Source organism: Metopolophium dirhodum, chromosome 5 (genome assembly GCF_019925205.1).
Source record: "Metopolophium dirhodum isolate CAU chromosome 5, ASM1992520v1, whole genome shotgun sequence".
NCBI classification, from domain to species: domain Eukaryota; kingdom Metazoa; phylum Arthropoda; class Insecta; order Hemiptera; family Aphididae; genus Metopolophium; species Metopolophium dirhodum.
Genome location: NC_083564.1, coordinates 6,590,920 through 6,698,531, shown reverse-complemented (window position 1 = coordinate 6,698,531; position 107,612 = coordinate 6,590,920). Strand labels below are relative to the sequence as shown.

Genomic DNA, 107,612 nt, shown 5'->3' with positions numbered 1-107,612 from the left:
GGGATTTAGCCCTACTTCAAACAGTTCTAGTTGGAGGCATTTACCCCTACTTTAGATTGTCTGAGTATGACCTCACATAATATTATATTATAATATAGGTATACATATCATCGTATGATACTGTTTAATACATTTTGAATAAAATGTTTCTTCATTGTTCCTCCTCTGATATAACCCTCTGCGAACGTCCTTGGTATCGTTGAACGTCACCTGATCGTATTAACAATTTCCTACCAATGTCTTAACAGACACCTATTCATGATACATAACCTATACCAATGTTTAAAATTTAAATTAATGTAAAATACTCATAACAGGTTTGCGAGACATATAAAAAGATTTGAGCACTCACTATAAGAAACAGAGTGCCGAATAATATCGATCAGCTCATACGCATTGCGTAAGCCATATACCTAAGGTGTCTTGCGTTTTTGTATATAATCTTGTCTACATTATATTATTAGAATAATATAGAATTAAACATAAATTTTTCGGGGTTTGACAAGTGTGCGTTTTATCGTAAGAGAGAGAAAGATTTTAGGCTTGAATAAAAAAATCTTTAATTCTTTTTACAAGTTTCAAATAAATATGTTAACTTAAACAATTAAACAAACATTTATTTTATGATAATTTGTATTTGAGAAAGAATCCTGGATGCCGAAAGGTAAGAAAATAATTTTAATTTTAATTAATATAACAATATTTAACACATAATTAACTTTATATCGTATATTAAAGCACTTCAGCAAGCATTTGACAGATAGGTGTATTATTCGCACAAATTTTAAATCAATGAATTAGATGTCAAATTGAAAAAATGATTTTGTCAATGGAATTTAGAATAGAGTTTATAGAATGTTTTTAAGATGATGAATATCTTACAATAATAATAGTTACGAGTAGGGTCAAGTGGGGTAAATGAAAATAGGAGTAATTGGAATACGATATTAATTTCTAATCGATGGGTGGTGATAACAATATATAACCAACCTAAAAAAATAATAAAATTCTCATTTACCCCTTAGCCACCAAGTAATATGGGGCAAATGGAAATATGTGTACTTCATACATTTAGGTAATATAAAATCAATGTTAATGACAAATATTTTCAAATGCCTCCCAGAGGTCATTACTACAGATAAAATACCAACAAATTCGTTTGTTTTCATTTACTTCAAAAAATAATGGAAATTTTTTTAAAAATAGGAAGTACATTAAACTTTTGATTGCGACATTTTCATTACTGAAAGTGTTCTAATTAGATCATAATGCAGAATTCACAAACAATTATTAAGACAACTATAATAATTGTATAAAATATGGGAATTTAAAAATATTGTTTCCAATTATCCCACTGTCAACTGTTCGGTCTCTGAAGTACAATTCGGAAAAACCTTTCCTATATATTATACAGTTTCATTTAGATTACATTTTATATTATTTATACATCTAAACGGAACACTCATTCTCACCGGAACAATGGTTGTCTGCATAATCAACTAAAAAATTTAAGAACATAAACAAACAACAATTATATGAGTTTTCCCGGTTTATCCCTATACCTACCTAATAACCTAAATATCTATCTAAATTTATTCAACACTCATTTTCTTTCACACTGTTAACATGTACACACAACAGTACAAACATTATACACCGTAAAACTCTTATTTTTATTGTAAATTGTTTTAACCATGTAAGAACTTAATAATCTGTACAAACAGGTCGTAAAAAAAAACATGAGAAAATAATATAACCTTGTAATCTGCTAATAAATGATGACTATACGACGTAGGTGTCATATATATGACTATTTTTTATATAAATCTTTTTATGCAATTATATCGTTTATAGACACGATATTTAATTAAGAGTTCATCTATAATAGTTCGTGAAATACAGAACTGACAAATTATGAAATAAACTAAGGTTGTGTTCGATTTTAAATGTAAATAGAACGAGGAATGTAGGTACTAGTTTTACAGGATGTGGTTTTTTTTTCGATCCACTATCACTTTTTGAGGCAGTAAAACCAGTTGGTACTTCGAGGAGCAAAAATAAAAAAAAATTAACAATATTTTTCAAAATAATCGGGAAACGAAAAAAAAAATTAAAGAAAAATGATCAGTATATTAGACAAAATCGATTTGGTTTTTTGGTGCAACTCAAAACGAATTACCATAGATACTTGAAATTTTCACCAAATGTTAATATATTTTGCATTTTCTATTCCTGATAAAATGTTCAAAATATTTTGACTATTTTTGAGCTAAATATAGACATTCGACATTTTTAATTCTTTTTGTAAACAAATTTCACTCAGTCTAAAACCTTGGAAATTTAATGCAAGATTCTTTATAAACTGTTCATATACCAATTAAAAAATATCAAAAATATATATCACAATATTTTTTTATAAGCGTTTAACGAGATATATTATAATATAATATTATATTATAATATTCACCCGTAAAATAAAGATTTCGCATAATACGGCTTTCTTATTATATCGTAATTCGAGTTGCAGACAACCTTAGTTCAGAATCATTTTTTCGTGTGTATTGATATAGATATCAATCAATCATAAAAATTCATATTTAATACATCCATTACAGCGATTTACTCCTCAATGACGGAATATACTGGACACCTACAACTGTACAGCAGAGCGGTTAACTCTACTTCCTCCCTTTTTTTGTTATGAAATAATATTATATTCTGTTCCGCTTCCGCTTCTTCCCTAAATTAACTTAAAATAAAAAGAGAGCTACAATGTCAAATTTTTATTGGACCTTTCGTGTCGAGTATGCGTAACGAAAAATTGGGTAATGAAAAATTGATACTGAAAAATGGTTGAAATCTTTGACCAAAGAAAATTGAGTAATCATAGATGTTTTTAGGTATAATGTAGTAGAAAAATACCCATGAGGACATATGTTACATTTTATTATGAATTTGATTCAATTCAATTTTTTTTTTATTATTGATTTGCGTACTTATGGAAATAAACAAAACGACACAAAAATGGGTTAGAAAAAAAGGTTGAACTCAGCCCAAAAACACATCTATGTCAAAAATTAATTTTGATTAGTAGCACTTGCTGGAGTGCATGTCGTTTATACAATTGTTTAAAATACTCATTAAATTATTTAATCAGTAAATATGTATTGGCTGATGAATATAATAATTAGGAGCTAAAGATCATACTCTATAACAAGACTCACAGATATTTTTTTTCTGTATGATGAAGATAATTATTAATTACCTAAAGTGAGCGTTTTTAAAAAAAATATTAAAATGTACCTACTGAAAATTTATTGTAAGAAACTTATATTACTTGCACTTTTTTTAAAAATAATACATATTATATATTAGGTAAAACTAAAATAGCAGTAAAATGCAATTATTGATCCAGGTACGTTGTTTCATATTTCTGAAAAAAAAATTAACATATTTTAAAATTTTAACAGCTATTAAATTAGTATTAAACTTTAATTAATTATTAGAATGCATAAATAATATTTCACATATTTTAAATGAGTTTAAATTCATCCATCAGTTTAAAACTGATTTAAAATAAAACATTGTTAATAATAAAAGTTACAACTTACATGGAATTATTCAGACGTTTAACTCTAGTCTAGACAAATAAACTACACAGACTAAATTCTTGTTAATAATAATCATTGAACTCGATCTACTTTTATGAAATGAAAAAGTGATTCCTACAGTCGAAAACTTGTTGAACTTTGAAATATTTGTACCATTATAAAGTCAACACAGATATGACTGAATAAACATTTTAATATTGTAAACGCTGCAGAACTATTGAACCAATAAATAATTACTGGAAAACAATCAAAATACACCCTCATCCCATAATTTTATTTATTTTAAAATTATATAACTAGTACAGTAATACTTACATGCTTCTGATTGATTTTTAAATTTTAATTTAAAAAAATAATTACACTACAATACCAAGTGCTTGTAATAATATTTCTGGCGAACTACAATATTACACGCATTTACACAGTATGGATTATAAACAATCATAACACCGTTTTCAAAGAAAAACAACTAGAGCTATAGGTATTGTAATGACTTATTATTAAAACGAAGTGCATGCAATTTAATAGAATCTGCAGTTTTGCCATAATTCCCCTATACATTTTCAATATATCTAATTATTTAATTAATATTTTGAATACATTTTTTTTTTCGTTTAACATACATAATTTATAAATAATTAATAATTTAGAGTTTAAAAGTGTTTTAAAACGTTCAAAAACACGAAAACACGTTTTTCAATCCCATTTAAATATAATATTTAAATTAATTGTCGATATGCAATTATAGGCCATCGATATACCTTTACTATAATATTATAAGTAGGTATTGTATTTTCTTTACTAATACTTCTCGCTGTGCAATTTATACAATATTTAATTATGAAATTCTTAGCATAATATTATTTTTATATTTTTTAATATTACTTATAACTGTCTTTTTGGTATTATCGCCGTGAATATTGTTTATAGTTTCTATAAAAGGAATGATCACACAATCTTTTATTTTTGGTCAACAGAATAAGTCTTCCGGTGAAAATAGTTGAAAGACAGAGAAAAACATGTTATCCTTAATGTCAAGTCCTTGTGACTTAAAAATAGAAATATCGTTCACAATAATATGAAATATAGATTTCGTGAATAGTTTGGTAGGTGCACTGCATTTTATGATTTATGTAATTTTTATACATAGGTCTATCATAAAATATGTAAGACGTACCTACGCGTATAGCATAGGGAGTATGTTTCGTCAACCATAACTTAACTATTCTTGAAAACGTTTTAAAACGCGAATCAAAACAATGGAAACAATAAAACGCAAACTGGTTTATTCTACTGCCAATAGCATTAATGTTTTTTATACCGAACAGCTCCACTCACAGCTCGCAGACCACTAAACTAGTATCATCAGTGACCGCGTACTACGGTGTAACACATCGTTGAATAATCTAAACTTGCCTTAAGCATTGCGATAGTTACGAAATATGTATTTGTTTTGATTAGAAAAATATAATATTTTACGTGCATTGTTTTGCTTCTCCGTCGATTTTGTTGATCCAAAGGATTGGGTAAGAAATTTGACATTTTAAGATAAAGGAACATCATTGATTTTAAGGCAAATAAATTTTAATTTAATTTTATAGTTATTGTTAGTTTATAACCAAAAACATTAGCTACTTACGTTCTTCATTCAAAAGTAGGTTTTTCTGTATTAGGTGTGTAATTATTATTTATGAAAATAAATTATTATTATTATTATTATTTTATTATCATTTTATTTTTGAAAATTTATTTGTGGAATAATATTCTTACGGGCAAGTAAAGTTGCTTCAAAAAGAGATAAAATTGATTACTTGTAAGAATCAGGATCAATAGTATAGACAATATAGTACCTAGCAACTTCCTACTACTTTCAAACAGTTTTGAAAAATATGTGAAAAACAGTGTTAAGTTCGATGAATTAACATCCAAAATTATATTTCGCTGAATTGTTTTCGATAATATCGGTGGTGTTCAAGTTAAAATATAATACTTAGACTACGACTATAGTTACTATCATATTTATTGTTTAACTTAACAGAAAATAAAAAGATTTAAAGATTTGGATAAGATATATTGAAATAGATTACGATAAACATTTTTAAATCAACTACCTATGATATCTTAAAATATTTAAATATTAAAAAAAAACTAAATGATAATATTTTTTTGCTTATCGTGACACAAAAAGCTAATGTCTTGTTAATATGCAAGTATACTGTTTAAAACTTTGGGGGTTAACAATCTAAACGCGCTATCAAATTCCATACGTCATATTGTATTAGTTTTAGGTACATAAACACCCCTAAGTTAAGCTGCATAACCAGACTAAGGATCATTACTAAAGATAATCTTAACAGGAATTATGTTAAATGACTAATAATTTAGTATAGTGTTTAATTAAAACCAAAAACGGACATTATTTTGTATACCTAAATTACATTTAACGATTTGCTATAGACATTTGCTAACATGCTAAAATAATTAAATATTAATATAATAAAATAACATTATAACTACGACATAATAGATGTATTTGTATATGTTTAATAAGAAGCTTCACACTAAACCATTAAATTTTCAATTTACCCAATAATTTATTGTCCCCTATAGGCAATAATGATCATAATATTATAGTGAAAAGAAACTTTTAATGTGTAGTCATAAAGCTTAATTCATTTTATTGTTGTAATTTATAATGACGTTAATGAGTTATGACCCTATAAAAAATGAACTCGCAGAAGTTTATGACAAATATATAATCATTAAATATAACTTGTAAATTAAAGTTGGATTGTTAATAAACAAGATTTGATCGACAAAATGTCTGTAAACATAACAAATTGTAATTACAAGTATTTAAATAAAACTTGATACTTGAATAATTTGGTGCATCCCAATTTCTTCTTTGATCTATTAGCATAAGAATAATTAAGTATTTTATATTTTTGATACCATTAACCATTAGTAATAAATTATATAATTTCCTGAACAACTAAAAAAATATTCAAATTTTATTTTATAACATTGAAACGCTTATTAATTCATACAAGGTAGTAATTATTATTGTCATTTGATATTTGAATATTTTATTTTTATACAGTACCTACTACAGATTTCTATAATAACTATATTACTTCATTTTTTTTAATAAACTGTGTTCGAACAAAACATATTATAATCATAATATTTTGTATTTAAATATCAAATAAGTAGGTAGTGAATAAACATTACGCATCACTGTCAAATAACGAAACAACTATTCCACTGGATTCTGCAAAATATAAGGAGTGGGCATAGGCACCGGGAAATAAAATAACCTATAGTAACAAATAATATCCCCACTTTCCAATAAGGATACCGATTATGACATTACACCAACTTATAAACGGCATTCCGTGGCTCATGAGTTGCCGAGTGGGTTTCCGTAAATCAAGTAAAATGTGCTTTGGATCCATTGGTTCTTAAAATATATTATTTATTATTTACGATATTATGCACTACTAAAAACCGTCACGCCGACATTTAGGATTATGTACATTTCCGACGAGTCGCCTTGAATTACCCAATATTGTGTTCTGCGCACATATTTTCGACAAAAATTTGTATTTGTACCTATATTTAATATTTAAATGATACCTATATTATATTACACGAGTTGGGCACGTGTACTTTGGGCCACGATAAATGAATCAGTGATATAATAAAATAAAATATGAATAGTAAAAAATCATAATATACACGGCGTATTTTGATGTCTTATAGACATTTTTTTTTAATTTTATTCATCGTGTCAGTTTTCAATCAAAATAAATTCTTAAACATATTTAGTGAGCGGAAATCTGTAATTTAATTGCGACAAAATCATAAGATAATTATTATAACGACTTCACATTAAACCCTTTAGTCCTAACCCTCCTACAATTGACTTAACAGCAAAAATCTTTACCCGGAATCGTAACGACAATCGAAATGGAGTTTGCCTTCAAAATATAATAATATGGTAACTTAAATATAAAGTACGCCTTACTATAATACCATATTATATTTATTATATTATATCTATAATCTCATTAGTATTTTCAACAACTGAGTTTGTTTGAACTACGTGTTATTATCTAAAATTTATTTTTTTTTTTAATTACCGTTATTTAGTCCAAGATTCCATAAAATAACTTTATACATTTCGTGAAAAAATAAATTATAAACTATAATTAGGTTTATTTAAATTACAACGATCTTCAAATTTCTATGGATATGCCCACTACTTACATTTTCCATACCTTATGGATATGTGTGACTCACTATGTAATGCGGCAGATACTTATTATACCTGCAGCAGCAGTAATAATTTCAAATCAGGTTTGAACCATAGAATGTTTTTGATTTTATTTAAATTAATTTTGCTGCGTATAATGATTGTAGGTCGGCCTCAGAGCCAATTTTAATAGTTATCGAAAAACAAATCTCACTTTATATACTACTAGCTGATCATGTGCACTCCGTTGCCCGTTCAAAACACCAACTCTAGAAGTTTCAACATTTGTGTTCGATTCGTAGTTTAATAGTGATGTTTAAAACTTACCGTGACGAATTCTCGAGGATTTCCCCATTATAATCCCCGTTAAACATTTTTAACACGGTCAAATCATGTCTAAAATTATATTCTAGCATAATAACTATTTTTTTCTTGCATTTTTCGCTTTCCATTGATGAAACAATTTTTAATAACGGTACCTAATAACAGTAATAACCAATTCCTTATTTGTTCTATACACATAAACGGTGTTGATGATGTGCACGTGCAAGTTCCCGAATGGTCGAAAAATTAGCGTTAGGAACACCATTTTTACTAAGTTATATCTATTAGTTATATTATGTGGTTTTGATGGTTTTGACCAAATATAAAATACAGGTCTAAAATTATGTATTCAATCATAATAACTATTTTATTTTAGTAACCAATATTTACCCTATAAAAAGAAAAAATATATTATTATTTCTATTATTTCTATAAAAATTTCTACATTTGCAAAAAAAAAAAATTAAAGGACACGTCTTATCGAAATAAAATATAGCCTATAAATCCTTGGAATAATTTAGCATACTGATGGTAAAAAAATGTTTTAAGTTAAGTAGTTCCAGAGATTAGCCCTAATAAAAAAAACCAAAAGGCCCTTCTTTAATCTTTATGTATTAGTATAGATGACATTATATTTTTTAGTAAACAAATTATTTGCTAATTAAGTAATAACACACCGTCAATAAGTTTATATTGGCTAAATATTAAGTTATTTCAAATATATTGGCTTACATTTTCTTGTAATCAATGGTTTAATTTTGGTTTAATACATTGGTACCTAACAATTATAATTTGTTTAGAGATTAATGTTTTTTCACAGTTTACTCACTAAACTTTTACATACAAATAAACATGAATTTACATAAAAATACAATAATTATGGACACTTTATTTTTATTTCATTTCGGGGCCACTAAAATCTTAACCCGGGCTTGGATAACATTTGGCATAAAAAATTAGTATAGGTTGGTTGTAATAGGTACAAAATAATATAGCCATATATAGACAGTAGAAATTTATATAATGATATAATATTATTTTAAAAACGTACTAATCATAATTCATAAGTTATTGGTAAAGACTTCCTTGTTAACAAAAAACAGAGTATTAAATAGATAAATGAGATAACAAACAACCTTTAATAATAATATCTATTAACCAAAAATCAGATAGAACAAACTGTAACCTTATACAGTAAGAAATAATTATCATATTAATTTTAATATTTAAATATTCAGTCACTTATATTATAATCATCAGCCTAAAGTAAAAAAAATATATATATTATTTATTAATTATACACTGTAATATTATATCGACTCTTTTATCTGCAGTAGTAAATATTATAATGTTTCGATTAAAAAATCATTATTGAATTCCATTTTTCGTATATCGTATATTTTACATCACTATAATTATTTATTAATATATTATAATATGGTATTATATTTGCATGTTTAATTGTTAACGAAAACGAATACCGTATTATTTAAACGCTATATACCTAGTAATATCCTAAATATTTTCATTTTTTAAATGGCATACATGTATAATATTATAATGAGTTTTTTTTTAAATTTTTTTTTTATTAATTTATATTAAAATATGTAATACTATTATGGGGCCAAGTCACCGAAAGCGAAATTTCGTATTCATGACCAATATAAAAAATACAATAAAATCAAAAATAAACAAAACGTAAATATTATAAAATACATGCTGCAGGTACAACAAAGCTCATAAATATTTATAATATTCTTAAAGTAGTACGAGGAAGTAGTTAGGTATATGTTAATTCGCAGACTCTAAATTGAAATCCGGTTATAAAATATTATTAAAATGTATATCATAAGTATTTCGATGGATAAGCGCAGACATGTTATTGAACTGTTCAGGAACCACATTTGAATATATTTTTAGTAAAATATCGCACTAAAATATATTCACAGTCATTTTCAGTGATATGAAATAAATTAAAACCTAGGAAATAGTACTTATCATAAGTAGCGCTTATCCATCGGTTTATTTAATTATTATTGATGAATAATAATTAATTTATCCTATAATTTATACAATTGATATGTAATAACTAATAACTATTAATAATCAAATTAATTTTAGAGGAATATTATGTAGGTGCAATATAACATGCCAGTGATGATGATCAAAATAAAATGTATATATTATATTAAAACAGGAAACCTATAATAGCCATCGTTCAATTATTTTCTTGAAATAGGTACCTACAGCATAAAAATACGAATATAAAAACGAGTCACTGGTATATCCATGTACATCATAATAATATTATAGCCATGTACAACCTACGTTAATATATAAATTATACATAGGAAATATTATAAATATAAATATAGTAGTATACAGTAGGAATGAGGAACACATTATAATTGAACTGGTTGAATCTATTATTTTTCGATTGGACAGTAACTGTTGTAGTACAGTACTAGTTTATTTTATAATATATGCCCCCCCCCCACATCTTACTACCTACGCGTTAGCCAATATTATGCGTATTGCGTATAATATATTATGTTCAACACAATGTGCAACAGTAAACAGTACAAGAAAAATATAATTACAAGTTACAAATTACAATCGGAAAAACACGAACAAAAAATGATAACCACTACCAAATCTCTTTTGGTTTTTCCAGAAACGATATTTCCAGTTATTAGCCACGCTTATATAATATATAGGTACGTTCCCTGCGTATTAGTTAACCTTGTACGGAGACAACAGAGCAAGTAATTATTATTTTAACACTACGGTTATTAAAACGTGTTAGAACATCATGTATTATAATACGTATAATTATGTAGGTTCTTTATTTTCGAAAAATAAAACGTAGAATAGAAACTAAGAGTTCGTATCGAAAAATTCCGTGTCAAGGAAATCGTAAAGTTGCTTCTAACAGCTTCATATTATAATATATAAGGTGGTATACTGATAATGACGTGTAAAAGAGTCCTATAATAGTGTAGGTAATATGGGACCTACCTGCCTGTGTAACAAATCACAACCAACAGGCAATCGTCTTTACGGAAACACGATACTAAAATATTTTATAGGAATTCGTATTATTAAAACAAAAACTAGTTACTATAATTAAAAAAAAAAAAAAACGTGAAAATCTAACGCTCGTAGTGGGTTTTGTCGTACGGCAACCTGTAGACGCACGACCTTGAATACCCTGCAAGAATTAGCGGCGGCGGAGAGGTTATTATATAATATAACATTTTGGGATTGTAGCCGTCGTTTACTATGGCGGGATGAAACGGACGGTTGATCAGTTCGAAGTTGAAATCGCAAAGAAAAGGCTAATATTATGATAAACCGGATAAACGGGTGAACGCTGATCGTATCGCAGAATATAACAATGATCGTAAATTGCACAACTGCTGCACAAGAGTAGCGCATTACTGTTGTACCGGTCAGGAGGAAGCCATGCGGCATACACGTTATTTTTAATATTTTTTTAACGTGTGAAAACACGATGTTATTATTATTATTATCATCAGTTGGGTCAGGTATGCCCATTAGCTACGCCAACACCAATAATTGTACAAAAACACGGTTTGGCCTTGTCTGATTATATCAAAAGGATAGCGTCCCTTTATATTTTTATCATCAGTTTCCGTCAAATACTCAAAAATAAAAATTAAATTATTTAAATTTAAAAAAGTCGGCTGCTATACACTAGTTGTCGAGTATATCATTGTAATAGATGTGTTGTATTTGAATTCAATGATTAGCCATTGCATACGAAAAACGATTCTGAGCGGAGACGTTGAGTCATCCTAGCATACTCCTATAAATCATTAAATTTAATAATTAAAAAAAATTGATAAAAATCAAAAATACTTCATAGTTATAAAAAGCGAATCATACCCGTAAACTTTTTATTTTAAAAGTTAGAACGATTTGTGGGGAATCTTTTATTAAAATGTCTAATGTTAGCTATAAAAAAAACTTTTATGAATTTCTAACTGAAAAATAATTTACAAAATATGAAAAATTCTTATGGCTAAAAATAGCTCAAAAGATCCAAAATAGTTTGAAAATTTTACCATATATGGAAAATTCTAATATAAATATATGGTGAAAATTTCAATTGTCTACGGTTATTCGTTTTGTAAACCACAAATGAAATAATTCATGTTATAGTTACTCCAGTTTATTTTACAAAATATGTGTTTAAAACTGCAAAGAGCTTCGAAATTTCCTAGCATATCTAGGTTTGATTCAATAAGTAGATACCTACCTACCCTAACTTAACCTTTTAGAGTACCTATATGCATTATGCATATTGTGATTTGTGACACTGTCTAAAAAATACGTCATGAAATAAACAAGTTGAAATAGATAACTTCCTATTGATCTATAATATATATATTATATATAATTTTAAATGAATAATATTTTTAGTACATTATTTTTTCAACATGATATGACTAATACACGTAACTTATTATAATATATAGGTAATAATATAGGTAGGTAGTTTAAAAAAAACATTGCGTGTATGTTATTATTCATTACGTCCGTAAATAATTGTCTGTACCTAATAGACATTTAAAAATCAATATTTCAAATGTAAACTATAGAGTATATTAGGTACATTACATAAATTTGAAAATAATCAATGGGACAGGTTTTGCTATAATGAACAAGGTTAAGGTTTAACGTTAGGTACGTCAATTCTTTAATAAGGTATTAGAAATATGATTATAGCTACTATTTTAATTCTAATCAATAAATGCGTGGTAATACAATATTATGTTTTTATAGAAGTTATTCTTTTTAACAAATATTGTGTATTTTTTACAGTCTTATTATATTTTATTATTAAAGTAATTTGTATACAATGTAATGCTGAAGCGAAAAATATGACTTTGAATATATTAAGCTTAATAGCTGTTAATTATTGTGTATACTGATATAATTTTATTTAACAGTTATAAATCTTAAGATGGAAGACATCAACCTCGATCATGTACGTGAAACAAGTAGTGACATAAATTTAGCAGTTAAAATCACTGACGCTTATAAATCATACAACTCAGCAGCTGTCGTATTAAATGGATTCAACATGAATGTGAAAAAAGGAACAATGTAATTAACCTTTTTTTTATCAACCTTGTTTTTGATAATTATAGATACTCTATAACTTATTTGATAGTTAACTAATATTATTTTATTACATTTCATCCAATAGATATGGCTTATTAGGACCAAGTGGATGTGGCAAAACAACGTTACTCTCTTGTATTATTGGCAGAGGTAGATTGGACTCTGGACACATTCAACTTTCTGTGAGAAAGAAAAAAGAAATAGGTTACATGCCACAGGTAATTGCAAAAACTATTATACAATTTAGAATGAACATAATTCATAGTAAGACTAATACAAATATAACGGATGATAATAATAAACTTTAGTGTTATATTATTATAATTACACGGGATGGGATGGGTTGTGGGTGTATAGAGAAAAACTCAGACTGATCGCACAGTATCCTCTCCATGAGTACAAAATCCTATATACTTAAGTTATCAGACATAATAATGCGCGGAATTACAACCCAAGAGATTCTTACCGGTCTGACGCCAGTCATATAAATTTTCACAACTATAGTCACTAGTTAATAGTAAGTTATCCATCTATCAAAGTTTTATTCAATAAATAATTGCGTATATTCATTAACACTGTAAATAGATGCACGTGGAAATTAAAGAACATCCTACAAGCAGTAGTGGATTTGGTAATTTTTACACCCCTAGGCTAATAAAAATAATAAAATTATATTTTTGAATAATTAAATTATACCTACCTACTTCGTACGTTCACGTTTATTGTGTTATAATTAACGTTATATAATAGGTACTATATGGAAGACATTGAAACAAGTTTTAACCTACTACCTACTATACATGCAATTATAATTATATACTTACCTTTGTCGATATTTTGGGGGGAATTATCATCCAGTCGCCGTGACCTTTATCTCAATAAATATTATGTAACCCGTTTTTTACCGGGTATTATCTTATTGTTGATTTAGTATGATAAATAACTTGAATTAATAACCAATATAATACATTTTTTATATATGTTCCCTTCATTATAACATGAAGGTATCATTATGTATTATTAGCGACTTGATTAAAGCAGCTACACTATTCTAAACCTACAATGCATACGTAATAAATATTGATGTATAATTAAACACACGTAGGTCTTATACTAGATAATAATATGTATAATTTAGTAATTATACTGTTATAGTATTATCGATTATCCATATCATTAACAAGTGCTTAAACGTTTTGTCGGTAGACATTCGTTAACGCAATACTCGAAATTATGCATTTAACGTAAGGCACTCATAATTTCAGAAAACACTCGTGTTTTTGAAAATATTTCTTTTTCATAATATTTTAAGTCTTTACGGAGCAACATTTTTGGAAAAAAATTACGTATATTTTACAATTGTTTAACGTAATCAGTTTTAAATGTTTTTTCTATTTTGAATTACAATATAATATTCTTTTAATTTCATATTCCAAAGCAGAATATTATTCGAAGTATTTCGATCTAAAAAATCAATTTTTGGACAAGTAGTTATATATAAGTTCATGAGTATTTAAAGTTTTGATGTCCTGTTGGTAGTGGACCAATATTTTGCGGGGAACCTTTGTACCAATCCACTCATCTAAACTTTAAATACTTACACTAGGGCCTAGGGAGCGGATGTTTATGCTCTAACAAAATAAAAAATATGCATCCACTTATGCACTATAAAGTATAAAAATATGCTTACAGTTTATTTAAAATATGCATCAATAAAAATGCATTAATTAATAATTATTCATTAATTTAAGCTATATTTTTTTTATTAAAAATTTAATTTAATTTATTTATACTTTATTTCATTTATAAAAAATTTAAAACAGTAGAAAAATTTTAAAATTCAACTTTGCTGAACGCCTTGAACTGTTGATTGATCTGAAAAAATATAGGTACATAATAATATATGTTAGAAAATAATTAAGTGTACAGAATATTCAAAGTTATATTATGTAACGAAAACCCATAAATATGCACTAAAAGCGTGACAAATATAAAAATATTATGATCAAGCAAATAAAAATCAAATACACAAAAATATTCAAAATTAAATTGTTCCTCCGCATTAAATAAGATTTTTAAAAAAAATATGATAAATGCATAATATACACCCGCTTTCTGCTTATAACACATAAACTACTCGTCTAACATTTAATTTTTGTATGTCGAAGGACTCGAAAATATATTCTGCTTTAGAATAAGGAATTAAAAATGTATATGGTCAAATAAAGTCAAAAAAGTAAAAATTATAACGATAGTAGGAAAAAATTTTAAAAAATATTATCTTTTTAGAAAAATTTTATTTTTATTTTTAATGATCAAAAATGCTAATAGTTTTTAAAATAACCAGTGCCTTACGTTAAATGAGTCACTCAGTATTTATATAATGCAATATAAATTATTGTATATAAGTACTACATAAAAAAATTGGTATGACAATAATTAATATGTATTAGTAATTACTAATTAGTATTAGGCACATATAATAATTATTATTATGACAATTATTTCACTTGTATATTTTTATATTTTTTTTAGGATTTAGCACTCTATGACGAATTTAACATACTAGAAACTTTCCATTATTTTGGATCCTTGTACGAAATGTCTTATGAAGATATTATAGATAAAGGTGAAAAGTTGATCAATTTAATGGAAATGCCCCCGGTCAAAACTCAATTTGGTTCAATGAGGTAACTTTTAAAAAATATATATATAAATGCAACAAACTTTTGATTTTTGCATTGATAATTCAATATTGGGAAATAATTTTTAGCGGTGGACAACAAAGAAGGTTCTCTTTGTGTACAGCTCTTTTGCACGACCCAAGTTTGTTGATATTGGATGAGCCCACTGTCGGACTCGATCCAATCATTAGTGCAAGGTAAGATACAAATACTAACTGGTAAACAATTAAGTCTATTTGTCTTTCAGTAATCATTATTATTGATCATTAATTATATTATTAATATTAATTATTCATATTATAAAGTATAAACATAACTGTAAACCGGCTTAAGTCCAAATAATAGCAAATAATGCTGGAAGATTAAAATTGAAAATTAGTCGATTATTATCCTCTCCGTGTTCACTTGTACCTAATCAGTAATAACAATGATTTAATCTTTATATTATAAATAATTAATAATTAATAAGCAGATAAATGCTCGTACACTAAATGTCTATATAAATGTGAAACTATTTAGCATATGGGAGTATTTACAAGATTTAACGAACCGTGGAAAAACAATAATTATCACAACTCATTACATTGAAGAAGCACGGCTTGCAAACACAGTAAATTTATTATATAACATTTTGTAATAAAACGTCTATGATTTTAAACTCAATTTAAATTCAGATAGGCTTGATGAGGAAAGGCATTTTACTATCTGAGGCGCCTCCACTGGAAATTATGGCGTCTTGCAATGCTGACACACTCGAAAGTGCCTTTTTAATACTTAGTCAAAAGCAGACTTCGGATACGGAAACAATTGTTGAGTACAATTTATTTTATCTTTAGCGTAGATTATGCCACATGGATGTGCCTAATATAGCATATCGTGTTTACTAATACGGTAATATAACTTATTAGGAACAACCAAGAAAAAAATCCACTTTACAGCCAGCTACGACTTCACTGGAAAAATCATCACTTTTCTCGCCAAAACGGTTCAAAGCTCAATTATTGAAACATTGGTATTGGAGCGTCAGGAACTGGACGTTAGTATAATATTATATTTCAACCGCTATTATACATTCAATAATTAAATTAAACTGTATCAATTATTTATTTTAGGATCATTTTGTTTGTTTGTCTCTTACCACTTTTTTCTATAACGATTTATAATTTAACCATTGGACAATCTCCACAACCACTCAACCTAGGAATCGTCAATTATGAAAATCCTTCACATTGCTCATTTAAGACGTATGATTTATGTGATAGCAAAATTCCACTAAGTTGCAAATATATGAAAGAGATGGAAAAACATGATTTAACTCTGGTGATTAATATTATATTATTTGGGATTTAAAATTTTACTTTTTTCAACAGTTAATTATTCTTGCAATTTTATTTAAATAATATTTCTTAAAATTTAAGTTCCTACATATGCTTTCTTTATTTTAATCAATCATAAAAAGAATATAATAACATTAATTATATTTTATAATACCGACAGACAATATACAAAGAAGATGAGAAGTTAGCAAGACAAGACGCAAGACACGGTCATACGTGGGGTTTCATAACATTTGCAAAAAATTTTACTGATATGGTTGGAGTGAAATTTAGTGATCCATCAATAATGAGTTCACATGATATAGAAGAATCTGAAATTAAAGCATCATTGGATATGTCAAGTAATATTTTAGTATTATAATAATACTAAAAAAAAAATTTTAAAAAATAACTGTTTTCATTTTAGACTATGTACTTCGAACAATAATCCAAGGAAAATTACATCAAAGTTATAAAAGTCTTGCTCAATCTTTTATAATTTGTAATAAAACTACAGTTACTACGGCATTAGATCCAGTACCAATAACGGTATGAATGTATATAAAATATCAATACTTGTTTAATGTTTAACAAAAAATCATACTTATCAACCAAACCAAAAATGTTATTTTAGCTGATGGAGCCTGTATTTGGAACTTTATATGACATTAATATGTCACATTACGGAGCTGCAGCAATAATATCGATGTATGTTAATATGAAAATGTATATTATTTATTCTAATTTATGTATTTAACTGTAACTATTGACTAGTAATCTTTTTACACATATTTCGGAGCACCGTTTTTGGATTAGTAAGAAGTCTCTAAAAATCATGCATGATACATCATGAAATCATAATAACTCATCAACCATCATATAGGTAGGAAATTTTAATTTCTAGATTTTTTCATACACAACTAAAAAAAACTGATAGAAATATTTCATACAGCAGTACTTACTTATATAGGAACGTTTAAGACTGAAAAAAATATTTTAAATGCTTTAGAATTTAATGACACCAGCTGAACTAGGGGGCAGTGGCGCTGCCTAAGATTTATATATTTTCGAGTGTTTTAACTTCAACCAACTTTTAAAAATGTTTTAGATTGGAGTTATATTTGACGTTCCTGTTTACAGCGTTATCAATTAGCATGGAGAAAAATAGCGGTTTAATTGAAAGGAGTCTTTCATCAGGTCATTATAAATAATTGATACATTATACATATTAAGTTAATTTTTAAATTAACTAAACATATTTATGAACAGGACTCACCATTCTTGAAGTTATTTTGTCACAATTGGTGGTACAAGTTATAATGTTAATTGTTCAAACTATCACAGTATTCATACTACAGTTCATCGTGTTTGACCATCCATTCTTAAGTACCTGGATTACGCCTTTTCTACTTGTATTCTTACAAGGAATATGTGGGACATTTATGGGTAAGTACCACCTGATGTAAAAATTTAATTCCAGTTTAAGCATTTATTTACAAAAAATATTTACTTGAAAGTTTAAATACCAATGCAGTTGGAGAAGGAGTTTTTATAATAACGTTTTAAAATGTTAAATCCATAATATGTCATAGGTTTTGCGGCGAGTATTACTTTCGATGAAGAGAAAATTACAACATTCTTTGGAATATGTTTGGTTATGTCACAAGTATTCTTAAGCGGTAAGTCTTCGTGAAAAAGCTTGTGGTTTATAAATTATTTATACTTTATACTTTAATTCAGGTATTATGTGGCCATTAGAAGCCATGGATCCGATATTAAAAAAGATTAGTTTTTTCTTTCCGTTGACTTTATCAGTGGACGCATTTAGATCAATAACTGCAAGAAATTGGGGATTATCTCATCCAATAGTTATGCAAGGGTTTATATCAATAACACTTTGGATATTTGCTACAATTTTAATTTCAATATTAAGTCTCAAGTTCAAACAAGGTATTAAAGCGAAAAAATAAATAACACCTATTGTAATTTGTAATTTAATATTAATTTAAATGTTGTATTTCTGTGTATTTAAGTAAATTATGTAATATGTAAATATAGTATAGTATATAATAATATTTGATATTATTCAAAATAACTATTCTGTATTTTATTATTTTTTAGTTTTTAAGTTTTACCTACAAATTGTTTATGTCCTAAGTTGTTGTCAATGAAAAACAAAATAAAATAAATAACTACTAAGTTGAGATCTAATTTATTATTGGGTAGAAATTTAATTGCAACCATTTTCCAATCATTCATCTAATGTTTAAATATTCATTATATCTCATGCAACATCCCCTAATTTAACTAAATTTATTTGTTACGAGTATTTGTGTTATTTTATAAATATAAATTTAACTTTTGATGTATTTTTATTTTTAAAATGCTTCGAGTTACAGCATGTAGTCAATGTATGTATTAAAAATTACATAAATTAATTTAAAAATATAGTAATTTTATTATTTATACAACTGTACTAAAGTTCCCTCAATGGTTAATAGTTTGAACTCCACTATCAACAATTCCAAAAATAAAGGTCAATTTTTTTTTTAAAAAATACATAAAGTTACGTATTATAATAAAAATTTTGTAAAGATTGTACGTTTTCCAATAATATGTATATGTATGATAAATATCTCTAACTTAATTATAGATAATATAGTTACCAGACCACCAGTTTTAATATAATAATAATTATTATTATTGGTATACCTATTCAGTGGCGTCTCGGGAATTTTCTATGGGGTGGGTTCTGAAAATTTACTAGAATTTAATAGTGGGGGGGGGGGGACTCTGACCCCATACCCCACATAGTCATAATATTTACAAATTTTGTGTTATTATGTATTTCACCATTTTAGTAGTCAGTACCTAGTGAGCTGTATTTGGTATATCATATGAATATCAAAAGTAAAATAATGCAACCAAAAACTAAACATTTTCAACATTCGTACTTTAATAATCATTATAAAACCATAATAATTTACCAAACATTTCAAAACACAATATTTTCAAGTTTCAGTCCATGATATCTATCTATTTATTTTACCGTTGTACACTACTAACTACTTCTGTAACTGGTCAATTTATAGGATATTGGGCATCGCCAACAAGAATAAATCTTTTTTAAAAAATTAATTTTTTTATTAACCTGTACATTTTTGATTTATATACTTGTTATACTTATAATATAAACTTATCTGTACATAGGCCCGAGGCCTGTTATCACGGCTCGCGACGTTCTTTAAAATATTTATTTAAATGACTCCATTTTGAATGAGTTGTGTCACTATTAGCTAAGTTAATAGTTAATAGTTATCCATATTTTTCTTCAAAATTTCAAACAATAGGTACGATACAATATTGTAAGGAAGTAATATTAACATTAACCCTTATAACATTTTCGTCTATAATATAGTTATATAATATTTTCTGTGAATATACAATATAATAACTATTATTATAAATTATTAATTACTAATTGATATATTTAATATTTCTGATTCTTTTTTTATAAAATTAATTTTTACAAAATTGAATTTATTTTAAACCTGTAGCTTACGAAAAAAATTTTCTTAACGTGGCAATAAAATTAATTAACTCGTAAGTTACTGAATAACATAAGAAAAAAAGTAACTCGTTAGTTAACTTAGTTAAAAGTAACTTAACTTAAACTTATTAACTTATTAATGCCTAGTCTTTTTGGACTACAAATAAAATTTTACTGATTTTTACTGATTTTTATAAAAAAAAAAAACTAAAAAATTTAAAATTTGAAATTGTCTGTAAACAGCTCAAAACAAGTCAAAATATTTTGAAAATGTTATCAAGTATAGCCATATAGGAATTGATAAAATAAACATATGATATATTGTGCCTATGGATTTTTAATATTTTTCAAATGTCATTGTAACAATATATTAAGAGCCATGTATTAAATTTTCAAGCTTTTTTACAGAACAAACAAAATTTTATTGACATTCATAGAAAAAAAAATAAACAAAATTGGAAACCGAAAATGTACGTAAACAGTTAAAAATAAATCCAAATAATATTAATAATACATTTTATCGTGTATATAAAATGATAATATAAACAACCAGTGAAAATTTCAAATATCTACAGTCATTTGTTTTAGAGTTACACCAAAAACCAAAATCGATTTGGTCGAAAACTGATTTAGTGTTTTTTTTTTAAATTCCCGGTTTTCCTTATTAATTTTTTTTCTCGGCGCTTTTCAACACTAATGGGAATATAGGATTTTGACCTTCCCAATGTACCAACTATATTCACCCCTAGGTTCAAACCCCATGACCCCCCCCCCCCACCCGTGAGTACGCCACTGTACCTATACTATGTAGTATAAAATATATATATTATGCCTACCTACATGTAATTAGTTGTAGTTATATAGAAAAACAATTTTGAGATCACGCTATCATGGCTATAAACATATATATGTATTATGTATAATATATATTATATTAATTACTAACAGTGTGAAAATTGCATACCTATTAGCTATAAATTATAATATTTCAGTGCTTTTATTGAGAGAGGACGTGAAGGAATGGAGTTCCTCTACTATTTAAAAAATATTTTTGCGTACCCCTTCTAATAATATTCTAGTCAATAAGACATATAAATATTTAGGTAAGCACATTTTTTTACACCTTTGCATCCCCCTTTTAGTTTTTTTCAATTTAAGTGCTAATAATATTATTATATGATATAATTTATAAAAATAAAAAAACGATGACTTTAAGAAGGTAAAAAAACAAAATAACCAAAAAGGCGGCACTGCCACTACAATGTAAATGCAACACCGACTTCGACTAACGACGATACCGACAGCATAGTAGCCAATAATTGTAATTATGTTGATTTACCTACAATAGTCTAAAATAATACTAAGATTTAATAATAATAATAATATTATGTAATTGATAAGCCTAGATCGAAAGAAAGGAAAGTTATAGTTAAACTATACAGACAATACAGTATCCATATTATTAATAATTGAGCAGGTAAATTTCGGTATGTTTGCGATTGCGACTATTACGAGAGGAGCTGCACATCGTGAACAAGTAGGTAAGTGTATTATTGTAAAACTAATAATCCATTACGTATGTTTAAAATCATTAATATTATAATTTATAATATTATCGAACATGAAAATAAAATATTAATTAAAAATAATATCTTCTTAATTGTTTAATTATTATAATAATAATAAATACTATTTTAATATAAGTATGAAATACGAAGCATGAAATATCGTATCAATCCTCTATATAATAGATAGATACCTAACATCAATTAGATCAAATATATTATAATATATTTTTATTTCCTTTCATATTATAACTACACGCTTGACAACCTATTTTTGCTATAATAAACGGATTAGTATCCAAGTATTTATTTAATGTTTTAAGGATAAATATCTATGATAATTAATATATAGAAACATATTATTATAATATGTTACTAGTGAAATTAAAACAATTTAATTTATATTTTGAAGTGAATTAATAGTTTCCAATAATAATATCATGAAATAAGTGAAATGTACAGAACCATCTTAATACTTGGCTTATTGAATTTAACCGAAATTACGATCAGTATTAATTATTGCGAACCCGATAACACGGGATTAAACCGATGTCACGACGGTGGTTGCAATAATAATAATGTGTACGATACAGAAAACGTTTGTTTGTGCAGTTTTTCTCAAACCGTAATGAGTGGAAAATACTGTGGCATTTACGATGATAAATGTACAATAAATCCATGCGTCAACAACGGAAAATGCAAATCTGGCATAGGACATCACGTATGTGAATGTAGCAGTGGATTCCATGGTATTAACTGTGGAATTCCTATTGCAAATGGTAAGTCAATTTTATTATTACCTAGAAACAAACTAATATGTAAAAGAAAATAAGTGGCTCCCAATAATATTTGAAAAATATCCATTGAGTATTTTAAAAATAAATCGAACTTAACTTGTAGTTTGTACAAAAACATCCATAGTGCAAAATCTCACATTCATTAAATGCGATTATCATACAATGTATAAAGAAATAAAAGTGGAATTTATATATTTTATGAGAGGTTTTAATCGGTTGTTTAAACATATAATTTGAGGCGCACAGGTAAAGCGTTTCGTTTGATTACTTTTCTAATTTCTTACCAAATACCTAGGTAATTTTTAGAACTTACACAATCAACTAATAATTATTTTATTAATTACTATTTAATACAATTGTTTATATTTATGCAAGTTATACTACACCTCATTTTTTAAAGGTGATACAATCAGTAAAATAAAAAGGCCTTCATTATTTTATCGAATAAAATCCAAACACGGAGAAGAGTTACATATATTGCTTGTATCTGATAATTTTGGAGACGATAATTATAATGTAATTATTAAAGGTGTATTAAATAGTTTTCGATTTAAATTGAAAGACTTTCAAAAAAAAATTAAAATTTCTGATGCAATTCAACTGTGTTCGGAAAAATTGAACTCTCAAGAATTTATAGTGTCTAATTGTTATGGCCCTGATAACAATGACTGTCAAAATATGTGCAATTTTATCCCAAAGTTATATGGTAATGAAAAAAATAGAAAAGAAATATTAATAAACCCTAGATACAATTTTCAGGTACTCTCGACAATGAAGTAGAAATTGCACTTATCGGCCCCTATTTTAATTCAAAAAGTTTACTTAGAAGAGAAGATATATATTATGACTCGGCCAAAACAAACAGAATGGGTGGAAAATATACACTAGAAGTACAGTTATACACCAAAAATGAAGATAGTATTGAATATAAAATCAATTTTATTCAGTTTATAGTTGATGACATTTTGTCATTTTGTTTACCATTTATGGAATATTTCTCTGACAATGAGCAGTAAGTTTTTTTTAAGTATTGTGTAATGACTTACATTATGTTGGTGGTGATTCGAGTTGATTGAGTTCAAAAACCACACATTTGTTTTTATCATTATAAATAAGGTCGATAGGAAAAAATTACACATTATATCCATTAAATAAAATATTAATCACTAATAGGTATAGTACGTAAGGAAAATAATATTTTACACGTTTAACATAGTTTAGCTTAATCTTTACTTCTTTTTCGTAAACAACTTTAGTTTCATTTCATTTTATTAAAGTCAATAGATAGATACTTTACAAAATTACAAAACTAGATATAATATTATATTATATAATAATAATACTATATATTACACCAACATGATATTTTTACTAAATTTTAGAGACACTATGGAAACCAAAGAGCTAAAAGAAAGACGTATAGAAAAAGTTTTTAGAAATGTACCATTGAAATTGAAAGTTACCCTCGAAAAGAAAAGAAACTGTCCATATCAAATTGAAGAAACACTACAAATTCCTCTGTGGAAAATATTCAACTATAAAAAAATTGATAGCTACATACGTAATTACACCAATTAATGAACAACTTATTTATACCACATTATAAACTATTATGTAATTGTATTGTCAAGATGAAAAAGGAATGGCATATCTAGAAGAATCAAAGATGTATAACACTGAATTGACTATCGATACTCACATACTACCAATTGGTATACACGTATTTTACTTCCAAATGTTTTTAGCAATCAAAGCAACCGGCGTGAGAACATCAGACTTTTATTTAGTTCGTATATTTTCTGTCTCATTCTTTAATGTTTAAATAAAAAATTTAATTAAACCGTAAATAGCGTTACATAGAAATTCAGTTACAAGATTTAGTTGCTATAATCAGTGGACCATCTCCCCTGCACTTGGGAAAGAAACTGTTGAAATTAGATGCGTCAGAATCATATAATCCTAATGAAAAGGCAAGCAAAAAAAATTTGATATATACCTGGGAATGTAATATTCCAGCAGATGATATTTGTAAAAAGACAACATCAACAAGTAATTATAACATTATCATCAATAGGAATGGGAATAAAATACAGATACCTTAATAATTCTTGATATATTTACAAATATTTGTATCTTCGATAATTATAACATATACTATATTAAGGAATTAATTTATTATTATATTTTTTTGTTACAATAATATTACCATTTTCTTAAATTTTTTTTTAAGCATTAATATAAATTATTAGGTAGGTACAAATTATAAATAGTACATTATTAATATTTATGACATTTACAAATCGCATATTGAACTTATAGTTTTGTAACTTATATCAAAGCTTAATTACATTATAGATCCAAAATTAATCGCAAAGAAACGACTTTCTGAAGTTGGTGAATATACTTTTACGTTAACAGTGAGCGTCGATAATGAATATACATCAAAAATTGGAAAACCTAAAGATGGAATTAAAACAATTGTTGTTTATCATGATCCACCCAAAACAACCACACAATCAACGACTACAACTACAACTCCAGCTCCAACTACAACTACAACTACAACTACAACTACAACTACTACTACAACTCCAACAACGACTACAACTCCAACTACAACTACTACTACGACTCCAACTACGACTACAACTCCAACTACAACTACTACTACAACTCCAACTACAACTACTACTACAACTCCAACTACGACTACAACTCCAACTACAACTACTACTACAACTCCAACTACGACTACAACTCCAACTACGACTACAACTCCAACTACAACTACTACTACAACAACTACTACAACACCAACTCCAACTACGACTACAACTACGACTACAACTACGACTACAACTACAACTACGATTACAACTACAACTAAAACTACTACAAAAAAAGAAAGAAAAAAAAAGAAAATAAGTATCAAGTAATAATAATAATGAACCATAATTAACATTTTGAATTCCATAATTCGTTGTTTATATTCTAATAACCTTAACAGTGCCTACTAATGTGTGTTACATTATAGTGTCAAATAATTTTAAATAATCATAATTTGATATCTCAAATTTAATTTTACGCATGTATTTATGTTATGGTTCTAGATTTTGAGCATATAATGTAGGTATTGATTTTATAATGTGTTTGTTTTGTGTTTGTCTCTTATTGTCTTTTGGAGATATAATTATGCTTCATTTTTCAAATTTGAGGGTGGTTTCTAGTAGCGGATAAGATCTATTTGAGAGTTCAAAAGTAATAAATCCCCAGTACTTAATTTTCAAAATAATTAGGGAAAAAAAATTATGATAACTGGAATAGGTATTACGCAAAATCAGATTTGTAAAAGAACATTTTCCCGAATTATTGATATTAGAATTTGCTAGACAATATTCCTCACAAAAGTTATTCATACATAAATTAAAAATATCAACAAAAAAAATTACTCATATTATTGTATAACCTTTTTTTATGAATCAGGATATTATTCAGAATACTTCGACCTATGAAAATAAAATTGGAGACAAATAGTACATTAGTTATAAGTACCTACCTATTTAAAATTGTTATAAGTGGTGTAGTGGACCAACATTTTGCGCCGTATTACTCAACTATGCTCATATTAACTTTAAATACCTATACCTACTTATAAATCGTATACTACTTATTAGGTAGATATGTCATTTTGTCCAAAATTCGATTTTTATACATCTAAGAACTAAAAAAAATAGTCTGCTTTGGAATAAGAGATTAAAAATGCATGTTGTCATTATGACATTATTCCATGATTTTTGGAAAAATCTCTACTTAGTGATGGTATTGGTTACTTGGTATTTTTTTTAAAGACCCTTCAGAGTTTAAAAGTTTCTTTCTATGATGTTATTATGTTAATTACATAATATTTACGTTTGTACATTTAAAATTGTCTTATATGTTAATTAGTTAGGTGGATACAATGTTATGGACAATACGATTTAAGATGCATTTAAATTGTCATTTATTTTTATTTCAATCGCATTATTCTGTGGTTTTTTTTTAGATGCATTAAAAATTGTTTGCCATTATCAAATCCTTCAAATGACTTACATTTGGAGGCAAAAATTAATTTTATAGGCCACAAATTCGAATGGTACTACCAATTTGATGCTAGTGACATAAAGCCAGTGGATGACATTGCATTAACAGATGTATCAAAGCATATGCTTATAGTAAAAAGAAACAAGTTGGAGTATGGAACAGTGTATAATTTTATTGTTAAATGTGAGTTTTAAAAGAGTACCTACCATATAATAAAATATTAACTTGAAACAATTCTAAGGAATTCTTGATAAAATAATTTGTTATGTGTGATGGCTTATATAATTGTCAATATTGTTCATGACCAAATTTTAAAATTATTAAGTATTTCATCACAATTATGTACGCGTATTTCCATTAAAACTTATTTTTTCGGAATAGTTTATATTTACTTAATACATTCATAGAAATTATTTTTATATTAAAAAAAAATGTATATATATATTTTTAACTATGCATAGATCCAAAATATACTTTGATGAATAATCTATTCATAACAACTGTCTCAAGACCAAAAATTGGAAATTGTATAATACAACCATTGGTCGGCTTGGCAGGAGTAACATTATTTACTATATCATGTATACATTTAAGCAATCAAACTACTTTTGAATTCTATCAAAAAAATAAAAATGATGAAGCAAGTAGAGGTAAACTATGATAAATACTATCTAAAATCATTATTGTACCAAAATTCATAATTTTTGATTTAATTCTTAATCAAAGGAGTATTATTAGATCGTGGAAATAGAACTCTGAGTGACTTCAAATTAACTTCATCCAATAAATTGATTGTAAGAGTAATAAATATACGTGATGGAGCTTATTCGCAGATGCATTTAATTGCGAGGGTAAATAATATTTTTGAGTAGAATTAACTTGATACTTTTTTTTTATTGAGAGATTATCATATTAGGTATCAGAATGTAATACGCATTTATTGAAAAAATTGTATAAGGAATTAAACATGCACTTGAAGAATAAAGACACGTCAAGTATGATCACAATATAATTACTTAACAAATTAAGATATTTTTAATTTTTGACGTTGGTCACTTTCGTAAAAAATCAAACTTTTTTACTAACTGAAGTTTAGAAAACTAAAAGTATCTTATTTCATTTTCAGCGAATGCATTTATTTTTGAAACCAATAAATGAGCCATTAAATTAATTATTAATCGATTACTAAATAAAAAAATAATATGTATAAATTACATTTTGAATTTTCATCACATAAATTAATTGTATACTAATTGTAAATTACATTTTAAATTTTCATCACATAAATTAACTGTATACTGTTAAATACAATTATAAAATTGTACACAATAAAATATAATAAAATAATATTAACTTTTATGTGAAAATAATTAAAATTAGCAAAATTATAACGATTAGTTGTTAATTTTTGGGAAATATGCTATTTGTTAATGTGTAGATACTTATAATTACATAAATAAAAAAACATTCAATATAATGTACTTCCCCAGATTTATAATAAATGTCCTAGTAAAAAGTTTAAATAAATTAAAGTTATTAAGTTTTGTTTAAGCTTTACATAAACATGATTACATGATGCAATTAATACCCAAAATACACGAATCAAAAATTATTTTTCTAATGACCGAAAAGGACCAACTATCTTTATCAAAAAATGTTCAGCATTATAATTATTTGTTTTTTGTTACTTTAGAAGCTGTATCAATAATATCAATTTTGAGTGATGTACTTCGTGATAACCATATTAAACAATTTAAAAAGTTGTTCAAAGCATTAAATAAGGTGATGCTTCAAAAAAAATGAAAATGAAATAATATTCGTATTTATGTTTTAGTAAAATATTAATTAGCGCAAAAAAAATTTAAAACTTTACTATATTATGTACATCTATATACATATAATATGTCCTATTTTATATCTGGTTTGTAAAAAAGCCGAATGGCATTAATTCATATAAATAAATAAATAAAACAAAATTGTTAGATTCTAAAACATTTTATATTTTGATAAACTAAATACAAATTATCCAATTAATATTATGATTTAAATTCAAAAATATAAATTGTAAATTAGTTTTTTTTAGAACTTTAAAAGGGTAGGCTGTTAGGTTAGCTTATAATTTGTTCCATTATATTAAAATATCCATTAAAATAATTTTTTAACCAACTAAATAGAAGGTTATGGTAAATACGGAAAACTAATGCAGATACATGTGTACTTGAAAATAATTTTGAGATAAATAATGTAATAATAAACAATAAAATAAAGAACTAAAATAGTAGTTAAATTAACATAATAGCCATAACATATATGAGCCTTCCATGTATCATCCTTAAATTGTTTGTATAAATTATAAAATGTAATGTATTTCAGAAACGCCAATAACCTTTTTAGTTAAGGCATAATATATATAAATAAAAATAAACCGAAATAAAAAAGTTTAAATAGTTATGTTATGGACGTTTAAATACCTTATTACAAACATTTTAAATGGTTAAATGAATATGAAGGAAGAACAGTGTACTTGTGCTTACTTCATAATATCACTTAATAATATAATGTTAAAATATTAAAATATTCAGCAGTTTAATAATTAGTTAAAACTAAAACAAAAAACAAAATATGTTAGATTTTATAGTTAAAAATCTTTAACCATCTTATTTATATCTATAATTGTTATTTTTACTATACATTTGGTTTGTATTAGATTACCAATTAATCATACCTATTTATTAAATATGATAATATGAATATTATAAATATCACTTAAGTCAAACGAAATTCATATTTTTAAATTGTATCCTATATTATATCCTATATACATTTCATACATATCGCATAATTGTGGAATATAAAATAAACAAAACAATTTGATATTTTTAATTTGTAATAGTATCATAAATGTAAAACTAATTGTTTTTTTAATATTTTATCATATATTATTTGTGAATATAATTTATTATTTTCAGATCCCATTACGGAAGTGTATTTCTAAGAATCTTTTCTGTATTGATCAGTTTGTATTAATTTTTCAAAAAGTTGTTGAGGATTATTATACAGCAAATAAAGATGCAATTAAAGTAATTAAGCTTTTGAGAGTAGCCAAACAATTGCTTAAAATTTCTATTGCATTACTAGAGTATATAGAATCGTCTAACGAGTATAATATAATGATAGAAATGAATAAAATAGAAGAAATAAAAAGGTATATTTTTAATAAATATTATAGATGTGTGGACCTACTAACTACTAACCATCATTGAAATTTACTATATTATTTTTAATACTAGAAAAATTCGGGAAAATTTAATTTTTATAATAAATAATATAAAATACATCGATAAAAATCCAGATGGTTCGGAACGTTATCTTTGGTCATCATTTGAAAACGTAATGGTTTAATGTATAAAATTATTTAGTTTTCATACAATAATAATGTTCTTTATATTGACGCTCAAATGTTCATACTCTGTTAGTGGAACAGAATCACACAAAAGATTGACAATCTTATAAACTCATTTGGAAAATCAGTTATACTCAACCTGAAGAATTACAAAAGAGGCATTACTTGTGCGGATGAGGATAGCGATCTCAAATCATGTGTATACTAGCACGTATAATAGACTAGTGGCGCAACCGTGGGGTGTGTTACCGTGTTTCGGGGGTCTGGAAACCCCTCTTGAACCAATTGTATTTCTCCAATTTTTTTTTAAATGTATAAAAACATTTTGGGGAACCACTGTATACACTACTGGCCAACACCCCCCCTTGAAAAATTTCCGGTCGCGCCACTGTAATTGAGTACAACATAAATATCAACCATAAAATATTTTATTTGATAGGTTTTATTACCTGGGTGGTTAAAAAACAGGTTATCTCAATTGGAATCAAAATCATTTATGTATGATGCTATTGGAAAATCGTTAGCAAATGAATTACTATTGAAAGGAGGCAACGTAGGAATAACAGTAAGATACTAAAATAAAATTGATTAATTTGAAGAATTATTAACATTAATTATAACAAGTTTAGAATTTTCCCATTGCAAAAAATTTAATGCAAACATTTGATGAAATAGTAGGGACCGAGATTATTATGCCAATTGTGTCATTAGATTTGTTAAATTTTGATAAATCGAATTCGAAAAATTTAATGACATACAAACGTTTTGACAATTATATTGATTTAACCTTCAAAAAAACCGAAACTAAAAAGAAACAGAAACGAAATTATGCAGTTCCGGTTCTAGCACAAAATAGTAACAGCATTAAGTTTGATAAAAATATTTTGGTGTTCAGAATAGATATGACAAATATTAGTGAATTATTTGTTACATTCAGCGATTCAACATATGATTTACGTGTAAGTTAGGTATTTAAATGAAGAAAAACAATAACGTATTAAATCCCTATTTTATTGAAATATATATTGTATTCTATACTATGTTTATTATATTATAATTAGTTTGCATGGTTAAGAAATAAAAGACCAGATATTAAAGTAATGAAAAGTTCAAAGTATGCAGTTAACTTGAAAGCTGGTGGAAACAATGAATTCACATTGAAAACACTAAGTCGACACCGTGATGAAATTCATTACATTGGTGTATCAGCATTTACAGTAACATTTTTATCTTGAAAATAAATCCTCCCATGTATAATATTATTAAATGTACCTACTAATATAATATGAAACGCACAAAACGCAGCATTTTCGATGATTTGAAAGTTCAAAAATTAAATGACAAAAGTTGATTTTATTTGTTTTAGAAGGCCACAGGGAGGAATGTCAAGTACGCTAATTTTTCAATGGTCATGTATGGTCCTCAGTGCTTGTATTGGAATGGAGTAAAATGGGCACCTGATGGAATAATTGTAATATATTATTATTATAGCTGGTACCTACTACCTACTACCTAGGTAGTATAGGTACCTACCTAAACGAATTGTAATCAACCATGTTCTGCAGGTTGGTTCGAATACTACAGAAAATAACATTCACTGTCAAACTAACCATACGTCGTTGTTTAGTGGCATATTTTATACTTTACCTGATATAGTAGATACAGTTACAGGCATCAATCATACCGATTCCATAGTCAATAATATGGTTTGTCTGATAACGGTTTCAGTAATATTTCTAGTATATACAACATTATTAATTTGGTCGAAATACGAGGACAAAAAAGATGTGTCGCGGGTAAAGTTTTTGTTCAGCAATTCGCCATTAAATATATATGAGTTCATAAAATATGGCGCATTTTAGGGCGAAATCGTAATCCTCCATGACAACTATCCAGGGGAAGATGAAGTTTATTTAGTGACGGTTTACACGGGAGACATTGCTGGTGCTGGAACTACGGCTAATGTATGCCTACAATTGCACGGGAATGTTAGCAGCAGTCGAGTGAATAAAATTTGTATTTTTTTTCCACCCCAACAACCCGTGTTAATGGGTACAATATTCTTAATCACTCCAGGTCCATTGGTTGTACAATTCAGAGTGTGACGTTTTGCAGCGTTTCAGTGACGATTGGTTTATCGTTTTTACACCAACAAGTCTCGGTGAATTCAAGTCCATTCATATATGGCACGATAATTATGGAAATAATCCTAACTGGTATTGTAAACGTATTGAAGTCACTGATGTGCGGACACAGAAAAAATGGAATTTCCATGTGGAAAGATGGTTTACGATCTTAAGCTCGATTAAAGATATTGAGCATGTTATTTTTGTAGGAACGCCTAACGATTGGCAAACAAAAGTTATAAATGATGTTGGATTAACTATACGCGAAGAATATCTATGGGCAAGTGTATTTATACGGTAACAACTATAATAATTAAAAACAAACTGTAATTAAAATACCTACTATCTAGTACCTAGTATAATATAATAATCTGGCGATTTGTATTTATAAATTAAGGTCAAATTAAAAACAATAAATATAAATATACTTATATACTCCAGTGGCTCTTAACCTTTTTTTAATAACGGAACACTTAATATTTTATAAGAATTTCGCGGAACACAGCTGTAAAATAAAACAATATTTATATAAGTTTTTAAATTGTATGATATTTTTTTTTATTGGGTAACCCGCGGCAACATATGCCATTGGGTGTGGGGGAGGGCACTGTAGGTTTTTGAATTGGGTAGGTTGGTACACGTGTGTGTTGTGTTTGGCAGAATTTCTAATGGGGCACCCGTAGGTTTCTGCCGTGCCCCGGGTGGGGGGATGGCGGCACTTGTTCTCCGGACACCGTGACTTGCCCGCGGCCAAGGTATCGAACTCGGGTCGGCCACTCCGTCCCCCTGTATGATATTTTAAACAATGTGTGTATAGCACAACTTTTTTTTGCTTTGGCCCCCATTTAAAAATCCTGGCTATGCCATTGTGCGACTGTGCGTAAAATAAATAGCGGTGCACGTGAACGGTAAAAAATGTAATCTTATCTGTACCTATATACTTTTCGTCAATCCTACAGATAGATGTTAGACTTAATTTTGGAAAATTGATTTAATCCTTTATTATGTCTACTTGAGACCGAACAGGCCACATTTTAAAATTGTTCATTTCAATTCCTAATAATCAACATTTAAAATGTCATAAATGTATCAACCTATAGGATTTGATGAACGAAATTTAAAAAGTGCCCTGACTGATGGTATATTTTGGTTGAAATAACTGACCGTTTGCAATAATTCCTTTAAATATTTATAACAAAACATGTAATCAAATCAATAATAATAATTAATATTACAACGTTAAGTCTATAAAATATTTAATTTAAATAAGACTAATTAAACTAACAAAATAAAATGTTCTTTTATTATGTTTAGTCATCCAAGATCTTTAGTAACACGATGTCAAAAATTGAGCAAAATAATATGTTTATTATTGAGTGCAATGGTAATAAGTTTATTATTTTATGATTTTATAGACGGTAAGTTAATTAACAAACTAAAAATGACAAGAAAATACGTTTTAATACAATACAATTAATATATACACAGATGATGAAGAAAATTTTTTGAAATTTGAACTAACATATACTCAAATTTCTATTTCTATACAAGGTAGCATAATACACGCATTAATGACGGTTGGCACTAGTTACTGTTTTAGGTAAATACTTGTACTGTATATTTCATACAAAACCATTTTAAATTAGTAGGTGTACTAGTACTTACATTTATTAATTATAAATTATACGACTTTTTTTTAAATGTTGGTTTGATAATTATATTTTTAATTATTAAAACCCAGTACCACATTATGCCAGTGCTAGTTGTACTATTTAAATTATTTTAAATAATGATTTCTAAATTCTAATATCACTTGTATTGAAATTAAAATTTAATTATAAAATTGTTTTTTAAATGTATTTCCAGTAAAGGTACAGAATACAAAAGTTATGATGTTGTTCAACAAGTGGAAAATAAAGATGAGATGAAAAGTATATTAAAACGTATTATAATAAATCAGCTAAATAGGTCGTTATAAATTCTTATACATGGGACATAGCATGACATCATAAATACATATTATGTAAGTTTCTACATAAAAGTTTAAGAATTAGATAATGTTAGTTCCCACACCGCGATAAAATTGAAAATGATAGTTCACTTAAGGAAAATTATAGGTTATTTTACGAATAAATTTGAAGATAAAACGCTAATAACATAATTGCATCTATATTGTGTATTTTATAATTGGATGTCACTATAATAACATTTTGTGACCCCCCCAGTTAACAACTGTCTCGATGTTGAAGACTGAAGAAAATTCTCGGAATTTCAAATTCATAGCGTGAGGACAGACACATTTTTGTAAGACCAATTCATTTCTTGCTCAGCTTAGAATCTAAAATTATATTTTACTAGTTGTAGACTTCGACTTAGCCCGTGAAAAATTAAAAGTATAGTGTGAAATAGGCGTAACCAACAATAATTTTGGTTTTGGTGTACCTCAGTTCACGTGTTAATCGACGTTGCTTTGTGAAATGATTCGACCTAGATAAAAATTGGGTAACCACCAGTCACGGATTAGATTTAGCACTTGGTATATTTTTTATGTAAACTACTCTCTACATTTTTTTGATATCAAAAAACAATCTGAGATTTTTGTTAAAATAAGTCGAGTAGTTTTTTGGTATATTTGGTTTTAAGATATAATTTCAATTTTATGTATGTTTTTACCCCATCTGCTCGAGTTAGCTAATAGAAAATAGTTGAAACTTCTAAAGTATATTATAATTGTATATACATAATGTATTACACATAATGCCATTACAACGACTAATATCTAATAATAAAATTAATTACTTTAAAAGCAAAAATATCATACAAATATAATATATATACTTATTACTTAATATTTAGTACTATAGGCTGACAGACTTTCGCTCAAAATCTCTTTTTGTATACAACGATTTTATATCATTAAATTCAAGTTTCACACATTCGCCGCATTGACCACTCTATAGACATTAGACACCTACAACTGTACAGCAGTGCTGTACCCACTTGCCACCTTTTTAGTTTTAAATTTAAAAGATATTATATAATGATATGACAATATTCATGTATCCAGTGGCGTCATTTCAGTTTCTGAGATGGGGGGGGCAACATTTTTGACCGGCCCAAAATAAAACTGAAAAAAAACCGCTTGCTAACAATTACATTGCATTACAATTGCATTTTTATCTCAATATAAATACCCTTCTTAAATAATTTTACGCTCACTAGATAGTGAAAAGGTTAACATCATAAGCATAGGTCACGCATTTTTTTTTTTGAGAGATAACAATAACTAAATAATTAATTTATATGTAGAGGGATACTTAAATATATTACCTATTAGCTACTATATGAAGGCCCAAAACTAGCCCATCCCGGTCCGACAGCGGCCCGCTAATGACAAGGGGGGCAATGCCCATACTGCCCCCCACCCAAATGACGCCACTGCGCGTATCGTGTAGGTACTAACATATCTGATTTTTATTTTTATACCTTCATAAGAATAGTAAGAACTTTCACAGTAACACATTTATATGGTTTACCTGTTATGTCCCGTGTAGTCAATAGTCATTGAACTTATCCCAGCTAAAGTACCTTATACATTTGTAAGAATCGGCTGCCTATCACACCTAATAATCATATTAATTAATGGTACGTTGTACCTATTATGTCATATTATAGCGTACGATTTAGTTGCACCATTAATTATTGTGTTTTACAATAACGTTTTCTTCAAGTAGGGCAACTATTTAAATGTATTGGACCCAAGCCGATTTTATAAATATTTAAATAAAAAATATATTCAATGTTATTTTTACTGTTTGAAAAATAATAATACATAATTGATAATAATAATAATTGATATATTATCAAATAATAATACCTAAGATAGGTACACATTTTTTAATCGTGTATTAATATTATCATCCTAGAATCTTGGTTCAATAAGTTATTAGTTTTAATTTATCCAAGTAAAGTCGTTTATATGCCCGCTCAGATGGAAGAAAAAAGTAACAAAAAAAATGTAATAAACTATTGGCTCATAACTGGATGGTACTGTTTTAAGTTTATCAATACCTACGCCTAACAGTTAAACATTATTAACGCTAAATTTTCATGCAGGGCATTGTGCTTACTTATCTATTGTTTATCGACCGTCATAATCATTACCTTTGGATTGAAAATAGGACAAGTGAAAAGCTTACACTGGTTAATGACATTGCTGATAACGGTCCTAGAAAACGTATTCGTATCTGAACCTATACAAATAATATTATGTAGTTTTATTATATTTAAACTCGATCAAGTAACTGCATTAATAAATTGATAAAAATATAACATTTAAATGATTTGTCGATATGAATGAAACCTAATACGGTTTGCATTATTGTTTTACTGTTACAGGGACAGCATCACATATTATTAAAGAAATATAAAATTAGATTGAATAATTTCCGTAGAAATACTAAGAATCGATTACGGAATATTCGATTAATACAGAGTATACGAGAGCGCAGAAAAAGATATGTGTATAGTCCGATGACGCGAAAATCTGCTCTAGTAGATATAATCATTTTTAATCTATTTCGGTTTTAGCTATTAAATATTATATAACTACCTACCTATGTAATATCAGAGTAGGCTTAGGTACGCATTTGAATATTATCTACAAAAATATTTTAGTTATCACTTTTTTAGTGTGTCACGAAACGTTGGATATTCAAAAACGTGATCCATGTTGTGCCAAATGTTATATTAATTTATGTCAATATCTGAAATGATGACAATGTATTATAATTAAAAATAATTAAATATTCTACAGATTTTACAAGCCAGATATAGGAATAAATTGCGGCTGGTGAATTTTCAAGAAAATGTTGGTACATGTCTGCTATTAATATTAATATCATTATGTTGTATTAGCGGGTTGTATTCATTTAGCAATCACAAACATATTGTACATGCCAATAATATTAACAAATTATTTCTCAAAAGCATATTACAAACAAATATGATGGATTTGGAAATGTAACATACAAATAGACATACTATATATTTTTAGTTAAATGAAATGTATGATTTGATTAAAATTTTATTTTAGGATTAAAGCATTTTTAACCGAAGCGCTTTTAAATCCTTTTCATATCAGAGAATACTATAGTGGAATGCCAATAGTCAATAAATCAATGCCATATCTAAGTGAAAGTATGAATGCTTATTAATTAACGTTTAAAATATTAAAATAATTGTAAATCTAATAATATATATACACACAGTTAAACAAATTATAATAATTAATTTTTACCCAGATTAACTGGGTCGTCGAATTTATTACCTTCTTATATCCTAAACATTTTGAAGACTTAGACTTAAATGTTCATTGTATTACAATAAATTGTCTTTAATAGACAATGCAAGAGGTTGGTGTAGTTTTTACAACAGTAAATTAGTAAACGGAGGCATCAGACTAAAACAAAATAGAATCACAGAAAACAACTTAAGATGGGAAAGCGATACAGGTAGTTATAAAGAAAAATGGATAAAAACTACCAAAATTAAAGATGCTACGGCTTGGATTTATAGATCAATACCCGTGATAAAATATTTCGGTCTATGTATGTATTCATTTCCAATAGTAGTTTACTTGTTTATAAAATAATTCAGTGTGCTTAAGCTTAAGACGATTTACTCAAATGTTTTAGGGTTTCCTATTACAAAAAACTCTGGATTTATATTAGATCTAACTGGACAACTATCAGAGTATAAGAAAACTATAAACGCACACTTGGAAAACGGATGGTTGGATAATAGAACGAGAAATCTAGTAATAGAATTTCATACTTACACACCTAACATAGATTGCATTACTGTGTTCAAAATACAATTCGAAACTTTATCGGGACTATTATATACAGTACATAGTGAGGTATGTTAAATACGGTTAAAATGTTTAAGTGTACTTATCTAAAAGTACTAGTTTTAGTACTTTTTTTTTTTTAAGACTGTGATTGTGAGTATGTAATTAATTAGTTGTTTTGGGAAAAAATAATAGGGTCGCCTATTTTGGGTTCGTCCCAATGGCGGTTAACGTGCTATTAAAGAGGAAAAACCAACAAACTTACATTTTTATATATATTATTATATAATTAAAATTCAACAGTTCCAATTTTCAGTGGCGTATCTATAGAATTTTTTTCAGGGAGGATTAAAATAAGTTTTTGACAAATCTTATCTGAAAATGATTTATTACCTATAATGAAAAAGTTGTTATTATTTCGGGGGGGGGGGGTACAACCCCATAACCCCCTACCACTCTTGATACGCCACTGATAATATTTTTATCATGATACTAATATGGATATTATACTGTCGTGCGCGTTTAGGTGTGGTCGGTGCCTTCGGGTTCGGTGATCGTCACGTGGTACACGTACGTGTTCACGCTGGTGTTCATGTTTGCGTACGCAATGATGGCCGTGCGGCTGATGATGTCGCTGAAACACATGGTGTCCGCCATGTACGACCACGGCGGCGGTCAGTACCGGGTGTTGTGCGCTGCGTACGAGTGCGTGGTGCTGGCGGTCGTCATGTGTGCGATGTTCGCAGTGACCGGCCGCTGGCAGCTGATGGAGGTGGCCCACGAGCGGTACTCGGCGGCCCAGGAGACGGTGGTCGTCGGCAGCATGACGTACATGTGCCAGGCCCACGAACATGTGGCCGCGCTGGCGTCCGTCATCGTGGCCATGGCGCTGTTCCGGACGTTTCAATTGGTCATGTACGAGAGACGGGCGTCGCACGTGGTGCGGGCCCTGGGCGCGTCGATGAGGCCCGCATGTGTGGTGGCTGCCTACTGCCTGATCGCCATGTACGGTGCCTGGGGCGGCGTGGCCGGCGGCGATGGCCCCGGGTTCCTCAACGCGTTCGTTTTGTCCCGGGCAGGCTGGCGGAACAGCGAAGCGCGGCCGCCGCCGATGGCCACGGTCGTCTCGGCCGTGGCGTTCCTGCTCCTAAACGCCGCCGTCGTGTCGATCATCACCAAGCGCTACATCCTGTCGAAACTTTACACGCGACAATGACTGACGTGCCGTGAACTGCGGTGTACCCGATGAACCGCTATATTGTCGCGTGCCCCTGCGGTACCTACCGTTCAATGATGTACTATAGAATGTTATTATATTGTTCGTTCGAAACAGCTCGCTAATAATGTTTATCGCGAAGCGTGTTACCCGTTATTGTTATGATATTCTATTATATAATTTCCAATTTATTTCATTATATTACTTAATACAATAATATACTCAACAACGCTTAATTGTATACTTATTATTATACTATTATATATTTATATCCAGTAAAACTGGAGATAAGGAGACCAAACACTTTGCAATATAAGTTCCATACGACATCGACACACCGAACACTTATTTCCCCATGCGAGTGTTATTTTAGGTAGGTACCTCTACACGCACTTAAAAACATAATATTATATTATTACAATATTTGACGTTTTATTATTCGTAATAGTAGTTATACCTATATGTTCACTGACACTAAATAAATTTATCATTTTTAACATTTTACATTTTTTCAAGATATTCAAAACTAAAAATTCAAAATAATATATTATTATGTCCATATAGACAGTGTTTACATAGTATTATTTATGTAGGCCGTTGGTAAATTAATTAAGTTTTGATTTGTAAAAATTCTAGTCCATTTTTTTCAAGCCTCCTGGATGCGTTATCTAGTGGCCGATGGTAGTTATTTAGTTAAAATATTAGAGTGTTCAGCCTTCAGCGTCCACAGTACCAAACATTTATTTTATTAATAAGATAACATAGAGATGTGTCAATGTATGGTTATATGATTAATTTTAATTTTAAATAATTATTATATATAACACGATGATTATCTATATTGTATTCGAATAAAATATTAATAAAAATATTGAGGTGTCATTTATTTTTTGTCGGACTTTGATAAGCTTTGGATGATTTCTTCGATGTGTTCATCTACCCGTTTGTTCCGAATTGCGATAATTTGTTTAAGTTTTTCTATTCGAAACTTATTCTATTTAATATATTTAACAGAAACGTTATACATTTAATTATCAACATTTAAAATGTACTTATTTATATTTACCTCTTTATAAAAAAATTTTTCTTCCGATGAAGCTTCGTGTTTGCTTTCACTTGATTCACCAATTGAACCTCCTCCGCCAAATTCACCGCTTCCCACATCAATACTTTTGTACCGGCTGAATCTATACAAGTATACGACATACATAACATGACAAATAAACACAAATTACAAACATATACAATATACATATTCAATAAAAGAAAATAATGGTTATATTATACAATTTACACACAAATAAATTATGATCTCATACTCGTACAAATAAAAGCATAACAAAAATCCGAATTTTCCTTTTAAACGCTAAACATATGTTTACACATAATTTATAGTGTAACAATACGAATCTTAAAATTTTAATCGCTTAATATCTACATTACATATTAAATATTGGTAGGTTATATTTTATCTAACTATATAAATGTGAAATGTATAATATATAGATAGGTTAGGTACTTAGAAAAATCTTACCCCATGATTGTCGATGTATTTTTTGTGTACAAGTACAAACACTTGTTAGTTTTTCTTAAAAAGTCATTCATATTAACTGATGATTTTTTTGCTTACAAACATGTGTGCATACAAGAGTACAGGACATATAATGCGTAACTATATGTTTACAAGAACAAACTAGCTGGTAAAACAGATATATATATTATATAATATGAATAACAGTTTTACATACTACCTATCTATATCATTAATATATCATTAACTTAACAACACCATTATATTAGTATTAATTTTCTCATTAGTGCACATTATTTACCTAGGTTGTATCCATATCAATAACAAAAACAAAATACATCTAACCGACCATCTCTATGTTTTAAATATAAAATAACATATATTTTATGGAAATAAACGTACAAACAAATATAACGCACAGTAATTAAAACTAATGACTTCTGAATAAATAAATAAAAAGGTAATAATACTATAATAGTCCCGATTAGATTACTGTTATGGATGTGTTAAATTTTAGTTCATTTATACACTTTATTTCAGCATAGGTAGGTACCTACGAAAAACGATTTTGAGCGGAAACGATGTTTCAGGTTTCATTAAAAACAAGACAATTTCCAATCTGTACACATAATAGAACAATAATCAAATTTTATCATTATTAGCACTGTCATAGTTATGATTTTGTTTTTGAGGGAGAGGGTTGAATAATTTATTAAGTAGGTACATTTTGTGTGCGTCGCTTCGGCTGTAATAGACAATACATGGCATGAATTAGTAATTACACGATGAGAAAATCACCTTTGGCGCAATTAGGGGGTGCAAAAACGTCTTTTTTAAAAGGTCTTTCGCACCCCAAGCTCAAATTAATCACCACTTGATTTTTTTAGGTCTACGTCTAACTATTATTATATGGTACCTATAGTGAAATATCACCGATGTAAAGTTTTTAAATAATAAATGTTTATTAAAAAAAATGTTGGTCATAACTGTGATTTAAGTCATAATATTAAATATTAATTCGTTATAATTAATCAAAGACTCTATCAAAGGGATGGCAAGACCTTTTACTTGCCTAGTTAAGTTAAAAAAAAAGATTTCCAAAATGACAATAAGTATTATAAACGTCGTTTTAAAAACTGTTTTCGATCCCTTTCCTAGTTAAGATAAATAATATTGAAATTTTTTTTTGACAAATATGTTATTCGACGGTTCCGTAATCTATCTAGATTAGTTTTGGGGTTCGCTCGGAAATCCTACCACCAGAAAATTCACTTAAAGTAAAATTTGTACTAATAAAGCCATCAACAGGTCGCCACCACCTAAATTGAAAAAAAGTAATATTTTCCAATTTGTTTTCTATCAACGTATAGATCGCTGTTTAAAGAAATAGTATAGCGCAATTTGAGGCGTCAAAATAAGCTCTTTCTTTGTAAAAATCTAAGTAGCATGGACGTCGTTTTAAAAACTGTTTTCAATTCCTTAATAATATTGTCTATTATTTATATTTTTACTTTAAATAAAGTGGTTGTTTCAATTAGAAATATTATTTATAAAAATTAAGATTTGTTTTAAAAAAAAAATTATTAGATATATTATATTTTGATATTTCTCAAATATGCGACCCGTTGATTGAATATTCATGGTTATTTGTATTTTCTAATACATTTTTTAAGTGGGTGAGTCCTCAGAATTTTCCCCAGCAATACATATTTATTTGAAGATATAGCCACTGCCTATATAAAATAAATAAATAATAAGTCTTTTTATCGGTTCTGGTGGACAACTCGCTGATCTAAAATCTAAATGCCGTCAAATATTACCGTTTTATCGTTACATCGTGGAATGAAAATGTACTGTGAAATTCACTAAGAAATCCATCCACTGCAAAAACAAGTAAAATATAATATATGAAAATGGCCTGCAACAGCGATCACCGCACGTGCGTGAAGTTGGCCCCCCGACATTGTCAGGTCGACTCCGAACCAATGCTAATATTTAGTAAGTCATTTAAGTAACTATGTATTTGTAACACACTTTTCGCAGAATTAGTAACTCCTCACTTTGGGTGCTATAAAAATTTGGCGTTGGTCCGGAGTCGATCAGACAATGTTGGGGGCCAACTTCACACATAAATCGCCAGAACCCAAGATCAAAAATAAAACCAACATTTTCAAAATTGTTTTTTTGCAAAAATCTAGCTTACCGGTGTCGTAAACTTTATAGCTTGATAGCCTAAGCCAATTAGAGAATGTTAATGTTCTGACATATTGTGGTCTCAACTTTTCGTCATTACTGTGATAATTAATAACAGTACCTTTGTACCTATGACCTATACTCAGTAAAGTATACTGTATACATCAATACATGTATCACATATTCAAGTATTGAATGAAATATATTTTAATTTGTTTACTGTTACATTTGATCTGCGCATTACGAATTCACCAATCACGGTGTACCTTCATGGCTTACATTATATTATATAAAATATATTTTTAAACATCAGCTCCCCTACATCGCGCTGTGCATGTTATATTATTGTTATTACTTATTTGTTATCTATCTCTGTACTGACTGCTGATATAAACATAAATGTAAACAATATTATCACAGAATAATATTATTCTGAGATATTATCATAGACCTATAAACTAATGGACAGCGCATAGAGAGAGAGGTCAGGGGTACGGTATAGAGTAAAAGAGAAAAGAGAACGTCTGGGAAATACAGTATTAGTTTCCATAGACGTATGACCCCCTTTATGTTCTTCCTCTCTTTTCTCTCTTCGTTCTTTCTGCTTTCTTTCTTCTTTCTCTCTCTTATATGTTTCCCGTGCATTGATGGCAGGGTGGAGTGGAAGCGCTGTCCATTGGTTTATGGGTCTATGGATATTATCTTATAATCTGTGATAATAATATTATGTAAATTGTTATCTATCGACAAACGCAATCACAGTATAATCAGTATATTTCTGATTTGAGTCCTATTCCTTGCCTATTGTAAGTTGTATAAGCCTAATGTCTATTAGAATTTTTAAATAAGACTTAAGAATTAAGACTATTGAGTATTTAAGTATTATACAGGAATCAATATTAATTATTAATAGCATGCTCCATGTAACTATGTAATTAGTTACCTATAATAGTATCTACCTATTATAGTAGTGTTATAGTATGTAAATTGTAAGTTTAAGCTGGTATATAGGATTACAGACTTTTACAGTATTTACTGTAAATACTTATTTTAGTAAGTTACTTTTTTAAGTCTGTGGCATATTATATAAAATCAGTAAGTTACTACCTTTATAGTTTTTACTTTTATCTTTAATGGCTATGGAATTGTGCCCTGTGTTCCATTGTAAATTCAGTACCTAATAGATAAAATAATGTAATGTTTAAATATTAAATTGGCAGTCAATAATTTAAATTTCAATGTCTATATAGGTATTTCAAAGTTCAATTAAACAGTGATATCCAACTCAAATAAATAATGCTCAAACACAACATATGATTTTTATTACCAAATCATTTTTATAAAAGATAATTATTTCAGTTATATATAAGTGATAAAAGTTCAATTATCTATAAAATAATGTACATCAGCACATCCCTCTTCCATTATGTTGAATATTTTATTATCCACGATGTAGAGAAGATAATATTGTGATATTATCTATATAATCATACTATGCACAATTGTTTCTATATAATTCTATAAAATGCTATAACCATTCATTTTTTAATATACCTACTACCTATATTACTATACATAACAGGTACTGTATTAATTTATTATTATTAATAAAATATAAAATATGCTTAATAGTATTACCACAGAATAGATGAAATTCTGTTGTACAGGCATAGAATAAAATATGTAATTTGTCCTGTAGTATATCCAGTATAGACTATAGGCATTAATATAAGATGAATAATTAATTTCTAATTTAAACTTTATTGTTTTTTAACAGTTACCCTTCGACTTGAACTGTGATTGTGAATATTTGTGTAGAAAAGTGTTTATACCTGCATGACTACATCTTACTTCTATCATGTATGAAGTGCACGTTCTTTTTGTAGGCTATTGTCGGCCAACAGAAGGTGGCATGTTGGCCAATTGTACCTGTACATTGGTCAAAGGTCCTAAAAACATTATTGTTGACACTATGACTCCATGGGATGGTAAAAATTTAATAAATGCTATTGAACAACATGGAATCGGATGTGATGATATTGATTATGTAATTAGTACTCATGGCCACTCTGATCATGTGGGTAACAATAACTTATTTTTGAATGCCAAGCATCTGGTGGGCCGATGTATTAGTTACAAACAGATGTACTATGACGACAGTACATTTTTCAACAGCGATGGTGTGTATGAAATTGATGAGAATATTCGAGTTATCTCAACCCCTGGACATACACTGACGGACGTATCTGTTATCGTTCAAACAACCAAAGCATCAATCGGAATCGTAGGCGATTTGTTTGAAAGTGAAGACGATATAATGGATGAATCCATTTGGTTAAATGCTGGTAGTGAAAATCCAGATTCACAAAAAAAATATAGAAAAGCTATTATGGAACAGGTGGATTGGATTATACCTGGTCATGGTGCTATGTTTTCTACCAGGAAATACAAGTAAACAATTATTATAAAATGTTTAAAAATAGAAATAATTTTAAAACTTAAGTTTATTTGATACCTCCAAATTTTAATGTATTATAATTATATTATCTTCATCTATACAACTACCTATACCACAGAATATTATTATTATATTATATTATTCTGTAACTATGCAATAGACAATTGAAAGTAATTGTTAACGATTGTGATGAGATAATTATTAGTACTTACAAAATACGATTACCAATAAACAATTATTCAAGTACTTGTTCAATTTTTATGGATTTAAATGTATTGGTAATTTTAAAAATATTCTAGTTTTTGGTATATTATTATATATCAGGTTAGGTTAATACAGTATACAATCTTTTCACAATAAATATTTTTGTACTTATATTGACACTAACTGTCATATTTCACACAGAAATATCAACTAACTATGTAAGTATAACTTTTCAATAAAAATATCTGTGTCTTAACTATGTTATAACTTTTAAGTAATAACAGCAAATTGTATTTGAGTGTAGATGCCTACACTGTATTAAATTTATGATATGTTTTTAATATACTGTGCCTATATTTTATACATGATAAATAATAGGATTGAATGTATAGGTTTTTGTGTTTTAGAACATCAATCAATTATAATCATAAAATATTTAAATGTTTTGGTATTTTTTCTTTGATTCTGGTTTCAAAAGTACAGTAGACTTTGTTAAACACTGTGAACAACACTTAGGATAATTTTTATCAGAACGGAATGGTTGGCATGTATGATTAGGCAATTTACATGAAGTACACGGTTCACATCTGCAACAAAAAAATATTACAAGTTATATTAATTCTTCAGAGGTTTATATTTTTTTATTTTTAGTATGACTTACTCCATAGTTTTGATTGTTGGGGTCTTTGAGTCCTTTTGCCTCGAACAAATTCGTTTTTCACATCTTCCCACTGGATACCAAATGGAGTCTACCTTGTAGGCTAATTTAGTTTCCTCGTCATAACATTTTGTAACTGAAATATTAGTTTTAAAATAATACATAATTTGTATTCAGATAATAGTTACCTACTTGTACACCAATGTAATTAACAAACTATATTTTTGTAAAAAATACTTATTGGCTATTATGCATAACTTGTATTGATTGTATTTTAGATTCTGAACGGAGCGATAAAAGTATAGATTTTACTATGATGTGTTTTTTTTTTAAGTCTCATCAACTTTTAGTACAGTAAAAATGATTAGATTTTCTTCAACAGCATCTTTTCTGCATTTCCGATAGGAAAGTGAATATAGTTGGTACTTTGGGGGATCAAAAGTTAAAAAAGTGGGTAAGTGGATGTCGCTCTGCTGTTCGGTAGGTTACAAGTGGGTCACTGTAATGGATGGTGTTAAATTTGAATTCAATGATAAAATATCTTTGTATAAGAAAAACGATTCTGAGTGAAAACGGTCAGTCAGCCTATGATATTACTAGACGTATATTTGATGATATTATTATGAATAAAGTAATTTATATATTTAACTATTTACATGGAACCTTGTTTTAAATTTTAAATCCTTAACTATAAAAGTTGAACATTTTATAAATTTTTAACTACAAAATAATTTTTATTTTTTAAATTTGATAAATTTTGTCAAAATTTGAACTTTAAATGCTTATAAAAAAAAATTGTGTCTATGTATTTTTAATATTTTTCAACTGCTATTGTAACAATATATTAGGAGCCTTGCATTAAATTTTCACGCTTTTTTACCCAACAAATAAAATTTTATTTATGAAAAAAAAACTAAAAAAATTGAAAACTGACAATGTCCGTAAACAGCCCAAGTCGAGTCAAAATATTTTCAAAATTTTACGGTGTATAGAAAATGTTAATATGTATAAATGTTCAGTAAAATTTTCATGTATCTACAGTTATTTGTTTTTGAATAACAATAAAATAACAAAACCGCTACATGAGAAATCGAATGAATATCCAATATTGTAAAAATATTATTTTTCTGTAATTTTCTTTTGTTCCCAATTTTTTTGTAAATCATATTCTATAAAACACAGAACAAAACAAAAATACATCATTGTAAACCAATACATTTATCGCACCACAGCCCACACTTCAACACAAACGCTTATTATTTATTGATAAATTAATTAAAGAACTTTAAAAAATCTATTGGTTCCTTATATATAGTTATATAGAGTTATTATTCCGTCACAAATACTATCTAAATTCTCAAGAGGTAAAATAATATTATACAGATGATTCTTTTAAATATAGTATTATATACATTAATTTTCTCGAAAAGTAATATTTAACGTTTTTGAAAATATTTTTTTTAAAAATTTAAAGTTATTTTAAGTCTCATACTTTTTTCAATGATAGCACTCAGGCACCCTGCACTCATATTTAATTTCATATTGCAAAACAAAATATTTTTCTTAGGTACCTATACAATATTGTATTATACACATTAGAAAACGATAAAAATAATAGTAAAAACTAAAAGATATAATTTTTTCTCATTAATTTCGTTTTGAAATTACATCCAATTAGGTAGGTAAATAAAAAACAATGTTGCACTAGCGTTAAAATTATTCAAGAAAATGAATATTTATCTTCAATAGTGCTACGTTGTATTTATATAGATATATAAATAGCGTTAGTCGAATTCTTGTCTCAAAATAGACCCTATTTTATGCATAGATAAAGATTAATGAGGCCTTTGGTTTTATTAAGGCGTAATGTTATATCAGGCCACCAAAATGGTAATTCGTAGAATATTCCTAGTAACATTATTCACAAGTAGGTATCAAATGAAATCAATAATTCATCAATGTAGGTATGCAAATACCGTGGTTTCGCTTATAGACTGCTAACCACAATAGGTCGTAGTAATTGGACTGATTCTCTGATTATAATTAATTACCTATAATATAATTAATGAATTATAGACTTTAGCTTTGTATTTGCATGGGTACCTATTATGATTAGCTTATCATACCTATACATTAGTCGAAAACAAGAAAAAAATTAACATTTTAATAAAAATGTTAGGCTATATTGGCCCAAGTACGCGGTACACCATACATCGATATAAATTATGAATAGGTGCCTGCCTAATATCAAACATGCGTATTACAAACAAATATTTAAATTGGTAGGTATAAATATTGTAGCCATTATACCTAGGTATATAGGTAAATTAATAAAAACAATAAACGAATGAAATTTTCCGTTCACTTACTCAAATTGGATTCTTTAATTTCTTCGTTTCCGAATCCCTCGGCTTGCAGCACGTTCTCCTTATCGCTGTAGAAGTCTGGAGCCGCTGTGGACAGAGAGCACAACGCGGCCATTGACAAGACGATGGTTAGTTTCGACATGATTGAATGGTCTGATGTGTGGATGACAAAAGAAAACAAAATAATAAGGAATACGTATTCCTATGTAATTTATGACAATAAACAATAGAACGCAATTCGTGAGTGCGAAGGACGTAACTAATGCGCGTATAGATAATAATTTTAAAATACGGAGACCGAGACCCACGATAACCTCAACGGCTAACCTTTTGGTCTTTGGTTATCGATTGTAATATTATAATAATTTATTTACCTATACACAGTGTATTGCACGTAGGTACCACATACAGGTATAATATAAGTACCTAACCATTAACATGCGTAGTTGCAGTTACCTAGGTACCCAATATACCGCTTACATATACCTATTTGTGTAAATAGTAAAGGAAATGATTGTGTATTTGTGTCCCATTGTCTTGAAAATAATAAATAAATCGTCGATCGTTGTACACATTTCAGTTCGCCGATTGGGTTTTGGCGCGCATATTTTATACCTATCATATTACCTATTATAATATATTGTACCAGTACCCGCTTAGCTACAGCTATAAACCCAACTTTTTGAAAAACCTCCTCAAACACGCCTAAAACCTATATAGGTTTAAGTACTTTACGATTATAATATGCGAAGAGTTATTCGTTTTTGAATTGACGAGTTTGTTGATACGCGCTACACTGCTGCAGCGCAGCAAATGTACAAAGGATCTGATTTATGAAGATCTTTACCCGTCGTCGGTCTTATATAGGCCGCGGCGTGTTATGGGCCGAAACGAAAACCAATTTTCGTTCTGTAGTCGGAAGACGGGCGGCGGCGCCTGACCGGAATAATTAAATTCGCACAAGGCTGCTAATGTAATATGCTATTCGTTTTTTTTTTTTTTTTGTTCCCGGTCATTAAAATCCACGACGGCGGTAAGTTAACTTCTCTCGATTCATTTAATTTTAATTTTAATTTTTTTCCACCATCGTATATATGTATATGATTTTAGGTCGCTTATTTGATAGCCACGCGTGTGGACGTTTGTGTTACGCGTATGATTAATTCGCCAGATATTCATATGCGTCATTATATAATTTCCTAAAATATTTCTATAACCTATATACTTTTTTTTTTTTAAGAACACCGCGCTTGTTTGGTTTTTTCTCTAACCTATATCCTATACTTATATTTTACGACGATAAATAGATACTTGAACAATGCGCGAAGCGAAATAAAGGTAGGTATATCCGCAGTGACTGCATTAAGCGATTCATTTATTGATACAATATTATGAACTATCGTTCTCTGGCTTTAAGCAAAATGTTATAGTACCTATACACGTTTGGAAATTAGTAAATGGCCTTTGATCCTGAACGATTTGACATCAGACTGTCAAAAAAAAAAAATTAGGTTAGCGGTAAAAGAACACGCATGATGAAACAAATGTTAAATATATCTACAGGATGATTTAAAACAAAATTTCTTATTAAAATAATTTGAATAGAAAATAATTGGCCTACTTAAACCAATACTTTTGTTTTTGCATATTTGCATATTATTGTGATTTTAAATAAAATATGGCATTATTATAGAGTAGGTGCCTATTTGTGCAGTGTACAAAATATTACATATTCGCAATACCTACATCTCAATCTAAGACAGTAAGACATATTTGTCATGATGGCGATGATTAATTTTTAAATGTACCTATATAGGTATAGGTATCGTGATTGTTTTGAAAAACAGATACTTACTCATAATTATTTAGGACTAGATATTTTTAGGGAAATTAATTAGGTAGGTATTTTATAAAAATATTAGAAAAAAAAATAATACGCTGGAACGTTTGAACCTCTATACAAAGATTAATGTAATCAATTTATTCCCTGGCTGTTAAATTATATCCAAGTGATTATAGTTCAATTTTTTATAATATACATAACATGTATTCAAATGTCTTGTTGATTAAATATAAAATACAATAATATTTATACACCACCTATTTTTTTAATAGTCGAAAATGAATCCTTAATATTTTATAATTATTTTTAGTAGTAGACATTCGAAACACCCTGTATACATTTTTAATACACTCCCTTCTGCTTAAGCTCGCAGATGTTTTAATAATTTTATAAGAACTCATTTAACAAAAAAAAAATCCACACTTCAGACATTCGGGCGTTTGTCATTCGATGTTCAAAATAGTCGTAGATGAATACATGTGATGTTGGTATAATTTTTTTTGAGTTGTTTAAGTTAATTTTGCCATTATGGCTACTTCGTGTTTTTTGTGTGTATTCTTGATTTGTATAGCTGTATCCCACGGTTATCATTCTAATATTGATTTTAAATCCAAGGTAAAATTTAGAAATTTTTTATTGTATTGGTATTTTAAATATACCTACCTAATACCTATTTATGTAGTTTTATATAAAATGCATGTATATAAGTATATTATAGTATATAAGAATGTATCTTATGTAATAACATCAACAATGCATATTTACCAGAAAATATTTAAATTTATATTTAACTATTATAGACTATAGTATTATAATATAAAGATTGATAAAAAATCATATTTAGATTTAATAATACCGATACGCTTATTATATTAATTTTTAGTTTGTCATTTAAATTTTAAACAAACGGCATAAATACTTAAGCACATAGCGATAGGTTTGTACATAACTTACTTCTTTGAATGTAGGTATGCCGATATCTTAATAATTATAGGTACTTATACCATTCGTACTATTTTTTTTCACAAGTTATCTACCTATTGTATCGAAATCCCAATAATATACTCTACGTATGTTCCGTATTTATTTCTATTAAATATCTACCTACAGGACCGTATTACCGCATAGGCCCATGACATTTTCAAAATAGCTATTTGAAGCTCCATATATTGTGGAGAAACAGTCTAGAAATTGAGGAAGTTATTATTATTTTCCTGTAAAACGTAATCTTATAAGTTAAATATTTAATGGAACTATTATTACTACTTATAACTTGGTAAACTATGAATAGTTATCCATCAATTAATTTATAATTATGGCTTTTAAGTATAATAATGAGATACCTGCCCACCAAAATACAAAACACGCTTACGAAGTTGAGTTCATGAACTCTGCAGATTTAACAGTACTACCTAACCTTACTTTATTTAAGTGTTAAACATATAAATTATTATGATTAATATTAAAAAGATGTCAGCGCACTATGTGTTTTCTCTCTCTGGCCCACGCGCAACATAGACAAAACGCATTAACGCAGAATTATTTTTTCTATGTTTGAGTAAAATTACCCATTACAAAAAAGATCGTGAGTAATATTTTTGAGGGAATGACATCTCCATTTTATATTTTATTGTTATTTGACTTTGTATTCGATTTTTAAAATAAACAAAAAAATGTTGTAAATTTAAATTATGTTTAAATTGTTTTGAGACAGTATTTAGACAAATCAATATGTCATTCCCTCAAAAATATTATTCTCTTTATTTTTTGTAATGTGTGATTTTACTCTAAGATTACTTAAAAACATAGAAAAAATGATTCTGCTTAAATGCGTTTCGTATATGTAGCGCGTGGGCCAGAGACAGAAAACAAATAATGCACCGACATCCTCTTAACAAAAAAGTTTAATTTTTAATATATTTTTTTTCATAAAAAGTTATCAGGCTGTACTTTTTTCAGAATGGTTCAATGTTAAATAAAAGTACAAATGATATTGGTACATCCTCGGCAATCTCCAATACAGAATTTTTCGATAAGGAAAAAGTAAGTTAACATATAGTTTTTTCCAAGGGCGTTCGGAAGAACTTGTCAAGGAGGGGGGAATATTGTCATTTTTAAATTTTTTGTTTCACTACCTATCCGATTAGTGATAAGGCAGGTTAGTGACTATTGTTAGTGACATGTTTCCTTTCATATAGGTAGGGAATGTAAAAATTATTTATGAATTATAATATATAGTTAGATAAAATTTAATTTTACAACATTAATTTATAAGTAATTTTTAATTAGGTTACAAATGTATTTTTTTTAATAAATAAATCGTTACCATTGTTTTGATAATGTTGGGTTATTTATAAAATTAAATGTTTCTAGCTTATTCAGTCATTGATACCACAAACTTTAAACTATTGTATACAATCTATGAACATCTAAATTTTTTATAAAAAAGAGTAAAAACTTGGTTGACACTACACTTGGCCCCATCAATTATAGGTATCTATATGTTATACAAAATAAATCGATAAAAGCATCGTCCACAGTTCTGATATTCATAATCGAGTGTAATAAAAATCACTCGGTGAAAAGGGTTTTTATTTTTAGTCTTTAAAAAATGTATATTACCTAATAAATAATGATTAAGGCTTTGATATCGATGTAGGTACTCGTACTTTATATTGTTTTCGAATCTATACGCAATGCTCGTTTTAAAACATATACATTGCATGTATTTTTGAATTTTTAAGATTTTTTGAATTTTTACATGATTTTTCTATAAAAATTTAAAAAACTATAACTATGTATTAGTAAATAAATATATGATCTGAACCTAAAAATAATAATAATAATGTTTGGAAACAATTGTTTTTCCAGGTTAAAAAAGTTCTAAATGATCAGTTCTGTCTTTAAAACTCTTTTATAATTCTTTAAAATGTATATTATATTATTATCATTTATTCCAAATTTATATTAGAATTTATATGAAAGTTATTAGAAAAAATTAATGTAGTGTATTTTTTAATTTGTAGTGCATTATTCAGAATTGTTTGGTCATACAAGCATTTTGTAGGGCTTTAAAATTCCAGCCCTAATAACGATTATGATAATTGACCCAGAATATGCACTGCCCCTACTAGCGCGTATATTATATTATTATTTGGTATCATAATTTACGAAATAGGTAACGATTTATTATGATTTCAGAAAATAACTGCACATAAAAATGAAATGACCAAAGAATGTGTTTTAAAACTAGTGGATGATCAAACAAACATTTTAAATTTTAAAAACAATTATGACCAAAATATGGAATTAACTGAAGATGAAGTAAAATAAATATATTTTTATTTAACAGTAAAAAAATAATAATAGTATTTGGTTCTATTTACTGAAATATTGTATTTTTTTTTTAATATAGATGGTTGAAATTATTGGTGAAAATTTAAGAAACTTTTGCAAAGATAAAATCATTATTTTAAATAACTTCGACAATAAGAGTTTTAGTAGATCAAAACGTTCAACAGATAAGAAACGATATCAAGGTCAAACCCAAACTCAATTTGTTAGTTTTGGTTCAAAAAATTCTAATCAAGAAACAAAAAATGGATTGGCTGAAGCTTTGTCACAACCTGATTTATCGAGGGCAACAGTCAGTAAGTGTCTGATATATTTCCAAATAAAATGTAGAAATATTATGTTTAATTAATATAAATTATATTTAAATAATTCAAGCCAAGTATTTATAAATAAATTTGAAAACTGCAAGTTTTCATCCAACACATTTATCGCAAATTGTTGTAAATACTTTACTGCAAAAATACTTTCTATTGGTTTCTAGTTGGTAGTAGGTAGTAGCATTGATCATTAATCATTATGTATAATCAATGGTAGTAGGTACCTATTAGTTATTTACTAGACCTCTAAAACGTGGAGTGCTATAATATTTCATATTTTAAAAACATAAATATTAAGGTTTAAAAGGTAAAATCACTATAATAATGATAGACCTAAACAACAAGGGGTGCTAAAGACCCTTTTTCACCCCTCCTCATAGTTGCGGCAATGTAAGTGGGTAAAACTCTCGCCTGTTATTAGCCATAACCGTTTTCCGCCATAGGTTATATTCCGATATCCGCAAAAAAAAAATTAATAAATTATTTAAGATATTTTTTGAGAACACTTATTAATATCAGTTATATCCCGCCATATTATTATATAAATAATTCAAGACAAATAAGAATACCTACATTCAAAACACATTCGTGGGCATTTAGCTAGGTTCGAGTTTGTTAAACAAATATCTTTTTCATATCTTAATTAATATTCAATGTGTTAAAATATGTTTGAATTTTTGTCTTTTAATGAAGTTTTAATTTTTATAATTTAATGTATTATTTGGACGAGAAACTTGTGATCTTTCTAATTAAACCTACTATTTGTTTAATTTTATATGCATTTAATATTTTAATATGATCAATGTGTCGTCTGTAATACAAGGCGCGTACATTACTATTTGAAGGATTAAGGTTTAGGGATTCTCAAAAAATACCTCAAATTATTTATTAATTTTGTTTGGCGGAAATCGGAATATAACCTTTGGTGGAAAACGGTCATGGTGATAACGGACGAAGGTCATTTTGACGGAAAACGGGAACCCCCATGTAGGTACTATAGCCTATATCTAGGCTATAGGTACTTAATATCTATTATCGACATCTAAACTTAGATGCTAGTTCTGTTAATTAAAAAAAAAAAAATAGTAGGTACTATTACTATGCAGTATAACGTAGAGTCTACTAAGTCTACATGCTATGGATCCATATACATTTTCTAAAATACATAGGTACCTGGTACATACTACTACATATGTAGAATATATATATATAGTCTGAATTAAATTAAATAATTCTAATAAAATCTCATTAATACGAGTCGTGTTTGCTTAATAAATTGCTTTATACGGTGGGCACGAATTAAATAAAGAAAAAACTGTAAAAAGGTTCATTAACATACAAAATATTTAGGTACATAATTTTTCATGTATATAATAATATTTTTAGGTGGTTTAAATGGTATGGGACAAGCTCAAAGTCAGTCAAGCTTTGGTGAATGTGATGAATGTTCTGGGCAGGATTATAGAACGCATTCAACACACGTGGACAATCCTCATCTGGGAAATTTTCCATCGCTTCGACCTATAAATTCTGTTCCTCAAAATGAAAATTCAAGACCATATAGTGTATCAAATACAAATAGGCAGGCACCAGGCTTACAAAATGAAGAAAATCAAAGAGAACATTCTATTAATGGACAATATCCAGATACATATCCAGGATCAGGAACAAACAATACATTACCAGGAAACCAATATCAAGGTTATGGTAGAACTCCGTCTATCGATGGTCAATATACAAGTTCGGAAACAAACAATAAATTACCGGGTAACCGAAATCAAGGATCTGGTATCAATCCGTCTATCGTCAGTCAATATCCGGGTTTAGGAACAAACAATAATATACCGGGAAATCGAGATCATGGATATGGTAACGTACCGTATTTTTATGATCAATATCCAGGTAAAAACCAAGGTTCAGAATCAAATAATACTAAAGAACTGGGTAATATAGACTCGGGACGTGTATATAGTTCTGCAAACGAACAGAATCCAAATTTAGCTAATACGAATTCACCTGAATCCAAAAAAACTGTAAACAATGATGCTGTTTACCCAAACACATATTCCATTAATTCTAGTCCATTAAATCCCAGTAGCTGGGACTATCCAAATAAAATCGATACTAACAATCCTAATGTAGATCAGCAAATAAATCAGTCAGGCTTTCCCAATATTCCTTCAGGGTTAGGTCATGGAATATTGACTCCACATAACACACCTAATTCCGAATGGACGCGTCCTAGTTACAATCCACAAGTTCCAGTAACTACTTCAATAGGACATCAAAATAAACCATCAAATTATCCATCTATCCCTATACATAACTATCAACAACAAATGCCAAATGTTTTAGGTCAATTATCACCAAAAAAGCCTATTTCAAGTGATACGAACTCACAAAACGAGCAAGGGATTAAAAACGAAGCTGCTGGAACTATACACAATGGATATCCGTTGTCTTCAAATATACACGGAGGCCAAGGTTATACCACACTGAATTTACCTTCGCTATGCAATTTCTTATACCAGACATGTCTTAATGCATTGTCAAATAATAAAAGAGTAAATGAATTTCAAATAACTAATTCACAAAATAACGAAAGAATTCCAAACGAGGGAAAACAAGTTGGTATTACACAGGTACCTATCACCCAACAGCAAGGTTACCCTTTATATGGAGGAGAAAATAATCAAAATCAAATACAGCCTAGTTATGGACTACCTCAAGATACATTAGGATCAGGCGTGCCTAGTGTACAACATCCTGGATACACTCCATCTGGTGGAAATCTAAATCCAATTCAACATAGCTATGGCCAGCCTCAAGGTACATTAGGCTCCGGAGGGTCTGGTTTTCAACGACATGGGTATGTTCCATCGGGTGGAAATGTATATCAAATGGAACCTAATTATGGCGAACCTCAAGGTACATTAGGCTCGGAAGGGCCTGGTTTTCAACAACCTGGATACGTTCCATCAGGTGGAAATATAAATCACATTCAACCTAGCTATGGCCAACCTCAAGGTTCATTAGGCTCTGGAGGGCTTGGTTTTCAGCAACCTGAGTATAATCCATCAGGTGGAAATATAAATCAAATTCAACCTAGTTATTACCAACCTCAAGGTACATTAGGCTCTGGAGGGTCTAGTGTTCAGCAATCTGGAAATGTTCCATCTGGTGGAAATATAAATCAAATTCAACCTCAAGGTACGCTAGGCTCCGGAGGATCTGGTTTTCAACAACCTGGGTACGTTTCATGGGGTGGAAATGCAAATCAAATGGAACCTAATTATGGCCAACCTCAAGGTACATTAGGCTCTGGAGGGCCTGGTTTTCAACAATCTGGATACGTTGCATCTGGTGGAAATATAAATCAAATGCAACCTAATTTTGGTCAACCTCAAGGTACATTAGGCTCTGGAGGGTCTGGTGTTCAGCAATCTGGAAATGTTCCATCTGGTGGAAATATAAATCAAATTCAACCTCAAGGTACATTAGGTTCCGGAGGGTCTGGTTTTCAACGACCGAGTTACGTTCCATCTGGTGGAAATATAAATCAAATGCAACCTAATTTTGGTCAACCTCAAGGTACATTAGGCTCAGGAGGGATTGGTGTCCAGCAACCTGAAAATGTTCCATCAGGTGGAAATATAAATCAAATTCAACCTCAAGGTACATTAGGCTCTAGAGGGTCTGGTGTTCAGCAATCTAGAAATGTTCCATCTGGTGGAAATATAAATCAAATTCAACCTCAAGGTACATTAGGCTCCGGAGGGACTGGTGTCCAGCAACCTGGATACGCTTCATCGGGTGGAAATATAAATCAAATGCAACCTAATTTTGGTCAACCTCAAGGTACATTAGGCTCTGGGGGGACTGGTGTCCAGCAACCTGGATACGCTTCAACGGGTGGAAATATAAATCCAATTCAACCTAGTTATGGCCAACCTCGAGGTACATTAGGCTCTGGTAGGCTTGGTTTTCAGCAACCTGGATACAATCCATCAGGTGGAAATATAAATCAAATTCAACCTAGTTATGGCCAACCTGAAGGTACATTAGGCTCCGGAGGGACTGGTGTCCAGCAACCTGGATACGCTTCATCGGGTGGAAATATAAATCAAATGCAACCTAATTTTGGTCAACCTCAAGGTACATTAGGCTCTGGGGGGACTGGAGTCCAGCAACCTGGATACGCTTCAACGGGTGGAAATATAAATCCAATTCAACCTAATTATGGCCAACCTCGAGGTACATTAGGCTCCGGAGGGTCTGGTTTTCAACGACCTGGGTACGTTCCATCTGGTGGAAATATAAATCAAATGCAACCTAGTTATGGCCAACCTCAAGGTACATTAGGCTCTGGAGGGTCTGGTGTTCAGCAATCTGGAAATGTTCCATCTGGTGGAAATATAAATCAAATGCAACCTCAAGGTACATTAGGCTCTGGAAGGTCTGGTTTTCAACGACCTGGATACGATCCATCTGGTGGAAATATAAATCAAATGCAACCTAGTTATGGCCAACCTCAAGGTACATTAGGCTCTGGAGGGCTTGGTTTTCAGCAACCTGGATACAATCCATCAGGTGGAAATATAAATCAAATGCAACCTATTTATGGCCAACCTCAAGGTACATTAGGATCTGGAGGGTCTGGTGTTCAGCAATCTGGAAATGTTCCATCTGGTGGAAATATAAATCAAATTCAACCTCAAGGTACATTAGGTTCCGGAGGGTCTGGTTTTCAACGACCGGGTTACGTTCCATCTGGTGGAAATATAAATCAAATGCAACCTAATTTTGTTCAACCTCAAGGTACATTAGGCTCAAGAGGGACTGGTGTCCAGCAACCTGAAAATGTTCCATCAAGTGGAAATATAAATCAAATTCAACCTCAAGGTATATTTGGCTCCGGAGGGTCTGGTTTTCAACGACCTGATTACGTTCCATCTGGTGGAAATATAAATCAAATGCAACCTAATTTTGGTCAACCTCAAGGTACATTAGGCTCAGGAGGGACTGGTGTCCAGCAACCTGAAAATGTTCCATCAGGTGGAAATTTAAATCAAATTCAATCTCAAGGTACATTAGGCTCTGGAGGGTCTGGTGTTCAGCAATCTGGAAATGTTCCATCTGGTGGAAATATAAATCAAATTCAACCTGGTTATGGACAACCTCAAGGTACATTAGGCTCTGGAGGGCTTGGTTTTCAGCAACCTGGATACAATCCATCAGGTGGAAATATAAATCAAATTCAACCTAGTTATGGCCAACCTCAAGGTACATTTGGCTCTGGAGGGTCTGGTGTTCAGCAATCTGGAAATGTTCCATCTGGTGGAAATATAAATCAAATTCAACCTACTTATGATCAGCCTCAAGATACATTAGGTTCTAGTGGGACTGGTGTCCAGCAACCTGGATATTCACCACCTGGAGAACCTAACCGAAATGGTCTTTCAAGTGTTCAATCACCTTTAGATGGAAAAAGAGTACCTCAAAGTTATCCTGGATCGTATGGTGATAACAGTTTTAGAGGTCCATCTCTTAAGCCAGGATCAGAAATGGAAAATATTAATCCATCACCAAACCCAATAATCGGTGGTCAGTTTGGAACTGATATATCATCTGGAGGTTCTGTGACTCCTATTGACACTGAAGGAGGAGATGCACAATCAATGACTAATGTAGATGTTGATGGCCAAGAAACTAGAGCGTCGGCTTCAGCTCAAGGAAAGTCCAAAACAGGTATGAGCCAGACTCAAGTATCTGGATCATATTTAGGAACAGGAACATTTTCTGCTCAAGCTCAAACAAGCGATAGCGATAAAGGAGCTCAAAGCCAAATTGTAAGTAATACAAATGGTACAACAAGTACAGCTCAAGGAAAAGGTGGAAGGGGACAAGCACAATCCCAAGTTCTTTATAATGCAGATAATGGCATTGCCCTAGGTGAAGCACAAAGCTCAGGAATTAATTATGGGACAAACACTCAATTGCAAGCTGGTATAAAAGGAGGAGTGGCAGATGCACAATCAACTGGCCCAGGAAGTACTTCCAGCCAGGCTCAAATAGGTTTCTTACCACATGAGTCCAACAACAGCACTAATCAAAAGTCATTATTTAAAGGTAGTGGTTCAACTTCAGCTCAAGGTGGATCATATAGTGGTCAATCGCAAAGTCAACTGTATGGGTCATATAAGCATGGAATTTCATACAACGGTGCTGCTCAAGCAAGTACTGGTAAAAAACTTCAAAACTTACCAAAATTAAATTTGGCTGATGCCAAGTTAAAAATTGGGCAACTCGAAAGATCTAATAATGAAGTTAAAAATCAAACTAATGCACTCCCAAACTTACAGCCTATTCCAATTGTATTACGATCTCAAAATCAAGTAGAAAATTCCAATGTTGATAACCAAAAACAGCAAAATATATCTTCAACACAGACTCCATCTATTTTACCACAAGAATCGTCTAAGAATATCGATGTTTATCCTGAATACGAAGATAATGATGAATATGATGAAGATAGTGATGAAACTGTAAATACAAAATCAGTACAAACAAAAAAAGAAACAATCCCAAATCAAGAGCAAAATATTATTTTGAAATTAGATGACAAACATGATGCCCAAATTACTCGTGATTCTGATAGTCAGCTGAAATCTGGACAAGTATTAGATGCTGGTCAAGTTATACCAGGGACTAACGGTACTAAAATACCAAATGGATTTAGAGGAAGGGTAGCTTCAGTAGCTGGAGACCATACCGAAGCTAAAGCAATTCCGGGAGGTCAAGCTCAAACTCAAACTGTATTCTTAACACCCGGAGTAGGTAGTTTAACTGTGGTAGACAAAACAAAATTAAGAGCGCAGTTAAATAAAGAATCATATGTTAAGCCAATTAAAAGTTTCAAAACTGAAATTAATGGAGGAATAGGCAAATTTAAACCAGATGAAAAGAATGTTCAGTATTTTACTAAATCATCAACTTGTGGTTACTTTTCATTTTCGTGTAACTATGTAAATGGAGCAAAAGATGGGCCTAAGATATGTAAGCCAAATCCACCACCTTTCCCATGCCAGAAAACTAATAATTAATGATTATAACAAATATTAGAATAATATTTTTTTTTTATAAAACAATTATTTATATTTTAGTTAAGTTAATTGAGTACAAAATTGTATACTAATTAAACCTAACTTTGTACTATGAAATATAGAAGTTCTATTAAAGTAACATTTATTATTTTATATACTAATTTAGCTACTATTATCGTTTTGCACATGATTATTGCTATATAAAAGAAAATTCACAAATACTAAATGTATTAATACATAATAAGTCAATAAAAAAATGGAAAATGAAAATGTCTTATGTGTTTGAAGAATACAAAACAAGTATAAAATATAAGTTATTAAATAAAATATTAAATATAGATTTAGTGAATGTGTTTTGATTTTATGGTAAGATCATAGAAAAGGTATTTTCTATATATATATATATACAAAATAAAAATAAAAATTATAAATTAAATATTTGACACATAATTAGAACTAACTTGTATTCTTACAATGTATTAATTATATTAATTGACTGATAAGTAATAATATATTACACAAGAAGCAAAATATTTTAGTAGTTTTTTCACCAATAATAAGTAACAAACATTAATGCAGGTCTATTAGTTGAAATTCAGTCTTCATCACTATGACTTGAATCATCTGAAGATACTCGACTTGTTAAACGTGTCAATCTTAAAAAAAGAAAAAACTTAATAAATCACGACCAAAATCTTTGTTTCGACCAAAATATGTAATTGTATTCTTACTTTATGTTCTATGAACTCAAAAGCAGCATTTTTAAAGTAAAAAAATAATGTTATTAATTTAAATTATATTGAACAGAATAGTCACATACTGTGCATTTTAACATGGCATAATATTATATACAATATGCATTGAACATTTTTAGTACACAAACTTGTGGGGGGCTCCACAACCCCACAGGACTGTTTTTAATATAATATAGTTTACTATATAATTATATATCAACGTGAGGCGGCCAATAGAGTATTTAATTATACTGACCCCGCATACAAAAGTATATTACCAGTCTACAAGCACTCAGTGTCTTATTTACAATTTATCAACAAAAAATATCAATAACTCAACTACCTATGGATGATATTTTCTCATAGTAGTAATACATGGTGTTCCGACTGCTGTGACATAGTTACTGGCCCCTGTAACAGTAGTGTTTCACGCCTATCGGCCTATTGGGCTTATGGATTTTATATCAGAACGTGCATAGACACAAGTATATGTAGTATGAGTACGTCAGTATCTATGATAATATGAATATATGATAATATATCATTTTTATTATATTATAGCGATAGATATTGTATTTATTATCTATAGCCGTAGTAGTAAGGTTACAAATGTGAGCATAGATAGATAAGTATAAACTATTTTTTTTGTAGTAAAATGATTGTAAGCTACCGTTCATGCTAGGATGTATTAATATATTAATGTAATTTTTCAGATTAATTAAAGAACTCATTAAAGAAATATGAATGAATATTTTGGGATTTATCCAATGTACTTGGACATGTTATGAAAACTACTTAAAGTTGTTAAATAAAAAAAATATCAAATATACAGCTCAGTTACTAAAATTATTTTTTGACTATTATAAAAAAACGTGTGTTAGATAGTTGTTAATATTAACATTTAATAATTATTATTATTAAAACATTAAATACCACATAGGTATTGGATTGTTATTGAATTGGTTATAAATATAAGTTAAAATTACATTAATTTTATCATTTGGATTTTAATCTAAATTGTATAATTAAATATGTAGGTGATATCTAAAATGATAATTAATTGTTTATGAGCAAGTCCTCACCTTATATTTTGATGTATTAATTCGGCCTGTAAGCTATCAAGCTTTTCTTGCAAGTCTTCGTTTAATCTTTGAAGTTTCCTGAAAAAGCAATAATTTTTAAGCAAATATTTTTTTAGATAATTTAATTTTTTAAATATTAATGTATACATTTTTTGGTTACAAATAAGAGACTTTAAAGATAGGTAACTTTTTGATGATGAAATTCCCAAAAACTTAATATGCTGATTTACACCAATCTAATATTAAATATTGGAAAGGAATTATTTTAGTTTAATATTAATGAAAGATAATGATTGATATTATTGATAATTAAATTACATAATCAGTCGTAATTTGAGCCTTGACCGTCAATGCTTGATGAGTAATCGCGATGGCGAGACTGGTGACACTACTGTAGTAATATAGCATGCACATATGTATGCAATTATATTTGAGTGTGAACTAACATTATTGTCAGTTGTCAAGATATCAGGGAGTATTATTACTAGGGTTCGGATTTGAAGGCAAATGCCTTTCTTTTATTAATCATAATAGAAAAATAATTTTTATACAAAAATGTGTTTCACTTAATTTCTTAGACGATGGGTGCATTTTTTTTTTTTGCCTTTTGTACTTATAAATTACGTTTGTGTTTAATTTTCAGTTGATTTTATAATTTTATACACAGCTTACGTATTATCGCTACAAATGGGTTTTATTCTTTGCAATATTCAAGTATTAATTGGTATGGCCATAAAATTACCCGTACACCTATTTAAAGATTAAGATATGTTCGTAATGCGTAGATTTTCTTTTTCCATTTATAAAAATAATTTAAGCCCGAACCGTAACTGTTTTTCTGAAGACAGCTTGTCAAAATACGTGGTAGTCAATTTTTTTTTTAATACAAACTAGTTTATTTTGCAATTAATTAACTGGTATAACTCAAGTAAGTTAATTTTTAATATTGTTTTTAAATAATTCTTAGGACAAACCTGGTTAAAGAAAAAGGTAATCTATTTATACAAAATAGCATAAACTTAAACTTGTGTGCATTTGAAAGTGTTTGAAAAATGTTAACTATTTTATTTTGTAGTATATTTATGAATTGCCTTTTTATATAAAGTAAATGCATTTTTTTACTGATTATATTGCCTTCAAATCCGAACCCTAATTATTACTGTCCGTGTCTGATAGAAAAGGGTCTGTATAGAAAGTTAAAAATACATTGGAATACCAAGGTATCTTTGAATCATTTCGTTCATTGAGAAGTATTTGTTATAATATTATACAGTTGATAGTTAAGTCAGATTGACAGTGATTTAATCAATCTGCATAGTATTATCACTTATCAGTATCACATTATTTTATAAAATAGACAATTATTTTAATTTAACTTGTCTAATTATTTGTATAATTACATATTGTAATTATACCTTAAGTACCAAGTAGAAGTAATTTTAACAAAGCTTATATATTATTTATATATTTTAGCACAAATATTAAATAAGACTTACTTTATAGTATTAGAAGCAGTATCATAATCTTCTTCTGTAGTAGCTAATTCTCTTTTTAATTCCTCTACTCGGCTTCTCAAACGTTTGACTTCATTCTCATATTGCTCACCACGTCTCACTAAATGCGCTGACTCAGCACTTTGGTCAACACACACTTTCTTTTGTTTGGATAGAATGTGTTTTAAATTGGCTAACTCCTGAAAAATAGTTATAGAAATATTATTAACCATATTATTTTTATATTATGAGTCTATAAACAAAAAAAAAACATACAATATTTTTATCAGCCAACTCTTCTTGCAATAATCTATACTTTGTGTCTGATGATGATTCAGGTTTACTCTGTTTCTGCAATTTATCTAGTGTGTCGTTCAGTTCAGATTTTAATTGCTTATTGATTCTTTCTAAGTTCATCATTTCACTTTCAAGTTGTTCTCTTTTGCTCCATTCAATTTCATTTTCAGATTGTAAGTGTTCTAGCTAAGACCCATGATAATAATAATAACAATTATTTATAAATTATAATTTTGTCAGCAAATAATTTATGAATTACCTGTATTCTTAAGTCTTCCAAACGTTTGTTAGTAATAACCTGATTGTCTTGACAAGTTTGACATTCTGATTTAACACTATCTGTACCTGACAACTGACTGTGCAAATTGTTTAAATCTTGTTGAGTGCTTTCCAACAGATTTTCTAAATTCTTCTCAAGTGTATCGGCTACTTCATCAGATATGGTTTTATTAGGAGTTGGTGATTTAATGGGAGAAGTTGTTTGATTGAACATTTCAACAGCATGTTTGGGAACAGCCTCTTGTAAAACATATTCTTCAATACCAGAGTCACTCACAATCGATGGCTGAGGTATAGATGATGAACTACAGCAAGTATCTGGATCAGAAATACCATTTTCCAATGCATCAACCAGTTGAGAATCCCATTGTCCTATAAAAAAATAATATTTAAAACTAAATAAATTTGGACATTTATATTCAGAAAATATACCTGCATGTTTTAATAGAATCAGATTGACTTTTTCTAATTCTTTGCGCAAACATTCATTCTGTTGTTCGAGATTTTGCTTTTCCCTTTTAATATTACTGTTTTCTTTTAGTACATGTTCTAAATTATCTTTGAGCATTTTAGCTTCTTCTCGAGCTTTGTTTCTTTCATTTCTCACCTATAAATAACAATGAAAAAAATTAGAATACTTACTAATCTCTTTCATAAAGTTACATTTTACCTTGCTCCATTTTTCACGCCAGTTAGCAGTACAATCAGACCACCATCGCATTGTTTTCTCCATTTGTGTTGCCCGTGCCCTGGCTTCATCTAATTCACGCTGACGCATTGACTCTCTTGTATCCCAATCGGATGCTGTAGCTGAAGCAACAACACCGCCAGCCTCACTTGCGGCCATTTTAACAGCCTAAACAATTTTTGAATGATTATAAAATTAAAATGCATTGATAAATACATTATGGATAAGTCAATGATATAAGTAATATAAAATTAAACTTGCCATGATATTAAAATACTTAATTAATGTTTTTGGTTCAGAAACACCAAATATGCAGGACTTAAAATAGACATTGGGTTTCTTCACATCACAATTATATTAAGTAAACTGTCAGCCATCAATAAGAAAGACGTTGACTGTGGAAGCAACGGGAAAATTAAAATATTACAATACCTACCTATTATTTAAGTATTCACGTAGATTTAGTAGATATTACTTGTCTGTTGACTATCGTCATCAACTATCAAATATCAATAATCAATCTAACTTATTCTTATCAACTGAACGTCTGAACCCTTATCAAGCTTAATATCATGCACTTATCGAATTTTAAAATTTATTCTGGTTTTTGGGCCAAATTTGAGGCATTAATATTTAATTCCATTTTAGATCATAAACACACGGACAAATATATACTTTTATCTAGTTATTTTTAAAAAATTATTTTAACACAACAACAAAAAAAACATTAGATAATCTCCATTATCCAATTACACCAAAATGTTGAGGACGAAAAAAATCACATTAACGAAATAAAAAAACAAATTTTCTTTTTTTTTTGGTACCTACCTAATAGACAATTCTATTGAATGTTACAGTTCATCTGTTCTCGAACAGAAATCATTGACATTTTACACGGACATTGATTATTATCTCCGTCTTACAAGTGCGTAACATAGCAAAAATTACGCTCAGCAGATCACGTTTAACTCAGTTAGTTTAAAAATTAGAGTGAGTGACCTCTTATAAAATTTAAAGGCAAGATTATTATCTAGAGCATCTGATAGGGTTTTTTTATTATACTTTAATTTTAAAGCGAGTTATGAGTATTTTGAGAGTAATATTAAAATACTCATAACTCGCTTTAAAATTAAAGTATAATAAAAAAACCCTATCAGATGCTCTAGATAATAATCTTGCCTTTAAATTTTATAAGAGGTCAATTCACTTTAATTTTTAAATGAACGGAGCTAAACGTGCTGAGTGTTAAATTTGCTATGTTATACGTACTTGTAAGACGGAGACAACAAAATTAATGTCCGTGTAACGTCTTCTTAAGAAATACGGTTTGTTAATTTATTATCTAAATGTTGTGTTGAATATGATAACAAAAAAAAGAACAAATAAAATCGTTCATATTCCTCTAAAAAAAGAACGAAATTCCAATATGTTCCTTCACACGATAAAGGAACTACGTTCTAGTTAAGTTCCTGAAAATTGAACGAAATCACTAATCGCTAGAACTCGGTGGCGGATCCAGAGCTTAATTTTGGGAGGGGCATGGGGGGGTAAAAGTACAAAAAGTTCCAAAATTGGCTAAAAACAGTGTAAAACAAAGTAAAACTACGGTGATTGGGGGGGGGGGGGCAAATGTCCCCTTATCCCTCTCCCTGGATCCGCCACTGCTGGAACTAATCTTTTGAACGCGTTCCTTCAAACTTCCAAGCACTGATCGTGATATAAATATTATATAACATTGTTATATCATATTGTGTTAGATAATATCGTCATAGGCTCAAGGTTGGACAGTATATCTTCGATACAAGGGTATCTTGTGGCTTAATATAATGTATCTCGATACAATTATATGAAGTATCGAGTATTTCATAAAAAAATTTATGATGCGATACAAGATACAATTCTGATTTAACGAGGTAAATAAATACCAAGTATGTATAATTTTTAATGTAGAATTATTATTGATATAACTATTATAATTTAATTTGCATGCAATCTTATTGTGGTTTTTTGTTGGTTGCATCGTTGACGATAACAAGATTACGTAATGTCGTAATTGATTTGTTTATTTTGTTTTACTAATAATGTATTATTATTATACCGAATAAGTGTCAATTTTTATTATATTATTTTCATTCTAATAATCGAATTACTTAAAGAAGTGGTCATCCCCACAGTCCACAATAATAAACATAATTTTTTAAAAATCCAGTGACTAATTTTTTTTAAATGTATCGAGTATCTAGTATCGCGATACTCCAAAGCAAAGTATCTTATATCTAGTATGTCGATACCTACTCTTTTTTGAGTACCCTAGTACCCTGCATAAGCTCATATAGTATAGAATAATAGAGAACAGATGCATCGTGCGTCATATTATGCATCCATGCCTGATATTTCTCATATTAAAATTAAATATTAACTGTAATAATTGTATATTTGTTACAAATAACATTGTGATTTGTGAATTGTTATTACATAATTTGTGCGATAATAATATTGTAAATTTTAATACGTTATCGCTAATCTAATATAACTTATAATGCTATAATAAGGCTGCTATAACCGTGATTTTACATTTATATTTTATACCACAGATCATATTATTATACAATGTGATACACCAAGCATGCTCATTGTTCACCACCGTATTTCTTCATGATAACTTTTCATTTAATAATGATTTTTTTCAAGTTATGAATTTCTTAGTTCTTAGTTTTTTTCTGGGCTTTTTTTCAGCGATTCAAGTCCGACCGACAAATTCTGATTGCTTCATTGTGCAATAATATACCTATATTATATATTGAAATATATTATACAATATACATATATTATTATATATACATGAGTTCATATTTATATTAAAATCTTTTCAGCGGATTATTTTATTCGCGAGCTTTTTTTCCGCCTACCATATTATATAGGTACCTCCTGACCTTATTTTAAAATACCTACTTTAAAATTTAAATGTCCTGTGAGCAGCGGCGATACCAACAGCTTTTTTTCAAATGAGAATGACACTTATTTTTTCCGAAAAATTGTTGAGTATATTTAATAAATGATAGATAGGTAGGTAGATGATTTATTTTGAAAATGTTGATGTATCCATATCCAAACATGAATAAATAGTTTTTGAATTATTTAAATTGAGAATAGTTTGGTGATAATAAACAAAAAACAACATAGTAGTAGCACAGAATATATGAAATATATTCATATATTCTGTGGTAGTAGGTAGTTTACATTGAGTAATTACATGATTACTCTACATATAGTTTTTTAATATAAAAAAAAACCAATTAATAATTTTAATAAACATTAAACGGTTTTGTAATCAAAGAATAGATTGTGAAATAGTTTTTCAGAATTAATCATTAGACATATTAAAATAAACAGTATATTTTATATGTCTGTGGAATTAATATCATTTATGGTGATTATTAGAAGTGACCAGTCTGTGGGTACCACGAATTAAGAATATCTTAATTCGTATTTCGTGGTGGGTACACGATGGTCACGTCTAAACCATAGAGTATTATAGATACATAGATATTACTCTATGGTCTAAACCAAACGTCTTGATTTCTTGACTAATTGTCTCGGGGTTATCAACCGGTGAACGTGGAACAGTATTTAACTGATAAATGAACAATGATAAATGATAATATAATATATCAGCTCCAGGCTATATTGCTAGTTGCTACCTCCTACCAAGTATCAGGCCATAGGCAGACGTCACAGATTACGGAGGCTTGACTAGGCACAGAGCCAATTTCAGGGAATGATCAACACGTGTTTCTTCACTAACTAAACTAAAAGTTTCAGTGCCAGAAGTTTTGAATAATTTCAACTTCCATTTTTTTTAATAATATCTAGATTGCGAAACGATGGCGACTACTGATAATTTGGGTAACTAAACTTTAATAATGAAATTGTAAATTGTTAAATTTCATATAATGACTCATTTAAATCATTTTTTTTTAAATATAAATTATAATTAGGTAACCGTCTAGAAACTTGCTAAGCTTAACTAGTGTGAAAAAAAATGCTCTGGGATGTTTTGAACCGGTGTGGGATAATGTGGGATAATTTTAAACCGGTTTAGCCTGGCAAATTTCTAGCGTAACACTAACATGTAACTTCAATATATTAAGAATTTAACTAACTGCTAACTGGTATCTAAATGTAATTTGCATAGAGGTATAATAGATTATTTTTTCATTTTTTATTTTTCATTACAGACACTCGAAATTTGCTAGACTAAACTGTTGTGAAAAATAATGTACCGAAATGTTTGGACCATATTATTTACATGGTTCATAATCCCAGTGAGGAATAGTATGGGATTATGATTCATGTAAATGATATGGTCCAAACATCCCGGTGCATTATTTTTCACACCAGTTTAGTCTAGCGAATTTGTAGCATAATTTGTTTACTATGCAAAAACAAAATAAATTGTCCTGTTATAATTACTTTTATTATATTCTTTCAACAAAATTATTTGTTTAACATTATGTTTTTTTAGCTCTTATTAGTGTATCGGATAAAACTGGATTATTAGAGCTAGCAAAAAGCTTAGTAGAAGCTGGTTTCAAGTTGTTGGCAAGTGGAGGAACTGCTTCTTATATAAAGAATGACGCAAAATTACCAGTTACTTGTGTCTCCGAATTCACTGGAGCACCAGAAATACTTGGGGGCCGAGTGAAAACTTTACACCCAGCAATTCATGGAGGTAGCCTTTATACATACAATTTATAATTATAATACCTACTATAAAATGTATAATTTGTCACATACATAATATTAACTAATACTGATATTATGAATGTCACTTCTATTTTAGGTATATTAGCGCGTTTAATACCTGCTGACCAGAACGATTTAATGAAGAACAACTACAGCCTAATAAAAGTAGTAGTATGTAACCTATATCCATTTGAAAAGGTTGTAGCCAAATCCGATACTAACGTTGAAGATGCTGTTGAAAATATTGATATTGGTGGTGTAACACTATTGAGAGCTGCTGCCAAAAATCATGAACGTGTCACAGTACTTTGTGATCCTGCAGACTATTTGGTAATATCCAACGAAATATCACTGAACAAAGATACGCTTCTAGAAACCAGGAAAAAATTAGCATTAAAGGCATTTACGCATACAGCAACTTATGATGATTGTATATCAGACTATTTTCGCAAGAAATTTGCGAATGGTGAGAGTCAAATGAATTTAAGATATGGCATGAATCCTCACCAATGTCCAGCACAACTTTTCACTACAGATTTAAAACTACCATTAAAAGGTAATGTAGGCAATGTAGCTCATGTAAAATAAGTATTAATTTAATTTGGTTATAAATTTGGTTAGTTAGTATATTTTCAATATCTATAAAATATAAATGTTCTTAGGTACCTATTTAAGTTTATTAAAGCCTATTGGAATGTGTTTCATTTGATTCTGTAAAATTCATCCATGACATTAATTAAGTTGTTATGTTTCTTGGTAGACATTTATGATTGGTATATTACTTATAATAGTATAATTATTTACATATTTTTTTAAAGTTCAATCTTGAAACATATAATTTTTATTTGTAATAAAAAGTATAGGTTAAAAATCAGTATTTCTCTAATTAATTTTTAGATATTTTAAACATCATATAATGTACAATTTGTAATAATATATTATGTTGTTTAATATTATAAACTTGAACCATTTAGAAATGTAATAATTGATATATTATTGTTCAATTATTTTAGTAATTAATGGTTCACCGGGGTACATCAATTTATGTGATGCCTTTAATAGCTGGCAATTGGTTAAAGAACTTAAAGAGGTGACTGGTCTTCCAGCTGCTACATCTTTTAAGCACGTCAGTCCTGCAGGAGCTGGTTTGGGCATACCATTAAATGAAATTGAAGTAAAATAATTATTTGATTTAAATTTAATTTTTTTCTGATTTACCTATTAAGAAAACTTTTTTCATAGGCTTCATTATGTATGGTAAGTGATTTACTTGAAATTATGACTCCACTTGGATCTGCTTATGCTCGTGCCAGAGGAGCTGATCGCATGTCTTCATATGGAGATTTTATTGCTTTATCACATTCTTGTGATTTGGTTACTGCTAAAATTATTTCCAGAGAAGTAAGTTACTATGTATAATAATCCTGTTACATTTATGATTGCATTTTAATGTTTTTTTATAGGTTTCTGATGGTGTAATTGCACCTGGATATAGTGATGAAGCTTTAAATTTGCTCAAAAAAAAAAAAAGTGGAAATTATTGTGTACTACAAATTGATTCAAATTATACACCTAAGCTTGTTGAGCGTAAAGTTTTGTTTGGAATGACCTTAGAACAGAAACGTAATGATGGAAAAATCGATGAAAATCTTTTTACCAATATTGTAACTAAAAGACAAGATGTAAGATTTTCTTTATTTTACTAAAATGTATTATTGACTATTGTTTGAATATAACTTACATATTTATTTTGGTCTAGATGACAGAAGCAGCTAAACGTGATTTGATTCTTGCTACTGTAACATTGAAATACACCCAAAGTAATTCAGTGTGTTACGCTTTTAATGGTCAAGCTATAGGAATTGGAGCTGGGCAACAATCAAGAATTCATTGCACTAGACTAGCTGGGGATAAAGCTGATAATTGGTAAGCGAAATTGCATTGCAGTTCATTTGAATTGAATAATATTTTGGTTTGTCTGTTTGTAGGTGGTTGAGGCAACACCCGTATGTTTTAAATATGAAATTTAAAAAATCAGTCAAAAGAGCTCAGATAGCAAATGCTATTGATGATTATATTGGTAAAACCATTGGAAACGGTCTTTCACGCACTAGATGGGAAAGTTTGTTTGATGTAATTCCTGCTGAGCTAACCCCTGAAGAGAGACTTGCCTGGTCTGCTAAGTTGAAAGGAGTTGTATTGTCATCAGATGCATTTTTCCCATTCAGTGATAACATCGAAAGAGCTGTCCAGGTATATTTAATAAATAGTTGTAAACTTTCTCGTTAAATTATAATATCAATATTATTATTTTATAACTTGTATTTAGAGCGGAGTTGAATACATAGCTTGCCCATCTGGTTCAACAAATGACCAAGAAGTCATCAATTACTGCAATGAACAAAACATTGTGTTGGCTCATACTAATTTGCGTTTGTTCCACCATTAATTTAGTAAAACTGATTTTCTTATATATTTTACATTGCTCAATTATAATACGTAAGCTAAAAAAATTTAATATCTTTTAAGTTTATATTGTAAACATTTTATAAATTATTTATATTTGTAATAAACAATAAACAATACATTGAACTGAACATAAGTTGTAGCTATAGCCCTAGTTCTAATTTTATGCACTTATGTGCCATTTATTCTGTGTAAAAGTAGGTAATATTACTACCTAATATAATATATATTCCACAAAATCAATATGAACCTAGCACATTTTATTTATTTTTATAATTTATTTTTGTCTGTTACTAGTTCTTATTCTAGTCTACGCTTGAATCCAAACATTGATAAATTAATGAAATTGTTCAACATAACAAACAATCTATTTGTCACGTTGTGATCAGGCACGGATCCAGAGCAAAGATCTGGGGGGGGGGGGGGAGGCAGCAATTTTTTTACAACACAAATATAATTATAATAAAATATTTTACTTTATTCTTAATTTAAAAATGTTGTCATAATAGTAGGTTTAGGTAATCTATGTGATAAATCAATAATTGATTATTTAATATATAAAGCAACAATGTGAAAAGAAGTTTAGATTTTGTTTATATGTTAAAAAAATATGTCTGGGGGGGGGCTGGGCCCCTAGGCCTCCTGGATCCGTCCCTGGTTGTGATGCATAAATACTAAAATATATGTATAATATGAATTCAGGGGTGTATTGAGGCGTATACTGATAACAATATATTTTGTAAAGATGCGTGTACGTCGAAAATTATTAATTTCCAAAGTATACGGTGAATCGGAGCCGAGGTGGGCAATGAGCATATGATTTTATTAACTGTTTTAATAGGTATATGTATTTTTCCTTTTTTAAATTCTTTATGGTCTTTATGGTGACTTGCTCTATCGCAACCTCACTGCTTGAGAACCATACAGAGTAATCATCAATATATCTGATGTGTAAATAGATCATCGATCATCAGGTCTATGAAATATATATGAAATATTTTCAGTGGATAAAAATATATTTATATTATAAGACAAGTATGAATAATTTGTGTTTGTTTGAGTTGTTACTTGTAAATTACATGTCGGTTGAGAATTAATAGAGTAGGCAAGTAAGCAACTCTGATTTTCTATCACAACAATAATATATTTTAAGAAAATATAGCGTATACTCAAAACAACGAATTGAGATAATATATTAATTTGTGCTGAAAACATAATTCATACATCCCTGAATATGAACATGGACGATAATTATTTATTAGACACTTCCACAGAATATTCTGTGATCATTAGTCACTAGTCAGTGTTCGTGAATCAGTGAATGTCCAAGTAACTAAAGTAACTTAAAAAATAAAGTAGGAAATTGTTATAGTTTTAAGTTAGTAGTTTTCTATGAATTATGATTAAATCAAATTAATTATTCAAGTCCACTGTTCTGCAGATAAAGACAATATTATTATTAATTAATAGTTAAAACATGTTACGCCGCTACGGACATAGAAAAATAACTAATAAGTATAGGCTACGGGGTAATGGATTTAATAATAATCATATAATATTAATGTGCTTCACTGCTTCCCCACTAACCCACTAACTATAAAAATAGTAATATGCATATGTTAGCACAGATTATATTATGATAATAATAATATTAATAATAATAATTTTCATATATTCTGTGGTAATAGTATGCAATGCTGGTATCACAGAATAGATTAAATGCTGGTATCGCCATAGTTATCTATGAGTATCGCTATGAAATTTTCCCTCCAATTTTAATCAAATGTTTGATAATATCATATTGTTCTATGATAATATTAACAAATAATATTAAATATTATGTTTTATTGTTCAAATACATCAGTTAATATTTAATTATACTTGTTCATCGTTTGATAATTAATTCATATTTCATAACCGATTCAGTTTTATAGCTTACCATGATGTTATCGAAGTCAAAAAATATTTCAATAAAAGATTCGTTAAATTCTGAATTTCCATTTAGGCAGGTACAAATAAATACGTTGGCTAACTTATTTTTAAATGTAAGTACAATTATTTTTTATTAATACACATTTAAAAATACAGTAACAGGTTCAGATGCGATGCAAAACTATTTTTAATCCTCAGAGTTTTTAAGTCTCTTGAACTCTTGTTAGTTCATGAGACAACTCACAAAAGTATCTTTCCTTATTCGCGTCATATCTGCAGAGTTTAATTTTTATCTAGGTATTATATGGTTATTTTATTCTACAGGAAGATGGAGTTTTACCTCCATGTGTTTTTATCCACGGTCTACCATCTACTGGTAAGACAAGTTTAGTGACTCATTTGATGTTTTTACTTGGAGAGTCAGTCAAATCATCCATTGTGAATTCTATATGCTGTTACACAAGTCGATTATTATTTGAACCTATTTTAAAAGATTTATTTAGTAAGTAAATAATATGTAATATAATATGCTAACATAACCAAATTTTACATATATGTTTTATTTTTTCTTTATAGAAATTAAGCAAAGTGACATACTCAATCGGTGTGATAATTTTATGCAATTTTTAAACATATTGAAACAAGCTGAAATTCAAAAAGAACAAGTGATTATAGTGTTGGATAATTGTGAGATGTTAGGACAAGAACAAATAGTTTTATTTTCAAAATTACAAGAGCTAATAAAAAGTTATCAGCTTTGTGTTATATTTATTAGCCAAGTACTTCCTTCTAAATTTGATGAGGACATTAATTGTATACCAATATTGTTTGAACAGTATAATAGTGGTAATATTTTAAATAGATATTATTAATTCAAATAATTTATTGAGTATACTATTTTGTGTAGATGATATATCTGCTATTTTATTAAGAGATAAACCAAACAGTTGGAGTTTATCTATTTACCAAAATTTTTTAAATGTTTTTATGGGATCATTTTATGGAAGCTGTCGAGATTTAGTAGAATTAAAACATTTGGTAATTTTATAAGATAATATATAAATAATAATATTACTTGTGGAATTAAACGTTTTTATCAATTCCATTTCTTAATTTGTAGGCAAAACTCCTATTCATCAAGTATGTAGAGCCAATAGAAGATGGATCATGTACAGAAATCAACCAAACTTTACTATTCAGAAAAATAAGTCCTAGTATACACTTATTATTAAATAATGTTTATCTAGGAACAAGGTAACTATACAAAAATATTTTATCCTTAAGAAACTTAATTAGTAAGAAACTTTTAATACATTTTTGGAAAGAAATAAATACATAATACTCTGTACCACGAGAGAACGTAACCACTAGCCATCCAAATTGTGTTTAGTCCGCGCATTTTCCACCTAAAACACGCTACCAGAGTTAACTGTGACATGTTACAGTTAAACTGTCATATAATAAATATCCATTTAACAACATTTTTTGTTTAACAAAATATTTTTGAGAACCAAATTTATTGCTCCATGAGACTAATATGGAAGTTTCACGAGTAAATCATTAGAATGCGCTCTCTCGTGACCCTGAGTATATAGATAATTTAATATTAAAAATTGTATGATTGATTTTTTTTAAATTGTAGAACTTACAGGCAATAACAAAGGTTTTATTTTAAGAGGATGTCGGCGCACCACTTGTTGTCTCTCTCTGACCTCCACACAACACAGCAAATTTATTTTTTACAGAATCAACCCTGTGTTGTTACTTTTAATATTAGAGTGATCAGTAAATTCACCTATTATCAAACTTGAACATTTAGAACATTACCTGTGTCTCTACGATGGTTTTTTTACGATATTTTTAATGCAATTAATAAGCATTTTAGAATTATAATTATTTAAATGGCCATAACTTATACAGGGTGATTCATAAAACGTAAAACACTCATTATCAAAAAGTATTAATGTTTTTGAAAATATTTTTTTACATAGTTTCAAGTTGTTAAAAAAACTATGTTTTTATTAAAAAATTATATTTTTTTAAGTTTTTTACTTTTTTGAATGACAGCATAGAGTTTTAAACTCATATTCCAAAGCAGAATATTTTTCTAAGTATTTTGATTCATAAAAATCTAATTTAGGGCGAGTAGTCTATGAGGTATAAGCATTTAAAGTTTAGATGGGCGGAGTGGAGTGGTATACTCTTACCCCGCAAATGTGTGTCCACTACTCCGCTTGTCTAAACCTTAAATACTTATAACTCGTAAACTACTCGTTCAAATTCAATATTTATGTATTAAAATACTTAGAAAAATATTCTTTGGAAAATGAAATTAAAACTCTATGCTGTCATTCAAAAAAGTAAAAAACTTATAAGGATAAAAAATATTTAAAAATATAATTTTTAAATAAAAATGATGTTTTTTTAACAACTTGAAACTATGTAAAAAAATATTTTCAAAAACATTAATACTTTTTGAGATAATGATGAAATAGCCAACGTAGCAATACAGGTAACGTTCCTAACTGAAAGTTTGATGATAGGTGATTTCACTCTAATATTAAAAGTAACAATATGAGGTTGGTTCTGCACTTCTGCTACACATACATTTGGTAAGTTGTGCGTGGGTCAGAGAGAAAACAAATAGTGTGCTGACATAATTTAACAACCTAATTAGTTGTAATTATTTAGTTAAATTCCCAGTTGATCAATAAATAAATTTAAATTGCTTTGATACTATTTTATATCATAATATACTATGGATAAAGCCACAGCGTATTAAATCAATATAAAAAAACATTGCCGATATCAGCGACGAGTCGCCGAATCAGGTGGTCAATATGCGCATGTGCAACGCGACTTCTCGTATATTTATCCACAGATACGGAGTTGCATTGCGCTTGCGCACATCGATCACCTAATTCAGTGACTTGTCGCTATATTGGCAACAAAATCATACGCTGTAGCTATATCTATAGTATATGATCTAAGGTTACTACTTATAATGATTATGATTTCAGTTTGGAAAATGTCAATAGTTTGTCTGATGAGAAAATAACATTTGAAAAACTTGCTCTGGATTTACCATATTATGCCAAATATTTTTTAATTGCTGCATATATTGCATCATTTAATTTACCAAAATATGATAGGCAATTGTTTGTTAAAGCATCAAACAAAAAAAGAAAAACTAATCGGTTAACAAATAAAACAGAAAATTCTGCTAGTCAACTAGTTGGACCTAAAGCTTTCTCGTTAGATCGTTTATTAGCAATATTTTATGCTATTATTGAAGAAAATACAAACATGACTGCCAACCTTTTAGCCCAAGTAATTATATAAAAAACATTATTCAAAATGTCAATTGATAATGTGTATAGATATGTTGATTAATTATTTATTTCAATATGTACCAAGATTAATTATTATATTTAATAATTTTAATGTTTTAATTTTTGAAATAGATTAATACATTATCGGATTTGGGACTTTTGATACGTTTAGGCGATGGTAAATTGGAAACCCCTAAATACAGATGTAGCGTTAGTTTTGACTGTGTCAATAATATTGCTCGGTAAGAAAATAATTTATATTTTTATCAATAATTCTAATCACTTGGTTTAATAAGACATTTCTAATTTAAGTCTGTAGTATTATGATCACTCAAAAATAAATTAGTCACTCAGCTGTAGGTTTTGAGTGTACCTCATTGAGTATGTAACTAGTAGATGTTTTTAATATGATTTCACTGATGAATTATTACATAAGAAAATTGATTCTGAGCGTAGACACAATGTCTATTTCTATTTCTAAGGATATTTTTGAATGTACTTATTTATTTTATTATGTTCTAATATTCTTCCAGTAAAGAAAGCATGTGAAATTTTGGACTACATTTTCACATTTGGCAAAATTTAATTTTTTATATATTTTCATCTACGAAATAATTTGCAAGATTATGTTTTTTTGATATTTTTTAATTGCTGTAAGAATATTTGATGATAAATATTATATATAGCTTAGATACCTTTAAAAAAATACATTGTTGAAGCCAATACATGTTTTGCTCAGAATCTAAAACTTATATAGACTTTGTATTAAATGTTATTTTGTACCAATGATCATAGGTACATTTTCATCAACATTTTTTTACCTACAAATTAATAATAATTTACTATTTTTATCTAATTTATTCTTTTTTCTCATTTAAAAATGTCATCATATTATAGTAGGTATATTGAATTATAAATCTAAATTTTTTTTTTTTTTTTTCAGGACAGTGAAGTTTAATTTAAATAAATATCTTATAGATAAGTTATAACCTATATTATTTTTTTTTTATTTTCATTTTATAAGATATTGATAGCTATTAATTTATATGTAATATTTTTTATATATTAATTTAAAAATTCAATTTATCATGCTAAATAGGAATTACTAAAATTAGTATGGTTTTAGAATATATAAGCCTAATAGATATTTCATCCTTAAAGCTTGTTTCATCTTTTATTTTTTTGTAATACATTCTTTTCTTTTTTTTTAAAAAAAATTTCTTTGTAATATTTTGTTTTCCAAATATATGTACACTAATGGCTAATTGTGTTTCTGTACTATACTAATTTATATAAATATATTATTAATTAGTGTAAGTTATAAATTATGGTTTGATATAGTAGTGTAATATATCATATTTCGTAGATAAAGTTATTCCAGCTAATACTTTATTACCAAGTTCCTTCAACTTTCATAGCAAGTATTATAAATCGTAATAAAATCTGGGTGTTTTAGATTGAATAGCATTTGGCAATGGTTCAATTAATTCTTGATTAATCAGGGGTTAAATTACAAAATAATGAACAATGTTGAACTGTGTCCGTGGTAAAAGGATGTTTCATCCCCACCTATTATTAAAATAGGACACTTGGCCCCCGGGGCCCCAAACGTCCTATGGTTAAATAACATCATATTATAACTCCCGAGGGCCAAAAGTCCTATCTTAATAATTTATGTGGATTAAACGTCTGTGGACTCGTTTTATTTTACGGGAACGAAATGGCGGAGAAAATATTCAATGAAAGGTTTATAACTGGAATCCCGGATTAAAATTTGAATTCGTGAGTCGTGACTAAACTTGTATACATCATTCCAGGTTCGTGTTAGAATTAATTGTATTGTATTAATCACGATTAAAGATATTATACAATATACCTATCTTTAATTGTGGTATTAATAATTAATTAATATTGGCAGGTCAGCCGCAGTTGCCAGTTATTACTGTAGTTGCCTTCGTCGTACGAACACCACGAACACTACGAAGTACGAAGGAGAATGGAGATAGGAGATAACGCGTAGATAAGCGATTCGGCGACAATATCCGGCATGATGTTACGAACGGTTATAACTTAAAAAATGAGGTGTACGAGGCGTCATGGGTAGAATAAAAATGAAATGAATAAATGATTAACGAGTTACGAGACGACGTAGAACGACAATAACTGAATAACAAACGAAAGGACGGGAATTGGTTTGCGAACAGCAAAGTCATAACTTCCGTAGATCCGTCGCTGGCTCGGCGAACGACGAGTGAGTGACCACACGGTGTGTTTCCGACGGACAAACGCTTTTGGTGAGTAGCAACAATTTCCCATCGGCGGCCGTTGGGCAACGAAAAGGCGGCGGCTCGATTATGGTCGATTCGCGCGACATTGGTTTACAAAATGGCGGTGCGTTTGGCGGACCGCGCGCGCCAAGGGTACCGTAAAATGCGCGACGGCGGCTTTCGAGCTTTTCAGTTTTCGGGCTAATCGTTGGTCAGCCGCAGTCGCGGATATCGACGGTGGGCATTTTTTTTCCCGCCGCCGGCCAGACGGAAACTTGAAATACAATTATTACGATCGACGGTTTCTGTATATATGTTTACGCGCCGTCGACTCCGCGAGTCTCGGCTGATGACGATTGACAATAGACATTCATTTCGTTTTTGATAACTCGACATTGACACCGTCCGACCGTCGTTGTCGTCGCCGTCGTCGAAAACTCGCAGCGACGATACGACACGGTTTAAAATAAATACTACCTATGATTATTATTTCGTCGTCGCCGAGGACGTGACTAGATTCTGAAAATTTGACCCTACGGCCTAATGCCAACAATATTGATGACGATGATGATAATCGAAACAAAGGCCCTGTAGGTCTTCAAGCGCGGCACCGGCTCACCTCTGTAATAGGTAATGGTCAAATTGTTGTTTCACATTCGTAAACCGTTACAATTTCTCGTCTACGATTGTCGTCGTTGTTATTGCGAATTATACTTATGTCGGGGGGTTAGTTTATTCCGATGATTATCCATTTTTGGTCTCTCATATCACCTAAACATAACATTTATAATGTACAGTAAGATACAATTTCTTAAGAGTCTCGGTTTGTGACAATTGCAATATGTCAAAACCACAACTTATTCTACCGGCAGTAAATACTAAAATGCTTAATATAGACACAAAACCTCCAATATTGTCTGAATCTAACGGCTGTGTATTTAATCAAAATTTACTAATTATTTATGCTGTAATTTATTTCAGGCATTTTTAAGTACCTATAAAAAATACAAACTAGTAAGATGTCTTCTGCTTTAGAAGAAAGGGAAGAACAAAGTTTAAAATGTTTTATATGCAATATCAAAGTTACTACTCGTTCGTCATACGATATTTATTGTACATTTATGCCTCAAAGAGAATTGTTGTTAATAGATGTTATGTCAAAAATACTTAAAAAGGTTTTGAATCCTTCTCTTATGAGAAGCTCTGTATTGTGTCGAAGGCAAGTATTGTTCCATTTTGTATTGCAAAACCTACCTGTGCCAATTAAATACTTTAGATTGTAATGGTTAGATCTCACTAATATTATATGTATCCTGTTTTTATAGGTGTTTTACACTTTTTGATGAGTTAGATCAGATATCTACACGTTACAAAAAGCTTCAAACCGACATTATTAAACGTTACACTTCTACATGTGTTGAATATAAAGACGCTACTGATTTTAATGTTGTTGATAGTATGGTTCAAACAAAAATTGTTGAACTTTCACAGAGTGAACTAGAAAATGATGATGCATCCTTTAATGATGATGATGAAAATAGCGAAAAATCATCCGTTGCTCTAAATGAGGTAATTTATTAAGATCAATTTCTAGATTTAGAGCGGGGCAAGAATGCTATTTAATTTACAATAATTGTGGTTTTGAGTAGTAATAAACCTTAGATTGGATTTTGAACAAAGATTTTATTTTAAAACGAGTTTCAAAATGTCCCAGAACAAATATAAGCAAGTGGTAATCTCTATAAAAATAAAATCAATGTAAAAACTACCAACTTATAACTATTACAATATTACTATTTTATTAGAAAGTTTTTTAAATTTTAATTTTAATAAAACTTATCACAATACAGTCAAGTATGACAAATTTACTGTTGGTTTGAAATTGTTAATGATATGCTGTTATTGGCTGTTATTTGCTGTTATTTGCAAATTATGTATTATGTATTTAAGTATACTTATTATTTACCTATACTTTGCTGGTGTCAAACTATTGTTAAAAGTTATGGTTCCTTATATTTTCTTTTAATTTCTTACGTTAATTCTAGATAATAGATACTAATCTTAAAACTAATTAAACTAGCAGAATTTACATAAACTATTTTCTATTTAAAAGTTTTTTTGTTTTTTTAAGGTTTATAATTGTATCAATATTCTATTGTTATTGTTTTAAATATAATTCAATTATTGATTGTTCATAAAAAAAAATTAGATATATCAAAGTAAAGAGATATCTTTTATATATATTTATGGTTGAACATTTCTTTTTTGAAATAATAATTTTTTTATTTTATTATATTGCTAGATTGTTGAGAATATCATAAATAGCATACAAGCCGATGAAACTATGGACAACGATGACAGCTCTAAAGATTGTACTTCTGATACTACAGAAGATAAAATTCTACTTATTAATAAAAATGATACAGAACATATGGACACAGTAGACATCAAGCACACAGCAGAACCAATATATGAAACAAGTGAGGATTTAAAATAAATAAATATTAATATTATTTTAGTTTTAATTTAAAAAATAATGATTTAAAATTAATATATTATAATTTTTATTTTTAAGAATTAAAGAAACATAGTGTTGCCAGTGTTGGTATTAATTACAAATGTGAGAATTGTGATGTTTCTTTTGAACGAGCTACTGATTTAAAGAATCATTTTACCATGGTTCACCAAAGTCCAAAACTATTCTTTTGTTCATCTTGTGATAAAAGCTATTCAACCAAACAAGCATTGAACAATCATTTGTCCAAAGAGCATCAGACTTTGGATAAAGAGTCAATTAATGATCAAGTTGATACAATTTCTCCAATTATTAAAAGTAGTTAACATATCCTTATTCTTAGAATATATATTAATGGAGCTAATATTTATTGTTTGCAGCTGAAAATGAAACCTCTCAATGTGGTGATACGGGTTCAATCATAGTCACTGAAGCTAATGTTGATTATTTAAATCAGTCTCCTCAAGGTGTGATAATTGATGTGAAACCTGATTTTTCTATTGATAATAGCATGTACTTGGAGGAAATAGTGCAGGAAGAAATTGGAGATGATGATTTTGAATGGAAAGAAGATCAACAAAATAACTATATTGAAGAAAACATCATCGAAGATAGTTTAAGTGCAGTTGACGAAGCTAGAGCTCCTTCATCTGGATCAGAAAAATCTGATAATAGATTAAAAAAAGGACGGAACAAAAGGGGTAGTTCACGTTCTGGTGAACGCGCGTGTTTACCGGCCATACATAGTTGTGTACTTTGTGACAAAAAATGGAGGACAGTGACAGAGTTAAAATCTCATATACAATCACACAGTGGTTTGAGGCCTTATGTTTGCGAGGTATCTTACATATCTTTTTGTATAATGTTTTCCAATTTATTTATAATCTTAATATTGATTTTTAGATATGTGGTCAAGCCTATAAAATGAAAAAAGCTTTAGATGTGCACATTGGAATGCACAATGGCATACATCCTTTTACTTGTGAATACTGTAATAAGTCTTTTACACAAAAAGTTGGTCTACAAAAGCATATTCCCATTCATACTGGATATACACGGTTTCAATGTGATTTGTGTGGGAAGCGGTTTATTCATCAAAAAAGTTTTCACATACATACAATGACTCATACCGGGGAAAAACATGTTAAATGTTCCGAATGTGGTTTGGCTGTTTTATCTCAATCACATCTTAAGCGCCATTTAAGAGTCCACACTGGAGAGCGACCATATGCTTGTCCAATATGTGGTAAACGTTTTGCAGAAAAGTATAACATGAACGCTCATGTGCATATCCACAATAATAATGGAGGAATTGGGCCTAAGAGAAACAGAAATCATGTGTGAGTCAATCATTTTTAATTGTTAATTGTTGTACTCAAATTTTAAAAAGATAGGACTAGGATTTTTGATAAATTGTTCACTGAAATTATTGAACTGTGGTTTTTGTTTGTTTTTGGGGGCTTCTCTATAATGTGCCTGCAGCCTGCTAATTTATATTTTAAATAATACAAAATTGAAAATAATGTAAGTTGTGTATCATACAACTATATAATTTTATACAGTAGAATGGTAACATGATTAAGTTAAAAATGAATTACCTTTCACAATAATAATTAAAGCAAAATCAATTTTTTTTAAATTAAAAAATATACAGTTTTTTTAAGTATGATAGTTCATTAAATTTCACTAGAAACAAATTATATTATAAATAGGTATATAAAATATTTTACTGTTAAACATAAAATAGAAGGCACTGATTTAAACTATAAGTAAAAGTGTGTTTTAAATATTCAAAAAAAAAATAGTAAATTATGTATACACTGTTTATTTGTATTGACTAATGTATATTGATCAATTATTCATTTATATTTTAATTATTCAATTTAATTTTTATTTATTAGATGTCCATTGTGTGGTATGAGTTATGATCGAAAACACAAACTTGAATATCATTTATCTTCAGCGCATAACAAAATTGATAATAAACCTTTTCTAGATATAGAATTAGTGCAACTACAACGACCAAAAATTGAATACTTTCAAGAAGTAAGAGAATTTATATTTATTTTAGTATTTTAGAAGATTAATACCAGGTCCATATTAAGGGCTGTTCTTACATTTTCCAGTTAAAGTTAACCGGCCGAATTCTGCCGATAATAAATTCTGTTATCAGTCGGTTAGCATTAACCGACATTTTACCAGACATTGTAAGAGCGGCCCTAATAGACAAAAATCAATACCTAATAGCATTGTGTCATAAAACAATTTAGATTGTCTCACTCTTAAATTAGGAATGTTTAGTTATTAGTTTCAATTACTTACTTGTTACTGGAAAGGACCTATCATAAGAATAATATCTGCTTATCTAATATCTCTTTCCTACAATCTTGATCAGGGGTCTCCAATCTGGTTGCAATTATATATTTTTGTATTTTTAAAATGTATCACACCTACTCATCTTATACTTTAAAGGCAATTACCGATCTGCCTATCTAACTGATATTTTGATCTTGAACTCCAAGAACTATATATTTATTAGAGTTGTGTGGAAATGACTTAAATTCAATTATAAATTTATGAAAAGATAAAATATTAAAATGAAACTTCTCTTCTTTAAATTTCATTAGTCATTGTAGAAATTCGCTAGACTAAACCGGTGTGAAAAATAATGCACCGGGATGTTTGGACCATATCATTTACATGGTTCATTATCCCGGTGCGGGATAATGTGGGATCATTTTAAACCGGTTTAGTCTAGCGAATTTCTATATTACCTCCCTACCCAAACAATTTCAGCATGCGATGTCTTAAGAGGACGCTACCCATACATTTGTTGTCTCCGTTTTACACACGCTCGACATAGCAAATTGTCGTTGACTAGTTTAAATAGTGTGCTGTTAGTTTTGATACTAGAATGAATTGACCTATTACAAAACTTTTAGGTAAGGACATTATATGTGCCTAAGAGTTGCCGATTTTTCAAAATTTTCATTTTCAAGCAAGATGGGTATGTGAAATCTCCAAAATTAAAGTATCGAATAAAAGCCAACCTTCAGGACAGATAATGTTATTATCTAAAAAATTGATAATAGGTCAAATCACTCTAATATCAAAACTAACAGCACACTATTGAAACTAGTGGACAAAAATTTGCTATGTTGTACTTGTACAAGACAGAGACAACAAATGCATGGGTAGCATCTTCTTAACATATATCTCAGATGGTATATGGACAATTATTGGTCCCTGCATAAAAATGCCGTATGAGGACAATAGGTCCCTGTCGTATTTTATACACAGACAATTGGTCCCCGGCCATTATTTTTCCTTGAATACTTTTAAAACTTTATATTAAAAATTATTTTGTATTTAACTATTTTTACTTTGTTCAGTGTGATGGGAATAGTTAATATTATATTTAACATTGAATATTTATTTGAATTATATCATATAAGAACGTTTTATACAAAAAAATATTTTGTATTTAATTTTTAAGCTGGGGACCAATTTTTCGTGCATAAAATTATGACAGGGGCCAACTGTCTGCATGCGGCGTTTTTTGTGTGGACCAATTATCCTAGATCCATCTCAGATATAGCCTGTTCTAAAAAAACTTTGGAGACCCCGGCTACATCATTCCCAAATTTCACATTACTTACGTTACAGTTCTATGGTTTGAATTATATAATACAAAGTCATAAATCTAATATTCTTATATACTATATAATATATATTATTACTGATTTTCATGAATTTTTATGTTCCCACATATATGAGGCAATATAAAAAAATCAGCATATGTACTCTAAATAAATATTGAATATAATAATCAAATTTATTATTTAATTAAAATGCAATTATTTTAATTTACTATTTAGAATTCTCAAGGTAACCAAATCATAACTATGGATAAAAATGATATTGATCACAATAGTGGTACTGCAATGATAACAGTGAGTGGTGTCAAAGTTCCAATATCCTTAGATGGTGCTCCACTTATGGTTGCTACAATGCCACCGCCGCCTCATCCTATCAGCCTTGTAACACACAACATACCAGCTGCAGGTTCTCTTCTCACTTACAGGCCATCCAACACAAATAATAATAATGATCAACAGTTGGCTGATAGTTCACAGAACGCATATATGTCACAAAATCCTGTTACAATAGAATTGTCTTAAGATAGTAAGTTTATAGATATAAATAAGATGGAGGACTGCAACCTCAAAAATCACTTAAGACCTCACTCAGAGATTATGCTAATCCGTTAAACTCTAAATCTAATGTTATATACTGATATAGAATTCTAGATAATAGTTTCAATTATCTGCTAAATACTCACATTTCTTGAAATTATTGATGTAATTTATGTTGCCTATGTCTAGTAAGTTAGTGTCATGCACAATCCTATTCTTATTCTTAATAAATAATGATATAAAGCAATTAATTTTTTTAACAGTCTATACATATGTGTGGATAAATTAATAGTTGCTATTACAATTTATTTGATAGAAATTCGCTCCACGACATAGTTCCATGAATACTATTAAACATATTAAAAATCTATGATGTTATACATTAGTTAGATAGTAAGAAAAATATATGTTGGATTTTGGGGAGACTGATCAATAATAAATAAATAAATAAATAATACCTGCAAGCATTATTAGTAATTACTACCCTTTATTAAATTGTTACAAATATAAAACACACTTCAATGTTATATACACAATGTTACAAGTTTACAACGCACGCACTATTTTCTCACTTACTGACTGCTCGCTACTCTTGTATATGCCCATTGCTACACACACTTTACGTACCAGGACAACATCTAGTGCTGTAAGATAAAAACCCCACATATATTTGTTGAATCCTTACTTTTAAAAAATATTTTAGTAAGCTTAACATTTTAAAAATATTTGTTTTGTGCTATAATATTTTAAATGATTTTAACTGTATTATTTGTGTAAAATATATCATTAAATTTTTTTTAATTATAGAGTATCCAAAAAAAAACTCTTAATGATCAAAAATAAAAGTTATTAAACAATTATGACTTTTGACTATTGATTTAAGTTTGAAATATTTAAATTACAGCTACGAATTATTAGTTATAAAAAAATATCAAATTTCATAATGGGCTATTCGACCATTAATTTTTAGTTATTGAAAACAATTGTTATAAGTACATGTATTGTAAGCTTAAGTTGACATCACGGTTTTCATTTTTAAAGGTAATTTCTGTTTTTAATAATTTTAACTTTTTATCTATTGTTGGAACTTCCTTAAAAGTTTATCATATTTATATATTTGATATATTTACATTTTGGGCAAACTAAAAACCTTATTTTTATTCTAAAATAATTTAATTTCTTCATACTAATTAAAATGTTCTAAAATTTTATTTTAAAAACCTAACCTTGACAAACCTTATTTTATGAAGCTAATCTTATTACTAAAATATTAGATATTAGAATATAATATTTAATTAACAGATGATATGTTATAATTTAACATATCCTTTCCTTAGGTATAAGTTGTTGAAAAAAGACAACAGTGTATTGTTGACTATTGTATTATATCTTTTTTAAAATGTGGCCATTTATGTATGATTTATATTGTATTTCTAATTATTGAAAACAAAAATGTTTGACTGATTTTTTTATGTAGACAATAAGATTAATTCACTTTTTATTTTAATGTTCTGCATTTTTACTTTATAATATTGTATATTATTAGTCAGGCGATTTATTTAAAATATGACTCATTTAGCATGGTTGATTGCTGTAATTTAAAAAGAAATCAACATTTTTGTGACTTGAAGTATTTAATATATTTGTGCTAAAAAAAAAAAATGGAACAGTTCCAACGTATTAAAAATTTTAATTCAAAATAATATGATAAATAATGAAGTCTGATAAAAAAAATCTCCTTTTTTGATAATATATAGTATTTATTATTTATCTTGTAAATGTTGATTAAGTGCCATTGGGTATTAAACATGTAATAACATTATAATATAATATATTTTATGATTTATATGTTTTTATTTATATGTAATACGCTTTATACAATACCAATTTTTTTTTTAAGCAATAACTGATTATTTATTTTATATTTACTGTTAGATTATTATTGAAAAATATTTATAATAAAGTGATTTTTTACTAGAATATTAGAATACAATTATTATCATCTATATTTTGCAATTTTCATAAGATGTAAGCATTTTTTTATTTAACAATATATTTTGATACCAATTCGTAGTGTTTAGATATACTACTATATTCAATTTAATTTTGTTGTTATTTTATTGTGTTCCCTTATTATTAATAAGTAATAACTATTTATAGTTTTACATTATTCATAGTCAAACTGGAAATTGAATCATTGAATTCATAAAATGTTTTGGTAAAAAAGAACGAGTAAACAATATTATAAAATGCTTATTATAATGATGATGCTATTAATTTCCATAATGCCCATTAATAATATTTATTCAATGCTACGGTTTAAAACTTTAAAAAAATGACTTGTGTATATAATTATGTGTGATTTTTGAACATTCATTTTTAACGATAAAAAAATCATGTATTAAATAAGTATTTCTTTTATGTAAAATATTTTTTTTTGAAAGTTAGTAAAAACGTTTAATTGTTAAAACTATTAAGTTGTTTTATACCAGTGGTTCCCAATGGGTATGACGCGCGCGTATTACCGTAAATTTTTTTAAAAATCCGTTAAGAGGGAGGACGTTACATCCGCATGTGTTGTCTCCTTCTAACAAATGTACAACATAGCAAAAACATATTTTGTGCGGGAAAGAACCGATAAAACTACAGTCATAACTAAGAAATGGAACCACATAAAAAGGAGAACTTTGGCTAATATCGTTTTTATTTTTCGATATAACGTACGTTCTTATTGTTTCAAAATCCATTATTGTTAGTGTCAATAACTTTTTTTGAAGTTTCGATATTGAAAAAATAAAAACAATATTGCATACCCAATGTTCTCCTTTTTAAGTGCTGAAAATTTCGTTTCAAAGTTATGAGTGTTATGACTACAGCCTTCTCGGTTCTTTCCCAAGCCAAAACATTTTTTGCTATGTTTAACACTAATTGTAAGACGGATATAACACATGCGAGTGTAGCGTTCTCTTAAGTGTGTTGCCATTTTTATGGGTGTCGTAAAAAATAAAGTTAAAAAGCATTGTTTTATACTGTTATTTTAGAGTTTGTCAACAATGGTGATCTGAAGAAATCAACAAGCCAAATACCTACCTAAGAAGAGTTAGAGATAGGTGACTAAATAAGTTATATCATTGTGGTAATATGGTAAGTACCTAACCTTTCGAGGTCAGAGGATAGCGTGTCTTCCCACGTCGCCGAAACCCAATTCGCCGACACCCCAGTTCGCCGACTATTTATTTGCATGTTCCCAATTCGACGACACTCCAGTTAATCGAATATTAAAAAAAATGTTGTATATATATTATAATATTATAATATAATATTATGATATTAAAAAAAAATATAAAAGTCAATATAACTTTAAAAAAAAAAAATTGTATATAAATTGTGAAATTAAAATTGCCTAGTCGATATAATATAAAAAAAAAAAGGTGGATAAGTGATGTCGCTCTGATGTACAGTAGGTTACAAGTGGGTCACTGTAATGGATGGTGTTAAATTTGAATTCAATGATATAATATCATTGTATAAGAAAAACGGTCAGTCAGCCTATGATATTACTAAGTATATTTGATGATATTATTGTGAATAAAGTAATTTATATATAACCTATTTACGTGGAGCCTTGTTTTAAATTTTCAATCCTTAGCCATAAAAGTTAAACATTTTATACATTTTTAACTACGAAATAATTAATAAATTATAAATTTGATAAATGTTGTCAAAATTTGAACTTTAAATGCTTATAAAAAAAAAATTGTCTATGTATTTTTAATATTTTTCAACTGCTATTAGAACGATATATCAGGAGCCTTATATTAAATATTCACACTTTTTTACCCAACAAATAAAATTTTATTGATATTTATTGAAAAAAAACTAAAAAAATTGAAAACTGACAATGTCCGTAAACAGCTCAAAAGGAGTCAAAATATTTGGAAAATGTTATGGTGTATAAAAAATGCTAATATAAACATTCAATCAAAATTTCATGTCCTTACGGTCATTTGTTTTAGAGTTACACCAAAAACCAAAATCTCGAAAACAGATTTTGCGTAAAAATTCCCGTTTTTCCTTAATTGTTCTTTTGTTTTTCACGTCGCTTTTGAAAACTACTGGGAAATTTTTACTTTTGACCCCCCAAAGTACCAACTAGATTCACTTTCCTATCAGAAAAGTTACTGTTGAAGAAAATCCAAGCACTTTTACTGTCCTAAAAGATGATGACAGACACAAAAATAAAAAAAAAACACATCATTGTAAACTCAATACATTCATCGCTTCGCTCAGAATCTAAAACATTGGTTCCATTTTAATTCATTTTTAGAAAGCACGTTTTAATTGTTTATTAAATTCTGAACTTCACTAAAAACGGCTGGAATGAAGCAATCTATATACTCCCATGGATCTGGTGCGTGGAAAAACAAATAATTATAATATTATCGTTTTTGATAAAATTATTGTCTCCTATCGGTGAATCGGGACAATTATATCTATATTATAAAACCCGTATAATTGGTCGGCGAACCGAGACGTCGGTCAAATTAGAGTGTCGGTGAAATGGGAATATTTTTAAAATATTTAAAACCCGGTATATTTGTCTGCGAATTGGGATTCGGCAAAGTGGGTATGAACCGAGGACTCATAAATCTAATAAAAATTCAACTATTTATAAACGGTATTATTGTTTGAGAGGATGTCAGCGCAATATTTGTTTTCTCTCTCATACCTACGCTGCATAGGCGCAAATCGCAGGAGAGCTAAGACGGCTGGGCCCCCCAAAAATATACAGATTTTTAGTTGTGTGGTATCGAAGCCCTCCCACTCACATTGATGTTAAAAATATTAGCAGCCCCCCCAGAAATGTTTATGGATTTGTGCTTATTCCCGCGCGCAACATAGATAAAACGCTTTCACCTAAAATCGTTTCTTATGATTTTTGAGTAATCTTAGAGTAAAATCAACTATTACAAAATGTATAGATGGTAATATTTTTGAGGGTATGATATAATAAGTAAATCTAATAACGCATACTCAGCAGTCAGCTGACATCGATCTTATAAATGTACATTAGCAGTTACCGCGTGCTCGCGCGTAGGTAGAGTGTACGATGCACGTCGTTCTGTTGAGCTTTTGATCGAAACCACCAGCATCCGTGAACAAAATATATTGAGCCTTTTTATTTTACCTAGTCAGCGATATATATTATATACCTTATAAGCCATGACATGCCATGACCACAGCTGATATACTTTAATCGTGGTGATAGTAGTACACCGGCTCTAATCTCTATCTATAGACGTTTTATCACTAATTAACGTTTGACAAAAATGTAAATCCACTATTCTCTATTCTGTGTTGTATTTCAGAGTTCCAGACTCCAGTTCCAGGTTTCCAGAATCCAAACTTCCATTATGTACAATCTTTGATTGTCGAGAAAATATGAAATTTGCTTAAAATATTTAATGATTTAATGATTATATAAAATATTTAAATTCTTAAGCTGTTAATTCATACAGTAACTGTTGTGGAGTTTATGATCATTATTTTCTTTCCTTTTGGCGGCTATCACAATGAATGCGGAATTCTATCGGCTAGGAGTCAATGTTGCTGTAACACATTCAAGGCAGAAGTCGACAATCTATGCACTCTCTTCAGGTAAATGATCTTCATTCTTCAGTTGCTTACTTATTTTAATTTTGATTTATTACATTTGAATTGTTTGTTCTTTATTAAATGGATATCAAGTTAATAATATTGTACCTACCTGGTCATCTGTATACAATATTTATTTTGGAATTGTTTTATTATTAAAAATAATAAAATATTAAATATAGGTATAATATTTTACCATTGATCATATTCATATAATATACAATAATTGTATATTTATTTTTTAATCGGTGATTTTATTATATTTAATTTTGTTGATTTAATTAATTTATGATTAAACAACCGAGTCAAATTACAGTAGGTATGTGGAAACATAAAATAACAATATATAGAATATGATGTTGCGAGAGGTCCTATATAGATTACTAAGATATAGATGTGTCAAATAGGATCCCTCAGGAACACCAGAAGTAACATTGTTCATATACGAGTTATAATTTTTAAATTTCATGTGATGTTTTCGACCGGAAAAAAAGGAGACTAGCAAAGAAAAGAACGTATCATAGAGACCTGATTGGTACAATTTTGTGGCGAGTATTTTATGATCAATCTTGTCAAAGGCTTTAGCAAAGTCTGTCTAAATAATGTCCACTTGACAGATTAAATTAGATGCATTTAATATATATTATTGCAAAATCAAGAGATTAGTAGTTGTAGTACTTAGATCTACCGGACATTAAACCATGCTGTTCATCTATAATAAAAATGTTAAAGATCGGAGAAATTTTCTTATAAACAATACCTTAAAATATTTTTGGAATAATGGATATTATAAAAATAGGTTGGTAGTTTATTACATGTTTAATATCTCTACTTTTAAAATTAGGGGAGGTATAAGGAAATTTTATTACAGTACCTACTATTTCATATGTTTTATACATTCCAAAATACTTTTTTTTTTACAGATACCTAATTTTATTAGGTCAGAAGAATTCTTAGATTTTTCTTCCTAGAAAAAAACAGTTATGATTTTTGTGCAAAATGTATTTGATACTTTAAATTTCTGATGAATTGTGAATGTACCCATTATAAAATATGTTCTATACATTTTTGTTTGAAATTCATAATTTATTATAGGTCTTGGAAAATGTGGTGTAGCTGTAATCAGAGTATCTGGTCCATGTACATCTAAGGCTATATTAAATATGACCCATTTAAAATATTTGCCAAAACCTAGAAAAGCTTGTTTGCACAAAATTATAGACCCAACTACTAAAGAACAATTAGACAATGGATTATTACTGTGGTTTCCAGGTAATGCATTAGTATGTCTACATTTTTTTTTACTTAATTAAATTTGTTATGTTTTAGGCCCCAAAAGTTTCACTGGCGAAGATTGCTGTGAATTTCAAGTACACGGTGGCAGGGCTGTTGTCACTTCAGTTCTTCAAGGTTTATCTAAGCTACCAAATTTTCGACCAGCCGACCCCGGTAAAATTGTATTGTCTAGAACTCACATTTTATAGTACAATAAATTACAAAAAACCATACAACTATTTGAAAAGTAAAAAAAAACATGACAAAAATTAACTGGGATTATCAAATTAACTTACTTAGTCTGTATTTCGTTTTAAACATAGGCACAAATAGTGTTTGAAATTTGGGGGAGAGCTGAAGCCCTAGTATGGAGGTTTCATGTGGTATACCCTATACTTATACAATTGAATAAGCTTTACAAAAATGTAGGAATTTTTTAGGGGGAGGGGCTTAGCCGCTAAAACCCTTCCCCCTATTTGTGCTTATAGTTTTAAATATAGATTGAGAGCTGAACCTACTGTCATGCATAACTAGGTTTTTAAAATATCTAGGATTTTAATAAACATACTAAAATGCCACAAATGGAATAATTTCAAAATGGCATTAAAAAAACATTTTCATAAAATAATATATTTGAATTAGAACGATATAGGTACAAATTTATGCATAAAAGTTAGATTTCTATCACAGAAAAAAACATATGCTATAAAATCCAAGCTATATATTTTGTACCACATGATTTATAATTACATTTTATTATTATTCACAGGAGAATTCACCAAACGTTCGTTTTATAATAACAAAATGGATTTAACTGAAGTAGAAGGTTTGGCCGATCTTATAGAAGCTGACACTGAGCTTCAAAGAAAGCAAGCACTGATGCAGTTAGAAGGTTCTTTGAGACAACTCTACGGTTCTTGGAGACAATATCTTTTAGAAGCATGTTATTTATACAAATGCGTTAAGCAATATTCTAATATATCAAAGTTTCTACAATTTTAGAATTTAGCTTATGTCGAAGCTTATATAGATTTCAGTGAAACAGATAATATTGAAGACCTGGTGTTGGCAAATGTTAAAGAAAATCTAGAAAAACTTGCTAAAGAAATTGAGGTGAATTCAAAAATTGTAATAAACCAACTGTATAATTAATTTTACATGTTACATTTAAAGATGCACTTAATGGACAACAGGTCAGGTGAACTTTTACGTGATGGAGTAAAAGTGGCAATAATCGGAGCACCGAACACAGGAAAGAGTAGCCTCTTGAATTCTTTGTGTATGTATATTAGTTAATTAGGTGATCTTATAATATATGATACAACAAACATTTTTATTCATATAGGTAGCAGAGAAGCTGCTATAGTAACCGAATTGCCTGGTACTACTAGAGATCCAATTCAGGTTCCCCTAGACGTGTCTGGTTACTCTGTACTTTTAATCGACACTGCAGGGATTCGTTCAAAAACTGTAGACTTGATTGAAGGCTTGGGAATAAAGAAATCTAAAGTCCAGGCTGAAAGTGCCGACATGGTGATTCTGGTGACTGATGCTCAATGTCTCCTCGATGTAGACAACATGGATTTGTGGCTTCAAAAACATGTTGAAAATTTGAAAGTGCGGTGTGATAATTGTCTAGTATATGTGAATAAAATTGACAGTTTGTCAGACGACCAAGTTATTAGACTTAAAAAAGTATCACAAAATTCTTATTGGACCGTGTGTTTTGGTTCATGTAAAGTCAATGAAGGTTTGCTGGATATGATGAGGACGTTTGAAAATTGTTTGCAACAAATGTAAGTACATTGTGATTTAGTTGTACAGTGTACAGGTTTCATTATAATTTATAATTTTAATTTTGCTAAGATGTGGAAATCCGAATTTTGAACATCCTCGATGTAGTCAAGCAAGACACAGATATTGTCTCTTAAACGCATTGAATAATGTTCAGACATATCTTAAAATGTCTGAGTCCGACAAAAACATTGATGTTGCTGCACAGCATTTGCGTAAGGCAACATTATATGTAGGGAAAATTACAGGACACGTATCGACTGAAGAAGTACTCACCGAAATATTTTCCAAATTTTGTATTGGTAAATAATAAGATAATAATTGATAAATGTTACCTCCTATATTATAGTTTTAGTTTAGTAATTTTTCTCTTGAGTATGTATTAATATATAATGTATACTTTTTATAACACACATAAATCTGTACTTGTGGTGTGGTCTGTGGATACAGCGATAATAATAATTAATTAACAACCCTGCCATAAAAATTATTGACACAAATATTGCAATATGATAAATGTCCTCGAAAACATACCATAAATTAATATTGTATAATACTGTAATAAGTTTAGCTGTTGATACTGAAAACGTGTCGCATGGCAGAAATTACAATAGAAGTAGCCTAGATTCAAACAGTTGGTGGTATAAAGACATTGTATAACATACTACTGGCCAAGACCTCTCCTAACTTCACCATATCTTATACTACTTTAGGATAGACTATATTGTACATTATATATTGTATATTAGATAACTCTATTATTTAACTATATTGTTACCTACTTTATGTTTAAGAAATGGATTTTATTGTAAATTGTAACAGTATATTTTAACTTTAATGTAATATTTGATATCTAGTTAGATATAAATATGTTTCATGAATTTCTTAAATTTTAAAATTAAAATCACTAATATTGAAGGTAACAATTATTGCATAATATATAGGTACATGAAATCAGGGTACAGATATTTTGCTACCTGTTGCAACACATTAACATCATTAGAATCAAAAACTAGGTTAAGAAAACATTTATGTGATTTGTAACAAAATTTATCATTATTTATCATATTTTTATTTTTTGTAACCCAAAAGTTGTACCTATTAAATGAAAAATACTATAGTGAATGACCAAAAAGGTGTTACATAGGTATTATGGTGGAATTTAAGGATCCCGTATAGTTTATCCACAATATAACATTTTAATTTTGTTCAATTTATGTCTTGACTCTTGATGGCATATTTTTACTGAGGGAAACTCCCTTAGAAGTTAAAACCTTTCTGTTGTCTATTATCTCACTCATTTCCGGAGTTAGTGTGTTTTTTTCAATTTTCAGTTATAGGCTTATCACCTATATAGTGACATAGTGTAATTTTACGTAAATTGGAAATACATTTTTTTCTTAATTTATTTAGGTATACATAACCAACTATTTAAATTTGAAAAATAACTAGTATTTTTTTACAGTGACTTTTTTTGATTACCTCTACTGTACGTCTACTTACTCAAAACTCATTTACTGTTTCGCCATTTTTAAGGTCGAAAATGACCTCTCACTTGTCATGCTAACAGTATAGTTAAATAATATACAGCATTGAGGTATTCTATATATTTCGAAGTAGTTTGTTATATTAGCTGGCTTTTATATCATTAAACTATTAAAACTACTTATGTTGTGGGGAAAACGTCATAAATAACCAATGAGAGTGTTGCATATTACCTACCCTCCCCCCACCACACACACACACACTGGCTACGCCAATGCTGAAAAAATATACATATGAAATATGAATAATAATAATAATAATAATAAACATGAAACGAATCGATCTCATCTGCCATCTGCGTTATCTATTTATATTATACGTTCTGATTTCAATCAATAACACAATAAGTAATAACAATAAAAAAAAATATGAGATATAGGTCGACAACGTTTGGCGCGATCCATCGGCCATGGTCCATCGATGTAATAATATAAATTACGTAGCAGGAATCGGGCGCAGCGTGTATACAGAGACTCCGATTTCATCGGTCGCTGAACATGATGACGAACGGTGACATTATATTATATTGTTTATTACAGATATTAAGAACGTGTTGTCGTTAAAAATATCTTATCTAAAAAGTGTCGTCGGATCGCAGCGTGCTCTTGGCGAGGGCGAATGATATAATTTCGGAGTGCAGCAGCAGCTTGTCGCGGGCCTCGAAAACCCCAAAGATCAAAGTGTCGTCGTCGTCGCAATGATAGATAGGTACCTAATATTAATAATGTATCGACGCGTTTTTCGTTTAGAGTGGCATGTAGCGAGGGATGATCGGTCCGAGTCGCTTACACAAGCCCCACAAGAGGACCCTTATTTCCGGCTTCCGGCAATCCGCTACAGTTTCTTCTAAACGGAGGTCGACCGAAAGTCGTAAAAACATTATAAGTTATAACGATATGAATATAATTAAATATTATTATGAATAATATATTGTTTTCGTCTATTTCCGTTTTTCAGTCGCCGACATTTAGCGTTTTCTCGATAACGCAACGGTTTTTTTTTAATGTCACAATTACAACACGACGGTGGTAATACTATTATTGTTATTATTATTGCTATTGATAGGTACAACATTTTGCATCGAGCTCGTCGTTGGGTATATAATATTACAGTCTGTATGGTTACGACGCGACGGCGGGGCGATCGGCATCTCGTCCACCTCCGCGATTCAATAGATTTGAATAGTTTTCTCGAAGAGTGCCTGTTCGACGTGTTTCTGTCGGTAAGGTTTGGACACGTACAGTGCTTCGAGGAACACTGGTTGGCCAGTCGTGTTCTCGGACGGTCGAAACCACAGTACGAATCCAATAATAACGTCTTCTATACGACAAAAACAAAGCATCGATTAAGTAAGCAGGTATTTAGCACGTGAACTACTGAATTGTGGATATTAATGTTACAGAGATTAAGTATAGGTACCCGCGGGCCCAGGCTACATGTTGATGGATGAAGTTAAGTAAAGCTTCGGGTATTTTGTCTGACAAGATGATACAGTTGACATTATGTGATAGATTTTATAAAATAGTAGGTATTGTGAGGCTAATCGTGGTATTGTATGGATGTTGGGCAGTGGACAATAAAACAGAACACAGAGTGAGTGCAACAGAGAGGAGAACGCCAAGGTGGATATGTCATTTGTGGGGTGACTAAGGGGGATGGAATAAGAGATTAATTCATTAGGGGTAGCGTGGGCGAGGCAGCACCAATTATAGACAAACCGAGGGAGAATAGGTTCAGATGGTTCGGTCATATTATGAGGAGAGCTGACTTGAAGGTATGAAGAGAGGTTCATATGTAGATGGAGAGTTGGAGAGATAAGGAGAGGAAGGCCGCGGAAGAAGAGATGAATAGACAGAATAGAGAAACACGAAAATAGCAGCTGCGGAGAATAGGACAAAAGAAGCCAACCCCAGATAGTTGAGGGTGAAGGCTGAAGAAAAATAAGGTAAAGAGGCATACATAGTATGATTTTGAAAATCCGGATTTGGTTCAAGTTTATGTTTTTAGAATTACTACAAGGCAAAATTTACAATTGTATGTCAAATGTCAATAAAAAATGTAAATTAAAAAAAATTACCTTCTCTTCTTGTTTTTGCTATAAAACATTGGAAACTTGGATTTTGAGATTCAAATCCATCCCTCCTGAAAGCTGCAAATACATAGGTAATATTATAATAGTGGCAATATAATATGTTATAATTAATTATTTGTTTTCATTGATCGTTAAACATAGGTATATGTAATATTATTATGGATGGACATAATTAATTTGTTTATTCATTTCGAATTAATTTTGGATTGGATTGGAGCTTGGAAGTGGTTTTTTCGTACCTACCAGTGGTGCACACTGGATGGTTCAAGGGTAGCAGCTGCTACCGCTGATTTTTTTTGTAGGTGGTTGGGTGGACCCCTGGTTCTAAAATATTTACATCATAAAAACTCTATTACGTATAAAAATATTGAAAATAAACTATTGAATAATTATATAGGCTATAGCCATTAGCCTATTAGCCAATATAGAGGTAACTCAGGTAACTGATTCAAATTACTACCCCTATTTATTTTTGAGTGTGCGCCACTGGTACCTACCAAGAGCAAGTATTAATTTTTACTCTATAAAAGTTTAGAAAAATGGATTAGAATTTGTTGTAAAGCTGATATCGTAAATATTAAAATTTGAAATAATGAAATCACATGTTTCTTAAAAAAAAAATTAAAACTGGGTATTAATAATATTTGTTGATTTACTTCTTACATTTACACTTAAACTATCTCACAATTAAGGGCTCGGTTCTAGTGTGTCACTGAATAAAGGTATTGAGTATTGTTATTTAGTAGAGAGTTGAGACTTGAGATTATAGGCGTGTAAAAACATTCCGCTATAATAATATATAATAATATGCATTATGAATTATGCGTGTGACCAGAAATGCGAGTTTAAATGTATTCAAAACTAATTTTTAAGACATCTTTCTATAATATGTATATAGGGGAAACTGTTGGACCAGAAACTTCTTAGAAAATTTCTTTTAGACAGTATCTGCAAAATTTTTCTAAATAATACGCCTATGGTAGAGAGTAGAGACTTACAATTCTGGCACTCGACTCTTCGTGGGAAATTTTATAAAATATAGAAGAAACTCCAAATCGGTTATCAGAGTGTACATAAGTAGTAGGTTCCTATTAAAGTAATATTAATAGTTCATATAAAAATATGGTGAAATGCATACTGTAACGTCTGCAACCGAGTGAAACTGTACGTTATATTACCAACCTACTTAATTTGAATTGTAGTATTAAAATATCACTCACTGTCTTTGTTCAACTGTCTGCTGCTCGGTATACCGTATTCGGAATAGTATTCCTAAAAAACGAAAAATAATTAGGTTGTTTCAAAAATCAAGATAATATGCGCAATTCACAATACGTACAATATATTACCTATACAGTGGCCAAAGTGGGAGGGGGCATCTTACTGTTTTTTAAAATGTACATTTTCCATCCCTATTTTGATCCACTTCGAGCACTATATATTATTATAATATAGGTATATAGGTGTCATTTAAATATAAATGGAAAGCCATTTATTTATTGAACTATTATTATTTTAGTAAACATAATTTTGTAGATCATGCAGAACCACTCCCACATTCCAAGTGACCCGCAACAGCGATAAGATTGTGTAGGTACCTAATAGGTATAATAATAACACATTTTTTTACATTTATATTTTTACACCACTCTATAATTTGAGACTTGAGTGGATAGTATAACATAATAAACCACTTCAAATTGGTGTTGTACGTATATTGTTAGTTATAATTCGTATTTAGAGATTAAAATTGTACCTATTTTTGAATAGCGCAGCAGTAGTCAATAATACTGTCGCACTAGATTATAAGTAGGTAAACTACGGCCACTATCAACTACTAACGAGTGTCTTCTTTTATCATCGGCGAGCTTATAAATTATATCATATAGGTAATTATATTATAGGTTTGTATCATAGGTTCGTGATATTCAAAAAAATATACATACTCGGTACTCGGTACCCGATATAATGATTTTGACAAATACCACTGACGACCGACCGTTTCAGTCTCGCGTGTATTGGTTGTTTATATAATATCTTTTACCTCAGGGGTGGTTTGAGAATACACATTTTCATCAATATATTAAGGGAGCTCCCGGGAGGGATGTTTGCTGAACGTTAGCCGACCACAGTACCTATCTATATAATTTAAATTTTCTATGAAGTAACCAATGATAATATTATCATGGTTGAAAATTGAAATTAATTTGATCATCAATTGCTTTTATCACAAATCCCACTGTAGTGGTGAGTGGTGGGTAGTAGTAGGTGTCTTCTATCAGTGGGGAAACATAACCTTTATCCAAATCATATTCATTTTTAAATACTTATGATAGGTACCTACTACCTACCCTAATAACGTTATTACTTTATAAGTACCATATAATAGAAAAAAAATATTGTTCAATGTCCTATAATTACATCTATATTTATACAGTTATATATATATATATATATATATATATATATACCATCATGATATTATTATACCTGTTACGAGTGGATCTTTCGCGGTTTACTGCTAGACGCTAGTGTATTCGTGTGAACCCAGCAACCAATGTTGTAAAAATTTGAATCTCAAACGCCCATAAACATTTTATTTGACTTTCCGGTAGACATTATTTTTTTGATATAGGTATAGACAACCTTATGAGGAATCTTGTATTAAATTTTCAAATCTTAGATTTAAAAAAAAAAAACATTTTTATGAATTTTAAACTTAAAATAATTTGCACATTTTCCGGAAACTAAAAATGTCCGTAAACAGCTCAAAACAAGTCAAAATATTTTGAACATTTTATGGTATATAAAAAATGCTAGTATAATTAATATTCAGTGAACATTTCATGTATTTAACGTAATTTGTTTTAGAGTTACAACAAAAACCAAAATCAATTTTGTCGAAAATTGATTTTGCGTAAAAATTCCCGTTTTCCTTAATTTTTTTGTTTTTCCTGGTGCTTTAAAATGTTGACCTCCCCTACTGGATTCACTTTCTCATCCAACAAGATACTGAAGTTGACAATCAAAGTATTATTTCAACTACTAATCGTGTACACAGATCACAAAAAAAAAAACCCATCATTAAAAAATCAATACACCCATCGCTCCGCTCAGAATCTAAAATAGTGGTTTTAGAGTTAGTAAACCTGTAAACACATTTATCGTGCAATTTATCAGGGTTTTGTAATATTCTAAATATATAAGTAGTATATAATTGTATGTTCACAGCCAGCTTTTCCACGGTAACAAAAAATTTTCAAGGGGGAATGTCACGCTTAGAGCACTTTGATTTACCGTGTAACACAATACGGAAATTACTCATTGATTGTCCACCAAATTTCGCTTTACACAAAATATTTGCCGTATACCAATTTTTTTACCAAACCTTATTGTAAAACTGAAATGATTATTTCAACTAAAGAACACAAATGAGGGGCTACTTTTCAAAACGTACTATTTCCATTTTACACTTTTTTGAGAAATCACGATTTTCTATTTTTAATTATTAGTGGAAATAGTACGTTATGTATTTACCTCAATTATATTCTCTATCTTCATACTATGGGAAATAGTACAATATGACCTACTTTAGAAATAGTACGTTTATTGTAAAATTTGAGGAATTGGTACGTTTTGCGTCAATTTGTCAAATGAACAAACTATTTAATAAAGGAAATAGTACGTTTTGGTTCAATTTGACCATGCCATTCGATTCCTCGTCCATTTTTACATATGAATCCATGTATAGCTCAATTTTGTCAATTTTGGATATAGTACGTTTTGAAATGTCACCTCACAAACTATGAAATAATAGATTTTTTTTACAATAAAGCTTGATAAAAAAATTTGGTATATTGCAAATATTTTTGTGTGAGGCGAAATTTGGTGGATAATCAGTGTGTAATCTCTATATTGTGTTACACGGTAAATCGGAGTGCTCTAAGCCGGACATTCCCCCTTGAAAAATTTTTGTTACCGTGGAAAAGCTGACTGTGAACATACAAATATATACTACTTATATAGATCGTTATAAAAGGCACAACAATTATTTTTTTTAGATTTTCAAATAACTAGGTAACTTTATTAGTAGTTAACATTTCAAAAACATCGATGAGGCTGTTCCTCAAATATTGTTTTGTGTACCTGTGGGTAAATTTCATTAAAAGCGTTTTTAGTAATTTTTACCCTAAAACCACTGCAATTTAATGTAGTGCTGTTCGTTTTGCGTGGACATGATTTTACCACTGAAAATTATCGGTACGACGTTCTCTCGCAAGTCAAGTAGTACCTACATAATATATCAAATTCGTATGTTTGGTAGGTGCATGCTATCATGGTGCTATGTATTTAATTTGCTTGTTATAAATCATAATAATAATAATTATATGATTATTATCTCCCCCTTCCGACAATACGAGTGAAATACGGAGAGAGGTTAATTGTTAATTGTTCAATATATTATTCTACGTGTGCACTCGGAAGAGAAAAAATGTATAGGTACCGACATTGAGACAAACTCTCTTAGGAGACCGTCACACCTACATCCACACGTCGTGTTGCCTCAGTTTTAGCAAGACGCAGACAACACGCGCCGTGCGGACTGCGGGTACGACGTCCTCTCAATGACAATCACGTAACGGGGCAATTATCGTCAGTCGGTTATATTATTTTCTACGCGTGATCATTGGCTTTTCGCGTTTGGCCACTGTAGCCGATAAGCCGATAGCGGATAGGAAACACGTGTTGAAGTCGTGCACTCGCAATCACTCTCAATCACTGTGATAAATATTAAATCTACGGACGTCGTACATTATTATGATAATATAGGTAGACCGTAGGTGCGATAGGTGTCCGCGTATATTTTATTATCTGCCTATTACAATATGGAAGCTCGGGTATGCCTACAGAATGATAGGCTTTTCACGTGAGCTGCAACAGGTACTCGCCGTACACGCGCGCCGTGTCAAATGCCAACAATTATTCGAATCCGGCCCAATAACCCGCGGGGCCAAGTTCAATATTATATCGTATTCTCAGTGTACGAATACAATTATTATTGTATATTATATGTTCGGGCGCTTTTGATTGTCTTCGTCGGCAAATCGTATAGAACACACAACGGATTTTTATATTTACAGATTATCATTTGAATTTATAATAGGTATACCTACGTAACTTTATGTAATAATATCGAATATCGGTCACATGGACCTACATATATTATTATTACACGGATAACTACCTAATTAGCTATTCGTTCAAAATCCAACCAATACATTTATGAATTGAAATTCCCGGAAAACATTTTGCTTCGAAATATGAAATTATATATTATTTTGCTGTCGTTCAAAAAAATAAAAAACCATAAAACGGTAAAAATATTTTTTTTTCAACAATGTTGAACTTAAATATTTAATGACTTCTTAATAATATTATATGAAATTTCAGAAGTAATAAGCTTAATTATTTTAGAGGAAATATGAGCAACCTTTAAAATATTCATCTTGACACCTTGTTTGACGTATGGGCGGGGTTGCGAACCCGGAATCGGTGACTTAACCGCAGATAGACGTGACTGAAATGTCAAGAAGACATTTGGGGTGGCTACTGACTTTCACTTGCATTTTACATTTTATCACTAAAAATGTATATTGTTAGTGGACTCTCTTGAATTCTTGATGTTAATAATATTATTAATTAGATATACGGTGACGAAATGAATTGCTAGTGTTTCACAATAAGTCATGACATATATGACAATCGGTATGACATCCACATCGTCGTAGGACCGAACCAAATGGACAAATATTATTTCCATCGTAACGAAAGCCATAAAACGAAACACCGACTGAGTGGCCAACCCCCATTTTTATAAATTACACGTCAAAACTCTTATTTCACATAACTACATAACATAATATACTAATCAATGACTAAAATTTACAAAACAAGATACCTACCTAGTACAGTAGTACCTATTCAAAATATATATACCTACCAAATATTTAGAATTAAATTGGATACTGTTGCCTATTAGTATTATTGTTAAATTATAAATAACAAATAAAAAAGATATATATTTTTAAAACATGGATTACAAACTAACGCCATTGATATACCATCCGTATAAATGTATAATATAATAAAAATGAAAATAAGTACAATATTATAATTAATTTAAATGTTGAAGGAATAGTTTTTATTTTTAAATTTTGTCAATTAATATAATTTTATCATGTATCAACTTTTGTGTGAATAAAATATCGATTTTTTTTGGGAGTTCTAGTTTCAAATCAATTATCAAATACGATTAAAAATAAGCTACCTACCCATATAGAGTCAAATATAAATTATCTTCTGTTAATCAACACAATATCCTATATCTTGGTTAAATATTATAAAGCGAGGTACCCCAAGTGGTACAACGGTATACCTGTATAAGACGTTTAATAGGTTTTTTTAATTACATTATAATATTATACTAATACAATGTGAAATAATAACTGAACAATCTTACTTGTACTAATTCGTAGATTTGGTCGCAGTCATCAAGCACGGCTGGACAGATGACGAAATTAACTTGTGGGACGCCTTCCACCAATGATTCCATAGCGCACAACGTTTTCATTCGGCTCATTTTGTTTTTATTTGTAAAGGTAAATTCGACTTATTAAACGATTTTTGTTTAAAATGGTGATCTTAATGCCAATATTGAATTATTTAGTAGCTAAGATGCAAGTATAGGTATCGTATCTGGTATAGTATAATATATTATTTTATTATTTATAAAATAGTACAATACCTATATTAGTACGTTGTATTTATATATTATAATATAATATATTTGACAAAAGTAAAATAACTAATAATTAATTCAAATGAAAAAAAAATTTATTGAACTACGCGAATTTGTTATACTATATACAAGTCTTGTACGTTGACTAGACGTTACCTAAATGAAAGTTTAATTTTGAAGTATAACCTTATATTTATAAGGTGTGAACTATTTATTTGATGGGTAATTAAATAAAATAATATCAAGAGTTCATATTGAGATTAAAACGTGTGATTGTTGTACAGAGTGGTAGAAAAATCTTCTTTTTTTTGTTATATAACAATCGTTTGTCAGGCGGCAATTTCATCTTGACTAATAACATACCTAATATACATTTAGGTATACACCGTAATTAGTTGCGACTGAAAATGTTCAAGTTTTTTACAGTTGTCATTTTAGATGTGATTCGCACTCGTTTCGAAGTTGACGG

General features: G+C 29.1%; 11 protein-coding genes across 20 annotated transcripts; 7 read left to right on the top strand and 4 right to left on the bottom strand.

Moving 5' to 3' along the window:
* Positions 1-375: 375 nt before the first annotated feature.
* LOC132945432 (ABC transporter G family member 23-like) lies at positions 376-19,545 on the top strand. Of its 2 annotated transcripts, none has more exons than XM_061015171.1 (16): positions 376-664; positions 13,167-13,323; positions 13,427-13,559; positions 15,877-16,031; positions 16,115-16,222; positions 16,545-16,635; positions 16,700-16,834; positions 16,934-17,061; positions 17,138-17,345; positions 17,523-17,703; positions 17,769-17,890; positions 17,976-18,049; positions 18,450-18,538; positions 18,611-18,787; positions 18,934-19,020; positions 19,082-19,545. In XM_061015171.1, exons 1-16 carry the CDS (start codon positions 655-657, stop codon positions 19,309-19,311), a joined length of 2,085 nt encoding a protein of 694 aa, XP_060871154.1. In that variant the 5' UTR covers positions 376-654; the 3' UTR covers positions 19,312-19,545. The 2 variants fall into 2 exon arrangements, with proteins under 2 accessions (XP_060871154.1, XP_060871155.1); XM_061015172.1 differs by lacking the exon at positions 376-664 and adding an exon at positions 4,953-5,137.
* A 21,261-nt stretch (positions 19,546-40,806) lies between these two features.
* On the bottom strand, positions 40,807-41,597 carry LOC132944326 (uncharacterized). The gene is made up of 3 exons (XM_061013609.1): positions 41,464-41,597; positions 40,996-41,116; positions 40,807-40,923 (listed from the first exon to the last, which is right to left on the bottom strand). Exons 1-3 carry the CDS (start codon positions 41,532-41,534, stop codon positions 40,813-40,815), a joined length of 303 nt encoding a protein of 100 aa, XP_060869592.1. The 5' UTR covers positions 41,535-41,597; the 3' UTR covers positions 40,807-40,812.
* A 3,177-nt stretch (positions 41,598-44,774) lies between these two features.
* On the top strand, positions 44,775-46,361 carry LOC132945986 (metallo-beta-lactamase domain-containing protein 1). Its single transcript, XM_061015851.1, has 2 exons — positions 44,775-45,235; positions 45,431-46,361. The coding sequence occupies exon 2, from the start codon at positions 45,512-45,514 to the stop codon at positions 46,106-46,108; it is 597 nt and encodes a 198-aa protein (XP_060871834.1). The 5' UTR covers positions 44,775-45,235; positions 45,431-45,511; the 3' UTR covers positions 46,109-46,361.
* LOC132945979 (uncharacterized PE-PGRS family protein PE_PGRS54-like) lies at positions 45,979-62,229 on the top strand. Of its 3 annotated transcripts, XM_061015839.1 has the most exons (6): positions 51,574-51,797; positions 53,142-53,225; positions 54,384-54,506; positions 54,598-54,832; positions 56,240-59,284; positions 59,369-62,229. In XM_061015839.1, the coding sequence occupies exons 1-6, from the start codon at positions 51,711-51,713 to the stop codon at positions 61,954-61,956; spliced, it is 6,162 nt and encodes a 2,053-aa protein (XP_060871822.1). In that variant the 5' UTR covers positions 51,574-51,710; the 3' UTR covers positions 61,957-62,229. The 3 variants fall into 3 exon arrangements, with proteins under 3 accessions (XP_060871823.1, XP_060871822.1, XP_060871821.1); XM_061015840.1 differs by lacking the exon at positions 51,574-51,797 and adding an exon at positions 45,979-46,104 and having other exon boundaries at positions 56,240-62,229; XM_061015838.1 differs by having other exon boundaries at positions 51,575-51,797; positions 56,240-62,229.
* LOC132945987 (uncharacterized) lies at positions 46,749-49,614 on the bottom strand. Its single transcript, XM_061015852.1, has 3 exons — positions 49,343-49,614; positions 46,977-47,109; positions 46,749-46,902 (listed from the first exon to the last, which is right to left on the bottom strand). Exons 1-3 carry the CDS (start codon positions 49,479-49,481, stop codon positions 46,752-46,754), a joined length of 423 nt encoding a protein of 140 aa, XP_060871835.1. The 5' UTR covers positions 49,482-49,614; the 3' UTR covers positions 46,749-46,751.
* LOC132945983 (coiled-coil domain-containing protein 102A) lies at positions 62,199-67,525 on the bottom strand. 5 transcript variants are annotated; one of them, XM_061015848.1, is made up of 9 exons: positions 66,791-67,153; positions 66,512-66,697; positions 66,274-66,448; positions 65,822-66,213; positions 65,542-65,748; positions 65,269-65,465; positions 63,773-63,850; positions 62,688-62,702; positions 62,201-62,612 (listed from the first exon to the last, which is right to left on the bottom strand). In XM_061015848.1, exons 1-8 carry the CDS (start codon positions 66,791-66,793, stop codon positions 62,696-62,698), a joined length of 1,245 nt encoding a protein of 414 aa, XP_060871831.1. In that variant the 5' UTR covers positions 66,794-67,153; the 3' UTR covers positions 62,201-62,612; positions 62,688-62,695. The 5 variants fall into 5 exon arrangements, 4 of the variants coding, with proteins under 4 accessions (XP_060871830.1, XP_060871829.1, XP_060871831.1 ...); XM_061015847.1 differs by lacking the exons at positions 62,688-62,702; positions 66,791-67,153 and adding an exon at positions 67,358-67,525 and having other exon boundaries at positions 62,199-62,612; XM_061015846.1 differs by lacking the exon at positions 62,688-62,702 and having other exon boundaries at positions 62,199-62,612; positions 66,966-67,154.
* A 2,671-nt stretch (positions 67,526-70,196) lies between these two features.
* On the top strand, positions 70,197-73,986 carry LOC132945434 (bifunctional purine biosynthesis protein ATIC). Its single transcript, XM_061015174.1, has 9 exons — positions 70,197-70,435; positions 71,055-71,261; positions 71,373-71,831; positions 72,289-72,449; positions 72,518-72,676; positions 72,739-72,957; positions 73,035-73,201; positions 73,264-73,528; positions 73,605-73,986. The coding sequence occupies exons 1-9, from the start codon at positions 70,414-70,416 to the stop codon at positions 73,722-73,724; spliced, it is 1,779 nt and encodes a 592-aa protein (XP_060871157.1). The 5' UTR covers positions 70,197-70,413; the 3' UTR covers positions 73,725-73,986.
* Positions 73,987-75,588: 1,602 nt separating this feature from the next.
* On the top strand, positions 75,589-80,860 carry LOC132945985 (origin recognition complex subunit 5). The gene is made up of 8 exons (XM_061015849.1): positions 75,589-75,786; positions 75,998-76,175; positions 76,250-76,519; positions 76,581-76,711; positions 76,794-76,927; positions 78,694-79,003; positions 79,138-79,247; positions 79,949-80,860. Exons 1-8 carry the CDS (start codon positions 75,682-75,684, stop codon positions 79,992-79,994), a joined length of 1,284 nt encoding a protein of 427 aa, XP_060871832.1. The 5' UTR covers positions 75,589-75,681; the 3' UTR covers positions 79,995-80,860.
* An 89-nt stretch (positions 80,861-80,949) lies between these two features.
* Positions 80,950-89,001, top strand: LOC132945981 (zinc finger protein 26-like). 2 transcript variants are annotated; one of them, XM_061015841.1, is made up of 9 exons: positions 80,950-81,299; positions 82,254-82,491; positions 82,598-82,841; positions 83,575-83,752; positions 83,848-84,105; positions 84,168-84,625; positions 84,691-85,127; positions 85,689-85,833; positions 87,666-89,001. In XM_061015841.1, exons 2-9 carry the CDS (start codon positions 82,292-82,294, stop codon positions 87,966-87,968), a joined length of 2,223 nt encoding a protein of 740 aa, XP_060871824.1. In that variant the 5' UTR covers positions 80,950-81,299; positions 82,254-82,291; the 3' UTR covers positions 87,969-89,001. The 2 variants fall into 2 exon arrangements, with proteins under 2 accessions (XP_060871824.1, XP_060871825.1); XM_061015842.1 differs by lacking the exon at positions 80,950-81,299 and adding an exon at positions 81,345-81,902.
* A 3,932-nt stretch (positions 89,002-92,933) lies between these two features.
* On the top strand, positions 92,934-98,329 carry LOC132945982 (tRNA modification GTPase GTPBP3, mitochondrial). Of its 2 annotated transcripts, XM_061015843.1 has the most exons (8): positions 92,937-93,641; positions 94,734-94,910; positions 94,968-95,087; positions 95,683-95,852; positions 95,916-96,026; positions 96,087-96,192; positions 96,259-96,709; positions 96,780-98,329. In XM_061015843.1, the coding sequence occupies exons 1-8, from the start codon at positions 93,557-93,559 to the stop codon at positions 97,015-97,017; spliced, it is 1,458 nt and encodes a 485-aa protein (XP_060871826.1). In that variant the 5' UTR covers positions 92,937-93,556; the 3' UTR covers positions 97,018-98,329. The 2 variants fall into 2 exon arrangements, with proteins under 2 accessions (XP_060871827.1, XP_060871826.1); XM_061015844.1 differs by lacking the exon at positions 94,734-94,910 and having other exon boundaries at positions 92,934-93,641.
* Positions 98,330-98,536: 207 nt separating this feature from the next.
* LOC132945988 (spermidine/spermine N(1)-acetyltransferase-like protein 1) lies at positions 98,537-107,316 on the bottom strand. The gene is made up of 4 exons (XM_061015853.1): positions 106,865-107,316; positions 101,565-101,616; positions 100,330-100,401; positions 98,537-99,572 (listed from the first exon to the last, which is right to left on the bottom strand). The coding sequence occupies exons 1-4, from the start codon at positions 106,982-106,984 to the stop codon at positions 99,421-99,423; spliced, it is 396 nt and encodes a 131-aa protein (XP_060871836.1). The 5' UTR covers positions 106,985-107,316; the 3' UTR covers positions 98,537-99,420.
* Positions 107,317-107,612: the final 296 nt, after the last annotated feature.

Excerpts from the sequence above, each read along its gene's own strand:
- LOC132945432 (XM_061015171.1), top strand. Across the intron at positions 18,050-18,449 it reads GCTGCAGCAATAATATCGAT|ATTGGAGTTATATTTGACGT; the intron begins GTATGTTAATAT and ends AAAATGTTTTAG. Across the intron at positions 18,788-18,933 it reads AATATGTGGGACATTTATGG|GTTTTGCGGCGAGTATTACT; the intron begins GTAAGTACCACC and ends AATATGTCATAG.
- LOC132944326 (XM_061013609.1), bottom strand. The coding sequence starts at position 41,534 with ATGAATGACTTTTTAAGAAAAACTAACAAGTGTTTGTACTTGTACACA. Across the intron at positions 41,117-41,463 it reads AATACATCGACAATCATGGG|ATTCAGCCGGTACAAAAGTA; the intron begins GTAAGATTTTTC and ends ATACTTGTATAG. Across the intron at positions 40,924-40,995 it reads AAAAATTTTTTTATAAAGAG|AATAAGTTTCGAATAGAAAA; the intron begins GTAAATATAAAT and ends TATATTAAATAG.
- LOC132945986 (XM_061015851.1), top strand. The coding sequence starts at position 45,512 with ATGTATGAAGTGCACGTTCTTTTTGTAGGCTATTGTCGGCCAACAGAA.
- LOC132945987 (XM_061015852.1), bottom strand. The coding sequence starts at position 49,481 with ATGTCGAAACTAACCATCGTCTTGTCAATGGCCGCGTTGTGCTCTCTG. Across the intron at positions 47,110-49,342 it reads AATTAAAGAATCCAATTTGA|TTACAAAATGTTATGACGAG; the intron begins GTAAGTGAACGG and ends CTAATATTTCAG. Across the intron at positions 46,903-46,976 it reads CCAACAATCAAAACTATGGA|ATGTGAACCGTGTACTTCAT; the intron begins GTAAGTCATACT and ends TTTTTGTTGCAG.
- LOC132945979 (XM_061015838.1), top strand. The coding sequence starts at position 51,711 with ATGGCTACTTCGTGTTTTTTGTGTGTATTCTTGATTTGTATAGCTGTA. Across the intron at positions 51,798-53,141 it reads ATATTGATTTTAAATCCAAG|AATGGTTCAATGTTAAATAA; the intron begins GTAAAATTTAGA and ends TACTTTTTTCAG. Across the intron at positions 54,833-56,239 it reads TTTATCGAGGGCAACAGTCA|GTGGTTTAAATGGTATGGGA; the intron begins GTAAGTGTCTGA and ends TAATATTTTTAG.
- LOC132945983 (XM_061015845.1), bottom strand. Across the intron at positions 66,449-66,511 it reads GGCGTGAAAAATGGAGCAAG|GTGAGAAATGAAAGAAACAA; the intron begins GTAAAATGTAAC and ends TGTTATTTATAG. Across the intron at positions 65,466-65,541 it reads AGTTGGCTGATAAAAATATT|GAGTTAGCCAATTTAAAACA; the intron begins GTATGTTTTTTT and ends ACTATTTTTCAG.
- LOC132945434 (XM_061015174.1), top strand. The coding sequence starts at position 70,414 with ATGGCGACTACTGATAATTTGG. Across the intron at positions 72,450-72,517 it reads TACCATTAAATGAAATTGAA|GCTTCATTATGTATGGTAAG; the intron begins GTAAAATAATTA and ends CTTTTTTCATAG. Across the intron at positions 73,529-73,604 it reads ACATCGAAAGAGCTGTCCAG|AGCGGAGTTGAATACATAGC; the intron begins GTATATTTAATA and ends ACTTGTATTTAG.
- LOC132945985 (XM_061015849.1), top strand. The coding sequence starts at position 75,682 with ATGATGTTATCGAAGTCAAAAAATATTTCAATAAAAGATTCGTTAAAT. Across the intron at positions 76,712-76,793 it reads TAGTAGAATTAAAACATTTG|GCAAAACTCCTATTCATCAA; the intron begins GTAATTTTATAA and ends CTTAATTTGTAG. Across the intron at positions 79,004-79,137 it reads CTGCCAACCTTTTAGCCCAA|ATTAATACATTATCGGATTT; the intron begins GTAATTATATAA and ends TTTTTGAAATAG.
- LOC132945981 (XM_061015841.1), top strand. The coding sequence starts at position 82,292 with ATGTCTTCTGCTTTAGAAGAAAGGGAAGAACAAAGTTTAAAATGTTTT. Across the intron at positions 82,492-82,597 it reads AGCTCTGTATTGTGTCGAAG|GTGTTTTACACTTTTTGATG; the intron begins GCAAGTATTGTT and ends CTGTTTTTATAG. Across the intron at positions 84,626-84,690 it reads TGAGGCCTTATGTTTGCGAG|ATATGTGGTCAAGCCTATAA; the intron begins GTATCTTACATA and ends ATTGATTTTTAG.
- LOC132945982 (XM_061015843.1), top strand. The coding sequence starts at position 93,557 with ATGAATGCGGAATTCTATCGGCTAGGAGTCAATGTTGCTGTAACACAT. Across the intron at positions 95,853-95,915 it reads GGAGACAATATCTTTTAGAA|AATTTAGCTTATGTCGAAGC; the intron begins GCATGTTATTTA and ends CTACAATTTTAG. Across the intron at positions 96,193-96,258 it reads TAGCCTCTTGAATTCTTTGT|GTAGCAGAGAAGCTGCTATA; the intron begins GTATGTATATTA and ends TTATTCATATAG.
- LOC132945988 (XM_061015853.1), bottom strand. The coding sequence starts at position 106,984 with ATGAGCCGAATGAAAACGTTGTGCGCTATGGAATCATTGGTGGAAGGC. Across the intron at positions 101,617-106,864 it reads AAATCTACGAATTAGTACAA|GAATACTATTCCGAATACGG; the intron begins GTAAGATTGTTC and ends TTCGTTTTTTAG. Across the intron at positions 99,573-100,329 it reads AGCAAAAACAAGAAGAGAAG|AAGACGTTATTATTGGATTC; the intron begins GTAATTTTTTTT and ends TTTGTCGTATAG.